Source organism: Ascaphus truei, chromosome 4 (assembly GCF_040206685.1).
Source record: "Ascaphus truei isolate aAscTru1 chromosome 4, aAscTru1.hap1, whole genome shotgun sequence".
Classification (NCBI taxonomy): Eukaryota; Metazoa; Chordata; class Amphibia; order Anura; family Ascaphidae; genus Ascaphus; species Ascaphus truei.
In genome coordinates, this window is record NC_134486.1 from 1,512,469 (window position 1) to 1,656,647 (window position 144,179).

General features: G+C 48.4%; 2 protein-coding genes and 1 long non-coding RNA gene across 13 annotated transcripts in view; 1 reads left to right on the forward strand and 2 right to left on the reverse strand.

Moving 5' to 3' along the window:
• Window positions 1-5,624: 5,624 nt before the first annotated feature.
• Window positions 5,625-8,988, reverse strand: LOC142492518 (uncharacterized). Its single transcript, XR_012800834.1, has 3 exons — window positions 8,599-8,988; window positions 8,384-8,426; window positions 5,625-6,111 (listed from the first exon to the last, which is right to left on the reverse strand). It is a non-coding gene; the product is annotated as an uncharacterized LOC142492518 (long non-coding RNA).
• Window positions 8,989-12,974: 3,986 nt separating this feature from the next.
• Window positions 12,975-93,303, forward strand: LOC142492506 (uncharacterized). The gene is made up of 2 exons (XM_075595193.1): window positions 12,975-13,048; window positions 91,540-93,303. Exons 1-2 carry the CDS (start codon window positions 13,009-13,011, stop codon window positions 93,297-93,299), a joined length of 1,800 nt encoding a protein of 599 aa, XP_075451308.1. The 5' UTR covers window positions 12,975-13,008; the 3' UTR covers window positions 93,300-93,303.
• Window positions 93,304-133,487: 40,184 nt separating this feature from the next.
• LOC142492497 (uncharacterized) overlaps window positions 133,488-144,179 on the reverse strand; it is a 229,331-nt gene continuing 218,639 nt past the window's right edge. For 8 of the 11 annotated variants that reach the window (XM_075595166.1, XM_075595162.1, XM_075595167.1 and 5 more), the window contains one exon: window positions 137,687-139,611. In XM_075595166.1, coding sequence (XP_075451281.1) covers window positions 137,774-139,611 — 1,838 coding nt within the window. In that variant the 3' untranslated portion in view covers window positions 137,687-137,773. Of the gene's footprint in view, window positions 134,274-137,686; window positions 139,612-142,206; window positions 142,301-144,179 lie in introns of those variants that run through there. The other 3 variants (XM_075595169.1, XM_075595164.1, XM_075595175.1) reach the window with 3 other exon arrangements.

The following is a 144,179-nucleotide window of genomic DNA, read 5'->3' on the forward strand; positions in this document are numbered from 1 at the left end:
GTCATTTTGCCTCTTTTAGAAATTTCCTCAAGATCTCTGCGGTCTTTTGTGTGTGGCTGACCTTATCTCCGCCGTAGAGCGTAGCGTAGTATTGTTTAAACACTTCTACGATTTGTCTAGGGTTGGAGGTAAGTTCTCCCCCCCCCCCCCTGGGCTCTAATTGCTGCTATACTAAAATTTGGAAGCTTGTTTCGGAGCTTATTGGCAAGAAGGGTATCTGGCTTGTTGGCTTTTTCGTAAAATTTGCGCTTGGACCAGGTCAGCTCCTTCTCGGCCTGGGAGGACAGCATGAAGTTCAGTTTAATTTTGGTGTCCGATAACTCCTTCCAAATGTCTCCCCTTTTGGTTTCTTTATGCTGAACAGTGAGGTGTGCTAACTTCTCCTGCAGCTCTAAGATCGTTTTCTCTTTCTCTCTTTTCCTCCTAGCGGCCAAATTCATTAAGATCCCTCTAAGGGTTGCCTTATGGGCTTCCCAAAGCGTGGATTGCGAAGTAACGCTCCCTTCGTTTTCCTTAAAATATTCCTTAATCTTTGCTCTAATCTCCTCGACAGTTACTGGGGATTTGAACAGGAGCTTGTTCAGTTTCCAATTGGCTCCGGGTCTGTCTACAGCGCCTAGTGTGCACCGCAGCTCTATCGGTGCGTGGTCTGACCATGAGATACAGTGAATCTCTGTATGGCCGACCACGGAGACCACTCTATTCGACACTAGGAAGTAATCTATCCTGCTGTATCTGTTGTGGGGATGGGAAAAGAACGTATAGCTGTTCTCTCCACACATCTACCAGTTGGCAGTCTTGGAGGCCCTGTTGTAGTGTTAGTACGTCTTGTCTGTGGGCCGTATTAGTCCCTGTACATCTGTCTAAGTCTGGGTCTAGTGCGCGATTAAGGTCTCCCGCTAGGATAATAGTGCCTTTCGCCACCTTATGCAGTTTATTGAAGAAGTTCGTAAAGAATGGTTGATTTTGTTCACAGGGGGCATATATGGAAGCTAAAGTTAGGCTTTGACCTTGTAGCGTGCAAATCAATATAATAAATCTGCCTTCTCTATCAATGTGTGTCTTGCTGACTTCCAGCGCTAGTCGGTTATGCACCACTATGGCCACTCCCCTTTGCTTTACCGAGGCCGAGGCCAGGTGAACTGTTCGGTAATTTTTATTTAGATACTTTGGGTAATTCGTCTTTGAAAAGTGTGTTTCTTGCAGGAAGATCAGGTCGGCTTTTCTGCGATTATATTCCCTAAAAGCTATTCGACGTTTACCCGGGCTATTGAAACCTTTAATGTTGTGAGATATCATTATCAGTTCTTTACTCATCTGGGCTATCCGGAGATGCTGCTTCGGTATCCGGTGTGGGCGCTGCCCACCTGTAGTCCCTTGGACTGGCTGCTGCTTCAGCGGATTTGCTTGCCTTTCTCTGCCACTCCCAGGGGATAGGGATGCTGAAGGGGGGTCAGGAAAACACAAAGGGGGGGGGTGTGTGAAACAACTAGACAACCATACGTGTAACAAATAAACTTTGTCCCCAGAACCCCGGCGCACGCACCTCGGTCCTGAGTTCATCGCCCTTTGGTTTGTGAACAGGGGTGCGGAGCTCTCCTCCCCTTCCTGCTCTCTTCCCCTCCTGCTCCTCTCTTTCACCCAAGGGACTTTGCCGGTGCCCTGGGACGAACCTGCCCCAACACCGGGCAGTAGGCCCATGCGAGTTCCGGAACCGGCATACCTCGCTCCCTCCCTGGTCTCGCTCCTCAGTGTCTTCTGAACTAATAACTTTCTTAATTAACCGTGTTCCAACTTTGATGCCATAGGGGGAAAACTAGAGGGATCCCATGTTATAATAGACCCTGTTCGCTGGCTTGTAAACCTGAGTTAAACCTCCCGGTCTGCTGTCCTGTTTTATTGCGCTTTGTTTCCCAGCGTGCCTTTCTTACCTAGTTGTATGCTCTGTTATCTATTAGTTTAACCCTTCGCTGACGTCTCTTCTCTCTCTTTACTCCGACTGCTCACCCGTCTCCTGCTTTCTCTGCTACTTGCCTTCTCCCTTTCTCTCACTTCCCCCCTTCTTTCTAAACCACTTGCTTTTTTCTCTCTGATTCTAACCTACTTCCCTGTTCCCTCTCTTCATTCTTGGCTAACTTCCCTCATACTTTTTCCGTCCTCTATTCCCCCCTTTTATTCCGCTTTCCGTTCTTACCTACAGTCTACCCATCTCCTCATGCCTCGTCTGCCTTTCTTACTTCTTGCTCCTTCCGATCCTGTCTTCCTAGTCACTTCCCCCTGCCTTCCTATCCTACTTACGTTAGTGTACCTTCATCAATCTTCTACCTTAACTGTTCTCTATCTTCCTCTTCCCCTGTCTGGGTCTTACTGCTACCCTGTGCCTCCATTGTCGGGCTTGCTGCCCGTCGCTCGACTGAGTGCCCGCTTGTTTTAAATTGTCCCCCGCTGTCTCTCCACTTCCTGCCTTTGCCGGTTCTCTGGAGTGCGCTCGACTTCCGGTGCTTGTTGATGACGTTTGCGCTGGTATCTCCGGTATCTGCTGGCACCTCCAAGATGGCCGCCTCCCTTCCGGGTCCTGTTAGTGACGTATGTCCGGCCACCGCCATTTTGGATTTGTCTGCTCACCTCGGCGGTCGCATCTTCCTGGGGTCCTCCCACTCGTGTAGTTCTTCCCGCCAAGCTTCGCTTCCTGGTCCTGCGAGTCACTCTGGAGCGGTTGGCTCCTCCATCTTACCCTGGACTCCATTCTTCGTCCACGAGGTGAGTGGGATAGTGTTTTTTTTCCCCGTAGGAAGCTCCGGTTCGGCCTGTTTTGCCAGCGGGTCTGCTCGTCACGGCTCGGGTCTGCGGGGGCTATTGTCAGTTTGTGGGTCCTCAACCCCCGCTGGCATCTGTTACTGCTATAACTATGGCTCCTTTTAATAATGGAGCTAATGTCTTTGGTGGAACTTTTTAACTTTATCACGATTCCGCAAAACATAACTGCCTGCATGACGGTCGATTTTGCTTTAGCCTTGAACAGCCCCTGCGTTTGCCGAGCTCCCCACCGCGGTCCACGAGGGTCCTGGTGTGGCCTCCTCCACCTCCTGGCCCTGGGGGCCTCCACCTATCCCCAGTTTCTTCAGAAACGTGACAACTTCCTCTGGTTCCCTCATAGCGATGGGCCTCCCGTTTCGGACCACCAGCAGCCCGAACGGGAAGGTCCACCGATACTGGATGGCCTTGTCCCGCAGCACCTTAGTGATGGGCCAGAGGTTCTGCCTTCTGGCTAGTGTGGAAGGGGAAAGGTCCTGGAAGACCAACAGTTTGGCGCCCTCGAACTCCGCAGCGGCCGCGTTCCTAGCTTTTTGCAGCACCATTTCACGTGTGCTATAGTAATGCAGCCTGACAATAATATCTCTTGGCTGTTGGCTGTTCATTTTGTAATGGCCTTGATCTTAGTGCTCTATGGCACCTATCCATTAGCAGCCTGTCTTTGGGGCACTCCGGGCAGAGATGTTCCAACCACCGTGCCACATAGTCCTCACAGTCCCCCACTGATCCTGGGACCCCCCGGAATCGGATATTGTTCCTCCGGTCGCGGTTCTCCGCGTCTTCCTGCCTCTCCCGGAGCTCATTAATCTGCTGTTGGAGGTCCGTAGTTTTTTTTCGTATTTTTCTGCGCTGCTTTGGTGTTGGCGTCCACGTGTCCCTCCAGGTCATTTGTCCGTGCTCCCAGGCTCCCGACCTCCTTACGGAGTTCTCTGATCTCCGCTTGTAGGAGATTCATCAGGTCCAGATAGTGGCGCTCGATGTCGCAGCGCCTGACCGGTAGTAGCCCCTCCACCTCCCGCGCCTCTCCCTCTGCCTCTGACTCGGAGCCCGTTCGGGAAGCCGGCGCCATTACTGTGGCCACCCTGCAGCTTCTCCCTCCTCCAAAGTATTCGGATAGGCCCTTCTTCCTGGCTGTTTTGGGCACTTTTTTCGACATCCTTGTCTTTTCGGCCTTAGTGTGTGATATTTTGGTGTAGGAAAATATTGAGTTGAAAGTTATTTATTTAATTAGTTTTGGAGCGGGTCTCGGAGCTATGGAGTTAAGCGGCCATGCTCCTTGACATCGCGCATGCGCCTCGAGGAGCTCTGTTTTAGCCATGTTGAGTTTAAGGCGGCGGAGGGCCATCCAGGATGATATAGTAGAGAGACATTCAGTTTGTGTAAGGTGGGGTGTTGAAAAGTATATTTGTGTGTCGTCAGCATAGAGGTGATATTTAAACCCAAAATATGTTATTAGGTTACCTAGAGAGGGTGTGTACAGAGAAAAGAGAAGAGGTCCCAGGACAGAGCCCTGGGGTACCCCCACAGAGAGATCAATAGAGGAGGAGGAGGTGTTAGCAGAAGAGACACTAAAAGTACAATGGGAGAGGTAGGATGAGATCCAGGATAGAGCTTTGTTACGAATACCTAGAGTATGGAGAATATGAAGGAGAAGAGGGTGGTCCACAGTGTCAAACGCTGCAGAGAGGTCGAGTAATATGAGCAGAGTGTAATGACCTCTGTCTTTGGCAGCATGGAGGTCGTCAGTTATTTTAGTGAGGGCTGTTTCAGTGGAGTGAGCAGTGCGGAAGCCAGATTGTAGAGGGTCTAGGAGAGAATAGGTGTTGAGAAAATGGAGCAAGCGAGAAAATACAAGACGTTCAGGGAGTTTAGAGGCAAAAGGCAGGAGGGAGACAGGTCGATAGTTAGAAAGACAGGTAGGGTCAAGCTTGCTGTTTTTGATTAATGGTATGACTGTTGCATGTTCAAAGGAAGAGGGAAAGGTTCCAGAGCAGAGGGAGGAGTTAAAAATGTGTATAATTTTTTTTTTATGGGTTCCGGTTTTTTATTTTCAAAATCTGGTCACCCTACCTCAGCACCCAGAGGAGTACAGACATGTACATGCAGGAGCATGAAAAAAGTGTTTAATTACACATCAGGGTAAAAGAGTCTGGTGGATCCTCTGATGCGTTTCAGCCCAGGGGCCTTTGTCAAAGAGTGATCCGCCAGTGCACACGCAGCCCTGATATGAGATGTCAGCATTCAAAACACCTGTGACCGGTGGATAATCCACAGGTGATACATGTACAAATCATTCAGGTAATACGAATTACATGGGTTAAAAAACAGATTGCAGCTATCTCAGGTGGGTGCAATAAGAGATATGTCGGCCGTACCATTAGACCACTCAAAGTGCGTATCTCTGAACATGCAAGGTTGATTCGGAAAAAAGATGTCACACACCCAGTGCCTAGGCACTTTTCTGAGTGCCCACATGGCGGCATATCTAATTTCAAATTTATTGGCATAGAACATGTCCCTATGAGTGTCAGAGGTGGAGATAGAATTCAACTTCTCAATAGGAGAGAAATGTACTGGATCTTTTCTCTCAACACATTGTATCCACATGGTTTAAATGTCGATTGGGAATTGCAACATTTTCTTTAGAGTTATGTAATGTATTATTGTATTTTTTATGTTTTATTTTGCCATTTTTGTTTTACATGTCTTATGCTCCTCACTAGAAGAAGGAACAAAGGGCACAACGGATTTTGCAAATTCAAACTCATTTATTGAGCCAGCACAACGTTTCGACCGTGAAGGTCTTTCTCAAGTGACAATGGCATAAGCAAAATCTATTCTAACATCATATAAATAGTGCCCCAAATCCCCACAATTCAACCTGTTCAATCAGTGTAGATGAAGTCCATGTGCTTAATCAGCCCCTTGAGTCAATGTCCAGTGTAGAATAGGTGATCCCCTGCAGCTGTAAGTCCTCCTGTGGATATCGTGATGTTCATGTCCTCCCACTTCCTGGTTATTTGGTATCCATCTTTGTGACGTCATCATTCCGGATCCTCAATGGCTGGAACGCAACGTCCTCATGCGTTTCAAGCGCGCACATGCGCAGTAGATATCCGCTCGATCTCCTTCAAATTGAGATGGCTAAAATGCAGACTGTATATCAGTCATTGCACTAACGTTAATCCGTCAAACTGTAGTCCTGCAAGTGTAGGATGGATTGGCTGACCGGCGTTTCTTTTCTATAGAGGTCCTTTCAGACGTCTTCTTCTGTTGTTAATCATTGGGGGGAGTTATCTTCAATTTTAGAAATCCACGAGATTATAAAAAAAGAGGAAAAAATGGGGTGATAAATTAGCACAACACTATATGAACAAGCTGCTAATACATCATTATACTATGAAAAGTGATTAATAATAAAAGTTAAAAAAGGGTTTGTCAATTCTTTAAACTACATAGCCCCAGTGGCATACTGACCTGACAGTTCTAATATTTATACAATGCAGCAGGCAGTGGCAGCAGCCTATGGAAAAAATGACGTTACCTTTCCTCAATGAAACATCCTAATGACAAAAAGTCATTTAGTCCATTAGGGAATACCGTATCTAATGTGTGGATCCAATGTGATTCACGCTGTAATAATAAAACATCCTTTTCCAATCCTGCCCTAGCTTTTTTTATATGTTCAATACCCATTAGTTTTAGTGATGAAATGGGATGACAGAATTCAGAGCATTGTCTAATGTCTAATAAGGGCGGTGTCTTCCGCACGATTATTTATTTTACTCTTATGCTCAATAAATCTAGTTTTGAGCATCCGATTGCTCTTACCAATATAACATAGTCCACAAGGACATTTGATCATGTAGACTATGTTCGTGGTGGTGCAGGTAATACGTTCCTTGATAGTGAACAACCTGCCACTTCTAGGATGGTAAAACTTATCTCCAGTATTTAAACTGTTACAAATGCTACATCCATAACATTTATAACAGCCCACCTTGGGTGAACTCAGGAAATGTGGAGTAATATAATGTTTCTCATTGTCAGCCTTAATAAGAATGTCCTTAAGATTTTCTCCACGTTTATAAGCAAAACGTGGGAAATCCCTACAGACATCTTTCAGTGTATCGTCAGTCTGTAGTACTTTCCAGTGCCTTTTAAGTGTTTGTTTAATAAAACCACTGGCTGTTGTAAATTTACTTACAAATGTAAGACGATCACTTTTAGGATTTATTTGTGGGATTTTATTAAAAGCTGTAACAACTTCTGACCTGTTGTGTCCCCTCTCAACAAATCTCTCCTCAATCTCCTTTAGAGTATCCTCCAAATTAGTGGGCCTGTCTATTATGCTTGTAGCTCTAATCTTTTGAGAGAATGGTAACATTTGTTTCAGCCGTTCTGGATGGAAACTGGAAGCATGTAAAGTGCTGTTTTTATCTGTAGGCTTCCTATAAAGGTCGCTATGTAGTATGCCATTCTCATATGTTAGAAGCACATCCAGATATGAAATCTGTTTAGTGCTCCAGTTTTTTGTGAATCTTACTGTAGTATTCAGCCCATCCAGATAATCAAAGAAATTGATAAGTTCCTCCTCTGTACCTTCCCAAAGAAATAGCAAATCGTCGATATATCTACAATAGAATAACATCTTATTATAATGCTCAGTGGGATAAATGTATTTCTCCTCAAAGTCTGTCATGTACAAATTAGCATAGGAAGGGGCTACATTGCTGCCCATGGCCGTCCCTGCTGTTTGTAAATAAAAGGTTTGCTCGAACTTAAAATAATTTTTGTATAGGATGAAATGCAGGAGGAGCATAATATAATCCACAGGTGGATTTGTTTTGTGGGAATTCGTAAGGTTTTGTCTAATGACATCTAAACCATTATCATGCGGGATTATGGTGTACAAGTTGGTTACATCCATAGTTACCATGGTGATGGTTTTACCATTCAGGGGCACTGAACGTATTTTTTTAAGAAAATCAAAAGTGTCCTTTATGTATGACTTGCTTTTAATGACCAAAGGTTGGAGAAAAGTATCAATAAAAACTGCTAAAGGTTGATTGATTGAACATGTAGCCGATATTATGGGCCTGCCTGGGGGATTCTGCAAACTTTTATGGATCTTTGGCAATAAATAAAGGACTGGACGCCTTGGATTTTTCATAGTTAAAAAATTAACTATCTCCTGATTGATCCATAAATTGTTAAGTCCCAATTGCAATATGCCCTTAATTTCAGTTTGATACCTTCTAGTCGGATCCATGTCCAATTTGATATAACATTCTTGATTCTCCAGCTGCCTCATGACTTCTACTCTGTGCACATTATAATCCTGCACTACAAGCGCTCCTCCCTTATCCGCTCTTTTAAAAATAATGTCATTATTCTCTCTGAGTTTTTTAAGAGCCTCCTTTTGTGCAATTGTTAGATTGTAGTTGGTGTAGTGGTGCCTTTTAAAGTATTGTTGAACATCATGTTTTATAAGGCGCATAAGCACGTTCACACCTGTGTTTTTGAAGGGTGCAATAAACCTTGATTTCAGTTTACACTTTGGGTTTACCTGCTCTTGCTGCTGCCACTGCTGATCCTGCTGATCTGTGGGTCTAGAAAAGAAAGATTTTAAATTTAAATTCCTTTCAAATTTGAATAGTTCAACCTCTAATTCAAAGGGGTCTGGTCTTGTAGTAGGGACAAATGAGGGACCTTTGGATAAAACACAGATATCCATTTCTGATAGTTCATGAGAAGACAAATTGATAATTAAATTATGCTTACTCATATTGGACGTGGGCGAAGGACTGGAGGTGTTCTTTGCACTTCTGTGGCCCCTCCTTGTCTTACGTCTTTGGCCCTTGATGTCTGTCCTCTTCCCTTGTCTAAAAAAGACCTCCCTGGGGTTTGGGTTGCTGCACTTTCCGCTGATGAAGTGGTGTCAGAGTCACTTGTAAAGCCAGTTGTTTTTTTAGCCGTTTTTTTTATTTAGTTAAGTTTTTTGAACGCCTATCAGCCTTTCGCCAAAAATAGACATTATTGTCTTTGTAATCTATCACTACTTTCTTAAACTTTTGTTTTTTAAAATGAATTAAATCATCTTTAAATTTTTGCAGCTTGGTTTTAAGCTCATCCAATGATTGGACAGTAGTATCGTGTGTCTGTTCAATAACTCGTGTGCTCCTCACTCCCTTTTCCTCCCTCCCCCCTCACCTCCCCCCCACCACCCCTCCCTCACCCCCCCCCCACCACCCCTCCCTCACCCAGCCCCCCCCTCTCCTTCTTCCTCATTCATCTATTATATATGTTTTTTTGTAATAGCTTTATTGTGATTTTTTTGTAATAGCTTTATTGTGATTTTTTTCAACAGCTGCAATTCTTACATATGGTCCTGTGCAGTCACATTAGATATCATGTTATATATATAGTATATCTTATTTATTCAGGTTTACTACTCTTTGTCCATCAGTTGTATCATTATGCCTAACATACTTTGATGCAGTGTGTCTATGTTTCTATTTATGTTGATACTTAGTGAGTCTGGTTGCCATTGTTTTTAATTTCTTCATCAGTTGCAGAGTTTAGGAGTGTTTTGTATGTATACTTCCATTAGTACACATTTAGTTATGGTATACATCTGCAATCTGTTTTTGAACCCATGTAATTCGTATTCCCTGAATGATTTGTACATTTATCACCTGTGGATTATCCACCGGTCACAGGTGTTTTGAATGCGGACATCTCATATCAGGGCTGCGTGTGCACTGGCGGATCACTCTTTGACAAAGGCCCCTGGGCTGAAACGCGTCAGAGGATCCACCAGACTCTTTTACCCTGATGTGTAATTAAACGTTTTTTTCATACCACCGCGGCCTGCTGCGCTTTTCATTTGGCTGCGCGCCGTTCCTGCCTCCCACGGGGGAGTGTCTTTTTGCTGCACGCCGGACAGCTGCTTTACCTGCGGTTCCTTGAGTACGGGGGGATTCACCCGACACAAGCTGAGAGAAGCCGGCGGATCTGCGGATCTGCGGATCGCTGGTTACTGTTATCTTCACTGCTGGCTTGTCATCACTCCTACAACCGTGAGTCTACTGTTGCAATTTATTGGTGCTCTGAGGAGAGCTATTTGCTTATTTTAAAAGACTGTGATCCAACGGTTTGTGCTTAGAGAAAAGCCATTCTCAGGATGCAGCTGTCTTTTTGGCTCTAGGAAGCGCCTGACTAGTTAACCCTTCGGTTACCTGGTATTCATGTACATGCAGGAGCAGCAGCACCCAGAGGAGCACAGACATGTACGTGCAGGAGCGGCAGCACCCAGAGGAGCACAGACATGTACATGCAGGAGCAGCACCCAGAGGAGCGCAGACATGTACATGCAGGAGCAGCAGCACCCAGAGGAGCGCAGACATGTACATGCAGGAGCAGCAGCACCCAGAGGAGCACAGACATGTACATGCAGGAGGAGCAGCACCCAGAGGAGCACAGACATGTACATGCAGGAGCAGCAGCACCCAGAGGAGCACAGACATGTACATGCAGGAGCAGCAGCACCCAGAGGAGCACAGACATGTACATGCAGGAGCAGCAGCACCCAGAGGAGCACAGACATGTACATGCAGGAGCAGCACCCAGAGGAGCACAGACATGTACATGCAGGAGCGGCAGCACCCAGAGGAGCACAGACATGTACATGCAGGAGCAGCAGCACCCAGAGGAGCACAGACATGTACATGCAGGAGCAGCACCCAGAGGAGCACAGACATGTACATGCAGGAGCGGCAGCACCCAGAGGAGCACAGACATGTACATGCAGGAGCAGCAGCACCCAGAGGAGCACAGACGTGTACATGCAGAAGCAGCAGCACCCAGAGGAGTACAGACATGTACATGCAGGAGCGGCAGCACCCAGAGGAGTACAGACATGTACATGCAGGAGCGGCAGCACCCAGAGGAGCACAGACATGTACATGCAGGAGCAGCAGCACCCAGAGGAGCACAGACGTGTACATGCAGGAGCAGCAGCACCCAGAGGAGCACAGACGTGTACATGCAGGAGCAGCAGCACCCAGAGGAGCACAGACATGTACATGCAGGAGCAGCAGCACCCAGAGGAGCACAGACATGTACATGCAGGAGCAGCACCCAGAGGAGCACAGACATGTACATGCAGGAGCAGCAGCACCCAGAGGAGCACAGACATGTACATGCAGGAGCAGCACCCAGAGGAGCACAGACATGTACATGCAGAAGCAGCAGCACCCAGAGGAGCACAGACATGTACATGCAGGAGCAGCAGCACCCGGAGGAGCACAGACATGTACATGCAGGAGCAGCAGCACCCAGAGGAGCACAGACATGTACATGCAGGAGCAGCAGCACCCAGAGGAGCACAGACGTGTACATGCAGGAGCAGCAGCACCCAGAGGAGCACAGACGTGTACATGCAGGAGCAGCAGCACCCAGAGGAGCACAGACGTGTACATGCAGGAGCGGCAGCACCCAGAGGAGTACAGACATGTACATGCAGGAGCAGCAGCACCCAGAGGAGCACAGACATGTACATGCAGGAGCAGCAGCACCCAGAGGAGCATAGAGGTGTACATGCAGGAGCAGCAGCACCCAGAGGAGCACAGACGTGTACATGCAGGAGCAGCAGCACCCAGAGGAGCAGACATGTACATGCAGGAGCAGCAGCACCCAGAGGAGCACAGACATGTACATGCAGGAGCAGCAGCACCCAGAGGAGCAGACATGTACATGCAGGAGCAGCAGCACCCAGAGGAGCACAGACATGTACATGCAGGAGCAGCAGCACCCAGAGGAGCAGACATGTACATGCAGGAGCAGCAGCACCCAGAGGAGCACAGACGTGTACATGCAGGAGCAGCAGCACCCAGAGGAGCACAGACGTGTACATGCAGGAGCAGCAGCACCCAGAGGAGCACAGACTTGTACATGCAGGAGCAGCAGCACCCAGAGGAGCACAGACGTGTACATGCAGGAGCAGCAGCACCCAGAGGAGCACAGACATGTACATGCAGGAGCAGCAGCACCCAGAGGAGCACAGACATGTACATGCAGGAGCAGCAGCACCCAGAGGAGCACAGACGTGTACATGCAGCAGCACCCAGAGGAGCACAGACATGTACATGCAGCAGCACCCAGAGGAGCGCAGACATGTACATGCAGGAGCAGCAGCACCCAGAGGAGCACAGACATGTACATGCAGGAGCAGCACCCAGAGGAGCACAGACATGTACATGCAGGAGCAGCAGCACCCAGAGGAGCACAGACATGTACATGCAGGAGCAGCAGCACCCAGAGGAGCACAGACATGTACGTGCAGGAGCAGCAGCACCCAGAGGAGCACAGACATGCAGGAGCAGCAGCACCCAGAGGAGCACAGACATGTACATGCAGGAGCAGCAGCTCTCCCAGCACCCAGAGGAGCACAGACATGTACATGCAGGAGCAGCAGCACCCAGAGGAGCACAGACATGTACATGCAGGAGCAGCAGCACCCAGAGGAGCACAGACGTGTACATGCAGGAGCAGCAGCACCCAGAGGAGCACAGACATGTACATGCAGGAGCAGCAGCACCCAGAGGAGCACAGACGTGTACATGCAGGAGCAGCAGCACCCAGAGGAGCACAGACTTGTACATGCAGGAGCAGCAGCACCCAGAGGAGCACAGACGTGTACATGCAGGAGCAGCAGCACCCAGAGGAGCACAGACATGTACATGCAGGAGCAGCAGCACCCAGAGGAGCACAGACATGTACATGCAGGAGCAGCAGCACCCAGAGGAGCACAGACGTGTACATGCAGCAGCACCCAGAGGAGCACAGACGTGTACATGCAGCAGCACCCAGAGGAGCACAGACATGTACATGCAGGAGCAGCAGCACCCAGAGGAGCACAGACATGTACATGCAGGAGCAGCACCCAGAGGAGCACAGACATGTACATGCAGGAGCAGCAGCACCCAGAGGAGTACAGACATGTACATGCAGGAGCAGCAGCTCTCCCAGCACAGTGCCTGGGGAATGTTACTGTGCTGCTGCTGCTGCTGTGTGTCACTGCCTCTGTATCCTGTGTATAAAACTACAACTCCCAGCATGCCTCAGTGTGAGCATGCGCAGCAGCACACAGGGCTGTGACCCGGAAGTAGCAGCCAGTGATACAGGGAGGATATGGATACAGGAAGTAATCACAGGGAGCAGCAAGGAGCAGGTAACCCTGCAATATACTCACATATCAGCTGTACCCCTCTATATGTGTCTCTTACATACATGTGTATGGGAGCTGCAGCCTGGCACAGACACTAATGTGCTGGGGGGGGATACAGGGGGTAATCACAGGGAGCAGCAAGGAGCAGGTAATCCTGCAATATACTCACATATCAGCTGTACCCCTCTATATGTGTCTCTTACATACATGTGTATGGGAGCTGCAGCCTGGCACAGACACTAATGTGCTGGGGGGGATACAGGGGTAATCACAGGCAGCAGCAAGGAGCAGGTAATCCTGCAATATACTCACATATCAGCTGTACCCCTCTATATGTGTCTCTTACATACATGTGTATGGGAGCTGCAGCCTGGCACAGACACTAATGTGCTGGGGGGGATACAGGGGGTAATCACAGGGAGCAGCAAGGAGCAGGTAACCCTGCAATATACTCACATATCAGCTGTACCCCTCTATATGTGTCTCTTACATACATGTGTATGGGAGCTGCAGCCGGGCACAGACACTAATGTGCTGGGGGGGGTACAGGGGGTAATCACAGGCAGCAGCAAGGAGCAGGTAATCCTGCAATATACTCACATATCAGCTGTACCCCTCTATATGTGTCTCTTACATACATGTGTATGGGAGCTGCAGCCTGGCACAGACACTAATGTGCTGGGGGGGATACAGGGGGTAATCACAGGGAGCAGCAAGGAGCAGGTAACCCTGCAATATACTCACATATCAGCTGTACCCCTCTATATGTGTCTCTTACATACATGTGTATGGGAGCTGCAGCCTGGCACAGACACTAATGTGCTGGGGGGGATACAGGGGGTAATCACAGGGAGCAGCAAGGAGCAGGTAACCCTGCAATATACTCACATATCAGCTGTACCCCTCTATATGTGTCTCTTACATACATGTGTGTGGGAGCTGCAGCCTGGCACAGACACTAATGTGCTGGGGGGGATACAGGGGGTAATCACAGGGAGCAGCAAGGAGCAGGTAACCCTGCAATATACTCACATATCAGCTGTACCCCTCTATATGTGTCTCTTACATACATGTGTATGGGAGCTGCAGCCTGGCACAGACACTAATGTGCTGGGGGGGATACAGGGGGTAATCACAGGGAGCAGCAAGGAGCAGGTAACCCTGCAATATACTCACATATCAGCTGTACCCCTCTATATGTGTCTCTTACATACATGTGTATGGGAGCTGCAGCCTGGCACAGACACTAATGTGCTGGGGGGGATACAGGGGGTAATCACAGGGAGCAGCAAGGAGCAGGTAATCCTGCAATATACTCACATATCAGCTGTACCCCTCTATATGTGTCTCTTACATACATGTGTATGGGAGCTGCAGCCTGGCACAGACACTAATGTGCTGGGGGGGATACAGGGGGTAATCACAGGGAGCAGCAAGGAGCAGGTAACCCTGCAATATACTCACATATCAGCTGTACCCCTCTATATGTGTCTCTTACATACATGTGTATGGGAGCTGCAGCCTGGCACAGACACTAATGTGCTGGGGGGATACAGGGGGTAATCACAGGGAGCAGCAAGGAGCAGGTAACCCTGCAATATACTCACATATCAGCTGTACCCCTCTATATGTGTCTCTTACATACATGTGTATGGGAGCTGCAGCCTGGCACAGACACTAATGTGCTGGGGGGATACAGGGGGTAATCACAGGGAGCAGCAAGGAGCAGGTAATCCTGCAATATACTCACATATCAGCTGTACCCCTCTATATGTGTCTCGTACATACATGTGTATGGGAGCTGCAGCCTGGCACAGACACTAATGTGCTGGGGGGGATACAGGGGGTAATCACAGGCAGCAGCAAGGAGCAGGTAACCCTGCAATATACTCACATATCAGCTGTACCCCCTCTATATGTGTCTCTTACATACATGTGTATGGGAGCTGCAGTCTGGCACACACACTAATGTGCTGGGGGGGATACAGGGGGTAATCACAGGCAGCAGCAAGGAGCAGGTAACCCTGCAATATACTCACATATCAGCTGTACCCCTCTATATGTGTCTCGTACATACATGTGTATGGGAGCTGCAGCCTGGCACAGACACTAATGTGCTGGGGGGGATACAGGGGGTAATCACAGGCAGCAGCAAGGAGCAGGTAACCCTGCAATATACTCACATATCAGCTGTACCCCTCTATATGTGTCTCTTACATACATGTGTATGGGAGCTGCAGCCTGGCACAGACACTAATGTGCTGGGGGGGATACAGGGGGTAATCACAGGGAGCAGCAAGGAGCAGGTAACCCTGCAATATACTCACATATCAGCTGTACCCCTCTATATGTGTCTCTTACATACATGTGTATGGGAGCTGCAGCCTGGCACAGACACTAATGTGCTGGGGGGATACAGGGGGTAATCACAGGGAGCAGCAAGGAGCAGGTAACCCTGCAATATACTCACATATCAGCTGTACCCCTCTATATGTGTCTCTTACATACATGTGTATGGGAGCTGCAGCCTGGCACAGACACTAATGTGCTGGGGGGGATACAGGGGGTAATCACAGGGAGCAGCAAGGAGCAGGTAATCCTGTAATATACTCACATATCAGCTGTACCCCTCTATATGTGTCTCTTACATACATGTGTATGGGAGCTGCAGCCTGGCACAGACACTAATGTGCTGGGGGGGATACAGGGGGTAATCACAGGGAGCAGCAAGGAGCAGGTAATCCTGCAATATACTCACATATCAGCTGTACCCCTCTATATGTGTCTCTTACATACATGTGTATGGGAGCTGCAGCCTGGCACAGACACTAATGTGCTGGGGGGATAAAGGGGGTAATCACAGGGAGCAGCAAGGAGCAGGTAACCCTGCAATATACTCACACATCAGCTGTACCCCTCTATATGTGTCTCTTACATACATGTGTATGGGAGCTGCAGCCTGGCACAGACACTAATGTGCTGGGGGGATACAGGGGGTAATCACAGGGAGCAGCAAGGAGCAGTTAACCCTGCAATATACTCACATATCAGCTGTACCTCTCTATATGTGTCTCTTACATACATGTGTATGGGTGCTGCAGCCTGGCACAGACACTAATGTGCTGGGGGGGATACAGGGGGTAATCACAGGGAGCAGCAAGGAGCAGTTAACCCTGCAATATACTCACATATCAGCTGTACCTCTCTATATGTGTCTCTTACATACATGTGTATGGGAGCTGCAGCCTGGCACAGACACTAATGTGCTGGGGGGATACAGGGGGTAATCACAGGGAGCAGCAAGGAGCAGGTAACCCTGCAATATACTCACATATCAGCTGTACCCCTCTATATGTGTCTCTTACATACATGTGTATGGGAGCTGCAGCCTGGCACAGACACTAATGTGCTGGGGGGATACAGGGGTAATCACAGGGAGCAGCAAGGAGCAGGTAATCCTGCAATATACTCACATATCAGCTGTACCCCTCTATATGTGTCTCTTACATACATGTGTATGGGAGCTGCAGCCTGGCACAGACACTAATGTGCTGGGGGGATACAGGGGGTAATCACAGGCAGCAGCAAGGAGCAGGTAATCCTGCAATATACTCACATATCAGCTGTACCCCTCTATATGTGTCTCTTACATACATGTGTATGGGAGCTGCAGCCTGGCACAGACACTAATGTGCTGGGGGGGATACAGGGGGTAATCACAGGGAGCAGCAAGGAGCAGGTAACCCTGCAATATACTCACATATCAGCTGTACCCCTCTATATGTGTCTCTTACATACATGTGTATGGGAGCTGCAGCCTGGCACAGACACTAATGTGCTGGGGGGGATACAGGGGGTAATCACAGGGAGCAGCAAGGAGCAGGTAACCCTGCAATATACTCACATATCAGCTGTACCCCTCTATATGTGTCTCTTACATACATGTGTATGGGAGCTGCAGCCTGGCACAGACACTAATGTGCTGGGGGGGGGATACAGGGGGTAATCACAGGGAGCAGCAAGGAGCAGGTAACCCTGCAATATACTCACATATCAGCTGTACACCTCTATATGTGTCTCTTACATACATGTGTATGGGAGCTGCAGCCTGGCACAGACACTAATGTGCTGGGGGGATACAGGGGGTAATCACAGGGAGCAGCAAGGAGCAGGTAACCCTGCAATATACTCACATATCAGCTGTACCCCTCTATATGTGTCTCTTACATACATGTGTATGGGAGCTGCAGCCTGGCACAGGCACTAATGTGCTGGGGGGGATACAGGGGGTAATCACAGTGAGCAGCAAGGAGCAGGTAACCCTGCAATATACTCACATAGCTGTACCCCCCTATATGTGTCTCTTACATACATGTGTATGGGAGCTGCAGCCTGGCACAGACACTAATGTGCTGGGGGGATACAGGGGGTAATCACAGGGAGCAGCAAGGAGCAGGTAATCCTGCAATATACTCACATATCAGCTGTACCCCTCTATATGTGTCTCTTACATACATGTGTATGGGAGCTGCAGCCTGGCACAGACACTAATGTGCTGGGGGGGATACAGGGGGTAATCACAGGGAGCAGCAAGGAGCAGGTAACCCTGCAATATACTCACATATCAGCTGTACCCCTCTATATGTGTCTCTTACATACATGTGTATGGGAGCTGCAGCCTGGCACAGACACTAATGTGCTGGGGGGGGATACAGGGAGTAATCACAGGGAGCAGCAAGGAGCAGGTAACCCTGCAATATACTCACATATCAGCTGTACCCCTCTATATGTGTCTCTTACATACATGTGTATGGGTGCTGCAGCCTGGCACAGACACTAATGTGCTGGGGGGGATACAGGGGGTAATCACAGGGAGCAGCAAGGAGCAGGTAATCCTGCAATATACTCACATATCAGCTGTACCCCTCTATATGTGTCTCTTACATACTTGTGTATGGGAGCTGCAGCCTGGCACAGACACTAATGTGCTGGGGGGGATACAGGGGGTAATCACAGGGAGCAGCAAGGAGCAGGTAATCCTGCAATATACTCACATATCAGCTGTACCCCTCTATATGTGTCTCTTACATACTTGTGTATGGGAGCTGCAGCCTGGCACAGACACTAATGTGCTGGGGGGATACAGGGGGTAATCACAGGGAGCAGCAAGGAGCAGGTAACCCTGCAATATACTCACATATCAGCTGTACCCCTCTATATGTGTCTCTTACATACATGTGTATGGGAGCTGCAGCCTGGCACAGACACTAATGTGCTGGTGGGGATACAGGGGGTAATCACAGGGAGCAGCAAGGAGCAGGTAATCCTGCAATATACTCACATATCAGCTGTACCCCTCTATATGTGTCTCTTACATACATGTGTATGGGAGCTGCAGCCTGGCACAGACACTAATGTGCTGGGGGGATACAGGGGGTAATCACAGGGAGCAGCAAGGAGCAGGTAACCCTGCAATATACTCACATATCAGCTGTACCCCTCTATATGTGTCTCTTACATACATGTGTATGGGAGCTGCAGCCTGGCACAGACACTAATGTGCTGGGGGGATACAGGGGGTAATCACAGGCAGCAGCAAGGAGCAGGTAACCCTGCAATATACTCACATATCAGCTGTACCCCTCTATATGTGTCTCTTACATACTTGTGTATGGGAGCTGCAGCCTGGCACAGACACTAATGTGCTGGGGGGGATACAGGGGGTAATCACAGGGAGCAGCAAGGAGCAGGTAATCCTGCAATATACTCACATATCAGCTGTACACCTCTATATGTGTCTCTTACATACATGTGTATGGGAGCTGCAGCCTGGCACAGACACTAATGTGCTGGGGGGATACAGGGGGTAATCACAGGCAGCAGCAAGGAGCAGGTAACCCTGAAATATACTCACATATCAGCTGTACCCCTCTATATGTGTCTCTTACATACATGTGTATGGGAGCTGCAGCCTGGCACAGACACTAATGTGCTGGGGGGGATACAGGGGGTAATCACAGGGAGCAGCAAGGAGCAGGTAATCCTGCAATATACTCACATATCAGCTGTACCCCTCTATATGTGTCTCTTACATACATGTGTATGGGAGCTGCAGCCTGGCACAGACACTAATGTGCTGGGGGGGATACAGGGGGTAATCACAGGCAGCAGCAAGGAGCAGGTAATCCTGCAATATACTCACATATCAGCTGTACCCCTCTATATGTGTCTCTTACATACATGTGTATGGGAGCTGCAGCCTGGCACAGACACTAATGTGCTGGGGGGGATACAGGGGGTAATCACAGGCAGCAGCAAGGAGCAGGTAATCCTGCAATATACTCACATATCAGCTGTACCCCTCTATATGTGTCTCTTACATACATGTGTATGGGAGCTGCAGCCTGGCACAGACACTAATGTGCTGGGGGGATACAGGGGGTAATCACAGGGAGCAGCAAGGAGCAGGTAACCCTGCAATATACTCACATATCAGCTGTACCCCTCTATATGTGTCTCTTACATACATGTGTATGGGAGCTGCAGCCTGGCACAGACACTAATGTGCTGGGGGGATACAGGGGGTAATCACAGGGAGCAGCAAGGAGCAGGTAATCCTGCAATATACTCACATATCAGCTGTACCCCTCTATATGTGTCTCTTACATACATGTGTATGGGGGCTGCAGCCTGGCACAGACACTAATGTGCTGGGGAGATACAGGGGGTAATCACAGGGAGCAGCAAGGAGCAGGTAATCCTGCAATATACTCACATATCAGCTGTACCCCTCTATATGTGTTTCTTACATACATGTGTATGGGAGCTGCAGCCTGGCACAGACACTAATGTGCTGGGGGGATACAGGGGGTAATCACAGGGAGCAGCAAGGAGCAGGTAACCCTGCTATATACTCACATATCAGCTGTACCCCTCTATATGTGTCTCTTACATACATGTGTATGGGAGCTGCAGCCTGGCACAGACACTAATGTGCTGGGGGGGATACAGGGGGTAATCACAGGGAGCAGCAAGGAGCAGGTAATCCTGCAATATACTCACATATCAGCTGTACCCCTCTATATGTGTCTCTTACATACTTGTGTATGGGAGCTGCAGCCTGGCACATACACTAATGTGCTGGGGGGATACAGGGGGTAATCACAGGGAGCAGCAAGGAGCAGGTAACCCTGCAATATATTCACATATCAGCTGTACCCCTCTATATGTGTCTCTTACATACATGTGTATGGGAGCTGCAGCCTGGCACAGACTCTAATGTGCTGGGGGGGATACAGGGGGTAATCACGGAGCAGCAAGGAGCAGGTAATCCTGCAATATACTCACATATCAGCTGTACCCCTCTATATGTGTCTCTTACATACATGTGTATGGGAGCTGCAGCCTGGCACAGACACTAATGTGCTGGGGGGGATACAGGGGGTAATCACAGGGAGCAGCAAGGAGCAGGTAACCCTGCAATATACTCGCATATCAGCTGTACCCCTCTATATGTGTCTCTTACATACATGTGTATGGGAGCTGCAGCCTGGCACAGACACTAATGTGCTGGGGGGGATACAGGGGGTAATCACAGGCAGCAGCAAGGAGCAGGTAATCCTGCAATATACTCGCATATCAGCTGTACCCCTCTATATGTGTCTCTTACATACATGTGTATGGGAGCTGCAGCCTGGCACAGACACTAATGTGGTGGGGGGATACAGGGGGTAATCACAGGGAGCAGCAAGGAGCAGGTAACCCTGCAATATACTCACATATCAGCTGTACCCCTCTATATGTGTCTCTTACATACATGTGTATGGGAGCTGCAGCCTGGCACAGACACTAATGTGCTGGGGGGATACAGGGGGTAATCACAGGCAGCAGCAAGGAGCAGGTAACCCTGCAATATACTCACATATCAGCTGTACCCCTCTATATGTGTCTCTTACATACATGTGTATGGGAGCTGCAGCCTGGCACAGACACTAATGTGCTGGGGGGATACAGGGGGTAATCACAGGCAGCAGCAAGGAGCAGGTAATCCTGCAATATACTCACATATCAGCTGTACCCCTCTATATGTGTCTCTTACATACATGTGTATGGGGGCTGCAGCCTGGCACAGACACTAATGTGCTGGGGGGGATACAGGGGGTAATCACAGGGAGCAGCAAGGAGCAGGTAATCCTGCAATATACTCACATATCAGCTGTACCCCTCTATATGTGTCTCTTACATACATGTGTATGGGGGCTGCAGCCTGGCACAGACACTAATGTGCTGGGGAGATACAGGGGGTAATCACAGGGAGCAGCAAGGAGCAGGTAATCCTGCAATATACTCACATATCAGCTGTACCCCTCTATATGTGTTTCTTACATACATGTGTATGGGAGCTGCAGCCTGGCACAGACACTAATGTGCTGGGGGGATACAGGGGGTAATCACAGGGAGCAGCAAGGAGCAGGTAACCCTGCTATATACTCACATATCAGCTGTACCCCTCTATATGTGTCTCTTACATACATGTGTATGGGGGCTGCAGCCTGGCACAGACACTAATGTGCTGGGGGGATACAGGGGGTAATCACAGGGAGCAGCAAGGAGCAGGTAATCCTGCAATATACTCACATATCAGCTGTACCCCTCTATATGTGTCTCTTACATACTTGTGTATGGGAGCTGCAGCCTGGCACAGACACTAATGTGCTGGGGGGATACAGGGGGTAATCACAGGGAGCAGCAAGGAGCAGTTAACCCTGCAATATACTCACATATCAGCTGTACCTCTCTATATGTGTCTCTTACATACATGTGTATGGGTGCTGCAGCCTGGCACAGACACTAATGTGCTGGGGGGGATACAGGGGGTAATCACAGGGAGCAGCAAGGAGCAGTTAACCCTGCAATATACTCACATATCAGCTGTACCCATATGTGTCTCTTACATACATGTGTATGGGAGCTGCAGCCTGGCACAGACACTAATGTGCTGGGGGGATACAGGGGGTAATCACAGGGAGCAGCAAGGAGCAGGTAACCCTGCAATATATTCACATATCAGCTGTACCCCTCTATATGTGTCTCTTACATACATGTGTATGGGAGCTGCAGCCTGGCACAGACTCTAATGTGCTGGGGGGGATACAGGGGGTAATCACAGGGAGCAGCAAGGAGCAGGTAACCCTGCAATATACTCACATATCAGCTGTACCCCTCTATATGTGTCTCTTACATACATGTGTATGGGCGCTGCAGCCTGGCACAGACACTAATGTGCTGGGGGGATACAGGGGGTAATCACAGGGAGCAGCAAGGAGCAGGTAACCCTGCAATATACTCACACATCAGCTGTACCCCTCTATATGTGTCTCTTACATACATGTGTATGGGAGCTGCAGCCTGGCACAGACACTAATGTGCTGGGGGGATACAGGGGGTAATCACAGGGAGCAGCAAGGAGCAGTTAACCCTGCAATATACTCACATATCAGCTGTACCTCTCTATATGTGTCTCTTACATACATGTGTATGGGTGCTGCAGCCTGGCACAGACACTAATGTGCTGGGGGGGATACAGGGGGTAATCACAGGGAGCAGCAAGGAGCAGTTAACCCTGCAATATACTCACATATCAGCTGTACCTCTCTATATGTGTCTCTTACATACATGTGTATGGGAGCTGCAGCCTGGCACAGACACTAATGTGCTGGGGGGATACAGGGGGTAATCACAGGGAGCAGCAAGGAGCAGGTAACCCTGCAATATACTCACATATCAGCTGTACCCCTCTATATGTGTCTCTTACATACATGTGTATGGGAGCTGCAGCCTGGCACAGACACTAATGTGCTGGGGGGATACAGGGGGTAATCACAGGCAGCAGCAAGGAGCAGGTAATCCTGCAATATACTCACATATCAGCTGTACCCCTCTATATGTGTCTCTTACATACATGTGTATGGGAGCTGCAGCCTGGCACAGACACTAATGTGCTGGGGGGGATACAGGGGGTAATCACAGGGAGCAGCAAGGAGCAGGTAACCCTGCAATATACTCATATATCAGCTGTACCCCTCTATATGTGTCTCTTACATACATGTGTATGGGAGCTGCAGCCTGGCACAGACACTAATGTGCTGGGGGGGGATACAGGGAGTAATCACAGGGAGCAGCAAGGAGCAGGTAACCCTGCAATATACTCACATATCAGCTGTACCCCTCTATATGTGTCTCTTACATACATGTGTATGGGTGCTGCAGCCTGGCACAGACACTAATGTGCTGGGGGGATACAGGGGGTAATCACAGGGAGCAGCAAGGAGCAGGTAACCCTGCAATATACTCACATATCAGCTGTACCCCTCTATATGTGTCTCTTACATACATGTGTATGGGAGCTGCAGCCTGGCACAGACACTAATGTGCTGGGGGGGATACAGGGGGTAATCACAGGGAGCAGCAAGGAGCAGGTAATCCTGCAATATACTCACATATCAGCTGTACCCCTCTATATGTGTCTCTTACATACTTGTGTATGGGAGCTGCAGCCTGGCACAGACACTAATGTGCTGGGGGGATACAGGGGGTAATCACAGGGAGCAGCAAGGAGCAGGTAACCCTGCAATATACTCACATATCAGCTGTACCCCTCTATATGTGTCTCTTACATACATGTGTATGGGAGCTGCAGCCTGGCACAGACACTAATGTGCTGGTGGGGATACAGGGGGTAATCACAGGGAGCAGCAAGGAGCAGGTAATCCTGCAATATACTCACATATCAGCTGTACCCCCCTATATGTGTCTCTTACATACATGTGTATGGGAGCTGCAGCCTGGCACAGACACTAATGTGCTGGGGGGGATACAGGGGGTAATCACAGGGAGCAGCAAGGAGCAGGTAACCCTGCAATATACTCACATATCAGCTGTACCCCTCTATATGTGTCTCTTACATACATGTGTATGGGAGCTGCAGCCTGGCACAGACACTAATGTGCTGGGGGGATACAGGGGGTAATCACAGGCAGCAGCAAGGAGCAGGTAACCCTGCAATATACTCACATATCAGCTGTACCCCTCTATATGTGTCTCTTACATACTTGTGTATGGGAGCTGCAGCCTGGCACAGACACTAATGTGCTGGGGGGGATACAGGGGGTAATCACAGGGAGCAGCAAGGAGCAGGTAATCCTGCAATATACTCACATATCAGCTGTACACCTCTATATGTGTCTCTTACATACATGTGTATGGGAGCTGCAGCCTGGCACAGACACTAATGTGCTGGGGGGGATACAGGGGGTAATCACAGGGAGCAGCAAGGAGCAGGTAATCCTGCAATATACTCACATATCAGCTGTACCCCTCTATATGTGTCTCTTACATACATGTGTATGGGAGCTGCAGCCTGGCACAGACACTAATGTGCTGGGGGGGATACAGGGGGTAATCACAGGGAGCAGCAAGGAGCAGGTAACCCTGCAATATACTCACATATCAGCTGTACCCCTCTATATGTGTCTCTTACATACATGTGTATGGGAGCTGCAGCCTGGCACAGACACTAATGTGCTGGGGGGGATACAGGGGGTAATCACAGGGAGCAGCAAGGAGCAGGTAACCCTGCAATATACTCACATATCAGCTGTACCCCTCTATATGTGTCTCTTACATACATGTGTATGGGAGCTGCAGCCTGGCACAGACACTAATGTGCTGGGGGGATACAGGGGGTAATCACAGGGAGCAGCAAGGAGCAGGTAATCCTGCAATATACTCACATATCAGCTGTACCCCTCTATATGTGTCTCTTACATACATGTGTATGGGGGCTGCAGCCTGGCACAGACACTAATGTGCTGGGGAGATACAGGGGGTAATCACAGGGAGCAGCAAGGAGCAGGTAATCCTGCAATATACTCACATATCAGCTGTACCCCTCTATATGTGTTTCTTACATACATGTGTATGGGAGCTGCAGCCTGGCACAGACACTAATGTGCTGGGGGGATACAGGGGGTAATCACAGGGAGCAGCAAGGAGCAGGTAACCCTGCTATATACTCACATATCAGCTGTACCCCTCTATATGTGTCTCTTACATACATGTGTATGGGAGCTGCAGCCTGGCACAGACACTAATGTGCTGGGGGGGATACAGGGGGTAATCACAGGGAGCAGCAAGGAGCAGGTAACCATGCAATATACTCACATATCAGCTGTACCCCTCTATATGTGTCTCTTACATACATGTGTATGGGAGCTGCAGCCTGGCACAGACTCTAATGTGCTGGGGGGGATACAGGGGGTAATCACGGAGCAGCAAGGAGCAGGTAATCCTGCAATATACTCACATATCAGCTGTACCCCTCTATATGTGTCTCTTACATACATGTGTATGGGAGCTGCAGCCTGGCACAGACACTAATGTGCTGGGGGGGATACAGGGGGTAATCACAGGGAGCAGCAAGGAGCAGGTAACCCTGCAATATACTCACATATCAGCTGTACCCCTCTATATGTGTCTCTTACATACATGTGTATGGGGGCTGCAGCCTGGCACAGACACTAATGTGCTGGGGGGGATACAGGGGGTAATCACAGGCAGCAGCAAGGAGCAGGTAACCCTGCAATATACTCACATATCAGCTGTACCCCTCTATATGTGTCTCTTACATACATGTGTATGGGAGCTGCAGCCTGGCACAGACACTAATGTGGTGGGGGGATACAGGGGGTAATCACAGGCAGCAGCAAGGAGCAGGTAATCCTGCAATATACTCACATATCAGCTGTACCCCTCTATATGTGTCTCTTACATGTGTATGGGGGCTGCAGCCTGGCACAGACACTAATGTGCTGGGGGGGATACAGGGGGTAATCACAGGGAGCAGCAAGGAGCAGGTAATCCTGCAATATACTCACATATCAGCTGTACCCCTCTATATGTGTCTCTTACATACATGTGTATGGGGGCTGCAGCCTGGCACAGACACTAATGTGCTGGGGAGATACAGGGGGTAATCACGGAGCAGCAAGGAGCAGGTAATCCTGCAATATACTCACATATCAGCTGTACCCCTCTATATGTGTCTCTTACATACATGTGTATGGGAGCTGCAGCCTGGCACAGACACTAATGTGCTGGGGGGGATACAGGGGGTAATCACAGGCAGCAGCAAGGAGCAGGTAACCCTGCAATATACTCACATATCAGCTGTACCCCTCTATATGTGTCTCTTACATACATGTGTATGGGCGCTGCAGCCTGGCACAGACACTAATGTGCTGGGGGGATACAGGGGGTAATCACAGGGAGCAGCAAGGAGCAGGTAACCCTGCAATATACTCACATATCAGCTGCACCCCTCTATATGTGTCTCTTACATACATGTGTATGGGAGCTGCAGCCTGGCACAGACACTAATGTGCTGGGGGGGATACAGGGGGTACTCACAGGGAGCAGCAAGGAGCAGGTAACCCTGCAATATACTCACATATCAGCTGTACCTCTCTATATGTGTCTCTTACATACATGTGTATGGGAGCTGCAGCCTGGCACAGACACTAATGTGCTGGGGGGGATACAGGGGGTAATCACAGGGAGCAGCAAGGAGCAGGTAATCCTGCAATATACTCACATATCAGCTGTACCCCTCTATATGTGTCTCTTACATACATGTGTATGGGAGCTGCAGCCTGGCACAGACACTAATGTGCTGGGGGGGATACAGGGGGTAATCACAGGCAGCAGCAAGGAGCAGGTAATCCTGCAATATACTCACATATCAGCTGTACCCCTCTATATGTGTCTCTTACATACATGTGTATGGGAGCTGCAGCCTGGCACAGACACTAATGTGCTGGGGGGATACAGGGGGTAATCACAGGGAGCAGCAAGGAGCAGTTAACCCTGCAATATACTCACATATCAGCTGTACCTCTCTATATGTGTCTCTTACATACATGTGTATGGGTGCTGCAGCCTGGCACAGACACTAATGTGCTGGGGGGGATACAGGGGGTAATCACAGGGAGCAGCAAGGAGCAGTTAACCCTGCAATATACTCACATATCAGCTGTACCTCTCTATATGTGTCTCTTACATACATGTGTATGGGAGCTGCAGCCTGGCACAGACACTAATGTGCTGGGGGGATACAGGGGGTAATCACAGGGAGCAGCAAGGAGCAGGTAACCCTGCAATATACTCACATATCAGCTGTACCCCTCTATATGTGTCTCTTACATACATGTGTATGGGAGCTGCAGCCTGGCACAGACACTAATGTGCTGGGGGGATACAGGGGGTAATCACAGGCAGCAGCAAGGAGCAGGTAATCCTGCAATATACTCACATATCAGCTGTACCCCTCTATATGTGTCTCTTACATACATGTGTATGGGAGCTGCAGCCTGGCACAGACACTAATGTGCTGGGGGGATACAGGGGGTAATCACAGGGAGCAGCAAGGAGCAGGTAACCCTGCAATATACTCACATATCAGCTGTACCCCTCTATATGTGTTTCTTACATACATGTGTATGGGAGCTGCAGCCTGGCACAGACACTAATGTGCTGGGGGGGATACAGGGGGTAATCACAGGCAGCAGCAAGGAGCAGGTAACCCTGCAATATACTCACATATCAGCTGTACCCCTCTATATGTGTCTCTTACATACATGTGTATGGGAGCTGCAGCCTGGCACAGAGACTAATGTGCTGGGGGGATACAGGGGGTAATCACAGGCAGCAGCAAGGAGCAGGTAACCCTGCAATATACTCACATATCAGCTGTACCCCTCTATATGTGTCTCTTACATACATGTGTATGGGAGCTGCAGCCTGGCACAGACACTAATGTGCTGGGGGGATACAGGGGGTAATCACAGGGAGCAGCAAGGAGCAGGTAACCCTGCAATATACTCACATATCAGCTGTACCCCTCTATATGTGTCTCTTACATACATGTGTATGGGAGCTGCAGCCTGGCACAGACACTAATGTGCTGGGGGGGGATACAGGGAGTAATCACAGGGAGCAGCAAGGAGCAGGTAACCCTGCAATATACTCACATATCAGCTGTACCCCTCTATATGTGTCTCTTACATACATGTGTATGGGTGCTGCAGCCTGGCACAGACACTAATGTGCTGGGGGGGATACAGGGGGTAATCACAGGCAGCAGCAAGGAGCAGGTAACCCTGCAATATACTCACATATCAGCTGTACCCCTCTATATGTGTCTCTTACATACTTGTGTATGGGAGCTGCAGCCTGGCACAGACACTAATGTGCTGGGGGGATACAGGGGGTAATCACAGGGAGCAGCAAGGAGCAGGTAACCCTGCAATATACTCACATATCAGCTGTACCCCTCTATATGTGTCTCTTACATACATGTGTATGGGAGCTGCAGCCTGGCACAGACACTAATGTGCTGGTGGGGATACAGGGGGTAATCACAGGGAGCAGCAAGGAGCAGGTAATCCTGCAATATACTCACATATCAGCTGTACCCCTCTATATGTGTCTCTTACATACATGTGTATGGGAGCTGCAGCCTGGCACAGACACTAATGTGCTGGGGGGATACAGGGGGTAATCACAGGGAGCAGCAAGGAGCAGGTAACCCTGCAATATACTCACATATCAGCTGTACCCCTCTATATGTGTCTCTTACATACATGTGTATGGGAGCTGCAGCCTGGCACAGACACTAATGTGCTGGGGGGGATACAGGGGGTAATCACAGGGAGCAGCAAGGAGCAGGTAACCCTGCAATATACTCACATATCAGCTGTACCCCTCTATATGTGTCTCTTACATACATGTGTATGGGAGCTGCAGCCTGGCACAGACACTAATGTGCTGGGGGGATACAGGGGGTAATCACAGGGAGCAGCAAGGAGCAGGTAACCCTGCAATATACTCACATATCAGCTGTACCCCTCTATATGTGTCTCTTACATACATGTGTATGGGAGCTGCAGCCTGGCACAGACACTAATGTGCTGGGGGGATACAGGGGGTAATCACAGGCAGCAGCAAGGAGCAGGTAACCCTGCAATATACTCACATATCAGCTGTACCCCTCTATATGTGTCTCTTACATACTTGTGTATGGGAGCTGCAGCCTGGCACAGACACTAATGTGCTGGGGGGATACAGGGGGTAATCACAGGGAGCAGCAAGGAGCAGGTAATCCTGCAATATACTCACATATCAGCTGTACCCCTCTATATGTGTCTCTTACATACATGTGTATGGGAGCTGCGGCCTGGCACAGACACTAATGTGCTGGGGGGGATACAGGGGGTAATCACAGGGAGCAGCAAGGAGCAGGTAATCCTGCAATATACTCACATATCAGCTGTACACCTCTATATGTGTCTCTTACATACATGTGTATGGGAGCTGCAGCCTGGCACAGACACTAAAGTGCTGGGGGGATACAGGGGGTAATCACAGGGAGCAGCAAGGAGCAGGTAATCCTGCAATATACTCACATATCAGCTGTACCCCTCTATATGTGTCTCTTACATACATGTGCATGGGAGCTGCAGCCTTGCACAGACACTAATGTGCTGGGGGGGATACAGGGGGTAATCACAGGCAGCAGCAAGGAGCAGGTAACCCTGCAATATACTCACATATCAGCTGTACCCCTCTATATGTGTCTCTTACATACATGTGTATGGGAGCTGCAGCCTGGCACAGACACTAATGTGCTGGGGGGATACAGGGGATAATCACAGGGAGCAGCAAGGAGCAGGTAATCCTGCAATATACTCACATATCAGCTGTACCCCTCTATATGTGTCTCTTACATACATGTGTATGGGAGCTGCAGCCTGGCACAGACACTAATGTGCTGGGGGGGATACAGGGGGTAATCACAGGGAGCAGCAAGGAGCAGGTAACCCTGCAATATACTCACATATCAGCTGTACCCCTCTATATGTGTCTCTTACATACATGTGTATGGGAGCTGCAGCCTGGCACAGACACTAATGTGCTGGGGGGATACAGGGGGTAATCACAGGGAGCAGCAAGGAGCAGGTAATCCTGCAATATACTCACATATCAGCTGTACCCCTCTATATGTGTCTCTTACATACATGTGTATGGGGGCTGCAGCCTGGCACAGACACTAATGTGCTGGGGAGATACAGGGGGTAATCACAGGGAGCAGCAAGGAGCAGGTAATCCTGCAATATACTCACATATCAGCTGTACCCCTCTATATGTGTTTCTTACATACATGTGTATGGGAGCTGCAGCCTGGCACAGACACTAATGTGCTGGGGGGATACAGGGGGTAATCACAGGGAGCAGCAAGGAGCAGGTAACCCTGCTATATACTCACATATCAGCTGTACCCCTCTATATGTGTCTCTTACATACATGTGTATGGGAGCTGCAGCCTGGCACAGACACTAATGTGCTGGGGGGGATACAGGGGGTAATCACAGGGAGCAGCAAGGAGCAGGTAATCCTGCAATATACTCACATATCAGCTGTACCCCTCTATATGTGTCTCTTACATACTTGTGTATGGGAGCTGCAGCCTGGCACAGACACTAATGTGCTGGGGGGATACAGGGGGTAATCACAGGGAGCAGCAAGGAGCAGGTAACCCTGCAATATATTCACATATCAGCTGTACCCCTCTATATGTGTCTCTTACATACATGTGTATGGGAGCTGCAGCCTGGCACAGACTCTAATGTGCTGGGGGGGATACAGGGGGTAATCACGGAGCAGCAAGGAGCAGGTAATCCTGCAATATACTCACATATCAGCTGTACCCCTCTATATGTGTCTCTTACATACATGTGTATGGGAGCTGCAGCCTGGCACAGACACTAATGTGCTGGGGGGGATACAGGGGGTAATCACAGGGAGCAGCAAGGAGCAGGTAACCCTGCAATATACTCACATATCAGCTGTACCCCTCTATATGTGTCTCTTACATACATGTGTATGGGGGCTGCAGCCTGGCACAGACACTAATGTGCTGGGGGGGATACAGGGGGTAATCACAGGCAGCAGCAAGGAGCAGGTAACCCTGCAATATACTCACATATCAGCTGTACCCCTCTATATGTGTCTCTTACATACATGTGTATGGGAGCTGCAGCCTGGCACAGACACTAATGTGGTGGGGGGATACAGGGGGTAATCACAGGCAGCAGCAAGGAGCAGGTAATCCTGCAATATACTCACATATCAGCTGTACCCCTCTATATGTGTCTCTTACATACATGTGTATGGGGGCTGCAGCCTGGCACAGACACTAATGTGCTGGGGGGGATACAGGGGGTAATCACAGGGAGCAGCAAGGAGCAGGTAATCCTGCAATATACTCACATATCAGCTGTACCCCTCTATATGTGTCTCTTACATACATGTGTATGGGAGCTGCAGCCTGGCACAGACACTAATGTGCAGGGGGGATACAGGGGGTAATCACAGGGAGCAGCAAGGAGCAGGTAACCCTGCAATATACTCACATATCAGCTGTACCCCTCTATATGTGTCTCTTACATACATGTGTATGGGGGCTGCAGCCTGGCACAGACACTAATGTGCTGGGGGGGATACAGGGGGTAATCACAGGGAGCAGCAAGGAGCAGGTAATCCTGCAATATACTCACATATCAGCTGTACCCCTCTATATGTGTCTCTTACATACATGTGTATGGGGGCTGCAGCCTGGCACAGACACTAATGTGCTGGGGAGATACAGGGGGTAATCACAGGGAGCAGCAAGGAGCAGGTAATCCTGCAATATACTCACATATCAGCTGTACCCCTCTATATGTGTCTCTTACATACTTGTGTATGGGAGCTGCAGCCTGGCACAGACACTAATGTGCTGGGGGGATACAGGGGGTAATCACAGGGAGCAGCAAGGAGCAGGTAACCCTGCAATATATTCACATATCAGCTGTACCCCTCTATATGTGTCTCTTACATACATGTGTATGGGAGCTGCAGCCTGGCACAGACTCTAATGTGCTGGGGGGGATACAGGGGGTAATCACGGAGCAGCAAGGAGCAGGTAATCCTGCAATATACTCACATATCAGCTGTACCCCTCTATATGTGTCTCTTACATACATGTGTATGGGAGCTGCAGCCTGGCACAGACACTAATGTGCTGGGGGGATACAGGGGGTAATCACAGGCAGCAGCAAGGAGCAGGTAACCCTGCAATATACTCACATATCAGCTGCACCCCTCTATATGTGTCTCTTACATACATGTGTATGGGAGCTGCAGCCTGGCACAGACACTAATGTGCTGGGGGGATACAGGGGGTAATCACAGGGAGCAGCAAGGAGCAGGTAACCCTGCAATATACTCACATGTCAGCTGTACCCCTCTATATGTGTCTCTTACATACATGTGTATGGGGGCTGCAGCCTGGCACAGACACTAATGTGCTGGGGGGATAAAGGGGGTAATCACAGGGAGCAGCAAGGAGCAGGTAACCCTGCAATATACTCACACATCAGCTGTACCCCTCTATATGTGTCTCTTACATACATGTGTATGGGAGCTGCAGCCTGGCACAGACACTAATGTGCTGGGGGGATACAGGGGGTAATCACAGGGAGCAGCAAGGAGCAGTTAACCCTGCAATATACTCACATATCAGCTGTACCTCTCTATATGTGTCTCTTACATACATGTGTATGGGAGCTGCAGCCTGGCACAGACACTAATGTGCTGGGGGGATACAGGGGGTAATCACAGGGAGCAGCAAGGAGCAGGTAACCCTGCAATATACTCACATATCAGCTGTACCCCTCTATATGTGTCTCTTACATACATGTGTATGGGAGCTGCAGCCTGGCACAGACACTAATGTGCTGGGGGGGATACAGGGGGTAATCACAGGGAGCAGCAAGGAGCAGTTAACCCTGCAATATACTCACATATCAGCTGTACCTCTCTATATGTGTCTCTTACATACATGTGTATGGGAGCTGCAGCCTGGCACAGACACTAATGTGCTGGGGGGATACAGGGGGTAATCACAGGGAGCAGCAAGGAGCAGGTAACCCTGCAATATACTCACATATCAGCTGTACCCCTCTATATGTGTCTCTTACATACATGTGTATGGGTGCTGCAGCCTGGCACAGACACTAATGTGCTGGGGGGGATACAGGGGGTAATCACAGGGAGCAGCAAGGAGCAGTTAACCCTGCAATATACTCACATATCAGCTGTACCTCTCTATATGTGTCTCTTACATACATGTGTATGGGAGCTGCAGCCTGGCACAGACACTAATGTGCTGGGGGGATACAGGGGGTAATCACAGGGAGCAGCAAGGAGCAGGTAACCCTGCAATATACTCACATATCAGCTGTACCCCTCTATATGTGTCTCTTACATACATGTGTATGGGAGCTGCAGCCTGGCACAGACACTAATGTGCTGGGGGGGATACAGGGGGTAATCACAGGGAGCAGCAAGGAGCAGTTAACCCTGCAATATACTCACATATCAGCTGTACCTCTCTATATGTGTCTCTTACATACATGTGTATGGGAGCTGCAGCCTGGCACAGACACTAATGTGCTGGGGGGATACAGGGGGTAATCACAGGGAGCAGCAAGGAGCAGGTAACCCTGCAATATACTCACATATCAGCTGTACCCCTCTATATGTGTCTCTTACATACATGTGTATGGGAGCTGCAGCCTGGCACAGACACTAATGTGCTGGGGGGATACAGGGGGTAATCACAGGCAGCAGCAAGGAGCAGGTAATCCTGCAATATACTCACATATCAGCTGTACCCCTCTATATGTGTCTCTTACATACATGTGTATGGGAGCTGCAGCCTGGCACAGACACTAATGTGCTGGGGGGGGATACAGGGGGTAATCACAGGGAGCAGCAAGGAGCAGGTAATCCTGCAATATACTCACATATCAGCTGTACCCCTCTATATGTGTCTCTTACATACATGTGTATGGGAGCTGCAGCCTGGCACAGACACTAATGTGCTGGGGGGATACAGGGGGTAATCACAGGGAGCAGCAAGGAGCAGGTAACCCTGCAATATACTCACATATCAGCTGTACCCCTCTATATGTGTCTCTTACATACATGTGTATGGGAGCTGCAGCCTGGCACAGACACTAATGTGCTGGGGGGGGATACAGGGAGTAATCACAGGGAGCAGCAAGGAGCAGGTAACCCTGCAATATACTCACATATCAGCTGTACCCCTCTATATGTGTCTCTTACATACATGTGTATGGGTGCTGCAGCCTGGCACAGACACTAATGTGCTGGGGGGGATACAGGGGGTAATCACAGGGAGCAGCAAGGAGCAGGTAATCCTGCAATATACTCACATATCAGCTGTACCCCTCTATATGTGTCTCTTACATACTTGTGTATGGGAGCTGCAGCCTGGCACAGACACTAATGTGCTGGGGGGATACAGGGGGTAATCACAGGGAGCAGCAAGGAGCAGGTAACCCTGCAATATACTCACATATCAGCTGTACCCCTCTATATGTGTCTCTTACATACATGTGTATGGGAGCTGCAGCCTGGCACAGACACTAATGTGCTGGGGGGATACAGGGGGTAATCACAGGGAGCAGCAAGGAGCAGGTAACCCTGCAATATACTCACATATCAGCTGTACCCCTCTATATGTGTCTCTTACATACATGTGTATGGGAGCTGCAGCCTGGCACAGACACTAATGTGCTGGGGGGATACAGGGGGTAATCACAGGCAGCAGCAAGGAGCAGGTAACCCTGCAATATACTCACATATCAGCTGTACCCCTCTATATGTGTCTCTTACATACTTGTGTATGGGAGCTGCAGCCTGGCACAGACACTAATGTGCTGGGGGGGATACAGGGGGTAATCACAGGGAGCAGCAAGGAGCAGGTAACCCTGCAATATACTCACATATCAGCTGTACCCCTCTATATGTGTCTCTTACATACATGTGTATGGGAGCTGCAGCCTGGCACAGACACTAATGTGCTGGGGGGGGATACAGGGAGTAATCACAGGGAGCAGCAAGGAGCAGGTAACCCTGCAATATACTCACATATCAGCGGTACCCCTCTATATGTGTCTCTTACATACATGTGTATGGGAGCTGCAGCCTGGCACAGACACTAATGTGCTGGGGGGGATACAGGGGGTAATCACAGGGAGCAGCAAGGAGCAGGTAATCCTGCAATATACTCACATATCAGCTGTACCTCTCTATATGTGTCTCTTACATACATGTGTATGGGGGCTGCAGCCTGGCACAGACACTAATGTGCTGGGGGGGATACAGGGGATAATCACAGGGAGCAGCAAGGAGCAGGTAACCCTGCAATATACTCACATATCAGCTGTACCCCTCTATATGTGTCTCTTACATACATGTGTATGGGAGCTGCAGCCTGGCACAGACACTAATGTGCTGGGGGGATACAGGGGGTAATCACAGGGAGCAGCAAGGAGCAGGTAATCCTGCAATATACTCACATATCAGCTGTACCCCTCTATATGTGTCTCTTACATACATGTGTATGGGGGCTGCAGCCTGGCACAGACACTAATGTGCTGGGGAGATACAGGGGGTAATCACAGGGAGCAGCAAGGAGCAGGTAATCCTGCAATATACTCACATATCAGCTGTACCCCTCTATATGTGTCTCTTACATACATGTGTATGGGTGCTGCAGCCTGGCACAGACACTAATGTGCTGGGGGGATACAGGGGGTAATCACAGGGAGCAGCAAGGAGCAGGTAACCCTGCTATATACTCACATATCAGCTGTACCCCTCTATATGTGTCTCTTACATACATGTGTATGGGAGCTGCAGCCTGGCACAGACACTAATGTGCTGGGGGGGATACAGGGGGTAATCACAGGGAGCAGCAAGGAGCAGGTAATCCTGCAATATACTCACATATCAGCTGTACCCCTCTATATGTGTCTCTTACATACTTGTGTATGGGAGCTGCAGCCTGGCACAGACACTAATGTGCTGGGGGGATACAGGGGGTAATCACAGGGAGCAGCAAGGAGCAGGTAACCCTGCAATATATTCACATATCAGCTGTACCCCTCTATATGTGTCTCTTACATACATGTGTATGGGAGCTGCAGCCTGGCACAGACTCTAATGTGCTGGGGGGGATACAGGGGGTAATCACGGAGCAGCAAGGAGCAGGTAATCCTGCAATATACTCACATATCAGCTGTACCCCTCTATATGTGTCTCTTACATACATGTGTATGGGAGCTGCAGCCTGGCACAGACACTAATGTGCTGGGGGGGATACAGGGGGTAATCACAGGGAGCAGCAAGGAGCAGGTAACCCTGCAATATACTCACATATCAGCTGTACCCCTCTATATGTGTCTCTTACATACATGTGTATGGGGGCTGCAGCCTGGCACAGACACTAATGTGCTGGGGGGGATACAGGGGGTAATCACAGGCAGCAGCAAGGAGCAGGTAACCCTGCAATATACTCACATATCAGCTGTACCCCTCTATATGTGTCTCTTACATACATGTGTATGGGAGCTGCAGCCTGGCACAGACACTAATGTGGTGGGGGGATACAGGGGGTAATCACAGGCAGCAGCAAGGAGCAGGTAATCCTGCAATATACTCACATATCAGCTGTACCCCTCTATATGTGTTTCTTACATACATGTGTATGGGAGCTGCAGCCTGGCACAGACACTAATGTGCTGGGGGGATACAGGGGGTAATCACAGGGAGCAGCAAGGAGCAGGTAACCCTGCTATATACTCACATATCAGCTGTACCCCTCTATATGTGTCTCTTACATACATGTGTATGGGAGCTGCAGCCTGGCACAGACACTAATGTGCTGGGGGGGATACAGGGGGTAATCACAGGGAGCAGCAAGGAGCAGGTAATCCTGCAATATACTCACATATCAGCTGTACCCCTCTATATGTGTCTCTTACATACATGTGTATGGGAGCTGCAGCCTGGCACAGACTCTAATGTGCTGGGGGGGATACAGGGGGTAATCACAGGGAGCAGCAAGGAGCAGGTAACCCTGCAATATACTCACATATCAGCTGTACCCCTCTATATGTGTCTCTTACATACATGTGTATGGGCGCTGCAGCCTGGCACAGACACTAATGTGCTGGGGGGATACAGGGGGTAATCACAGGGAGCAGCAAGGAGCAGGTAACCCTGCAATATACTCACATGTCAGCTGTACCCCTCTATATGTGTCTCTTACATACATGTGTATGGGGGCTGCAGCCTGGCACAGACACTAATGTGCTGGGGGGATAAAGGGGGTAATCACAGGGAGCAGCAAGGAGCAGGTAACCCTGCAATATACTCACACATCAGCTGTACCCCTCTATATGTGTCTCTTACATACATGTGTATGGGAGCTGCAGCCTGGCACAGACACTAATGTGCTGGGGGGATACAGGGGGTAATCACAGGGAGCAGCAAGGAGCAGTTAACCCTGCAATATACTCACATATCAGCTGTACCTCTCTATATGTGTCTCTTACATACATGTGTATGGGTGCTGCAGCCTGGCACAGACACTAATGTGCTGGGGGGGATACAGGGGGTAATCACAGGGAGCAGCAAGGAGCAGTTAACCCTGCAATATACTCACATATCAGCTGTACCTCTCTATATGTGTCTCTTACATACATGTGTATGGGAGCTGCAGCCTGGCACAGACACTAATGTGCTGGGGAGATACAGGGGGTAATCACAGGGAGCAGCAAGGAGCAGGTAACCCTGCAATATACTCACATATCAGCTGTACCCCTCTATATGTGTCTCTTACATACATGTGTATGGGAGCTGCAGCCTGGCACAGACACTAATGTGCTGGGGGGATACAGGGGGTAATCACAGGGAGCAGCAAGGAGCAGGTAATCCTGCAATATACTCACATATCAGCTGTACCCCTCTATATGTGTCTCTTACATACATGTGTATGGGAGCTGCAGCCTGGCACAGACACTAATGTGCTGGGGGGGATACAGGGGGTAATCACAGGGAGCAGCAAGGAGCAGGTAATCCTGCAATATACTCACATATCAGCTGTACCCCTCTATATGTGTCTCTTACATACATGTGTATGGGAGCTGCAGCCTGGCACAGACACTAATGTGCTGGGGAGGGATACAGGGGGTAATCACAGGGAGCAGCAAGGAGCAGGTAACCCTGCAATATACTCACATATCAGCTGTACCCCTCTATATGTGTCTCTTACATACATGTGTATGGGAGCTGCAGCCTGGCACAGATACTAATGTGCTGGGGGGATACAGGGGGTAATCACAGGGAGCAGCAAGGAGCAGGTAACCCTGCAATATACTCACATATCAGCTGTACCCCTCTATATGTGTCTCTTACATACATGTGTATGGGGGCTGCAGCCTGGCACAGACACTAATGTGCTGGGGGGGGATACAGGGAGTAATCACAGGGAGCAGTAAGTGGCAGGTAATCCTGCAATATACTCACATATCAGCTGTACCCCTCTATATGTGTCTCTTACATACATGTGTATGGGGGCTGCAGCCTGGCACAGACACTAATGTGCTGGGGGGGGATACAGGGAGTAATCACAGGGAGCAGCAAGGAGCAGGTAACCCTGCAATATACTCACATATCAGCTGTACCCCTCTATATGTGTCTCTTACATACATGTGTATGGGTGCTGCAGCCTGGCACAGACACTAATGTGCTGGGGGGGATACAGGGGGTAATCACAGGGAGCAGCAAGGAGCAGGTAATCCTGCAATATACTCACATATCAGCTGTACCCCTCTATATGTGTCTCTTACATACTTGTGTATGGGAGCTGCAGCCTGGCACAGACACTAATGTGCTGGGGGGATACAGGGGGTAATCACAGGGAGCAGCAAGGAGCAGGTAACCCTGCAATATACTCACATATCAGCTGTACCCCTCTATATGTGTCTCTTACATACATGTGTATGGGAGCTGCAGCCTGGCACAGACACTAATGTGCTGGTGGGGATACAGGGGGTAATCACAGGGAGCAGCAAGGAGCAGGTAATCCTGCAATATACTCACATATCAGCTGTACCCCTCTATATGTGTCTCTTACATACATGTGTATGGGAGCTGCAGCCTGGCACAGACACTAATGTGCTGGGGGGATACAGGGGGTAATCACAGGGAGCAGCAAGGAGCAGGTAACCCTGCAATATACTCACATATCAGCTGTACCCCTCTATATGTGTCTCTTACATACATGTGTATGGGAGCTGCAGCCTGGCACAGACACTAATGTGCTGGGGGGATACAGGGGGTAATCACAGGCAGCAGCAAGGAGCAGGTAACCCTGCAATATACTCACATATCAGCTGTACCCCTCTATATGTGTCTCTTACATACATGTGTATGGGAGCTGCAGCCTGGCACAGACACTAATGTGCTGGGGGGATACAGGGGGTAATCACAGGGAGCAGCAAGGAGCAGGTAACCCTGCAATATACTCACATATCAGCTGTACCCCTCTATATGTGTCTCTTACATACATGTGTATGGGAGCTGCAGCCTGGCACTGACACTAATGTGCTGGGGGGGATACAGGGGGTAATCACAGGGAGCAGCAAGGAGCAGGTAATCCTGCAATATACTCACATATCAGCTGTACCCCTCTATATGTGTCTCTTACATACATGTGTATGGGAGCTGCAGCCTGGCACAGACACTAATGTGCTGGGGGGGATACAGGGGGTAATCACAGGGAGCAGCAAGGAGCAGGTAATCCTGCAATATACTCACATATCAGCTGTACACCTCTATATGTGTCTCTTACATACATGTGTATGGGAGCTGCAGCCTGGCACAGACACTAATGTGCTGGGGGGGATACAGGGAGTAATCACAGGGAGCAGCAAGGAGCAGGTAACCCTGCAATATACTCACATATCAGCTGTACCCCTCTATATGTGTCTCTTACATACATGTGTATGGGAGCTGCAGCCTGGCACAGACACTAATGTGCTGGGGGGGATACAGGGGGTAATCACAGGCAGCAGCAAGGAGCAGGTAATCCTGCAATATACTCACATATCAGCTGTACCCCTCTATATGTGTCTCTTACATACATGTGTATGGGAGCTGCAGCCTGGCACAGACACTAATGTGCTGGGGGGGATACAGGGGGTAATCACAGGGAGCAGCAAGGAGCAGGTAACCCTGCAATATACTCACATATCAGCTGTACCCCTCTATATGTGTCTCTTACATACATGTGTATGGGAGCTGCAGCCTGGCACAGACACTAATGTGCTGGGGGGATACAGGGGGTAATCACAGGGAGCAGCAAGGAGCAGGTAATCCTGCAATATACTCACATATCAGCTGTACCCCTCTATATGTGTCTCTTACATACATGTGTATGGGGGCTGCAGCCTGGCACAGACACTAATGTGCTGGGGAGATACAGGGGGTAATCACAGGGAGCAGCAAGGAGCAGGTAATCCTGCAATATACTCACATATCAGCTGTACCCCTCTATATGTGTTTCTTACATACATGTGTATGGGAGCTGCAGCCTGGCACAGACACTAATGTGCTGGGGGGATACAGGGGGTAATCACAGGGAGCAGCAAGGAGCAGGTAACCCTGCTATATACTCACATATCAGCTGTACCCCTCTATATGTGTCTCTTACATACATGTGTATGGGAGCTGCAGCCTGGCACAGACACTAATGTGCTGGGGGGGATACAGGGGGTAATCACAGGGAGCAGCAAGGAGCAGGTAATCCTGCAATATACTCACATAACAGCTGTACCCCTCTATATGTGTCTCTTACATACATGTGTATGGGAGCTGCAGCCTGGCACAGACACTAATGTGCTGGGGGGATACAGGGGGTAATCACAGGGAGCAGCAAGGAGCAGGTAACCCTGCAATATATTCACATATCAGCTGTACCCCTCTATATGTGTCTCTTACATACATGTGTATGGGAGCTGCAGCCTGGCACAGACTCTAATGTGCTGGGGGGGATACAGGGGGTAATCACGGAGCAGCAAGGAGCAGGTAATCCTGCAATATACTCACATATCAGCTGTACCCCTCTATATGTGTCTCTTACATACATGTGTATGGGAGCTGCAGCCTGGCACAGACACTAATGTGCTGGGGGGATACAGGGGGTAATCACAGGCAGCAGCAAGGAGCAGGTAACCCTGCAATATACTCACATATCAGCTGTACCCCTCTATATGTGTCTCTTACATACATGTGTATGGGGCTGCAGCCTGGCACAGACACTAATGTGATGGGGGGATACAGGGGGTAATCACAGGCAGCAGCAAGGAGCAGGTAACCCTGCAATATACTCACATATCAGCTGTACCCCTCTATATGTGTCTCTTACATACATGTGTATGGGAGCTGCAGCCTGGCACAGACACTAATGTGGTGGGGGGATACAGGGGGTAATCACAGGCAGCAGCAAGGAGCAGGTAATCCTGCAATATACTCACATATCAGCTGTACCCCTCTATATGTGTCTCTTACATACATGTGTATGGGGGCTGCAGCCTGGCACAGACACTAATGTGCTGGGGGGGATACAGGGGGTAATCACAGGGAGCAGCAAGGAGCAGGTAATCCTGCAATATACTCACATATCAGCTGTACCCCTCTATATGTGTCTCTTACATACATGTGTATGGGGGCTGCAGCCTGGCACAGACACTAATGTGCTGGGGAGATACAGGGGGTAATCACAGGGAGCAGCAAGGAGCAGGTAATCCTGCAATATACTCACATATCAGCTGTACCCCTCTATATGTGTTTCTTACATACATGTGTATGGGAGCTGCAGCCTGGCACAGACACTAATGTGCTGGGGGGATACAGGGGGTAATCACAGGGAGCAGCAAGGAGCAGGTAACCCTGCTATATACTCACATATCAGCTGTACCCCTCTATATGTGTCTCTTACATACATGTGTATGGGAGCTGCAGCCTGGCACAGACACTAATGTGCTGGGGGGGATACAGGGGGTAATCACAGGGAGCAGCAAGGAGCAGGTAATCCTGCAATATACTCACATATCAGCTGTACCCCTCTATATGTGTCTCTTACATACATGTGTATGGGAGCTGCAGCCTGGCACAGACACTAATGTGCTGGGGGGGATACAGGGGGTACTCACAGGGAGCAGCAAGGAGCAGGTAACCCTGCAATATACTCACATATCAGCTGTACCTCTCTATATGTGTCTCTTACATACATGTGTATGGGAGCTGCAGCCTGGCACAGACACTAATGTGCTGGGGGGATACAGGGGGTAATCACAGGGAGCAGCAAGGAGCAGGTAACCCTGCAATATACTCACATGTCAGCTGTACCCCTCTATATGTGTCTCTTACATACATGTGTATGGGGGCTGCAGCCTGGCACAGACACTAATGTGCTGGGGGGATAAAGGGGGTAATCACAGGGAGCAGCAAGGAGCAGGTAACCCTGCAATATACTCACACATCAGCTGTACCCCTCTATATGTGTCTCTTACATACATGTGTATGGGAGCTGCAGCCTGGCACAGACACTAATGTGCTGGGGGGATACAGGGGGTAATCACAGGGAGCAGCAAGGAGCAGTTAACCCTGCAATATACTCACATATCAGCTGTACCTCTCTATATGTGTCTCTTACATACATGTGTATGGGTGCTGCAGCCTGGCACAGACACTAATGTGCTGGGGGGGATACAGGGGGTAATCACAGGGAGCAGCAAGGAGCAGTTAACCCTGCAATATACTCACATATCAGCTGTACCTCTCTATATGTGTCTCTTACATACATGTGTATGGGAGCTGCAGCCTGGCACAGACACTAATGTGCTGGGGGGATACAGGGGGTAATCACAGGGAGCAGCAAGGAGCAGGTAACCCTGCAATATACTCACATATCAGCTGTACCCCTCTATATGTGTCTCTTACATACATGTGTATGGGAGCTGCAGCCTGGCACAGACACTAATGTGCTGGGGGGATACAGGGGGTAATCACAGGCAGCAGCAAGGAGCAGGTAACCCTGCAATATACTCACATATCAGCTGTACCCCTCTATATGTGTCTCTTACATACATGTGTATGGGAGCTGCAGCCTGGCACAGACACTAATGTGCTGGGGGGGATACAGGGGGTAATCACAGGGAGCAGCAAGGAGCAGGTAATCCTGCAATATACTCACATATCAGCTGTACCCCTCTATATGTGTCTCTTACATACATGTGTATGGGAGCTGCAGCCTGGCACAGACACTAATGTGCTGGGGGGATACAGGGGGTAATCACAGGGAGCAGCAAGGAGCAGGTAACCCTGCAATATACTCACATATCAGCTGTACCCCTCTATATGTGTCTCTTACATACATGTGTATGGGAGCTGCAGCCTGGCACAGACACTAATGTGCTGGGGGGGGATACAGGGAGTAATCACAGGGAGCAGCAAGGAGCAGGTAACCCTGCAATATACTCACATATCAGCTGTACCCCTCTATATGTGTCTCTTACATACATGTGTATGGGTGCTGCAGCCTGGCACAGACACTAATGTGCTGGGGGGGATACAGGGGGTAATCACAGGGAGCAGCAAGGAGCAGGTAATCCTGCAATATACTCACATATCAGCTGTACCCCTCTATATGTGTCTCTTACATACTTGTGTATGGGAGCTGCAGCCTGGCACAGACACTAATGTGCTGGGGGGATACAGGGGGTAATCACAGGGAGCAGCAAGGAGCAGGTAACCCTGCAATATACTCACATATCAGCTGTACCCCTCTATATGTGTCTCTTACATACATGTGTATGGGAGCTGCAGCCTGGCACAGACACTAATGTGCTGGTGGGGATACAGGGGGTAATCACAGGGAGCAGCAAGGAGCAGGTAATCCTGCAATATACTCACATATCAGCTGTACCCCTCTATATGTGTCTCTTACATACATGTGTATGGGAGCTGCAGCCTGGCACAGACACTAATGTGCTGGGGGGATACAGGGGGTAATCACAGGCAGCAGCAAGGAGCAGGTAACCCTGCAATATACTCACATATCAGCTGTACCCCTCTATATGTGTCTCTTACATACTTGTGTATGGGAGCTGCAGCCTGGCACAGACACTAATGTGCTGGGGGGGATACAGGGGGTAATCACAGGGAGCAGCAAGGAGCAGGTAACCCTGCAATATACTCACATATCAGCTGTACCTCTCTATATGTGTCTCTTACATACATGTGTATGGGTGCTGCAGCCTGGCACAGACACTAATGTGCTGGGGGGGATACAGGGGGTAATCACAGGGAGCAGCAAGGAGCAGGTAACCCTGCAATATACTCACATATCAGCTGTACCCCTCTATATGTGTCTCTTACATACATGTGTATGGGAGCTGCAGCCTGGCACAGACACTAATGTGCTGGGGGGATACAGGGGGTAATCACATGGAGCAGCAAGGAGCAGGTAATCCTGCAATATACTCACATATCAGCTGTACCTCTCTATATGTGTCTCTTACATACATGTGTATGGGAGCTGCAGCCTGGCACAGACACTAATGTGCTGGGGGGATACAGGGGGTAATCACAGGGAGCAGCAAGGAGCAGGTAACCCTGCAATATACTCACATATCAGCTGTACCCCTCTATATGTGTCTCTTACATACATGTGTATGGGAGCTGCAGCCTGGCACAGACACTAATGTGCTGGGGGGATACAGGGGGTAATCACAGGCAGCAGCAAGGAGCAGGTAACCCTGCAATATACTCACATATCAGCTGTACCCCTCTATATGTGTCTCTTACATACATGTGTATGGGAGCTGCAGCCTGGCACAGACACTAATGTGCTGGGGGGGATACAGGGGGTAATCACAGGGAGCAGCAAGGAGCAGGTAATCCTGCAATATACTCACATATCAGCTGTACCCCTCTATATGTGTCTCTTACATACATGTGTATGGGAGCTGCAGCCTGGCACAGACACTAATGTGCTGGGGGGATACAGGGGGTAATCACAGGGAGCAGCAAGGAGCAGGTAACCCTGCAATATACTCACATATCAGCTGTACCCCTCTATATGTGTCTCTTACATACATGTGTATGGGAGCTGCAGCCTGGCACAGACACTAATGTGCTGGGGGGGGATACAGGGAGTAATCACAGGGAGCAGCAAGGAGCAGGTAACCCTGCAATATACTCACATATCAGCTGTACCCCTCTATATGTGTCTCTTACATACATGTGTATGGGTGCTGCAGCCTGGCACAGACACTAATGTGCTGGGGGGGATACAGGGGGTAATCACAGGGAGCAGCAAGGAGCAGGTAATCCTGCAATATACTCACATATCAGCTGTACCCCTCTATATGTGTCTCTTACATACTTGTGTATGGGAGCTGCAGCCTGGCACAGACACTAATGTGCTGGGGGGATACAGGGGGTAATCACAGGGAGCAGCAAGGAGCAGGTAACCCTGCAATATACTCACATATCAGCTGTACCCCTCTATATGTGTCTCTTACATACATGTGTATGGGAGCTGCAGCCTGGCACAGACACTAATGTGCTGGTGGGGATACAGGGGGTAATCACAGGGAGCAGCAAGGAGCAGGTAATCCTGCAATATACTCACATATCAGCAGTACCCCTCTATATGTGTCTCTTACATACATGTGTATGGGAGCTGCAGCCTGGCACAGACACTAATGTGCTGGGGGGATACAGGGGGTAATCACAGGCAGCAGCAAGGAGCAGGTAACCCTGCAATATACTCACATATCAGCTGTACCCCTCTATATGTGTCTCTTACATACTTGTGTATGGGAGCTGCAGCCTGGCACAGACACTAATGTGCTGGGGGGGATACAGGGGGTAATCACAGGGAGCAGCAAGGAGCAGGTAACCCTGCAATATACTCACATATCAGCTGTACACCTCTATATGTGTCTCTTACATACATGTGTATGGGAGCTGCAGCCTGGCACAGACAGTAATGTGCTGGGGGGATACAGGGGGTAATCACAGGCAGCAGCAAGGAGCAGGTAACCCTGCAATATACTCACATATCAGCAGTACCCCTCTATATGTGTCTCTTACATACATGTGTATGGGAGCTGCAGCCTGGCACAGACACTAATGTGCTGGGGGGGATACAGGGGGTAATCACAGGCAGCAGCAAGGAGCAGGTAATCCTGCAATATACTCACATATCAGCTGTACCCCTCTATATGTGTCTCTTACATACATGTGTATGGGAGCTGCAGCCTGGCACAGACACTAATGTGCTGGGGGGGATACAGGGGGTAATCACAGGGAGCAGCAAGGAGCAGGTAACCCTGCAATATACTCACATATCAGCTGTACCCCTCTATATGTGTCTCTTACATACATGTGTATGGGAGCTGCAGCCTGGCACAGACACTAATGTGCTGGGGGGATACAGGGGGTAATCACAGGGAGCAGCAAGGAGCAGGTAATCCTGCAATATACTCACATATCAGCTGTACCCCTCTATATGTGTCTCTTACATACATGTGTATGGGGGCTGCAGCCTGGCACAGACACTAATGTGCTGGGGAGATACAGGGGGTAATCACAGGGAGCAGCAAGGAGCAGGTAATCCTGCAATATACTCACATATCAGCTGTACCCCTCTATATGTGTTTCTTACATACATGTGTATGGGAGCTGCAGCCTGGCACAGACACTAATGTGCTGGGGGGATACAGGGGGTAATCACAGGGAGCAGCAAGGAGCAGGTAACCCTGCTATATACTCACATATCAGCTGTACCCCTCTATATGTGTCTCTTACATACATGTGTATGGGAGCTGCAGCCTGGCACAGACACTAATGTGCTGGGGGGGATACAGGGGGTAATCACAGGGAGCAGCAAGGAGCAGGTAATCCTGCAATATACTCACATATCAGCTGTACCCCTCTATATGTGTCTCTTACATACTTGTGTATGGGAGCTGCAGCCTGGCACAGACACTAATGTGCTGGGGGGATACAGGGGGTAATCACAGGGAGCAGCAAGGAGCAGGTAACCCTGCAATATATTCACATATCAGCTGTACCCCTCTATATGTGTCTCTTACATACATGTGTATGGGAGCTGCAGCCTGGCACAGACTCTAATGTGCTGGGGGGGATACAGGGGGTAATCACGGAGCAGCAAGGAGCAGGTAATCCTGCAATATACTCACATATCAGCTGTACCCCTCTATATGTGTCTCTTACATACATGTGTATGGGAGCTGCAGCCTGGCACAGATACTAATGTGCTGGGGGGATACAGGGGGTAATCACAGGGAGCAGCAAGGAGCAGGTAACCCTGCAATATACTCACATATCAGCTGTACCCCTCTATATGTGTCTCTTACATACATGTGTATGGGAGCTGCAGCCTGGCACAGACACTAATGTGCTGGGGGAGATACAGGGGGTAATCACAGGGAGCAGCAAGGAGCAGGTAATCCTGCAATATACTCACATATCAGCTGTACCCCTCTATATGTGTCTCTTACATACATGTGTATGGGAGCTGCAGCCTGGCACAGACACTAATGTGCTGGGGGGGATACAGGGGGTAATCACGGAGCAGCAAGGAGCAGGTAACCCTGCAATATACTCACATATCAGCTGTACCCCTCTATATGTGTCTCTTACATACATGTGTATGGGAGCTGCAGCCTGGCACAGACACTAATGTGCTGGGGGGGATACAGGGGGTAATCACAGGGAGCAGCAAGGAGCAGGTAACCCTGCAATATACTCACATATCAGCTGTACCCCTCTATATGTGTCTCTTACATACATGTGTATGGGGGCTGCAGCCTGGCACAGACACTAATGTGCTGGGGGGGATACAGGGGGTAATCACAGGCAGCAGCAAGGAGCAGGTAATCCTGCAATATACTCACATATCAGCTGTACCCCTCTATATGTGTCTCTTACATACATGTGTATGGGGGCTGCAGCCTGGCACAGACACTAATGTGCTGGGGGGGATACAGGGGGTAATCACAGGGAGCAGCAAGGAGCAGGTAATCCTGCAATATACTCACATATCAGCTGTACCCCTCTATATGTGTCTCTTACATACATGTGTATGGGGGCTGCAGCCTGGCACAGACACTAATGTGCTGGGGAGATACAGGGGGTAATCACAGGGAGCAGCAAGGAGCAGGTAATCCTGCAATATACTCACATATCAGCTGTACCCCTCTATATGTGTTTCTTACATACATGTGTATGGGAGCTGCAGCCTGGCACAGACACTAATGTGCTGGGGGGATACAGGGGGTAATCACAGGGAGCAGCAAGGAGCAGGTAACCCTGCTATATACTCACATATCAGCTGTACCCCTCTATATGTGTCTCTTACATACATGTGTATGGGAGCTGCAGCCTGGCACAGACACTAATGTGCTGGGGGGGATACAGGGGGTAATCACAGGGAGCAGCAAGGAGCAGGTAATCCTGCAATATACTCACATATCAGCTGTACCCCTCTATATGTGTCTCTTACATACTTGTGTATGGGAGCTGCAGCCTGGCACAGACACTAATGTGCTGGGGGGATACAGGGGGTAATCACAGGGAGCAGCAAGGAGCAGGTAACCCTGCAATATATTCACATATCAGCTGTACCCCTCTATATGTGTCTCTTACATACATGTGTATGGGAGCTGCAGCCTGGCACAGACTCTAATGTGCTGGGGGGGATACAGGGGGTAATCACGGAGCAGCAAGGAGCAGGTAATCCTGCAATATTCTCACATATCAGCTGTACCCCTCTATATGTGTCTCTTACATACATGTGTATGGGAGCTGCAGCCTGGCACAGACACTAATGTGCTGGGGGGGATACAGGGGGTAATCACAGGGAGCAGCAAGGAGCAGGTAATCCTGCAATATACTCACATATCAGCTGTACCCCTCTATATGTGTCTCTTACATACATGTGTATGGGAGCTGCAGCCTGGCACAGACACTAATGTGCTGGGGGGGATACAGGGGGTAATCACAGGGAGCAGCAAGGAGCAGGTAACCCTGCAATATACTCACATATCAGCTGTACCCCTCTATATGTGTCTCTTACATACATGTGTATGGGCGCTGCAGCCTGGCACAGACACTAATGTGCTGGGGGGATACAGGGGGTAATCACAGGGAGCAGCAAGGAGCAGGTAATCCTGCAATATACTCACATATCAGCTGCACCCCTCTATATGTGTCTCTTACATACATGTGTATGGGAGCTGCAGCCTGGCACAGACACTAATGTGCTGGGGGGGATACAGGGGGTACTCACAGGGAGCAGCAAGGAGCAGGTAACCCTGCAATATACTCACATATCAGCTGTACCTCTCTATATGTGTCTCTTACATACATGTGTATGGGAGCTGCAGCCTGGCACAGACACTAATGTGCTGGGGGGATACAGGGGGTAATCACAGGGAGCAGCAAGGAGCAGGTAACCCTGCAATATACTCACATGTCAGCTGTACCCCTCTATATGTGTCTCTTACATACATGTGTATGGGGGCTGCAGCCTGGCACAGACACTAATGTGCTGGGGGGATAAAGGGGGTAATCACAGGGAGCAGCAAGGAGCAGGTAACCCTGCAATATACTCACACATCAGCTGTACCCCTCTATATGTGTCTCTTACATACATGTGTATGGGAGCTGCAGCCTGGCACAGACACTAATGTGCTGGGGGGATACAGGGGGTAATCACAGGGAGCAGCAAGGAGCAGTTAACCCTGCAATATACTCACATATCAGCTGTACCTCTCTATATGTGTCTCTTACATACATGTGTATGGGTGCTGCAGCCTGGCACAGACACTAATGTGCTGGGGGGGATACAGGGGGTAATCACAGGGAGCAGCAAGGAGCAGTTAACCCTGCAATATACTCACATATCAGCTGTACCTCTCTATATGTGTCTCTTACATACATGTGTATGGGAGCTGCAGCCTGGCACAGACACTAATGTGCTGGGGGGATACAGGGGGTAATCACAGGGAGCAGCAAGGAGCAGGTAACCCTGCAATATACTCACATATCAGCTGTACCCCTCTATATGTGTCTCTTACATACATGTGTATGGGAGCTGCAGCCTGGCACAGACACTAATGTGCTGGGGGGATACAGGGGGTAATCACAGGCAGCAGCAAGGAGCAGGTAATCCTGCAATATACTCACATATCAGCTGTACCCCTCTATATGTGTCTCTTACATACATGTGTATGGGAGCTGCAGCCTGGCACAGACACTAATGTGCTGGGGGGGATACAGGGGGTAATCACAGGGAGCAGCAAGGAGCAGGTAACCCTGCAATATACTCACATATCAGCTGTACCCCTCTATATGTGTCTCTTACATACATGTGTATGGGAGCTGCAGCCTGGCACAGACACTAATGTGCTGGGGGGGGATACAGGGAGTAATCACAGGGAGCAGCAAGGAGCAGGTAACCCTGCAATATACTCACATATCAGCTGTACCCCTCTATATGTGTCTCTTACATACATGTGTATGGGAGCTGCAGCCTGGCACAGACACTAATGTGCTGGTGGGGATACAGGGGGTAATCACAGGGAGCAGCAAGGAGCAGGTAATCCTGCAATATACTCACATATCAGCTGTACCCCTCTATATGTGTCTCTTACATACATGTGTATGGGAGCTGCAGCCTGGCACAGACACTAATGTGCTGGGGGGATACAGGGGGTAATCACAGGGAGCAGCAAGGAGCAGGTAACCCTGCAATATACTCACATATCAGCTGTACCCCTCTATATGTGTCTCTTACATACATGTGTATGGGAGCTGCAGCCTGGCACAGACACTAATGTGCTGGGGGGATACAGGGGGTAATCACAGGCAGCAGCAAGGAGCAGGTAACCCTGCAATATACTCACATATCAGCTGTACCCCTCTATATGTGTCTCTTACATACTTGTGTATGGGAGCTGCAGCCTGGCACAGACACTAATGTGCTGGGGGGGATACAGGGGGTAATCACAGGGAGCAGCAAGGAGCAGGTAATCCTGCAATATACTCACATATCAGCTGTACACCTCTATATGTGTCTCTTACATACATGTGTATGGGAGCTGCAGCCTGGCACAGACACTAATGTGCTGGGGGGGATACAGGGGGTAATCACAGGGAGCAGCAAGGAGCAGGTAACCCTGCAATATACTCACATATCAGCTGTACCCCTCTATATGTGTCTCTTACATACATGTGTATGGGAGCTGCAGCCTGGCACAGACACTAATGTGCTGGGGGGATACAGGGGGTAATCACAGGGAGCAGCAAGGAGCAGGTAATCCTGCAATATACTCACATATCAGCTGTACCCCTCTATATGTGTCTCTTACATACATGTGTATGGGGGCTGCAGCCTGGCACAGACACTAATGTGCTGGGGAGATACAGGGGGTAATCACAGGGAGCAGCAAGGAGCAGGTAATCCTGCAATATACTCACATATCAGCTGTACCCCTCTATATGTGTTTCTTACATACATGTGTATGGGAGCTGCAGCCTGGCACAGACACTAATGTGCTGGGGGGATACAGGGGGTAATCACAGGGAGCAGCAAGGAGCAGGTAACCCTGCTATATACTCACATATCAGCTGTACCCCTCTATATGTGTCTCTTACATACATGTGTATGGGAGCTGCAGCCTGGCACAGACACTAATGTGCTGGGGGGGATACAGGGGGTAATCACAGGGAGCAGCAAGGAGCAGGTAATCCTGCAATATACTCACATATCAGCTGTACCCCTCTATATGTGTCTCTTACATACTTGTGTATGGGAGCTGCAGCCTGGCACAGACACTAATGTGCTGGGGGGGATACAGGGGGTAATCACAGGGAGCAGCAAGGAGCAGGTAATCCTGCAATATACTCACATATCAGCTGTACCCCTCTATATGTGTCTCTTACATACTTGTGTATGGGAGCTGCAGCCTGGCACAGACACTAATGTGCTGGGGGGATACAGGGGGTAATCACAGGGAGCAGCAAGGAGCAGGTAACCCTGCAATATATTCACATATCAGCTGTACCCCTCTATATGTGTCTCTTACATACATGTGTATGGGAGCTGCAGCCTGGCACAGACTCTAATGTGCTGGGGGGGATACAGGGGGTAATCACGGAGCAGCAAGGAGCAGGTAATCCTGCAATATACTCACATATCAGCTGTACCCCTCTATATGTGTCTCTTACATACATGTGTATGGGAGCTGCAGCCTGGCACAGACACTAATGTGCTGGGGGGGATACAGGGGGTAATCACAGGGAGCAGCAAGGAGCAGGTAACCCTGCAATATACTCACATATCAGCTGTACCCCTCTATATGTGTCTCTTACATACATGTGTATGGGGGCTGCAGCCTGGCACAGACACTAATGTGCTGGGGGGGATACAGGGGGTAATCACAGGCAGCAGCAAGGAGCAGGTAACCCTGCAATATACTCACATATCAGCTGTACCCCTCTATATGTGTCTCTTACATACATGTGTATGGGAGCTGCAGCCTGGCACAGACACTAATGTGGTGGGGGGATACAGGGGGTAATCACAGGCAGCAGCAAGGAGCAGGTAATCCTGCAATATACTCACATATCAGCTGTACCCCTCTATATGTGTCTCTTACATACATGTGTATGGGGGCTGCAGCCTGGCACAGACACTAATGTGCTGGGGGGGATACAGGGGGTAATCACAGGGAGCAGCAAGGAGCAGGTAATCCTGCAATATACTCACATATCAGCTGTACCCCTCTATATGTGTCTCTTACATACATGTGTATGGGGGCTGCAGCCTGGCACAGACACGAATGTGCTGGGGAGATACAGGGGGTAATCACAGGGAGCAGCAAGGAGCAGGTAATCCTGCAATATACTCACATATCAGCTGTACCCCTCTATATGTGTTTCTTACATACATGTGTATGGGAGCTGCAGCCTGGCACAGACACTAATGTGCTGGGAGGATACAGGGGGTAATCACAGGGAGCAGCAAGGAGCAGGTAACCCTGCAATATACTCACATATCAGCTGTACCCCTCTATATGTGTCTCTTACATACATGTGTATGGGAGCTGCAGCCTGGCACAGACACTAATGTGCTGGGGGGATACAGGGGGTAATCACAGGGAGCAGCAAGGAGCAGGTAACCCTGCTATATACTCACATATCAGCTGTACCCCTCTATATGTGTCTCTTACATACATGTGTATGGGAGCTGCAGCCTGGCACAGACACTAATGTGCTGGGGGGGATACAGGGGGTAATCACAGGGAGCAGCAAGGAGCAGGTAATCCTGCAATATACTCACATATCAGCTGTACCCCTCTATATGTGTCTCTTACATACATGTGTATGGGAGCTGCAGCCTGGCACAGACACTAATGTGCTGGGGGGGATACAGGGGGTAATCACAGGGAGCAGCAAGGAGCAGGTAATCCTGCAATATACTCACATATCAGCTGTACCCCTCTATATGTGTCTCTTACATACATGTGTATGGGAGCTGCAGCCTGGCACAGACACTAATGTGCTGGGGGGATACAGGGGGTAATCACAGGGAGCAGCAAGGAGCAGGTAATCCTGCAATATACTCACATATCAGCTGTACCCCTCTATATGTGTCTCTTACATACATGTGTATGGGAGCTGCAGCCTGGCACAGACACTAATGTGCTGGGGGGATACAGGGGGTAATCACAGGGAGCAGCAAGGAGCAGGTAATCCTGCAATATACTCACATATCAGCTGTACCCCTCTATATGTGTCTCTTACATACATGTGTATGGGAGCTGCGGCCTGGCACAGGCACTAATGTGCTGGGGGGGGTACAGGGGGTAATCACAGGGAGCAGCAAGGAGCAGGTAACCCTGCAATATATTCACATATCAGCTGTACCCCTCTATATGTGTCTCTTACATACATGTGTATGGGAGCTGCGGCCTGGCACAGGCACTAATGTGCTGGGGGGGGTACAGGGGGTAATCACAGGGAGCAGCAAGGAGCAGGTAACCCTGCAATATATTCACATATCAGCTGTACCCCTCTATATGTGTCTCTTACATACATGTGTATGGGAGCTGCAGCCTGGCACAGACTCTAATGTGCTGGGGGGGATACAGGGGGTAATCACGGAGCAGCAAGGAGCAGGTAATCCTGCAATATACTCACATATCAGCTGTACCCCTCTATATGTGTCTCTTACATACATGTGTATGGGAGCTGCAGCCTGGCACAGACACTAATGTGCTGGGGGGATACAGGGGGTAATCACAGGGAGCAGCAAGGAGCAGGTAACCCTGCAATATACTCACATATCAGCTGTACCCCTCTATATGTGTCTCTTACATACATGTGTATGGGCGCTGCAGCCTGGCACAGACACTAATGTGCTGGGGGGATACAGGGGGTAATCACAGGCAGCAGCAAGGAGCAGGTAACCCTGCAATATACTCACATATCAGCTGCACCCCTCTATATGTGTCTCTTACATACATGTGTATGGGAGCTGCAGCCTGGCACAGACACTAATGTGCTGGGGGGGATACAGGGGGTACTCACAGGGAGCAGCAAGGAGCAGGTAACCCTGCAATATACTCACATATCAGCTGTACCTCTCTATATGTGTCTCTTACATACATGTGTATGGGAGCTGCAGCCTGGCACAGACACTAATGTGCTGGGGGGATACAGGGGGTAATCACAGGGAGCAGCAAGGAGCAGGTAACCCTGCAATATACTCACATGTCAGCTGTACCCCTCTATATGTGTCTCTTACATACATGTGTATGGGGGCTGCAGCCTGGCACAGACACTAATGTGCTGGGGGGATAAAGGGGGTAATCACAGGGAGCAGCAAGGAGCAGGTAACCCTGCAATATACTCACACATCAGCTGTACCCCTCTATATGTGTCTCTTACATACATGTGTATGGGAGCTGCAGCCTGGCACAGACACTAATGTGCTGGGGGGATACAGGGGGTAATCACAGGGAGCAGCAAGGAGCAGTTAACCCTGCAATATACTCACATATCAGCTGTACCTCTCTATATGTGTCTCTTACATACATGTGTATGGGTGCTGCAGCCTGGCACAGACACTAATGTGCTGGGGGGGATACAGGGGGTAATCACAGGGAGCAGCAAGGAGCAGTTAACCCTGCAATATACTCACATATCAGCTGTACCTCTCTATATGTGTCTCTTACATACATGTGTATGGGAGCTGCAGCCTGGCACAGACACTAATGTGCTGGGGGGATACAGGGGGTAATCACAGGGAGCAGCAAGGAGCAGGTAACCCTGCAATATACTCACATATCAGCTGTACCCCTCTATATGTGTCTCTTACATACATGTGTATGGGAGCTGCAGCCTGGCACAGACACTAATGTGCTGGGGGGGATACAGGGGGTAATCACAGGGAGCAGCAAGGAGCAGGTAACCCTGCAATATACTCACATATCAGCTGTACCCCTCTATATGTGTCTCTTACATACATGTGTATGGGAGCTGCAGCCTGGCACAGACACTAATGTGCTGGGGGGATACAGGGGGTAATCACAGGCAGCAGCAAGGAGCAGGTAATCCTGCAATATACTCACATATCAGCTGTACCCCTCTATATGTGTCTCTTACATACATGTGTATGGGAGCTGCAGCCTGGCACAGACACTAATGTGCTGGGGGGGATACAGGGGGTAATCACAGGGAGCAGCAAGGAGCAGGTAACCCTGCAATATACTCACATATCAGCTGTACCCCTCTATATGTGTCTCTTACATACATGTGTATGGGAGCTGCAGCCTGGCACAGACACTAATGTGCTGGGGGGGGATACAGGGAGTAATCACAGGGAGCAGCAAGGAGCAGGTAACCCTGCAATATACTCACATATCAGCTGTACCCCTCTATATGTGTCTCTTACATACATGTGTATGGGTGCTGCAGCCTGGCACAGACACTAATGTGCTGGGGGGGATACAGGGGGTAATCACAGGGAGCAGCAAGGAGCAGGTAATCCTGCAATATACTCACATATCAGCTGTACCCCTCTATATGTGTCTCTTACATACTTGTGTATGGGAGCTGCAGCCTGGCACAGACACTAATGTGCTGGGGGGGATACAGGGGGTAATCACAGGGAGCAGCAAGGAGCAGGTAACCCTGCAATATACTCACATATCAGCTGTACCCCTCTATATGTGTCTCTTACATACATGTGTATGGGAGCTGCAGCCTGGCACAGACACTAATGTGCTGGTGGGGATACAGGGGGTAATCACAGGGAGCAGCAAGGAGCAGGTAATCCTGCAATATACTCACATATCAGCTGTACCCCTCTATATGTGTCTCTTACATACATGTGTATGGGAGCTGCAGCCTGGCACAGACACTAATGTGCTGGGGGGATACAGGGGGTAATCACAGGGAGCAGCAAGGAGCAGGTAACCCTGCAATATACTCACATATCAGCTGTACCCCTCTATATGTGTCTCTTACATACATGTGTATGGGAGCTGCAGCCTGGCACAGACACTAATGTGCTGGGGGGATACAGGGGGTAATCACAGGCAGCAGCAAGGAGCAGGTAATCCTGCAATATACTCACATATCAGCTGTACCCCTCTATATGTGTCTCTTACATACATGTGTATGGGAGCTGCAGCCTGGCACAGACACTAATGTGCTGGGGGGGATACAGGGGGTAATCACAGGCAGCAGCAAGGAGCAGGTAACCCTGCAATATACTCACATATCAGCTGTACCCCTCTATATGTGTCTCTTACATACTTGTGTATGGGAGCTGCAGCCTGGCACAGACACTAATGTGCTGGGGGGGATACAGGGGGTAATCACAGGGAGCAGCAAGGAGCAGGTAATCCTGCAATATACTCACATATCAGCTGTACACCTCTATATGTGTCTCTTACATACATGTGTATGGGAGCTGCAGCCTGGCACAGACACTAATGTGCTGGGGGGGATACAGGGGGTAATCACAGGCAGCAGCAAGGAGCAGGTAATCCTGCAATATACTCACATATCAGCTGTACCCCTCTATATGTGTCTCTTACATACATGTGTATGGGAGCTGCAGCCTGGCACAGACACTAATGTGCTGGGGGGGATACAGGGGGTAATCACAGGGAGCAGCAAGGAGCAGGTAACCCTGCAATATACTCACATATCAGCTGTACCCCTCTATATGTGTCTCTTACATACATGTGTATGGGAGCTGCAGCCTGGCACAGACACTAATGTGCTGGGGGAATACAGGGGGTAATCACAGGGAGCAGCAAGGAGCAGGTAATCCTGCAATATACTCACATATCAGCTGTACCCCTCTATATGTGTCTCTTACATACATGTGTATGGGGGCTGCAGCCTGGCACAGACACTAATGTGCTGGGGAGATACAGGGGGTAATCACAGGGAGCAGCAAGGAGCAGGTAATCCTGCAATATACTCACATATCAGCTGTACCCCTCTATATGTGTTTCTTACATACATGTGTATGGGAGCTGCAGCCTGGCACAGACACTAATGTGCTGGGGGGATACAGGGGGTAATCACAGGGAGCAGCAAGGAGCAGGTAACCCTGCTATATACTCACATATCAGCTGTACCCCTCTATATGTGTCTCTTACATACATGTGTATGGGAGCTGCAGCCTGGCACAGACACTAATGTGCTGGGGGGGATACAGGGGGTAATCACAGGGAGCAGCAAGGAGCAGGTAATCCTGCAATATACTCACATATCAGCTGTACCCCTCTATATGTGTCTCTTACATACTTGTGTATGGGAGCTGCAGCCTGGCACAGACACTAATGTGCTGGGGGGATACAGGGGGTAATCACAGGGAGCAGCAAGGAGCAGGTAACCCTGCAATATATTCACATATCAGCTGTACCCCTCTATATGTGTCTCTTACATACATGTGTATGGGAGCTGCAGCCTGGCACAGACTCTAATGTGCTGGGGGGGATACAGGGGGTAATCACGGAGCAGCAAGGAGCAGGTAATCCTGCAATATACTCACATATCAGCTGTACCCCTCTATATGTGTCTCTTACATACATGTGTATGGGAGCTGCAGCCTGGCACAGACACTAATGTGCTGGGGGGGATACAGGGGGTAATCACAGGGAGCAGCAAGGAGCAGGTAACCCTGCAATATACTCACATATCAGCTGTACCCCTCTATATGTGTCTCTTACATACATGTGTATGGGGGCTGCAGCCTGGCACAGACACTAATGTGCTGGGGGGGATACAGGGGGTAATCACAGGCAGCAGCAAGGAGCAGGTAACCCTGCAATATACTCACATATCAGCTGTACCCCTCTATATGTGTCTCTTACATACATGTGTATGGGAGCTGCAGCCTGGCACAGACACTAATGTGGTGGGGGGATACAGGGGGTAATCACAGGCAGCAGCAAGGAGCAGGTAATCCTGCAATATACTCACATATCAGCTGTACCCCTCTATATGTGTCTCTTACATACATGTGTATGGGGGCTGCAGCCTGGCACAGACACTAATGTGCTGGGGGGGATACAGGGGGTAATCACAGGGAGCAGCAAGGAGCAGGTAATCCTGCAATATACTCACATATCAGCTGTACCCCTCTATATGTGTCTCTTACATACATGTGTATGGGGGCTGCAGCCTGGCACAGACACTAATGTGCTGGGGAGATACAGGGGGTAATCACAGGGAGCAGCAAGGAGCAGGTAATCCTGCAATATACTCACATATCAGCTGTACCCCTCTATATGTGTTTCTTACATACATGTGTATGGGAGCTGCAGCCTGGCACAGACACTAATGTGCTGGGGGGATACAGGGGGTAATCACAGGGAGCAGCAAGGAGCAGGTAATCCTGCAATATACTCACATATCAGCTGTACCCCTCTATATGTGTCTCTTACATACATGTGTATGGGCGCTGCAGCCTGGCACAGACACTAATGTGCTGGGGGGATACAGGGGGTAATCACAGGCAGCAGCAAGGAGCAGGTAACCCTGCAATATACTCACATATCAGCTGCACCCCTCTATATGTGTCTCTTACATACATGTGTATGGGAGCTGCAGCCTGGCACAGACACTAATGTGCTGGGGGGGATACAGGGGGTACTCACAGGGAGCAGCAAGGAGCAGGTAACCCTGCAATATACTCACATATCAGCTGTACCTCTCTATATGTGTCTCTTACATACATGTGTATGGGAGCTGCAGCCTGGCACAGACACTAATGTGCTGGGGGGATACAGGGGGTAATCACAGGGAGCAGCAAGGAGCAGGTAACCCTGCAATATACTCACATGTCAGCTGTACCCCTCTATATGTGTCTCTTACATACATGTGTATGGGGGCTGCAGCCTGGCACAGACACTAATGTGCTGGGGGGATAAAGGGGGTAATCACAGGGAGCAGCAAGGAGCAGGTAACCCTGCAATATACTCACACATCAGCTGTACCCCTCTATATGTGTCTCTTACATACATGTGTATGGGAGCTGCAGCCTGGCACAGACACTAATGTGCTGGGGGGATACAGGGGGTAATCACAGGGAGCAGCAAGGAGCAGTTAACCCTGCAATATACTCACATATCAGCTGTACCTCTCTATATGTGTCTCTTACATACATGTGTATGGGTGCTGCAGCCTGGCACAGACACTAATGTGCTGGGGGGGATACAGGGGGTAATCACAGGGAGCAGCAAGGAGCAGTTAACCCTGCAATATACTCACATATCAGCTGTACCTCTCTATATGTGTCTCTTACATACATGTGTATGGGAGCTGCAGCCTGGCACAGACACTAATGTGCTGGGGGGATACAGGGGGTAATCACAGGGAGCAGCAAGGAGCAGGTAACCCTGCAATATACTCACATATCAGCTGTACCCCTCTATATGTGTCTCTTACATACATGTGTATGGGAGCTGCAGCCTGGCACAGACACTAATGTGCTGGGGGGATACAGGGGGTAATCACAGGCAGCAGCAAGGAGCAGGTAATCCTGCAATATACTCACATATCAGCTGTACCCCTCTATATGTGTCTCTTACATACATGTGTATGGGAGCTGCAGCCTGGCACAGACACTAATGTGCTGGGGGGGATACAGGGGGTAATCACAGGCAGCAGCAAGGAGCAGGTAACCCTGCAATATACTCACATATCAGCTGTACCCCTCTATATGTGTCTCTTACATACATGTGTATGGGAGCTGCAGCCTGGCACAGACACTAATGTGCTGGGGGGGATACAGGGGGTAATCACAGCGAGCAGCAAGGAGCAGGTAACCCTGCAATATACTCACATATCAGCTGTACCCCTCTATATGTGTCTCTTACATACATGTGTATGGGAGCTGCAGCCTGGCACAGACACTAATGTGCTGGGGGGGGATACAGGGAGTAATCACAGGGAGCAGCAAGGAGCAGGTAACCCTGCAATATACTCACATATCAGCTGTACCCCTCTATATGTGTCTCTTACATACATGTGTATGGGTGCTGCAGCCTGGCACAGACACTAATGTGCTGGGGGGGATACAGGGGGTAATCACAGGGAGCAGCAAGGAGCAGGTAATCCTGCAATATACTCACATATCAGCTGTACCCCTCTATATGTGTCTCTTACATACTTGTGTATGGGAGCTGCAGCCTGGCACAGACACTAATGTGCTGGGGGGATACAGGGGGTAATCACAGGGAGCAGCAAGGAGCAGGTAACCCTGCAATATACTCACATATCAGCTGTACCCCTCTATATGTGTCTCTTACATACATGTGTATGGGAGCTGCAGCCTGGCACAGACACTAATGTGCTGGTGGGGATACAGGGGGTAATCACAGGGAGCAGCAAGGAGCAGGTAATCCTGCAATATACTCACATATCAGCTGTACCCCTCTATATGTGTCTCTTACATACATGTGTATGGGAGCTGCAGCCTGGCACAGACACTAATGTGCTGGGGGGATACAGGGGGTAATCACAGGGAGCAGCAAGGAGCAGGTAACCCTGCAATATACTCACATATCAGCTGTACCCCTCTATATGTGTCTCTTACATACATGTGTATGGGAGCTGCAGCCTGGCACAGACACTAATGTGCTGGGGGGATACAGGGGGTAATCACAGGGAGCAGCAAGGAGCAGGTAACCCTGCAATATACTCACATATCAGCTGTACCCCTCTATATGTGTTTCTTACATACATGTGTATGGGAGCTGCAGCCTGGCACAGACACTAATGTGCTGGGGGGGATACAGGGGGTAATCACAGGGAGCAGCAAGGAGCAGGTAATCCTGCAATATACTCACATATCAGCTGTACACCTCTATATGTGTCTCTTACATACATGTGTATGGGAGCTGCAGCCTGGCACAGACACTAATGTGCTGGGGGGGATACAGGGGGTAATCACAGGCAGCAGCAAGGAGCAGGTAACCCTGCAATATACTCACATATCAGCTGTACCCCTCTATATGTGTCTCTTACATACTTGTGTATGGGAGCTGCAGCCTGGCACAGACACTAATGTGCTGGGGGGATACAGGGGGTAATCACAGGGAGCAGCAAGGAGCAGGTAACCCTGCAATATACTCACATATCAGCTGTACCCCTCTATATGTGTTTCTTACATACATGTGTATGGGAGCTGCAGCCTGGCACAGACACTAATGTGCTGGGGGGGATACAGGGGGTAATCACAGGGAGCAGCAAGGAGCAGGTAATCCTGCAATATACTCACATATCAGCTGTACACCTCTATATGTGTCTCTTACATACATGTGTATGGGAGCTGCAGCCTGGCACAGACACTAATGTGCTGGGGGGGATACAGGGGGTAATCACAGGGAGCAGCAAGGAGCAGGTAACCCTGCAATATACTCACATATCAGCTGTACCCCTCTATATGTGTCTCTTACATACATGTGTATGGGAGCTGCAGCCTGGCACAGACACTAATGTGCTGGGGGGATACAGGGGGTAATCACAGGCAGCAGCAAGGAGCAGGTAACCCTGCAATATACTCACATATCAGCTGTACCCCTCTATATGTGTCTCTTACATACATATGTATGGGAGCTGCAGCCTGGCACAGACACTAATGTGCTGGGGGGGATACAGGGGGTAATCACAGGGAGCAGCAAGGAGCAGGTAATCCTGCAATATACTCACATATCAGCTGTACCCCTCTATATGTGTCTCTTACATACATGTGTATGGGGGCTGCAGCCTGGCACAGACACTAATGTGCTGGGGAGATACAGGGGGTAATCACAGGGAGCAGCAAGGAGCAGGTAATCCTGCAATATACTCACATATCAGCTGTACCCCTCTATATGTGTTTCTTACATACATGTGTATGGGAGCTGCAGCCTGGCACAGACACTAATGTGCTGGGGGGATACAGGGGGTAATCACAGGGAGCAGCAAGGAGCAGGTAACCCTGCTATATACTCACATATCAGCTGTACCCCTCTATATGTGTCTCTTACATACATGTGTATGGGAGCTGCAGCCTGGCACAGACACTAATGTGCTGGGGGGGATACAGGGGGTAATCACAGGGAGCAGCAAGGAGCAGGTAATCCTGCAATATACTCACATATCAGCTGTACCCCTCTATATGTGTCTCTTACATACTTGTGTATGGGAGCTGCAGCCTGGCACAGACACTAATGTGCTGGGGGGGATACAGGGGGTAATCACAGGGAGCAGCAAGGAGCAGGTAATCCTGCAATATACTCACATATCAGCTGTACCCCTCTATATGTGTCTCTTACATACTTGTGTATGGGAGCTGCAGCCTGGCACAGACACTAATGTGCTGGGGGGATACAGGGGGTAATCACAGGGAGCAGCAAGGAGCAGGTAACCCTGCAATATATTCACATATCAGCTGTACCCCTCTATATGTGTCTCTTACATACATGTGTATGGGAGCTGCAGCCTGGCACAGACTCTAATGTGCTGGGGGGGATACAGGGGGTAATCACGGAGCAGCAAGGAGCAGGTAATCCTGCAATATACTCACATATCAGCTGTACCCCTCTATATGTGTCTCTTACATACATGTGTATGGGAGCTGCAGCCTGGCACAGACACTAATGTGCTGGGGGGGATACAGGGGGTAATCACAGGGAGCAGCAAGGAGCAGGTAACCCTGCAATATACTCACATATCAGCTGTACCCCTCTATATGTGTCTCTTACATACATGTGTATGGGGGCTGCAGCCTGGCACAGACACTAATGTGCTGGGTGGGATACAGGGGGTAATCACAGGCAGCAGCAAGGAGCAGGTAACCCTGCAATATACTCACATATCAGCTGTACCCCTCTATATGTGTCTCTTACATACATGTGTATGGGGGCTGCAGCCTGGCACAGACACTAATGTGGTGGGGGGATACAGGGGGTAATCACAGGCAGCAGCAAGGAGCAGGTAATCCTGCAATATACTCACATATCAGCTGTACCCCTCTATATGTGTCTCTTACATACATGTGTATGGGGGCTGCAGCCTGGCACAGACACTAATGTGCTGGGGGGGATACAGGGGGTAATCACAGGGAGCAGCAAGGAGCAGGTAATCCTGCAATATACTCACATATCAGCTGTACCCCTCTATATGTGTCTCTTACATACATGTGTATGGGGGCTGCAGCCTGGCACAGACACTAATGTGCTGGGGAGATACAGGGGGTAATCACAGGGAGCAGCAAGGAGCAGGTAATCCTGCAATATACTCACATATCAGCTGTACCCCTCTATATGTGTTTCTTACATACATGTGTATGGGAGCTGCAGCCTGGCACAGACACTAATGTGCTGGGGGGATACAGGGGGTAATCACAGGGAGCAGCAAGGAGCAGGTAACCCTGCTATATACTCACATATCAGCTGTACCCCTCTATATGTGTCTCTTACATACATGTGTATGGGAGCTGCAGCCTGGCACAGACACTAATGTGCTGGGGGGGATACAGGGGGTAATCACAGGGAGCAGCAAGGAGCAGGTAATCCTGCAATATACTCACATATCAGCTGTACCCCTCTATATGTGTCTCTTACATACTTGTGTATGGGAGCTGCAGCCTGGCACAGACACTAATGTGCTGGGGGGATACAGGGGGTAATCACAGGGAGCAGCAAGGAGCAGGTAACCCTGCAATATATTCACATATCAGCTGTACCCCTCTATATGTGTCTCTTACATACATGTGTATGGGAGCTGCAGCCTGGCACAGACTCTAATGTGCTGGGGGGGATACAGGGGGTAATCACGGAGCAGCAAGGAGCAGGTAATCCTGCAATATACTCACATATCAGCTGTACCCCTCTATATGTGTCTCTTACATACATGTGTATGGGAGCTGCAGCCTGGCACAGACACTAATGTGCTGGGGGGATACAGGGGGTAATCACAGGGAGCAGCAAGGAGCAGGTAACCCTGCAATATACTCACATATCAGCTGTACCCCTCTATATGTGTCTCTTACATACATGTGTATGGGCGCTGCAGCCTGGCACAGACACTAATGTGCTGGGGGGATACAGGGGGTAATCACAGGCAGCAGCAAGGAGCAGGTAACCCTGCAATATACTCACATATCAGCTGCACCCCTCTATATGTGTCTCTTACATACATGTGTATGGGAGCTGCAGCCTGGCACAGACACTAATGTGCTGGGGGGGATACAGGGGGTACTCACAGGGAGCAGCAAGGAGCAGGTAACCCTGCAATATACTCACATATCAGCTGTACCCCTCTATATGTGTCTCTTACATACATGTGTATGGGAGCTGCAGCCTGGCACAGACACTAATGTGCTGGGGGGATACAGGGGGTAATCACAGGGAGCAGCAAGGAGCAGGTAACCCTGCAATATACTCACATGTCAGCTGTACCCCTCTATATGTGTCTCTTACATACATGTGTATGGGGGCTGCAGCCTGGCACAGACACTAATGTGCTGGGGGGATAAAGGGGGTAATCACAGGGAGCAGCAAGGAGCAGGTAACCCTGCAATATACTCACACATCAGCTGTACCCCTCTATATGTGTCTCTTACATACATGTGTATGGGAGCTGCAGCCTGGCACAGACACTAATGTGCTGGGGGGATACAGGGGGTAATCACAGGGAGCAGCAAGGAGCAGTTAACCCTGCAATATACTCACATATCAGCTGTACCTCTCTATATGTGTCTCTTACATACATGTGTATGGGTGCTGCAGCCTGGCACAGACACTAATGTGCTGGGGGGGATACAGGGGGTAATCACAGGGAGCAGCAAGGAGCAGTTAACCCTGCAATATACTCACATATCAGCTGTACCTCTCTATATGTGTCTCTTACATACATGTGTATGGGAGCTGCAGCCTGGCACAGACACTAATGTGCTGGGGGGATACAGGGGGTAATCACAGGGAGCAGCAAGGAGCAGGTAACCCTGCAATATACTCACATATCAGCTGTACCCCTCTATATGTGTCTCTTACATACATGTGTATGGGAGCTGCAGCCTGGCACAGACACTAATGTGCTGGGGGGGATACAGGGGGTAATCACAGGGAGCAGCAAGGAGCAGGTAACCCTGCAATATACTCACATATCAGCTGTACCCCTCTATATGTGTCTCTTACATACATGTGTATGGGAGCTGCAGCCTGGCACAGACACTAATGTGCTGGGGGGATACAGGGGGTAATCACAGGCAGCAGCAAGGAGCAGGTAATCCTGCAATATACTCACATATCAGCTGTACCCCTCTATATGTGTCTCTTACATACATGTGTATGGGAGCTGCAGCCTGGCACAGACACTAATGTGCTGGGGGGGATACAGGGGGTAATCACAGGGAGCAGCAAGGAGCAGGTAACCCTGCAATATACTCACATATCAGCTGTACCCCTCTATATGTGTCTCTTACATACATGTGTATGGGAGCTGCAGCCTGGCACAGACACTAATGTGCTGGGGGGGGATACAGGGAGTAATCACAGGGAGCAGCAAGGAGCAGGTAACCCTGCAATATACTCACATATCAGCTGTACCCCTCTATATGTGTCTCTTACATACATGTGTATGGGTGCTGCAGCCTGGCACAGACACTAATGTGCTGGGGGGGATACAGGGGGTAATCACAGGGAGCAGCAAGGAGCAGGTAATCCTGCAATATACTCACATATCAGCTGTACCCCTCTATATGTGTCTCTTACATACTTGTGTATGGGAGCTGCAGCCTGGCACAGACACTAATGTGCTGGGGGGGATACAGGGGGTAATCACAGGGAGCAGCAAGGAGCAGGTAACCCTGCAATATACTCACATATCAGCTGTACCCCTCTATATGTGTCTCTTACATACATGTGTATGGGAGCTGCAGCCTGGCACAGACACTAATGTGCTGGGGGGGATACAGGGGGTAATCACAGGGAGCAGCAAGGAGCAGGTAATCCTGCAATATACTCACATATCAGCTGTACCCCTCTATATGTGTCTCTTACATACATGTGTATGGGAGCTGCAGCCTGGCACAGACACTAATGTGCTGGGGGGGATACAGGGGGTAATCACAGGCAGCAGCAAGGAGCAGGTAACCCTGCAATATACTCACATATCAGCTGTACCCCTCTATATGTGTCTCTTACATACTTGTGTATGGGAGCTGCAGCCTGGCACAGACACTAATGTGCTGGGGGGGATACAGGGGGTAATCACAGGGAGCAGCAAGGAGCAGGTAATCCTGCAATATACTCACATATCAGCTGTACACCTCTATATGTGTCTCTTACATACATGTGTATGGGAGCTGCAGCCTGGCACAGACACTAATGTGCTGGGGGGGATACAGGGGGTAATCACAGGCAGCAGCAAGGAGCAGGTAATCCTGCAATATACTCACATATCAGCTGTACCCCTCTATATGTGTCTCTTACATACATGTGTATGGGAGCTGCAGCCTGGCACAGACACTAATGTGCTGGGGGGGATACAGGGGGTAATCACAGGGAGCAGCAAGGAGCAGGTAACCCTGCAATATACTCACATATCAGCTGTACCCCTCTATATGTGTCTCTTACATACATGTGTATGGGAGCTGCAGCCTGGCACAGACACTAATGTGCTGGGGGAATACAGGGGGTAATCACAGGGAGCAGCAAGGAGCAGGTAATCCTGCAATATACTCACATATCAGCTGTACCCCTCTATATGTGTCTCTTACATACATGTGTATGGGGGCTGCAGCCTGGCACAGACACTAATGTGCTGGGGAGATACAGGGGGTAATCACAGGGAGCAGCAAGGAGCAGGTAATCCTGCAATATACTCACATATCAGCTGTACCCCTCTATATGTGTTTCTTACATACATGTGTATGGGAGCTGCAGCCTGGCACAGACACTAATGTGCTGGGGGGATACAGGGGGTAATCACAGGGAGCAGCAAGGAGCAGGTAACCCTGCTATATACTCACATATCAGCTGTACCCCTCTATATGTGTCTCTTACATACATGTGTATGGGAGCTGCAGCCTGGCACAGACACTAATGTGCTGGGGGGGATACAGGGGGTAATCACAGGGAGCAGCAAGGAGCAGGTAATCCTGCAATATACTCACATATCAGCTGTACCCCTCTATATGTGTCTCTTACATACTTGTGTATGGGAGCTGCAGCCTGGCACAGACACTAATGTGCTGGGGGGATACAGGGGGTAATCACAGGGAGCAGCAAGGAGCAGGTAACCCTGCAATATATTCACATATCAGCTGTACCCCTCTATATGTGTCTCTTACATACATGTGTATGGGAGCTGCAGCCTGGCACAGACTCTAATGTGCTGGGGGGGATACAGGGGGTAATCACGGAGCAGCAAGGAGCAGGTAATCCTGCAATATACTCACATATCAGCTGTACCCCTCTATATGTGTCTCTTACATACATGTGTATGGGAGCTGCAGCCTGGCACAGACACTAATGTGCTGGGGGGGATACAGGGGGTAATCACAGGGAGCAGCAAGGAGCAGGTAACCCTGCAATATACTCACATATCAGCTGTACCCCTCTATATGTGTCTCTTACATACATGTGTATGGGGGCTGCAGCCTGGCACAGACACTAATGTGCTGGGGGGGATACAGGGGGTAATCACAGGCAGCAGCAAGGAGCAGGTAACCCTGCAATATACTCACATATCAGCTGTACCCCTCTATATGTGTCTCTTACATACATGTGTATGGGAGCTGCAGCCTGGCACAGACACTAATGTGGTGGGGGGATACAGGGGGTAATCACAGGCAGCAGCAAGGAGCAGGTAATCCTGCAATATACTCACATATCAGCTGTACCCCTCTATATGTGTCTCTTACATACATGTGTATGGGGGCTGCAGCCTGGCACAGACACTAATGTGCTGGGGGGGATACAGGGGGTAATCACAGGGAGCAGCAAGGAGCAGGTAATCCTGCAATATACTCACATATCAGCTGTACCCCTCTATATGTGTCTCTTACATACATGTGTATGGGGGCTGCAGCCTGGCACAGACACTAATGTGCTGGGGAGATACAGGGGGTAATCACAGGGAGCAGCAAGGAGCAGGTAATCCTGCAATATACTCACATATCAGCTGTACCCCTCTATATGTGTTTCTTACATACATGTGTATGGGAGCTGCAGCCTGGCACAGACACTAATGTGCTGGGGGGATACAGGGGGTAATCACAGGGAGCAGCAAGGAGCAGGTAATCCTGCAATATACTCACATATCAGCTGTACCCCTCTATATGTGTCTCTTACATACTTGTGTATGGGAGCTGCAGCCTGGCACAGACTCTAATGTGCTGGGGGGATACAGGGGGTAATCACAGGGAGCAGCAAGGAGCAGGTAACCCTGCAATATATTCACATATCAGCTGTACCCCTCTATATGTGTCTCTTACATACATGTGTATGGGAGCTGCAGCCTGGCACAGACTCTAATGTGCTGGGGGGGATACAGGGGGTAATCACGGAGCAGCAAGGAGCAGGTAACCCTGCAATATACTCACATATCAGCTGTACCCCTCTATATGTGTCTCTTACATACATGTGTATGGGCGCTGCAGCCTGGCACAGACACTAATGTGCTGGGGGGATACAGGGGGTAATCACAGGCAGCAGCAAGGAGCAGGTAACCCTGCAATATACTCACATATCAGCTGCACCCCTCTATATGTGTCTCTTACATACATGTGTATGGGAGCTGCAGCCTGGCACAGACACTAATGTGCTGGGGGGGATACAGGGGGTACTCACAGGGAGCAGCAAGGAGCAGGTAACCCTGCAATATACTCACATATCAGCTGTACCTCTCTATATGTGTCTCTTACATACATGTGTATGGGAGCTGCAGCCTGGCACAGACACTAATGTGCTGGGGGGATACAGGGGGTAATCACAGGGAGCAGCAAGGAGCAGGTAACCCTGCAATATACTCACATGTCAGCTGTACCCCTCTATATGTGTCTCTTACATACATGTGTATGGGGGCTGCAGCCTGGCACAGACACTAATGTGCTGGGGGGATAAAGGGGGTAATCACAGGGAGCAGCAAGGAGCAGGTAACCCTGCAATATACTCACACATCAGCTGTACCCCTCTATATGTGTCTCTTACATACATGTGTATGGGAGCTGCAGCCTGGCACAGACACTAATGTGCTGGGGGGATACAGGGGGTAATCACAGGGAGCAGCAAGGAGCAGTTAACCCTGCAATATACTCACATATCAGCTGTACCTCTCTATATGTGTCTCTTACATACATGTGTATGGGTGCTGCAGCCTGGCACAGACACTAATGTGCTGGGGGGGATACAGGGGGTAATCACAGGGAGCAGCAAGGAGCAGTTAACCCTGCAATATACTCACATATCAGCTGTACCTCTCTATATGTGTCTCTTACATACATGTGTATGGGAGCTGCAGCCTGGCACAGACACTAATGTGCTGGGGGGATACAGGGGGTAATCACAGGGAGCAGCAAGGAGCAGGTAACCCTGCAATATACTCACATATCAGCTGTACCCCTCTATATGTGTCTCTTACATACATGTGTATGGGAGCTGCAGCCTGGCACAGACACTAATGTGCTGGGGGGATACAGGGGGTAATCACAGGCAGCAGCAAGGAGCAGGTAATCCTGCAATATACTCACATATCAGCTGTACCCCTCTATATGTGTCTCTTACATACATGTGTATGGGAGCTGCAGCCTGGCACAGACACTAATGTGCTGGGGGGGATACAGGGGGTAATCACAGGGAGCAGCAAGGAGCAGGTAACCCTGCAATATACTCACATATCAGCTGTACCCCTCTATATGTGTCTCTTACATACATGTGTATGGGAGCTGCAGCCTGGCACAGACACTAATGTGCTGGGGGGGGATACAGGGAGTAATCACAGGGAGCAGCAAGGAGCAGGTAACCCTGCAATATACTCACATATCAGCTGTACCCCTCTATATGTGTCTCTTACATACATGTGTATGGGTGCTGCAGCCTGGCACAGACACTAATGTGCTGGGGGGGATACAGGGGGTAATCACAGGGAGCAGCAAGGAGCAGGTAATCCTGCAATATACTCACATATCAGCTGTACCCCTCTATATGTGTCTCTTACATACATGTGTATGGGAGCTGCAGCCTGGCACAGACACTAATGTGCTGGGGGGATACAGGGGGTAATCACAGGGAGCAGCAAGGAGCAGGTAATCCTGCAATATACTCACATATCAGCTGTACCCCTCTATATGTGTCTCTTACATACATGTGTATGGGAGCTGCAGCCTGGCACAGACACTAATGTGCTGGTGGGGATACAGGGGGTAATCACAGGGAGCAGCAAGGAGCAGGTAATCCTGCAATATACTCACATATCAGCTGTACCCCTCTATATGTGTCTCTTACATACATGTGTATGGGAGCTGCAGCCTGGCACAGACACTAATGTGCTGGGGGGATACAGGGGGTAATCACAGGGAGCAGCAAGGAGCAGGTAATCCTGCAATATACTCACATATCAGCTGTATCCCTCTATATGTGTCTCTTACATACATGTGTATGGGAGCTGCAGCCTGGCACAGACACTAATGTGCTGGGGGGATACAGGGGGTAATCACAGGGAGCAGCAAGGAGCAGGTAACCCTGCAATATACTCACATATCAGCTGCACCCCTCTATATGTGTCTCTTACATACATGTGTATGGGAGCTGCAGCCTGGCACAGACACTAATGTGCTGGGGGGGATACAGGGGGTAATCACAGGGAGCAGCAAGGAGCAGGTAATCCTGCAATATACTCACATATCAGCTGTACCCCTCTATATGTGTCTCTTACATACATGTGTATGGGAGCTGCAGCCTGGCACAGACACTAATGTGCTGGGGGGATACAGGGGGTAATCACAGGGAGCAGCAAGGAGCAGGTAACCCTGCAATATACTCACATATCAGCTGTACCCCTCTATATGTGTCTCTTACATACATGTGTATGGGAGCTGCAGCCTGGCACAGACACTAATGTGCTGGGGGGATACAGGGGGTAATCACAGGCAGCAGCAAGGAGCAGGTAATCCTGCAATATACTCACATATCAGCTGTACCCCTCTATATGTGTCTCTTACATACTTGTGTATGGGAGCTGCAGCCTGGCACAGACACTAATGTGCTGGGGGGGATACAGGGGGTAATCACAGGGAGCAGCAAGGAGCAGGTAATCCTGCAATATACTCACATATCAGCTGTACACCTCTATATGTGTCTCTTACATACATGTGTATGGGAGCTGCAGCCTGGCACAGACACTAATGTGCTGGGGGGGATACAGGGTGTAATCACAGGGAGCAGCAAGGAGCAGGTAACCCTGCAATATACTCACATATCAGCTGTACCCCTCTATATGTGTCTCTTACATACATGTGTATGGGAGCTGCAGCCTGGCACAGACACTAATGTGCTGGGGGGATACAGGGGGTAATCACAGGGAGCAGCAAGGAGCAGGTAATCCTGCAATATACTCACATATCAGCTGTACCCCTCTATATGTGTCTCTTACATACATGTGTATGGGGGCTGCAGCCTGGCACAGACACTAATGTGCTGGGGAGATACAGGGGGTAATCACAGGGAGCAGCAAGGAGCAGGTAATCCTGCAATATACTCACATATCAGCTGTACCCCTCTATATGTGTTTCTTACATACATGTGTATGGGAGCTGCAGCCTGGCACAGACACTAATGTGCTGGGGGGGATACAGGGGGTAATCACAGGGAGCAGCAAGGAGCAGGTAACCCTGCAATATACTCACATATCAGCTGTACCCCTCTATATGTGTCTCTTACATACATGTGTATGGGAGCTGCAGCCTGGCACAGACACTAATGTGCTGGGGGGATACAGGGGGTAATCACAGGGAGCAGCAAGGAGCAGGTAATCCTGCAATATACTCACATATCAGCTGTACCCCTCTATATGTGTCTCTTACATACATGTGTATGGGGGCTGCAGCCTGGCACAGACACTAATGTGCTGGGGAGATACAGGGGGTAATCACAGGGAGCAGCAAGGAGCAGGTAATCCTGCAATATACTCACATATCAGCTGTACCCCTCTATATGTGTTTCTTACATACATGTGTATGGGAGCTGCAGCCTGGCACAGACACTAATGTGCTGGGGGGGATACAGGGGGTAATCACAGGGAGCAGCAAGGAGCAGGTAATCCTGCAATATACTCACATATCAGCTGTACCCCTCTATATGTGTCTCTTACATACTTGTGTATGGGAGCTGCAGCCTGGCACAGACACTAATGTGCTGGGGGGGATACAGGGAGTAATCACAGGGAGCAGCAAGGAGCAGGTAATCCTGCAATATACTCACATATCAGCTGTACCCCTCTATATGTGTCTCTTACATACATGTGTATGGGAGCTGCAGCCTGGCACAGACACTAATGTGCTGGGGGGATACAGGGGGTAATCACAGGGAGCAGCAAGGAGCAGGTAATCCTGCAATATACTCACATATCAGCTGTACCCCTCTATATGTGTTTCTTACATACATGTGTATGGGAGCTGCAGCCTGGCACAGACACTAATGTGCTGGGGGGATACAGGGGGTAATCACAGGGAGCAGCAAGGAGCAGGTAACCCTGCAATATATTCACATATCAGCTGTACCCCTCTATATGTGTCTCTTACATACATGTGTATGGGAGCTGCAGCCTGGCACAGACTCTAATGTGCTGGGGGGGATACAGGGGGTAATCACGGAGCAGCAAGGAGCAGGTAATCCTGCAATATACTCACATATCAGCTGTACCCCTCTATATGTGTCTCTTACATACATGTGTATGGGAGCTGCAGCCTGGCACAGACACTAATGTGCTGGGGGGGATACAGGGGGTAATCACAGGGAGCAGCAAGGAGCAGGTAACCCTGCAATATACTCACATATCAGCTGTACCCCTCTATATGTGTCTCTTACATACATGTGTATGGGGGCTGCAGCCTGGCACAGACACTAATGTGCTGGGGGGATACAGGGGGTAATCACAGGGAGCAGCAAGGAGCAGGTAACCCTGCAATATACTCACATGTCAGCTGTACCCCTCTATATGTGTCTCTTACATACATGTGTATGGGAGCTGCAGCCTGGCACAGACACTAATGTGCTGGGGGGGATACAGGGGGTAATCACAGGGAGCAGCAAGGAGCAGGTAATCCTGCAATATACTCACATATCAGCTGTACCCCTCTATATGTGTCTCTTACATACTTGTGTATGGGAGCTGCAGCCTGGCACAGACACTAATGTGCTGGGGGGATACAGGGGGTAATCACAGGGAGCAGCAAGGAGCAGGTAATCCTGCAATATACTCACATATCAGCTGTACCCCTCTATATGTGTCTCTTACATACATGTGTATGGGAGCTGCAGCCTGGCACAGACACTAATGTGCTGGGGGGATACAGGGGGTAATCACAGGGAGCAGCAAGGAGCAGGTAATCCTGCAATATACTCACATATCAGCTGTACCCCTCTATATGTGTCTCTTACATACATGTGTATGGGAGCTGCAGCCTGGCACAGACACTAATGTGCTGGTGGGGATACAGGGGGTAATCACAGGGAGCAGCAAGGAGCAGGTAACCCTGCAATATACTCACATATCAGCTGTACCCCTCTATATGTGTCTCTTACATACATGTGTATGAGAGCTGCAGCCTGGCACAGACACTAATGTGCTGGGGGGATACAGGGGGTAATCACAGGGAGCAGCAAGGAGCAGGTAATCCTGCAATATACTCACATATCAGCTGTACCCCTCTATATGTGTCTCTTACATACATGTGTATGGGAGCTGCAGCCTGGCACAGACACTAATGTGCTGGGGGGGATACAGGGGGTAATCACAGGCAGCAGCAAGGAGCAGGTAACCCTGCAATATACTCACACATCAGCTGTACCCCTCTATATGTGTCTCTTACATACATGTGTATGGGAGCTGCAGCCTGGCACAGACACTAATGTGCTGGGGGGGATACAGGGGGTAATCACAGGGAGCAGCAAGAAGCAGGTAACCCTGCAATATACTCACATATCAGCTGTACCCCTCTATATGTGTCTCTTACTTACATGTGTATGGGCGCTGCAGCCTGGCACAGACACTAATGTGCTGGGGGGGATACAGGGGGTAATCACAGGCAGCAGCAAGGGGCAGGTAACCCTGCAATATACTCACATATCAGCTGTACCCCTCTATATGTGTCTCTTACATACATGTGTAAGGGAGCTGCAGCCTGACACAGAAACTAATGTGCTGGGGGGATACAGGGGGTAATCACAGGCAGCAGGGAGCAGGTAACCCTGCAATATACTCACATATCAGCTGTACCCCTCTATATGTGTCTCTTACATACATGTGTATGGGAGCTGCAGCCTGGCACAGACACTAATGTGCTGGGGGGGATACAGGGGGTAATCACAGGGAGCAGCAAGGAGCAGGTAACCCTGCAATATACTCACATATCAGCTGTACCCCTCTATATGTGTCTCTTACATACATGTGTATGGGAGCTGCAGCCTGGCACAGACACTAATGTGCTGGGGGGGATACAGGGGGTAATCACAGGGAGCAGCAAGGAGCAGGTAATCCTGCAATATTCTCACATATCAGCTGTACCCCTCTATATGTGTCTCTTACATACATGTGTATGGGAGCTGCAGCCTGGCACAGACACTAATGTGCTGGGGGGGATACAGGGGGTAATCACAGGGAGCAGCAAGGAGCAGGTAATCCTGCAATATACTCACATATCAGCTGTACCCCTCTATACGCCCCTTTCATACGCCCATAATATATATTTTCTTTAACTGTGCACGCAATGTCTTGTATATAATGTATACCCTGTTCATTTATGTAACTGTATCTGTAACCATGTATTATTTGTCTTAACTCTGTGCCCAGGACATGCGTGAGAACGAGAGGTAACTCTCACTGTATTACTGCCTGTAACACATGTTATAACTCTGTGCCCAGGACATGCGTGAGAACGAGAGGTAACTCTCACTGTATTACTGCCTGTAACACATGTTATAACTCTGTGCCCAGGACACGCGTGAGAACGAGCGGTAACTCTCACTGTATTACTGCCTGTAACACATGTTATAACTCTGTGCCCAGGACATGCGTGAGAACGAGAGGTAACTCTCACTGTATTACTTCCTGTAACACACGTTATAACTCTGTGCCCAGGACATGCGTGAGAACGAGAGGTAACTCTCACTGTATTACTTCCTGTAACACACGTTATAACTCTGTGCCCAGGACATGCGTGAGAACGAGAGGTAACTCTCACTGTATTACTTCCTGGTAAAATATTTTATAAATAAATATGTGTCTCTTACATACATGTGTATGGAGCTGTGAGCACTGAGGTGTCAGGACTCACACCTTTCTTCTCTCTACCCCCTTTGTATCTAAAGCCCTCTCCCGCCTTAAACCTTTTTCACTGACTGCCCCACACCTCTGGAATGCCCTTCCCCTCAGTACCCGACTAGCACCCTCTCTATCCACCTTTAAGACCCACCTTAAGACACACTTGCTTAAAGAAGCATATGAATAGCACTGTGGATATTCTAAACACATGATACATAAAGCTTGGCCCCCTGCAGACGCACTTACCAGGACTCCCTCCTACTGTCTCTGTACGTTCTCCCCACCTACCAATTAGACTGTAAGCTCCTCGGGGCAGGGACTCCTCTTCCTTAATGTCTAAAGCACTTATTCCCATGATCTGTTATTTATATTATCTGTTATTTATTTGATTACCACGTGTATTACTGCTGTGAAGCGCTATGTACATTAATGGCGCTGTAGGAGGACGTGCAGAGGTACATAATGGAGACTGCTTTAAGGTGAAATTAAAACAAGGCTTTATTGTGCCTGTCGCTTCAAACACAGCAAAAAAATCAACATCAGAGAAATAGTGAGCCAAACAAAACCTGCTCCACTTTGGCACATATGTATCCTTATTTTCCAGCCCCTTTTAACTTGGTGGCTACCCAAGCTATTCATCAGCCCAAGTCATATAGTCATTGGAAAATAAAGTCTTATCTGTTTGCTGGGTTGCTGCCTTTTCTCCGGATAATCAGCATCCAGGTTTAGAAGTCTTGTTTGTCAGCCCCACCCCCCCTGCAGCCACATGCCTCACCAATCATCCCCAAGGGTGTGTGTGTGTGTGCAGTGTGTGTGCAGTGTGTGTGCAGTGTGTGTGCAGTGTGTGTGCAGTGTGTGTGCAGTGTGTGAGCAGTGTGTGTGCAGTGTGTGAGCAGTGTGTGTGCAGTGTGCAGTGTGTGCAGTGTGAGCAATGAGCAGTGTGTGTGCAGTGTGTCAGTTTGAGTGCAGTGTGCAGTGTGTCAGTGTGAGCAATGTGCAGTGTGCAGTGTGTGTCAGTGTGAGCAGTGTGTGTGCAGTGTGCAGTGTGTGTAGTGTGAGCAATGAGCAGTGTGTCAGTGTGTGCAGTGTGAGCAATGAGCAGTGTGTGTGCAGTGTGTCAGTGTGAGTGCAGTGTGCAGTGTGTGTCAGTGTGAGCAGTGTGCAGTGTGAGCAATGAGCAGTGTGTGCAGTGTGAGCAATGAGCAGTGTGTGTCAGTGTGAGCAGTGTGTGCAGTGTGAGCAATGAGCAGTGTGTGTGCAGTGAGCAGAGTGTGTGCAGTGTGCAAAAAATAAATAAAACGGGAGCCACGGGAAAACCGCGTTATAACCGAATCGCGGTATAACGAGGTGCGTTATAACGGGGTTTACCTGTGTATGTATATATATATATATATATATATATATATATATATATATATATATATATATATATATACACACACACACACACAACACAATTTGGTATTGTAAATTTGGTAGGGACATCAGTGGGTTGGACAGGGTTAGGATAATGTCGTCGGCAAACAGCGATATTTTGTAATTTGTCTCTCCAATATTGATACCTTTGATATTCTTTTCATCCCTAATTGTCGCTGCCAGGGGTTCTATGGAGAGGGCGAATAGAAGCGGAGATAAAGGGCATCCTTGTCGGGTACCATTAGTAATTTTTATGGGTCTTGAGTCTCCTCCTGTGAGTTTCACGACTGCTGTGGGAGTTTTGTATAGGGCTCTGATCCCCTCTAAGTAATGGCCCCTAAATCCGAATTTAATCAAAGTTTGATCCAAGAAATCCCACCGTATCCTGTCAAATGCTTTTTCTGCATCTAGACTCAACAGGATAGCCTTCGTATTTGAGAGGTGCACATGGTCAATAAGGTTGATAATTTTTCTGGTATTATCAGAGGCCTGTCTCCCCGAGACAAACCCGACTTGATCTATATGAATTAGGCTGGGCAATATTGGGGTGAGTCGGTTTGCCAAGATTTTGCTAAAGAGTTTTAGATCCGAATTAAGGAGGGCTATGGGGCGATAGTTACCGCATTGTAATGGGTCTCTCCCTTCCTTATGTATGATTGCTAGATTTGCTTTGGACATTGTTGTCGGAATATCTGCTCCCCCTAGGAACGAATTAAACATATCCAGCATATATGGGGCTAGTACCTTCTTAAATTTTTTGTAGTACTGGTTTGAAAAGCCATCTGGGCCCGGCGTTTTACTAGCTTTTAATTGAGCTATGGCTTCTAGAAGTTCTTCCTGTGTTATGTCCCTATTTAGTTCTAAATGATTTTCTTCTGTAAGTCCTGGAAGTTTACATTTCACCCAGGTATTCAGAGATAGCCTCCGATCCCGATAGTCTATTCTTGGGGAAGTCCAAATTGTATAATTTAAGGTAGAATTCTGAGAATTCTTTTGCTATTTGCGTCTAGTTGTATGTTTTTGTTCCTAACCTAGTTTGAATAGCTGAGATTTGCGTTTTGGTTCTCAGTCCTCTAAGTTTGGACGCCAATAGTCGATCGGCTTTATTACCTTTATCATAATATTTTTGCTTGGTCCACCTTAACGCCCTCTCCACGTCATCTAGTTGTGTCTGCTTCAATTCAGATCTAGTTTTATCAAGTACTTTGAATAATTTTTTTGAGGGATTGCTTTTGTGTTTCTGTTCCAAAAGCTGCACTTTTTCCGTTAATTCATTATATCATTTTTGCTTAGCTTTTTTCTTATACGATGCTATGGCAATAATAGTCCCTCTTGTTGTAGCCTTATGAGCTTCCCATAGCATTGCTGGTGACTCTACGGAGCCCTTATTCAGCGTAAAGTATTCTGAGTTTTTGTTTCATGTCTATTTCTACATCTATTTGGTTCAGCAGAGAATCGTTTAATTTCCAATTATATTGAGTGCTTTTACTGAAGGGGAGAGAAAGTACTAGTGAGACTGGAGCGTGATCCGACCATGATATTGACCCTATGTCTGACTGGGAGGATGCCTGGAGAACATCTTTGGTTCCCAGAAAATAATCAATCCTTGAATAGGTCTGGTGCGGGGGTGAGTAGAACGTGTAGTCCCTCTGGCCCTGGTGCTGCGCTCTCCAAATATCTATAAGCAAGTATTCTTTTAAGATGTTTCTAAAGTCTTTCGCATTTTTTTCAGTGGAGCGTGGGTGAGACGTTCCTTGTGCACTTGATCTGTCTAGTTCTGGGGTGGGTATCATATTCATATCTCCTCCTATCAATAGTGTGGTTCTTGGCTGGGGAGATATATTATCACATAAGTCCCTTAAGAATTTTGCTTGCCCATCATTTGGGGAGTACAGTATACGTTCACTAAGACTATTTCTACCCCCGTGAGCGAGCCATATAGAATTTAGTATCTGCCTTCTGGGTCTGATACCGCTTTTCTTAAAGTGAATGGTGCATTGTGTTTGAATAATATAGCTACCCCTCTTTTTTTTGTTGTGCAAGATGCTTAATATGCTTGGGAGTAGTCTTTTTTGAAGGTGTTTGGGGGAGATGTGGTGTTAAAGTGGGTTTCCTGAAGGAATAATATATCTCCTTTTGTTTTTTTGAGTTCCTGCAGGGCAAGCCTTCTCTTTATTACGGAGTTTAGCCCCTTTACGTTAAGGGACACTATCTTTTAGGGGTGTTTTACTAGCCATTTTTCCTTTTTTAATTGGATAGGGCCTTGCAATCCCTCCACTGTCCCAGGGTGGTGGGGCGACCTACCTGCTTCCTTTGCGTGTATGCGTAGGTGAAGTCCATGTGTCTTTTTGGCGTCAGTCGTTTTGAGTCTTCTGAACTCTGTGTGTTCTGCCCTGGGGAGGGTTGGCGTGGAGGGGGGTTGATTGGGTACCTGGGGAGGGGTAGAAGAGAGGAAAAAGAAAAGAGAAAGTGGGCGATAACAACGCCCTAACATAGTAACCCCCACCACGCTAAGGGTGTGGGAGGCGGGCATATTGCCCTCTGGAGACTTTTCGATGAGTCGGGGTCCGGAATCCACCAAGGAGGTCCCGGAGCCGCTCCGGAGTATTCAGGAATCAATCAAAACCTTGCATGGCACTGTAATTCAACATTTTAACTCTTTATATAACCACTATTCCTCCCATACGAACATTTCTAGATATCACCACAAGGTGGTGCCAGAGGATTAATTCTAGACATCTATACCTGAATTTTACCATTTACATTGTTTACAGCAGGCCTGCACAACCCGCGGCCCGCGGGCCGCATGCACTCACTGTGCGGCCCGCGGTGGCTTTCTGCTCTCCCCCTCCCTCCCGTGGCCACTCTCCTGCGCCCCCCCCACGAGCTCGCTGTCGCCATCCCCCGCGAGCCTGCTGTCACCCTCGCAGGGTAGCAGCACGCTCTAGCATTGAGGCACTTCCTGCCTGCTGCTTGCTAGAGCGTGCGTGCACTCCTGCTTGGACGGCAGAGGTATTTACTGGTTAATGTGAGGTGCTGGGGGGGTTAATGTGAGGTGCTGGGGGGGTTAATGTGAGGTGCTGGGGGGGTTAATGTGAGGTGCTGGGGGGTTAATGTGAGGTGCTGGGGGGTTAATGTGAGGTGCTGGGGGGTTAATGTGAGGTGCTGGGGGGGTTGATGTGAGGTGCTGGGGGGGTTGATGTGAGGTGCTGGGGGGGTTGATGTGAGGTGCTGGGGGCTTGATGTGAGGTGCTGAGGGCTTGATGTGATGTGCTGGGGGCTTGATGTGAGGTGCGGGGGGTTAATGTGAGGTGCGGGGGGTTAATGTGAGGTGCAGGGGGAGTTGATGTGAGGTGCAGGGGGAGAGTGATGGGAGGTGCAGGGGGGGGGGGTTAATGTGAGGTGCAGGGGGGGTTAATGTGAGGTGCAGGGGGGGTTAATGTGAGGTGCAGGGGGGGTTAATGTGAGGTGCTGGGGGGGTTAATGTGAGGTGCTGGGGGGGTTAATGTGAGGTGCTGGGGGGGTTAATGTGAGGTGCTGGGGGCTTGATGTGAGGTGCTGAGGGCTTGATGTGATGTGCTGGGGGCTTGATGTGAGGAGCGGGGGGTTAATGTGAGGTGCGGGGGGTTAATGTGAGGTGCAGGGGGAGTTGATGTGAGGTGCAGGGGGAGAGTGATGGGAGGTGCGGGGGGGGGGTTAATGTGAGGTGCAGGGGGGGTTAATGTGAGGTGCAGGGGGGGTTAATGTGAGGTGCAGGGGGGGTTAATGTGAGGTGCTGGGGGGTTAATGTGAGGTGCTGGGGGGGTTAATGTGAGGTGCTGGGGGGGTTAATGTGAGGTGCTGGGGGGTTAATGTGAGATGCAGGGGGGTTAATGTGAGGTGCAGGGGGGTTGATGTGAGGTGCTGGGGGGCTTGATGTGTGGTGCTGGGGGGGTTGATGTGAGGTGCTGGGGGGGTTGATGTGAGGTGCTGGGAGCTTGATGTGTGGTGCTGGGGAGCTTGATGTGAGGTGCTGGGGGGGTTGATGTGAGGTGCAGGGGGAGTTGATGTGAGGTGCTGGGGGGTTAATGTGAGGTGCTGGGGGCTTGATGTGAGGTGCTGGGGGCTTGATGTGAGGTGCTGGGGGGGTTGATGTGTGGTGCTGGGGGGGTTGATGTGAGGTGCTGGGGGCTTGATGTGAGGTGCTGGGGGCTTGATGTGAGGTGCTGGGGGCTTGATGTGAGGTGCTGGGGACTTGATGTGAGGTGCTGGGGGCTTGATGTGAGGTGCTGGGGGGTTGTTGTGATGTGCTGGGGGGTTAATGTGAGGTGTGGGGGGGGTTAATGTGAGGTGCTGGGGGGCTTGATGTGAGGTGCAGGGGGGGTTGATGTGAGGTGCAGGGGGGGTTGATGTGAGGTGCAGGGGGGGTTGATGTGAGGTGCAGGGGGGGTTGATGTGAGGTGCAGGGGGGGGTTGATGTGAGGTGCAGGGGGGGTTGATGTGAGGTGCAGGGGGGGTTGATGTGAGGTGCTGGGGGCTTGATGTGAGGTGCTGGGGGCTTGATGTGAGGTGCAGGGGGGTTAATGTGAGGTGCTGGGGGGGTTAATGTGAGGTGCTGGGGGGCTTGATGTGAGGTGCAGGGGGGTTAATGTGAGGTGCAGGGGAGTTGATGTGAGGTGCAGGGGGAGAGTGATGGGAGGTGCTGGGGGGGTTAATGTGAGGTGCTGGGGGGTTAATGTGAGGTGCTGGGGGGGTTGATGTGAGGTGCTGGGGGCTTGATGTGAGGTGCTGGGGGCTTGATGTGTGGTGCAGGGGGGCTTGATGTGTGGTGCAGGGGGGGTTAATGTGAGGTGCAGGGGGAGTTGATGTGAGGTGCAGGGGGAGAGTGATGGGAGGTGCAGGGGGAGTTGATGTGAGGTGCAGGGGGAGAGTGATGTGAGGTGCAGGGGGGTGAATGATGTGAGGTGCAGGAGGGGTGGGATATGTGTGGTGTGCAGGGGGGTATTGTGTGTTTGATGTGGAGGGGGAGTACTATGTGTGTGGGTGAGGGGGAGAGATGGGGGTACGAGAGATAGATAGGGAGTATCGCAAAGGTTGATAGTGAGGGGTTCTGGGGGAGATATGAGGATGATGATGAAGGGTGCTGGGGGAGATATATGAGGATGATGATGAGGGGTGCTGGGGGAGATATATGAGTATGATGATGATGAGGTTCTGGAGGAGAGCTGATGATGATGATGATGATTTTACCCGTGCGGCCCATGCTGGGGGGTTAATGTGAGGTGCTGGGGGGGTTGATGTGTGGTGCTGGGGGGGTTGATGTGTGGTGCTGGGGGGGTTGATGTGTGGTGCTGGGGGGGTTGATGTGTGGTGCTGGGGGGGTTGATGTGTGGTGCTGGGGGGGTTGATGTGTGGTGCTGGGGGGGTTGATGTGTGGTGCTGGGGGGGTTGATGTGTGGTGCTGGGGGGGTTGATGTGTGGTGCTGGGGGGGTTGATGTGTGGTGCTGGGGGGGTTGATGTGTGGTGCTGGGGGGGGTTGATGTGTGGTGCTGGGGGGGTTGATGTGTGGTGCTGGGGGGGTTGATGTGTGGTGCTGGGGGGGTTGATGTGTGGTGCTGGGGGGGTTGATGTGTGGTGCTGGGGGGGTTGATGTGTGGTGCTGGGGGGGTTGATGTGTGGTGCTGGGGGGGTTGATGTGTGGTGCTGGGGGGGTTGATGTGTGGTGCTGGGGGGGTTGATGTGTGGTGCTGGGGGGGTTGATGTGTGGTGCTGGGGGGGTTGATGTGTGGTGCTGGGGGGGTTGATGTGAGGTGCTGGGGGGGTTGATGTGAGGTGCTGGGGGGGTTGATGTGTGGTGCTGGGGGGGTTGATGTGTGGTGCTGGGGGGGTTGATGTGTGGTGCTGGGGGGGTTGATGTGTGGTGCTGGGGGGGTTGATGTGTGGTGCTGGGGGGTTTGATGTGAGGTGCTGGGGGCTTGATGTGTGGTGCAGGGGGGCTTGATGTGTGGTGCAGGGGGGCTTGATGTGTGGTGCAGGGGGGCTTGACGTGTGGTGCTGAGGGCTTGATGTGAGGTGCAGGGGGGTTAATGTGAGGTGCGGGGGGAGAGTGATGTGAGGTGCAGGGGGGTGAATGATGTGAGGTGCAGGAGGGGTGGGATATGTGTGGTGTGCAGGGGGGTATTGTGTGTTTGATGTGGAGGGGGAGTACTATGTGTGTGGGTGAGGGGGAGAGATGGGGGTACGAGAGATAGATAGGGAGTATCGCAAAGGTTGATAGTGAGGGGTTCTGGGGGAGATATGAGGATGATGATGAAGGGTGCTGGGGGAGATATATGAGGATGATGATGAGGGGTGCTGGGGGAGATATATGAGTATGATGATGATGAGGTTCTGGAGGAGAGCTGATGATGATGATGATGATTTTACCCGTGCGGCCCAATTTTTTTTTTCCTTGGACCAGTTCGGCCCTTCTCACATTACGAGTTGTGCAGGCCTGGTTTACAGCTTGAAAACAGTATAACAGAACATCTTATAGAGGAGTTGTCCCATTTACCACACTCCAGGGATGGTATTGGTCACATTTTCAGTTTAAGTCCGGTCTTGTTCAGGAAAAAACCTCTGCGAGCCCCCCCCACCCCACCCCCACAAGACACGCCTGAGACTGAGGCCCATTCTTCAAGTTACTCGCGGGTATTCTGCCCGCCCCTTGGCTCTGCAACAGGACCGTAGATTATACCTGGGGGGGGGGGAAGGGGACGGCGGGAGGGAGGGGGGGGTAAAGGGGGAGGGGGGCAGAAAAAAAAACGGGAGGGGGAAAAGGAGGGAAGGGGGGGCGACAACGACCGTCACTCTGCTGTTTCTCTTTGCATTACACCTCCTGCGTCAGCTGTTCTTCTTTACTCATCCCGCGTCAGGTTCTTTTGCGACGCCAGGCGTTGGGATGTCCTTGGTGTCTTTGCCGTTCCTTGTCTGGGCAGCTCTTCCTCTGCTTTCCCTGACACCGCATCTTCCTCTGTATGTTAGATACCCAGGGCCCTTAAGAATCTGGGGGCATCTTCCATGTAAGACACCGTGTGCATCTTCCCTCCAACCTGCGCCATCAACTTAAAGGGGAATCCCCATCTGTATCTCACTTTGTGATCTCTTAATTTTTGTGTAAGGGGCCGCATTTCTCTTCTCCTGTCCACCGTTTCTTTAGATAGGTCGCTGTATACTTCCAGGCGGGTATTACGGAATTGGACCTCACCTTTCTCCCTGCTGGCTGTGAGCACCTTTTCCTTAGTTGTGTAGGAATGGAAGCGTATGATGACGTCTCTGGCTCTCTTAGGGTCCTGTGACTTCGGGCCCAATGTCCTATGTGCTCTATCCAGCTCTATTTGTTCCTGCTGCAGCTCAGGGACCAGGAATGTAAACAGGTCTTTCAGATATGGCTGTAAGTGGGTGGCCTCTATCTCCTCCGGGATGTATCTCACGCTGAGGTTCTGGCGTCTGTCTCTGTTTTCCTGTCCCTCTGCTTTCTCTTTTAGGGAGCGGATTTCGTAATTTAACCTGTTTATTTCGTCCTCTGCTTGGGAATAGGAATGTTCTGTATCCTCCACTTTTTTTTGTATAGAGTCAGTTCTTTCTGACAGGGCATTCATGTCAGTTCTGAGCGAGTTGACGGCTTTATTAAGATCCTCCTGGAATCCCTGTCTCATTCTCAGGAATAAAGCCTCTAGGTAGTCCCTGGTCACCTCTGGCTGTTCTCCCCTGCTCCCCTGCTCAGGCACGTTGTCGGGCATTTCCATAGAGGGGGTCCGCCCGCCCTCTTGGGCCGAGCTGTCTCTAGCTGGGGCTTTGTGCGACGGAATAAAGAAGCTTTTTAAACTTGTTTGCGCGGTCCCTTCAACCTTCCACTCATCCCCTGGGAGTTGTGCCCGCCCCGGTTAGTTTTTATTGATTTTCCGCCCACTTGGCACTATTTTTAGGCCGCTAGTTATTTATTTAGTTAAGTCCAGACTGCTGGGGAAGTGTAGGGATATGTGACTAAGATGCTCTGTCAGTAGGACCAGGATCCCCAACAGGCAGGGCGTCCGCTCTCAGATCACTTTTGTGTGCCAGTGTCTCTGTTATTCCCCTCACGATGGCCGCCTCCTCACCTCCAGCCACGCAGCCAGGGTCTATGCCTCCCTTAATTAGGGGGTGCCTTCCTGGCTTTCTCCCCTCTCAACAGGTCCCCTGGTCAGGGTTATTACTTTTTTCCCCCTTTATTTATGCAGGGGGAGAGCGGCTCTCACTGCAGAGCGGCGCCACCAGCGTCTTTCTTCCCGGCCGGGAGGCTGCAGCATGCGCTTCTCTAACACCACGGGGGGGGGGGGGGGGGCGCGGCGCTGTTCGCCGATGTCTCCCCGTCTGTTTATGCACTACGGGGGACCCGGGACTTCGCCGCCTCTCTCCTCCGGTCCCGCAGCCGGGATCGGGTCACGCGGGCGGAAGAGAGGGAAGATATGCAGCAGGGGCCGCGGCTCACAAGAGGCCCCCCCAACCGCCAACACCCGCTCAGCGATACTGCAGACAGGCACGTCGGAGCTCCGTCGGTCGCCTCGTTCCGTTCGTTATACTTTATTTATGTAGCAGTTTTTTGTTTTTTTCTGTTTGTTCCGTTTTCTATACGTTTTTGGGCTATTCTGCTGGAGGGGCTCGGCAGCTCGTTCTTCAAGCTTCCATTCCCCCTCGACATCACCGGAAGTCTTTATGCAGCTTTTCTAGTTGTTCCAGTTTGTTAGTTAGGGTATCAATTTGATTTTTTCCCTGTTTTCTTTGCCAGAAGTACAAGGCTATTTATTTCCCTCTGATTACAGCTTTATGGGCTTCCCATACAGTGGACTGGGGGACGTCTGCAGTGGAGTTAATGTTGAAATATCGCATCAACTCCTCTGAGACATAAGCTACTGTATCGTCATTTAATAATAAATATTCGTGTAACCTCCATTGCTGAATTTTTTCCCCTTATTAAAATGCTCCAATGAGGAAATGATTGTGGAGTGATCAGACCATGCCGAGGGCACAATATCTGCTTTAGTGATATTTCCACATAAATAGTAATCTATGACAATGTAATCGCTTCTAGAGTAGCTGTCGTGGGGATGGGAATAGGAGAACTCTTTTGTTAGTGGATTGAGCAGTCTCTAGGAGTCAACCAGGCCTAGACACCTGGCCAGTTCCTTCACACTCTTAGATGCAGTGCCCCAGAAAACTGCAGGAGATTTGCGTGACGTTTTGTCCATGGATGGATCAAACACAGCGTTAAAGTCGCCTCCAAGGATTAGTATGCCCTGTTGGACAGCCTCAATTTTTTAAAATTAGATTTTGAAAAAAATGCGGTTGACCCTCGTTACGGGCATAAACATTAACTATTGTGATTTGGGAGGAGTTTACCGTGCCCACTACTATCAGGTATCTACACACGCTATCTTTTTTAATAGATTGTAACGTAAAGTTCAGATCTTTATGGATCAAAAGCGCGACTCCATTCTTTTTATTGCTTGATGACGCCTGTTAGATTTGGGGTATAATTTACTAAAAAGAAGGTGTTGGTCCCTCTGTCTCAAGTAGGCCTCCTGGAGAAGAACCATATCTCCTTTCACTCGTTTAATCTCCTGGATAGCCACTTTTCTTTTTTGCGGGGAGTTCAACCCTTTTGCATTCTGGGAGATTATATTGAATGCCATTTATATTAGTATGGTAGTGCTTTGTATAAATAGGTGAAGCATAGACAACATTATTGATGGGAGAAAACCCGCTGAGTGGGAGGGGTGGAATGGGATGACATGAGGGGAGTAGGGGGAGGGGAAACCTAACTGGGGTAACCTTGAGGCCACATGTCCCAACCTGTGGGCGGCCTGTACTTTAAAGACTCTGAAGCGGACAACTTTTCCAGCAACAGAGCCCGTGTGGGTGGGGGGCGGAGGGGGTAGACCCGGGCCCATGAAAGGCCACAGCATAGCAATTCTACATTCAAATGCAAAAACACGGTACTGTAAATAACAGTAGCAATTTCAACGTAACAGTTGTAGCAGTAGGGGACGCAACTGGAGAAGGGGACAATTCGAACTGGGAGGCCCAACCCTCCAACTCTCCCACATAAATATAAGAGACTCCTTGGGACCAAACCTTGATGATTCGACATCTTGGTGGTGTAAGACTAGAATGTAACCAAACTACGAGGTCAGTTCGGGTGAGCCTCTTCAGGTCTGTGGACCACCAACATCCTGTTCAGATTCTAGAGGTGTCTTTTGTACCTAAAGGAAGTCTCTGATGTAGGAGGAAAACTATTAGTAAGGCAGACAAGAGGAAAATATAACAGATAAGTACATCTAACCCTAACTGAAGTAATGTTCCTTCAGATTTGGCTGGTCAGAAGACTCTTAACTGGGAGTCTCCAAGGTCTCCACCACCAGTGTGGAGGCTAGTCTGATCAGGAGAGTGGAAGAGAAGTTAGGTCGACAATGTGTGATGAAAACAGTCCAAATATTATTAAGCTGGCTTTAGGCTTTGATGTTTGGACCCGGTGACTTTTCACCATGCCGATCTTTGAGGTTTCGGTGCAGCTCCTCCGGTGTCCTGGGGTGCCGCCCCCAAAGTGGACGATTTTAGGCCCAGTGTTTCCAGGGTTGATCTACCCGCTTCAGGTGAAGCCAGGACATGGAATGTATTTTTATAAGAGAATAATAGCTTGCAGGAAAACCCCACCTATATTTCAGTCGTTTTTCATGCAGGATGAGTGTGATCGGGCGGAATTCTCGATGTGTGGCTTGAGCCAGGTCTGGGAATAGTTGTAGTGTAGATCCTTCAAAAAAATTTTGGCTTTGAGCTCTGGATGCTCTCAGAATTTTTTCCTTTGTTCAGAAGTAGTGAAGTCGGACAATAATGTCCTGTGATTTGTCCGCTGCCAGGTTTTTGGACTTTGACGCCCTATGAGCTCTGTCAGTTTGAAGCTGTTCTTCCATCAGGGCCGGGACAAGGGATGTAATGAGTCTTGACAAATAAGCATCCAGTATGTCGCTAGTTATTTCCTCAGTCCGCCTGGATCTGTTTTCGGAGTCTTCCAATTTTTCTAGTATTGAGTGCACCTGCGTTTGTAGTTCAGCTATGTCCTTGGAGTGTTGAGCCTGTGTTTGGGTTGTGGCTTCAATTTGTTCGTCCATTTCAACTATACGTTCTGTAATGGAATAAATTTCTTCCTTAATATTATGTGTAAGTGTTGGGGTTCAGCACGCATTGCTGCTTTGAGTTCTTTAATGAAGTCCTCCATGTCCTTTTTAGAGACAGTTTGCGATTCACTCTCTGGTGATGATTCGTTACCTGAGCTCCTCCCTTTTGACGCGGAGTCGCCATCTTCCCTAGGCCTCGTGGATTTGTGCTGGAAGAATTTTGAAGCTTCCTGAGAGAGGGTTTAGTGGTCAGGATATATCGCTATTGTTTAAAGTCAGATTCAGAAAGTTTCAGTTCGTCTGGACTGTTTTCATTTTATTTTCTTGAATGTCCCCTTTCTACATGAAGTCGCGTCACAACGCGGTCATTTCTTGAATCATGCGCATGTGCATATATTTGATGGGATTTCTGATTTTAATAATCTGTATGTTTTAATAGATAACAGACTATTACAGGTGCTTCAGTGCTGTGTGATTTCAGAGCCCCTCTGTAACCAGCACACCACTTTGCCAAGGTTATGTTAGATCTATTGACTTTGGCAGCCCTGGCCCCTCACAGCCCCCTTCTCTACAGCCACGAGCGCTTTAGTGTGCGTCCCCAGATGTAGAGGTTTTCCTCCCCCTGGCTGGATTATTTGGGACCTCTGAGTCCTCCCTAGGGTTCTGTGTGCACCAGTATATTGTGTCTGTTTGTATTTTATTCTGCCTTAGGGAGCAGCCTCCTTTTATTCAGGGGACCCCGTTTCAGATTTATATATGACTTCAGGGAACTCTATTTAACCTCCTCTCCTTCAGCCTTACAAAGGACAGACATGCCGGTGTATACGCCGATGCCCCGGCTGACTGTATAGAGTCTTATAACATGTATAAAACGTAACATACACTTTAATAAGGTATACACTTTGGGGAACAATATACTTTTAAAGGAAATGGATTTGGGATATTTGGGCTCGAAATCGAGGAGTGTGGGGGACACTGGGTTGCCACAGTGTAATTCACCCGCGTACCGGAAAATCATGCCTGCTCGCTGGGGAGAATTTAAGGACTACCGGTAACTTCGGCCCCCGAACACCTGCTAACAAAATAATATGCATTGCTACCCAAATATCCCACCTAAAATTGATATACGCGAAATCTGACAGTTCTAGGGCCAAGAGAACATGAATACAGGGGTCACTGTTTTCCACATGTATTATCCCTGGTTCCTGGCTTATGGAGGTACCAGGGACCCCATGGTTTCAGGGGTAACCAGAGGGCTTAACCTTTATTGTATAGCCTGGTTACCCTATTTTTCGTCACAGTACCTCCCCAGGTATGACATTCCAACTACCGGTTTAGGCAACATAGTACCCATACAGGCTGCAACTGCACGCAAAGCCCTGCGCAGGAGATTAACCCCAACACTGCCTGTTCCTATCAGGACTTTGTGTTGTGGCCAGTAGAAGGCTATAGCCAGGGGCACTTGGCTACATTTGGAAACAGCCTGAATGTGTGAGAAGGAAAGGGAGGAGTCAAATTTTGACCAAGGCAGCATGCTTGGGAAATTGGATGAATAGTAGTTTTATTGACTGGGCATGAGTAGGCAGTGTATTGGTGCATCACCATGAGTAGCTCATTAGTCATCAATTGATTCCATTTTCAATAATATATCCAGACCCCAGGACATAGAGTATATAAGCATAACATCCCAGGGTGAGAAACTGGAGGCCTGGTGGTCCCCACGCAGGTACCCCAAAATAGGTCTCCTAATATCAGTATACTCATCCCCGAGGAATAACTCAAGTAAATCCAGCAATGGATGGTAAAAATAAGATGGGCTATGGCCCTTTACCTTCCTTTATGGTGTCCTTGGTTGGTGGATCAGTTCCAGCGTGCCGTCCTCTGAAGGCAAATACAAGCAGCAAAGGATGAAGAGGAGCACAGCAGCGTTTCCCAGCAGCTTCCAGCTAGTCTATCGCTAAAAAATGAGGGTAACTCCAGACAGGGATAGGTTATAAATATAGTAATTTAATGGTCAGTTAAAAAGAAAAAACAATGGTAGGAACACACCTATGCGTTTTGTCCGTAAAGCACCTTGAGAAAGTCCTTTACGGACGAAACGCGTAGGTGTGTTCCTACCATTGTTTTTTCTTTTTAACTGACCATTAAATTACTATATTTATAACCTATCCCTGTCTGGAGTTACCCTAATTTTTTAGCGATAGACTAGCTGGAAGCTGCTGGGAAACGCTGCTGTGCTCCTCTTCATCCTTTGCTGCTTGTTATTGACTGGGCAAAAAGGTTAAAAAAAAATGGAGTAATTGGGCCTGGTTTAGATGCCCATGTAGTCTTCTCCCACCTGTCTTTACACTGTAGATGTCTGTGTGGTTGGGTTGATATGATTAACGCACTAGCCTGTTAGATCACCATTCCTTAACTTTACTTCTCATGGACAATGTCAATGTTAATAAGGGTTTGGACTATGTATATGTACACTTAGATAATCAATACAGTAATAAATACATATATAATTTGTATCAAAATGAATTAATTGTGTGAGCTGCCATCACTTGATATATAGGGGGCACAATTTTAATGCCATTGGTATAGAGTAGAGAGAACATTTTGTTAAGTATGGATAAAGTAAATTCTGCAGGGTGTTTTTTATTTCTTATTTGCTTTATTTGATTTACAGATTGAAAACATTTGAGTTCTGTCTTTTTGTTTATTTTTATTAGATAACTGCCTGAATGAGGAGCAGATCTGGAGCTCTACCATGTCCAGAAGCTGGCTGACTCCTTGCAGCCCAGAAGTGCCAAAAACCAATGATTCCTGCCACACGTTGGACACGTGCAAGGAACCAGTGCCACATGATGGTGAATTTAAAGGCCTTGTACCGCACACAGCACAGACTGACTGGTCAAGCAAAAGATATGAGAGAAATTCAAGAAGCCGTGGTGCTCAGCTTTTTGTCTGTTGTGAGTGTGGTAAAAGCTTCTCACGGAATAGTGTCAACACTAGCGAACAACACTTTACCTGTACAGACTGTGGGAAAAGGTTTTCACTGAAGGGGAAAGTCCATCCAAACCAGAAGAATCACAAAGCGGAGAAACGTTTTAATTGTACAGAGTGTGGGAAAAGCTTTTTACGGAAGAGCCAGCTCCTCAGGCACCACAAGATTCACACAAGTGTGAAACCATTCACATGTACAGAGTGTGAGAAAAGCTTTTCATGGAAGAGCCAGCTTCTCAGTCACCAGAAGGTTCACACAGACGAGAAACCATTCACATGTACAGAGTGTGGGAAACACTTTTCATGGAACAGTAGCCTCCTCTTCCACCGCAAGATTCACATAGGCAAGAAACCTTTCACATGTACAGAGTGTGGGAAAAGCTTTATATCTAAAAGCCAGCTCCTCATCCACCACAGGATTCACACAGGCGAGAAACCTTTCACATGTACAGAGTGTGGGAAAAGCTTTTCACAGAAGAGTAGTCTCCACATCCACCACAAGATTCACACAGATGAGAAACCTTTCACATCTGCAGAGTGTGGGAAACAATTCATTAAAAAGGACCACCTCCTCCAACATGAGAGGATTCACACAAGGGAGAAACCTTTCACATGTACAGAATGTGGGGAAAGCTTTTTATTTAAGTATATCCTTCTCGGCCACTACAAGAATCACACAGGCAAGAAACCTTTCACTTGTACAGAGTGTGGGAATAGCTTTGCACGGAAGACTAGTCTCCACAGCCACCACAAGATTCACACAGGTGAGAAACCTTTCACATGTACAGAGTGCGGGAAAAGCTTTTCATGCAAGAAAAGTCTCCACATTCACCACAGGATTCACACAGGTGAGAAACCTTTCACATGTTCAGAGTGTGGGAAACAATTCATTACAAAGTCCCACCTCCTCAGCCACGAGACGATTCACACAGATGAGAAAACTTTCACATGTACAGAGTGTGGGAAAAGCTTTTCATGCAAGAGAAGTCTCCACATTCACCACAAGATTCACACAGGTGAGAAACCCTTCACATGTTCAGAGTGTGGGAAACAATTCACTAAAAGTGACCACCTCCTCAGACACGAGAGGATTCACACAGGTGAGAAACCTTTCACATGTACAGAGTGTGGAAAAAGCTTTGCACGGAAGACTGGTCTCCTCAAGCACAACAAGATTCACACAGGTGAGAAACCTTACACATGTACAGAGTGTGGGAAACAATTCATTACAAAGTCCCACCTCCTCAAACACGAGAGGATTCACACAGGTGAGAAACCTTTCACATGTACAGAGTGTGGAAAACAATTCATGACAAAGTCCCACCTCTTCAGACACGAGAGGATTCACACAGGTGAGAAACCTTTCACATGTACAGAGTGTGGGAAAAGCTTTGCCCGAATGACTGGTCTCCTCAACCACAACAAGATTCGCACAGGCGAGAAACCTTTCACATGTCCATCCCCACTAATGCTCCTACCTCAATAGACTTTTCACAATCATCGACAGAGCCTTAGAGACGAGGGAAATGGAAATGGACCAGGCTTACAGGGCATTGCATCATACTACTAAGGACAGACTTATCAACCGCTGCAGAGAAAAAGGGGACATCTTTGAGAACAACATTGCACATTTTCAATGATCAATAATGGAAAAGAGATTGTCTTACAGTATCCGGAAGAAAGTGAAAAGTTCCTGTATGCCCTTGAGATCTCATCTTCGGAAGGCTCAAGCCCAATGCCGAAATCGCAGAGTCCCGGACAACTTGGACCCCTTACATGCACATCGGAGAGATTGGCCTCTCAAAACCAGAATCGCCAGCGACCTATAACTAAGGATTAAAATGGATGTGAGCTATCTTCTTGTCGGCGACTGGAGCCACAATATGTAGTCTTCAACGCAGTTTGAATGTTTCAGACAGGGCTCTTGAGCCTTCATCTACAAATTTTCCTGCCAACTCTTATGTAATTTTTTGAGGGCCCTGAGGCCGAGATGGTCTTGTCTCCCCCAATCCCTACCCATCCGTTCCTGTACCCTTACCTCCCCCTTGTCTCTGCCTTTGTGGAACCGGCTTATTAGCTCTGTTCTCAGGATCTCGGCTTAGGACACCGGGCGTTGAGCGGGTTAGTGCAGGGGCCGACATGGGCTGTTGATTTTGGACACCTCTAACTTGGCCATAGACTCAGCGGATCAGCCGAGAGCACACACAATTAGGTTTGAATTGCCGAGCAGTTTCTGATAAGGGATTCTAGAGGGAAGTTAAGTTACTCTGCTTCTCTGATGTACAGTCCCTACCCGCGGCCTGAACCGCATTGCCCGGATTGACATATTACTTCTGGTAGCTCTTGGCTGACCAGATTTGCAGATAGCTCCTGCTTTATATTGGGTCATTTGTTTGGAGTTGCTGGGCAGGGTTCAGACCTTAAAGATTGCTCACCATTAAGATAACCTACTCTGATGGTCAAGGTCTGACTCTAAGGTTCACAAAATACGTTCCAACTGAAAGGATGACTTTACGAGGACATAGAGGTGTTATGGAGTGAATAAATGACCATTATAACAGTTTGAAAAATTAATTCATTTATCTATTTAAAGTGTTTAAAAGTTTGTAATATAAAAGCAAGGATGTAGTTTAGTATGTTTAGGTTGGTTGTATATTTGGACATTTAATGAAGTGGGATTATCACACCAAAATATTCCGGCTCATATGATGGTTGAAAGCCACTGCCCGCAGGGTGTGATATCAGTTAAACAGTTAAGAAAAGTTAGAATCTGTATGAAGATAAGCTATGGCGGAGTCCCTGGGGGTCTCCTGGGTTAGAGGGATACATCCCTGACCCCTCTAGACACTCTGCTACTAAGATCCCCCACCCGGTTGGGGGATGAGGGCCCTCTCTGAATTATTTAGAAGTAATGGGGGTATATATTCACGCACACGTACGTGCAGGACATTGCAATACAGTGAAACGCTAATCTAAGCTAAACTAAACTAATTCCAATCAAGTTACAAGTCACCAGTTAAAATGTTATTAGAGTTCAGATAAGGCTGAATCGGGAATATCCTATCGGTCTGGGAAGCACAGCCTGGGTCTCACTGATTGCCACCCGGCTCGAGGGAAGGAATCCTCCAGTGTATTTAGAATATGCGGAGGTATTTGTGCCGTTCAGCTGTGCACAAATATAGGCTGAAATTGCAAAGTTGTGTTGAAGCATTCTGGGTGGATTTGTTATAAACTGTTGATGATAATGTTATAACTTGGCAGCCCCCCTGGATATCTTTCCCCACTTGACCCCCGCTCCCCCTTTCATTCAGAGGACATAACAATAACAAGGTTTAACTACATTGCAGAACATTACCAGCCAAAATATATACAGTATGTAAAGGCAAGATAAGGCAGAGGCCTAGAGTGACCATTTGGGCCTGGGGAACATGTCCCTGATCTCGCTGGATACTAAGCTGTTACAGCCTCCGACCCAGCTGGGGGGAGAGGATCCTCGTCTACAATATTTAGACGATGTTGATGTAACAGTGAAGCATTGTTGTGCACGGAGATTTACTGACAATACAGTGCTATGTTAAAGTATCTCAGATGGGCTTGCTTCCAACTGTTCTAATTTTATTCTCCTTGTTGCCCTCCATTACTTAACCTCCCCCACCCCCTCACCCCCACCACCTCCCTCTGATACTTTCTTTTGTTAGTTGTGTTCAGGCGAAGTCATTATTAAAGTTAGTCTTAAAAAATAAACCCATCTTATTTAAAATAGATATGTGGATCAAGCCGGACCATGATTTTTCTCACAGCAGGATGAGGACTAAATGTCTTAACCTTGGACTCGTGGTACTCTCTAGCAAGCAAATAGCAGAAAACAATAGGCTAACAAACACTAGGTTCGTTGTTATACAACAAAGGAAACAAATTGACGAATAAAAAATTCGATTCAACGTGTGAACTCCAGGAAGTGAGGGTCTCTTACCTCACGTTCTCTCATGGATTCTGTCTCCCCCGGGACAGGGGAAGTCTCCCATGGGCTGGAAGCCCACTATGCAAGGGTGTCTAGTACACCTGTCCCTTTTGTCTCCCCATTTTACATTCTCCAGCTCAAGTCTACAGGCTTCTGCTACCCCACCCCCACCCTTCCCAAGGTACCAACGCTATCTAAAGTCAAGACTGTCTCTTCCCACCCCTCCACATGCTTGCTCCAGTTCAGTGTCCCAACTCAAAATTTGCTCTAGAGGTGAGGATAAGTCAAAGCAAACCCCTAACTATTTAACTAAAGGCTAACTCATCTATAATTAAGGTCGTCTCACTTAATGTGAAAGGCTTGCAATGCAATAGAAAGTGAAGACTTGCCCTTCAGGAATTCAAAAGAGCAAAGGGGGATATATTATTCCTTCAAGAGACTCATTTCAATGTGCAAGAACCGCCCAACACATATAGAAATAGCTTCCCGACAGCATGCTATTCTTCCTTTAGCAGCAAAAAAGGGGAGTAGCTATCTTTATAAAACAGGGTGTCCCAGTTATGGCAGAGAAGGTGATTTTGGATCTGGGGGCAGGTTCTTGGTAGTCCACGGGACTCTAGCGGGGTCAGCACAAACGTTAATATCTATGCACCAAACGATAACCAGGTAGAGTTCCTGAGAGAAGTTCCGGAGGCAACTGACCCCCAGTTCTTGGCCAAACTTTTTTCTAGGTGGAGATTGTAACATGGTTTTTCACCAGATCTGGATAGATCCACCACGACAGGCCAAGCGCACTCAACATTAATTCACAAAACATTTAAAAAGTTCATGGACCTTTTGAGAGAGTTTGCTCTGATAGATGGCTGGAGGGCAAAATACCAGGGTCAAAGAGACTATACTTTTTCAAACCCTCATCAAACATATTCTAGATTGGATTATCTCTTGGTTACCAAAAATTTCCTCAAGGCAATTTGTCGGTCCAATATCCGACCAATTACAAGGTCGAACCATGCCTAAATCGGACGCCCTAAACATAAATCTCCCCAAACACCTGGAGAAACTGATTGCCATAAACTTTAACTTCAAATGGCAACAGCACCAAATTAAATACTTGGGCATCAACGTCACCAAGACATATAGCACACTATACCAAGCAAACTATCCCAGCCTGATGCGAATCCTGAGCGGGGACATTAAGAGATGGGCCACCCATAAAATTTCGTGGATTGGTAAAATCCACTGTGTTAAAATGAACCTTCTGCCGCGCCTTCTATATCTCTACCAAACCCTTCCGGTGCCATTAGGATTGAAGGATACCCTCTCGCTTCAATCCGAGATAGATACATTTATCTGGGAAGGGAAGAAGGCGAGGGTGGGCAAACAAATCATGCGCAAACAAACCGGGGCAGGAGGGCTCGCGGTACCTTGTTTGTTGTCTTATATGGCGGCGCAATTATGCCAAATTGTGCAATGGCATTCTAACCTAGACTCAAAAAGATGGGTCGCTCTAGAAAAAGAGCTCTGCTCCCCCGTGGAGCTGGAACACTTGATTTGGTATTCCAAAAAGGTGCGATTAGGTGCCAAACTGCCGCTATCCTCAATGACCAACTCGCTTTCTTTTTGGGAGGCCACCAGGCTCAAATGTGCACTGACCCACAAGTCATCGGGCATGACCCCACTATGGGACAATCCACTATTTGCTCCGGGCCAGTCCAGTGCAGAATTCACTATCTGGAAACAAAAAAACATCAATAGATTGGTAGACCTGGAAGGTAGACAAGGCATACAAACGTTTGATCTACTTAAATCTAGCAAAAATATCCCCAATGCCGAGTTCTTCAGATACCTCCAGATCAGAGCATTCTATCAGACTACCCAGCCGCATACCCCAATGACGAATTTCGAAAAGCTCTGTCGATCAGGGACATCCACAACGGGACTCACATCGCAGATGTACAAAGAAGTAACCGGGTCTAGCACGACAGTGACGAACAAAACGGGATACATGACTAGATGGGAAAAAGACTTAGGAGAGGTACTGGAGCTAGAGGAGTAGACTATGATTGTGACGGCGACATCTAAAAGCTCCGTGTGCACGACCTTAAGGGAGAACACATATAAGGTTATGATGCGATGGTACCATACCCCACAAAACTAGCTACATTTCTGCCCAGTTACTCCCCATTGTGTCCTAGACAATGTGGACAGCAGGCAGACCTGTTACACATGCTGTGGTCTTGCCCCAAGATCGTCCCAGTCTGGGATTCAATTAAAGACTGGCTGAACATGATTCAGGCAAACCCATACCAATGGAACCATGGCTGTTCCTCCTGAACAGGCCAGATAAAGGGTTTACCAAAGGTGAGAATAAATTAATAGCTCACTTTGCTATGGCGGTTCGAGGGGAGATCGCAGCACGCTGGAAACAAAATGAGAATTCGGAATCGAATTTGGTCAGTCTGCCAGATGGAGAAGTTGACAAGTTTGCTTTATGACACTGGTACAAATTTTCTAAAAGTCTGGCTACCATGGTTAGCCCAGACAGACATACCGAGGGTAGAAAGGGCCACAATCTGGCATTAATAAAGGTAAGTGCGTTCTCCCTTGAAAGATGGCCAAAGGGAGCATAACGGTTCAAACAGTATCCCCTTGAACATCTAGATAGCGGCAGACAGGGAACGGAATGTAGATCAGGGCTTAAATAAGGGGAGCACCCTGCCTCCTCAGAAGCAGAGAGCCAGCTGGAGCATAAAAGAGGCGGAGCCACAGTAGGAGAAACCCCCACCCCCCACAACAACCCCAACCCCCACCCCCTCCCCTCTTCTGGGGACTGTGTATGTCTGTCTGTTTGCCCGGTTTGTCTGTAACTGTAGGTTCCTGCACACAAATGAGTTACATATTTTGCATGATGATCCTGTATTACAAAAGTATACTATGTATGTAAACTGTACGTGACTAATAAAATTTAAGTTGAAAAAAACAAAGGGAAACAGAAAGAGAGGAGGGGGAGGGGAGAGGGTAGCACCACTATTAACAATTGGTTCCAAAAATACAACATTACATAACAGCAACTGCGCCATACATCTTAGCTCCACAAATTACACAGCAACACCAGCAGTCAGAGAGAAAATATAATCACCATTCCGCAGAGGGTCACAGATTCACCGACTCCCCGCAGTGTACCAGGGCTCCCAGACTTTATGGAGTTTTCTTGAATTATGTCTAACCGATGCTGTAAGTCTTTCCATATATTGGACCTCATTCACTCTCGAAATAATCTCTTTCCTGGAGGGTGGCTGAAGCGTTTTCCAGGCCCCTGCGATTGCGCGTCTTGCCACGGTCATAATATGCACCAATAATCACCTTTATTGTACAATCAATTTTATTTTTATTAACACAATTATTTTTTATTTGATTCACATTATTACTTACAGACACGTGGAACAGCAATGGGCACATCGTTTGCACCTTCCTACGCAAATGTATTTAGGGGTGAATGGGAGTTTAAACATATTTTTAGTCACACTAACCCTTATCGTAAAAATATAATTTTTATCGGAGATTTATTGACGATTTGATTTTGATTTGGGACGGTGACACGGGGTCACTGAAGGAGTTTGTGGACCATTTAAGCAAGAATCATTGTAATTTGCTTTTTACGTTTTCATATCACCCCCAAAAAATTGATTATCTTGATTTACAATTATACATTGACGTGAATTGTCAAATTCAGTCAGACATATTTAGGAAATCTAACTCTAGCAATGCCTTTTTAAAAGCAGATAGTGGACATCCTAAGTCCCTGATTAGAGGCAATCCTAAGGGACAATTCTTGAGGCTGAAACGGATATGTTCCAATACAGAGAACTTTTTACATCAATCAAAGGAACTAGCCTCAAGATTTTGTCAAAGGGGGTACAGAGAGAAGGACATACAGAGGGCTTTCGAAAGTGCATATTATACCTCACGCACTGATCTTTTGAAAAAGAAAAATAGAAGTGGAGGTAATAATCAAAATGCAACTCTTTGCTTTATTACACACATTACAAAGATCTCAGGCTCCCAGTCGCAAGACATTTTGCTGAATGCCCAATGGGCAAATAAAATGTACTCGCGTTCAGTGGAGTTGAACATATTCCACCTTTAGTTGGACGTGGGGATCATCAGAACATTTTAAATCAAAAAGAAATGTTCTGGATCGTCACGATGGACTCTTTAATGCCTAATGGCATAAATGTGGGCTGGGAGATAAAACATTTCCTCTAATATAGTTTCCTTTCAAATAGTTTCTTTAAAATATGTTTTCTAAATGCCTTTTATATACATGTTCTCCAAATATTGTCTTTGAACATTTTCTGTAAATATGTTGTATTAAGCGTTGATGTGACACATTGTCTGCGGAGGTTATTGTGGGAGTTTTTGCTACATTCATTGCAGCACATTCCTTTGCATACTTTGTTTATCATTTTGTAATATGTTTATAATCTTTAAACATGATATGTTCACCTTGTAGGGTTGCTGTTGTATCCTCTCTCCATCTTGTATCTTCTGAACAAATCCTTTATAGTCAATATATGAACAGTTGATTACACAATGTAAACAATAATAGACAGCACTCTAAACCTGAAAATATGATGAAAAATGTTGAGGTGCACGAAGCGTAGTGGGCCCAAACAACCCCACCCAAAATCATATAAATCCCAAAGTAGGCTCCAGCACACTATAATAGATAGAAACACGTAGATAGTTTCAGAATAAGCCACAAATTTAATAGCGTAAATATAAATGTACAAAATTGGAACTGCTCACTGACTCATTTAGCAAAGTATACAGCTCTAATTATCACACTAGGGTGGGGGGGGGGAAGATACAAAGGGAAGGGAAGTGTGGGGTACAAATGAGGGTATGGGGAACAGAAAAACATATAAAGACGGGTAGGGTAAGAGGGGCAACGTTTCAGGGTAGGAACCCTTTCTTCTGGCCCGTTCCCTTGGGTCCACAGGAACCTCAAGGTACTTCCCTTGACCCTTATCCCCCCTCTCTAAGACACAAGAATGAAAGCTTAAGCAAAAAATGCTTTTTTTCTGTTTCAAGTGGGAGGCGAAATAATATTTCCTTATATCAGGGACCACCAGACCCCCTCTTTCCCTGGGTGCGAGCATAACTGATCTCTGTACTCTTGGTCGTTTGTTATCCCATATAAACTGCATGATCTTATTCTGCAGATCCCCCAAGTATTTTATCGGAATGGCAGCCGGTAATGTCTGAAACCCGTAGAGCAGCTTCGGGAGGATATTCTTCTTATGGATATAATACGGCCTATCCATGAAACGTGGCGACCGTTCCAGAGTCAAAGGTCCCGTTTTAATCTAGTAAAAACTTCTGGGAAGTTGTGTTTATAGATAGAATAATAGCTCTTTGTAAGAAAAATCCCTAGGTATTTCAATGTTACATTGTTCCAGTGATAGTTGAAATTTAATTTGATTATTATTAACTTCAGTATCCGTTAGATTTAGAGCCTCGGACTTGGCCGAATTCATTTTATAGCCTCAGCACATACCAAACCTAGAGAGCTCGTCTTGTAGATTGGGAAGAGACGTCAGAGGATTGGAGATTGTCAAAATTATATCATCGGCAAATAAAGATTAGACGGACATTGAACTGATCCTTTATTTAATTTGAAATAATCTACCAGAATATTCCCTATCTGATCTTCAATCCCTGTCTGATTCAAAAGCAACTCATTTAGACGCCGGTCTGATAGAAAGAGGTTTCAGGACCATCTCAACTGGAGCATGATTAGACCGATTATGCAAGATATTAGCGCCAGTAGGGATGGAGCTCAACCTCTAAGCGCCCATACACCTCGCCATTGCGGGTGCGTCTCCTGGACGATTATTTCAACCTCTACAGAGGCTCTGTGGAGACACCCTTGATGCTATGGGAAGCCCATAAGGCTAGGATTAGGACGTTCTTTATTTCTGTGGCTTCCCACAGAAAAACGTTAAACAGAGGGTTTGATATGTATAGGAATCGATAATCCCAAAGGTAGTTGGCGCAGGGGGGACAGGCTTAACACGGTTTCTAAACGGGAGAGTTATTGGATTTATGTGCTTAAAACACTGTCCCCCCTAAGCCTTATTATCGATTTCGACCTAGCGGCCTTTTTGAAAGATTCTTGATATTCTCATTGCTTACGTTCCAATGGTCAGCTATGGTCCTAAAGAGTATATGATTGATCCATTTTTTATTGTGCGGCTATATATAATTTTTCATTGTGCGACTACTTTTTAATTAAGCTACTTTTTATTGTTATTGTATAAACCTATATATGTACTCATTTAATTTATTTTTATGCAATTTAAGTTATCTAGGTTGATTGTGTTTGCTATATCTATACATTGACCCCGTCCGCCTTTTAAAAATAAATTGTTGACTTATACATGATATTAGCCCCAATCTCTAGCTCCTCCCCTTGTAGGAAGGCCCTTCCACTCGGGTTTTGCATATAAACACCCCAGCAACTAAGCTCCGATAACCCCTGAGGAAGTGACCACGAGTCACGAAACACGTAGGGAGGAGGAGCTTAGTTTTTTGATCCGATCCGGCATCCGTAGTTCCTGACGCATGAAGGGTTTCCTGTATTGCTGACGTCACCCGAATTTCCGGTAGCGAGTGTAGCGTGCAGTGATCCTCTCCATCGCAGATTAAGGAGCTTTCAGGTTGCGGACTCCATCCGTGAGTGGTACATTTCACCCCCTTACCATGTGAGTGCCGGCTTTTTATTTTTTAATATTGTCATTAAAGTTTGTTACATACTACACTAGTATCGTCTCATTCCCTTTTCCCTCACCCGTGGGAGCACTGTATTGGTGTACATCTACCAACGCCACCGCTGACTGAGGGGAACTCCGCAGGCCAGGCCACGTGGGGTCCGTAGGATGCCCTGAGGAGACGGGAAGTGTGTACAGATTCTCTCCCCTGAATGTGCAAGCTTTCATCCTGTGAGTAGGATTCTTTGGTTTTAGATAGGGACTGGTTGGTGGAATTTACTACGCAATTGGTGTGCCTTGTTGTTATCTGTTATTTCAGAAGCAGTGGAAAATCACATTAAGGACACCCTCCCATCTGGAACCCAACAAACAAGTCCATCCATCCGCCCTAAGGGAGCCCTATTTCAGAGACTGCCTTGCTGGATTATGGTATCTTGGACTTTTAGTTAGCGCCGGGGACATTTTACTTTGTATGCTTATTTGTTTTATCAGATTTGGAATAATCTATCGTTTGTTGTTCCCCTAGGCTGCTTTATTCACTTTATATTAGCACTTATTGTTTATCACTATATCTTTTGATATTAATATTTGCACCACCTTTTTTGTGTACGTCAGCGCTTATTAGAGGGTTTATATTTGTTTGTTTGCCAGAAATTATACAATGAATTGTCGAACAATATTCTGGAACTAGAACAAAAACACATATCTAACCCATCTAAAACTATATATAAATCTCTTACAGAAACCAGATTGGAGTTAAAGATTCAATTAGAGGATGTAGAACTTCCATTAAAATGGACCAACCAACTATACTATGATAAGGGGAATAAAGCGGATTGAATCCTAGCTAATGAGCTCAGAGGGTTGAAAGCCAAACGCAAATCCCCGCTATCAGATGTAAAGATGGGACGACTACTTTTGACGATCTGGAAATTGCCCGCGAGTTTATATGATTTAAACTCAGAAGGGCTCCCCTGCCTCCCAAACTCCGAACAGGAGTCTAAAGACTAGATTTATTGAGCATAAAAGCAGGATCAACAATAAATCAGAAAACACTATTTTTATTAACCACTGTGTAGACCACAAACATCCAGTCTCATCCCTTCGTTTAATGGGCATTGAGCATGTAAAAAGAAAAGCAACAGGCTCTCATATTAATACACTTTTATTACAACGAGAGACATACTGGACATACACTTTAGATACAGTTCACCCTAAAGGGTTAAACGATTACATATCATTTAACTGTTTTCTTAATAGGAGATAAAGGTGTTTTCAGGTTGCATGGCTGCTGTTGGTGTTATTGCCTTATATGTGAATAAGTATCAGAACAGAATGACAAGCATTCTAAAGTTTTTAATATATGTTTTTTGCACTTACTACTTTTTTCACTGGTTCACATTATTGAATATGTCACCCCTGATCACACATGAAATTTTTTTCCATGCATATTAAGGACTTCTATCCCACATTAAGAGACATGGAAGAATATCCCACATTTACAGGAGGAGAGCTGAAGGAAAGGATGACGTCACAGTAACCATGACGACGGAGGACGCAGGAGGACAACCTAAGCCACGACGCAGAGAGGAGGGAAGGCCTACGAACTCACAAGATGTGTGAGCAGCCCCCAAAGTATCGTGGGAATAGGAGGACCAATCCTGACGTGATGGCTGACGTCAGACCTGACCGGCATACAGAAGAAGATGGCGCTCGAACGCAAGCACTGACGGCGCATCCGCAGAAGAGAAGGAGTCCTATCAGGATTGAGGAAGGCGTCACTGAAATGCAACACCGGAAGGAGGCTCTGACGAACTGTTGTGGCACAGCATTATGACTGGACTGATCAGGGGAGACGGATTGGGGACGGCTGGGGTGATTTTTTATTTGTTTTCACCTGTTGTTTTGTCTTTGAGGAGATATATACTGGGTTTATCCTCAGTTGGTGTATGCCTAGTCACTTGAGAAAGACCTATTGGTCGAAACGTTGTGTGGCACAATAAATTTATTTAGAAAACCGTGGAGCGCTGGATCCTTCTTTCCTGAGTACACTTTGGAATTTATCTGGCAGGTACTTCCTTGAACCAGCAGCACCGGTAAACTGTATACTTTATTTATTTTGTGGAGTGCAGCCTAACCCCCATTTAAATTCCCAAACTCCGAAGCCATATCGAAATATCTAGACTCCTGTAATCTACCGCAATTAACCAAAACTGAAAAGACTCATTTGAACGGCAAGGTTAGTTAATGTGATCAAGGCCCTTCAATCAAGAAAATCTCCAGGCCTTGATGGCCTATCAAATATATAATATAAAAAAAATTCTCCCCAACCTCTCACCAACTCTCCTGGAGATGTTTAACTCCTTTATAGAAGGTAAAAAGATCCCAGCAAACTTGACCACCGCTAATCTAATTCATAACACAGGTCGTGATCCTCTCCATTGTGGCAGCTACTGCACCGACACACTTTATTCGAGCAAATACCCGGTATGTACCTGGCAGATACCTGGAATGCGCCGCTCCTCACCTCTGACAAGCCCCGTTGCATTTGCCTTCCCAGCCTGGGTTCATGCCTGGCTGATGGGCGGCTGATTTGTTAAATGATAATGATTAGGATTTAATAGGCTGCAATGCTTCGCGTGTCTACCAGATGGCATAAATTCCTGAATTGTAATGCAGTATATATATATATACTGTGCAGTATTGCAGCCAGCTTGAATAAAATGCTTCAATCCCTGCCTGGAAAATAACTCAATGCACTCGGGCAGAAAACAGTCACAAACCTCAATACACCCGGGTATACCCGAATTCGTGGGACTAGCCGAGCTCGAATAAAGTGTGTCGCCAGTGTATAGACCCATTTCTTTATTAAACTCGGACATCAAAATGTATAGCAAGATCCTAGCCAATAGGTTAACCCAATTCTACCAAGGCTAATCAAAAAGATCAGGTTGGTGTTGTCGCCGGCAGACTGGCCTCAGATAATACAAGAAAAATAATCGACATCATAGAACATGTACACTTCACCAAGACAACAACTCTTCTATTAAGACTAGATGCGGAGAAGGCCTTTGGCAGAATCAATTAGGTTTTCTTAGACAAAACTATGCAGCCTTTTGGCTTCTCGGGTTCCTTTCTGCAAGGAGTCAGTGCCCTCTATCACTCTCCTAGGGCCTTGGTAAAACTTCCAGGCAACAATCTAGAAGCCATAAATAATAAGAATGGTACGAGACAGGGTTGTCCTTTGTCTCCTCTCTTTGCTCTCTCTATTGAGCCTTTAGCTTCAACGATCAGATCGCATCCAGATATTCAGGGCATAGACATAGGCGATAAAATTTATAAGATCTCGCATTTTGCTGATGTCATTCTAACATTGGCCAACCCTCTAATTTCTTTGCCGAATTTGCTACAGTCCTAGTTTGGAGGGCTGTCTGCATACAAAATATGGATAACTCGGAGGCCCTGAACCGGTCCCTCCCGAATTCTGAACTTCAACTTCTACAACAAAAATTTACATTTAGATGGCGATCTACTCATCTTAAATATTTAGGCGCCAACATCTCTAGAAATTTCAAATCTCTATCAAAGTAATTATCCTTCATATTCGACAAAATTAAAAAGGACTTGCTGAGCAAACATCTGATATCATTGTTTAGGAGAATGATGTCAATAAAAATGAACATCCGTCCCACACGGTTATATTATTTCCAGACCCTTTCAATTCATATCAAAAAGAGGAACTAAGAGCCTTTCAGAACCGGATTTTTCAATTTATCTGGCAAGGAAAAAGACCCAAAATAGCCAGGTTCGTCTTACAGGTCGAGAGTTGGACTGGGTGTCCCGGATATACTTTGATACTGCTATGCGGTCCAACTACGCCAGGTAGCTGTCTGGAATGCAGACACAACTGAGTTTTGCTGGGTGGCCATCAAATCAAATTATTAATGGCACTGCCCGCTGCCATTGTCACTGTGGACAACCGAGAAAAAGGTGAAATAAGAACTTGAAGCAGCTCTGCTACCAAATGAATGCACAAGCCACACTATAATTTGTTAAATACGAAGTGGTGCTCCCTAGGAGTACAATAGTTGTACATGCAAAGACAAAGGGGTGAAAATCCCCATAGACAGGATGAGCAGAAAGTTCATTACGGGTCTCTCAGGGTAGGTACAAAATATATCAAATGTACAATTGATGGAATGAACTAACAAGACAGACTAGAATGAAAAACACTAAAAAAAACATATAAGTGAATCGTCCCCCAATTGTCAGTCACTACAGTACTATAAATAAAATACTGAAAAACACCCTACATAGAATAATACTAATAGAGTGTATAGTGAAAAAAACTAACACCTCATCTGATATTAGAAGAACGGAATAGCTCACAGAACATCCATATAGTACTGGACGGGTGAATGAATGACCCCTTCTAATGAGAATAGGATATTTGCACAACCAGCTGGTAAAGAATGAATGGTGTAATTAAACCTCAGTGTGTGGCATACAGTGGAATACAATACCTACTACTACGTCAGCTGCTAATGCATTGAAGTAAAACCTGGTGGAACACGGTGCCAATGATTGCTGAGAGATGTATAGCAGCACACATACCCAGCTCAATAACGTGCTTGCAATTGATATTCTTAATACAATATCCAGCACTGAAACACACTATATCAATATGTAGCAAAAAGCAGAACTCAAGAGCGCTATGTGGATAGGAGTAGGATTAGAGCCAATGTAGTAACTGTTAGTTTCCCTTAATGATACTGTGTCTCGTTATATTGTATCATATAAACAAGCACCCAAACTGCAGAGCAGCTTCACAGGGTTGTATATTGATAGATCATAGCTTTACTAGCATTTAAGTAATCCAAATAAAGTTGTCCACAAGCACTATAAGGTCCGTTTTGTGCCAGCAGTATTTACTCTATAAGTCCTGCACATGGTTTGCATCTTACGTGGACCCGTGAGTAACACAAGTAAGCAGGGCCGCCAACAGCGGGGGGCAGAGGGTACTGGCATCCGGGCCCCCTGTGCGGCCGTGCCCCTCGATAAATCCCGTCGCCCGGTCACCACGGGGTGACAGAATTTAGCGCGCACGCGATGCGCCAGACAGTGCGCACTTCTCCGCAATAGAAAAAATACCTCCCCCCTCTCCTGATTGGCTGGCGCGTGTTGGCACGCTGCCAGGATTGTTTATTTTGGCCCGTAGCAATCTCTATCCGAGCTTGCAAAGCGAGGCCCACCTCTTCCTGCATGGAGCAAGTCAGGTGAGTACTGCTACATGCCTCTCTTGCTTCCCCCTTGCCCACCTGCTCTGATTTCCTCTCCCCTGCTCCAATTCCCCCCCTGCTCCAGTCCCCCCCATTCCGATTCCCCCCCCCGTTCCGATTCCCCCCGTTCCGATTTCCACCCCTGGCTCCGATTCACCCCCCTGCTCCGATTCACCCCCACCTGCTCCGATTCACCCCCCCGTCCCGATTTCCACCCATTCCAATTCACCCCCACACCCCGTTCCGATTTCCCCCGTGTGTATGTGAGTGTGTGTCTGAATGTATGTGTTTGTGTGTCTGTTTCTGAGCCTGAATGTGTGTGTTTGTGTGTGGGAGAGAGGGAGTGTCTGAGAGGGAGTGTCTGAGAGAGGGAGTGTCTGAGAGAGGGAGTGTCTGAGAGAGGGAGTGTCTGAGAGAGGGAGTGTCTGAGAGAGGGAGTGTCTGAGAGAGGGAGTGTCTAAGAGAGGGAGTGTCTGGGAGAGTCGGAGGGAGAGTCAGGGAGAGGGAGAGTCAGGAAGAGTCAGGGAGAGGGAGAGTCAGGAAGAGTCGGAGAGGGAGAGTCAGGGAGAGGGAGAGTCAGAGAGAGGGAGAGTCAGGAAGAGGGAGAGTCAGGGAGAGGGAGAGTCAGGGAGAGGGAGAGTCAGGGAGAGTCAGGGAGAGGGAGAGTCAGGGAGAGGGAGAGTCAGGGAGAGGGAGAGTCAGGGAGAGGGAGAGTCAGGGAGAGGGAGAGTCAGGGAGAGGGAGAGTCAGGGAGAGGGAGATTCAGGGAGAGCGAGAGTCAGGGAGAGCGAGAGTCAGGGAGAGGGAGAGTCAGGGAGAGGGAGAGTCAGGGAGAGGGAGAGAGAGGGAGAGTCAGGGAGAGGGAGAGTCAGGGAGAGGGAGAGTCAGGGAGAGGGAGAGGGAGAATCAGGGAGAGGTAGAGGGAGAGTAAGGGAGAGGGAGAGTCAGGGAGAGGGAGAGTCAGGGAGAGGGAGAGTCAGGGAGAGGGAGAGTCAGGGAGAGGGAGAGTCAGGGAGAGGGAGAGTCAAGGAGAGGTAGAGGGAGAGTCAGGGAGAGGGAAAGTCAGGGAGAAGGAGAGCGAGAGTCGGAGAGAGGGAAAGTCAGGGAGAGGGAGAGAGAGAGGGAGAGTGAAAGTCAGGGAGAAGGAGAGGGAGAGTCAGGAGAGCGAGAGTCAGGGAGAGCGAGAGTCAGGGAGAGCGAGAGTCAGGGAGAGCGAGAGTCAGGGAGAGCGAGAGTCAGGGAGAGGGAGAGTCAGGGAGAGGGAGAGTCAGGGAGAGGGAGAGTCAGGGAGAGGGAGAGTCAGGGAGAGGGAGAGTCAGGGAGAGGGAGAGTCAGGGAGAGGGAGAGTCAGGGAGAGGGAGAGTCAGGGAGAGGGAGAGTCAGGGAGAGGTAGAGGGAGAGTCAGGGAGAGGGAGAGTCAGGGAGAGGGAGAGTCAGGGAGAGGGAGAGTCAGGGAGAGGGAGAGTCAGGGAGAGGGAGAGTCAGGGAGAGGGAGAGTCAAGGAGAGGTAGAGGGAGAGTCAGGGAGAGGGAAAGTCAGGGAGAAGGAGAGTCGGAGAGAGGGAGAGTCAAGGAGAGGTAGAGGGAGAGTCAGGGAGAGGGAAAGTCAGGGAGAAGGAGAGTCGGAGAGAGGGAAAGTCAGGGAGAGGGAGAGAGAGAGGGAGAGTGAAAGTCAGGGAGAAGGAGAGGGAGAGTCAGGGAGAGGGAGAGTCAGGGAGAGGGAGAGTCAGGGAGAGGGAGAGTCAGGGAGAGCGAGAGTCAGGGAGAGCGAGAGTCAGGGAGAGCGAGAGTCAGGGAGAGCGAGAGTCAGGGAGAGCGAGAGTCAGGGAGAGCGAGAGTCAGGGAGAGGGAGAGAGAGAGTCGGAGAGGGAGAGAGAGTCAGGGAGAGGGAGAGTCAGGGAGAGGGAGAGTCAAGGAGAGGGAGAGTCAGGGAGAGGGAGAGTCAGGGAGAGGGAGAGTCAGGGAGAGGGAGAGTCAGGGAGAGGGAGAGTCAGGGAGAGGGAGAGTCAGGGAGAGCGAGAGTCAGGGAGAGCGAGAGTCAGGGAGAGCGAGAGTCAGGGAGAGCGAGAGTCAGGGAGAGGGAGAGTCAGGGAGAGGGAGAGTCGGAGAGAGAGGGAGAGTCAGGGAGAGGGAGAGTCAGGGAGAGGGAGAGTCAGGGAGAGGGAGAGTCAGGCAGAGGGAGAGTCAGGGAGAGGGATAGTCAGAGAGAGGGAGAGTCAGGGAGAGGGAGAGTCAGAGAGAGGGAGAGTCAGGGAGAGGGCGAGAGAGGGAGAGCGAAAGTCAGGGAGAAGGAGAGCGAGAGTTGGAGAGGGAGAGAGTCAGGAGAGCGAGAGTCAGGGAGAGTCAAGGAGAGGGAGAGTCAAGGAGAGTGTCAGGGAGAGGGAGAGTCAGGGAGAGGGAGAGTCAGGGAGAGGGAGAGTCAGGGAGAGGGAGAGTCAGGGAGAGGGAGAGTCAGGGAGAGGGAGAGTCAGGGAGAGGGAGAGTCAGGGAGAGGGAGAGGGAGAGTCAGGGAGAGGGAGAGTCAGAGAGAGGGAAAGTCAGGGAGAGGGATAGAGAGGGAGAGCGAAAGTCAGGGAGAAGGAGAGCGAGAGTCAGGGAGAGCGAGAGTCAGGGAGAGCGAGAGTCAGGGAGAGCGAGAGTCAGGGAGAGCGAGAGTCAGGGAGAGCGAGAGTCAGGGAGAGGGAGAGGGAGAGTCAGGGAGAGGGAGAGACAGACTAGAATGAAAAAAATAACACCGAAATAACCTACAGTATACGGCTTTCTTCCAGATCTGACTCACAAGCTTCACACGGGAGACATTGGAATCCCCCCTAACCCAGAAGACAGGAAGGGAACACCCCAGTCCCATACTGAATCCCCCCCAGGTCTTTTGTATTGTATGTCTTTATTTATATAGCGCCATTAATGTACATAGCGCTTCACAGCAGTAATACACGTGGTAATCAAATAAATAACAGATAATATAAATAACAGATCATGGGAATAAGTCTTCAGACATAAAAGTAACATTAAGGAAGAGGAGACCCTGCCCCGAGGAGCTTACAATCTAATTATTAATTGTCACATAGGATGTAGCATTGGGTATCTTTGTCTTTTGTTGAAAAGCTTAAAATAAACAGATTGCATAGTAATGGTTTTTATTAACAATAAAAAAAGTAAAGTAAAAGTTGTGCGCTAAAAAAAATAATTCCGCGGTAGGTGCGCTATGGGGGGGGGGGGCTGCTCCTTTCATTTGTCCTGGGCCCCATAATTTCTGTTGGCAGCCCTGCAGGTAAGTCCCTGCAGTTTCCACAGACAGAGCAAAGAGCTGCTGCTAACTGGTCAATCAGGCTGGGTCCTCCCGCTCTCCGTGATGTCCAGCAGACGGAAGCGATTCCTGAGACTTCCATGGTTCACCGGATAGACGGCATAAAGCAGCATCAGAGAAACAGCTCCAGCAGGTAACTGCCAGCCGCACAGCCGATCACACAGCTGACCGTATGAGACGGGGGACGATCAGAAGGAACACCTAACGCGGCGTTTTGCCAAACTGGCTTCGTCGGGGGGGGCCTATATGTACTCCATTAATTGGCTTTAAACCCTGAACGTGTGACGTCAATCCAATCCGAGTGGGGAAGGCAGACGTGAAAGATATTAGAATACATATTTAACAATGGTAAACCTCCATTTAGATATATTTTAGAGAACATTTTACTTGAACAAAGTGTGTAGAGAATAAACTAATATTAAACTGTCAATACAAGTTTTATATAACTAAAGAAAAACTCAGATCCTCATTTAACCCCTTAGGTGCAACACTATCTAAATAAGAAATACATCTGCCATCGTGGCGTAATAACTCCGCTTCTAGATTTCCTGCTCTGTTATCCAAGGAAACTCCTTTCTATCCCCCTGTAACGATTAAAATTCTCCCAGCAGGGTCATTTTTAATCTTGTCTACTTTAAAGTTTAGATTTTGATGGAAAAGTGTAGCCACCCCATTCTTTTTTATTAATATAATTTCCCAAAACACCAAGGGCCCCGTAAGAGACGAATAGCCCTTTCAGAGGCTAAAAGACTAGCAGGAGATATCATTCTGTTACAAGAAACGCATCGGAAAAAGGAGGATCAATCACTGCTCTACAGTAGCGACTACCCTCTAATCTATCACTCATCATCCCATACAAAAAAAATGGGGTGGCTACACTTTTCCACAAAAATCTAAACTTCAAAGTAGACAAGATTAAAAGTGATCTACCCATCTAACAATAGCTAACATATATGCCCCTAACGAAAATCAAGAATCCTTTTTCCGGGAGCTCACAAATTTAATAAACTCTGTCCAGAAAGGTTTTCTAATTCTCGCAGGAGATTTAAACGCAATCATGGACCCAAATTTAGATACATTTCCCAGACTTCCATCACCACAAAAGATAGTCCCCTCCACTCGTGGTCTTGTATCCATGACCAGGGATCTGATGGTAGTAGACTCCTGGAGATTAATGAACAATAAGCAAAAAGATTTTTCCTTCTTCTCTCATCCCCATAACAGTTACTCATGTATAGACTATATTTTAATTGACCAACAAATTAGCGATAACATTTCCTCAGCAATAATTGCCCCCTCTGCCTGGTCAGACCACTCTACAATTATAACTAAATGGGTGGCCTCACAACCAAAAACAAAACAAGGTTGTGGTCGTTAAATGAATCATTATTGTCGAACCCACAAAATCTCCAACAATTGGAAGAGGAACTGGTCCAATATTTTGATATAAATAACACCCCGGACGTTTCCCCTTTAACCCTTTGGGAGGCTCATAAGTCAGTGATTAGAGGTAAGCTGATTGCTCTGGCGGCCATCGGTGGAAGATAAGGTGAGGGGAATCGTCTCGAGGGAAATTAAGGCCGGGTTCAAGGGTCGACCGTCGATCCCTTCTAGTCCGATGGGTACTCTCTTCCTAATGAGTGGAATATTATTAAGCTTCGTGAATTCCTGATCCACAAAGTTCCCACCTGCTCTGGAATCAACAAAGGCGGCCGCAGAGAAGCGAAATGACGGGCCCGAAAGCATGACCGGAATGAAAAGCTTCTTGGGGAGCTTGTCACTGGAAAGGGGGCAAGGAGAAATAGCACCCAGGGAGAGCCCCTTCATACTCACTGGGTGGAGTCGTTTCCCGGATGCAGAGGACAATTCTGAATCAGGTGTTCATGTGATCTGCAATAGAAGCACAACCCACGGTCCCTTTGGAGTTGTTGTATAGGTGGGCGGGTCTGTTGAGTCCCCAGTTGCATGGGCTCCGGAGGTTCCAGGGCTGGGAACCGGGACGACTGAGATCTTGGAACCGGAAAAAAACTAGGAAAGGGGGTGACCAAAGGCACAAAACGAGGACGTTGGCGTTCGGAGCATCGTTCCTGGAGGCGCTGATCCATCCGAATAGCCTGAGCAATCAATTCCTCCAACGCTCCTGGCCTGGGATGAGCGGCGAGTTCGTCCTTTACTGTATCCGATAACCCCTGCCAGAAGACGGCGATGAGTGGCTCCTGGTTCCAACGGGTCTCAGCTGCTGGGGTCCGGAATTCCAGAGCATATCTGGCCACGGAACGGTGCCCCTGTGACAAAAGAAGAAGGGAAGAAGAGGCCGTATCCTGCGTGCGGGAGTGTCAAACACCTTCTGAAACTCCTGACGAAAGAGAGCATAGTCTTGGGTTATCTCTGACCGTAATTCCCAAATCAGAGAAGCCCACGCCAGGGCGCCACCAGTCAAGAGGGAGTACACATACGCCACTTTCTTACGTCCCGTGGTGAACTGAAGAGGCACCATCTCGAATTGGACCTCGCACTGGTTTAGGAATCCGCGGCAGGCCTGCGGATCGCCAGCGTAGGGTTTAGGTGCGGGTATCTTGGTCTCGGGTGTGGCTGCGCCAAGAGATCCGGGCTGAGATGGGGAGAAAACGTCAGGTGGTGCACCCTGGAGAGAAAGGTTGGTTAGCCGTTGAGCTAGGTCAGAGATCTGGGTGGACATGGTTTGGTTCTGTACCACCAGGGCCGAGAGAATTTGGTCTAAGGTACTGTAGGTTCATCAGTCTCGATCTGGTCTGCGTTGGTTGGGCTCTGCATAAAGTCATGGTAGTGCTGCCCGCAGACCAGACCCGTCCCAAGACTGAGGTGGAAAGTATAATACCATGCACCCGCAGCAAAGGGGCGTGTCGAGAGTGTGGTAATAGTTGCCAGGCCAGGAGTCTTTAGTAGGGGAACCAAAGGTACTTGCCGTGTCCGGAGGTAGAAGAATCGTGTTGATTGCTGTAGCCGGGCGTCGAGGGTGCGTAGAGGAGCGAGCCGAGATCAAAGGGCGGAGAGAGACTGCGTCGTGAGGAGTAAGCCGGGGTCCAGAGCCAGAGGAAGAGTAGAAAGCCAAGCCGGGTCAAACCTGAAGAATACGAAGAACAAGAGCACACACGAATACTAGCCCAACTAGCAGAAGCTATGCAGAGCAATGGTTCCCAGGGAGGACAGGGGTAATATATGTGGAGGGACCAATCAGGGAAGGAGGCAGTGCGGGGGGGTGCCGTGGAGCGCCTTGTGACTGGTGCAGGCTGTGATCCTTGCCTGTGATCAGCTGTGGAGTGTGAGAGCAGGAGCGGGGCTGCAGCTGTACACGGGGGGCATGGCTAGAAGGCCGGAGGAGTGAATAAATTACTGCCGGAGGCGTGCGCTCTGTAAGAACCTCCTGCGCGCGCCCCGACAAGATGGCGGACGCAAGAACCGGCGTCGGGCGAGATCGCCGAGTCCCACACCGAGGACACGTCAGTGGGGAGCGAGGGGCGGCAGCAACGACCTCTGAGGCAGGTAAGGAGGTGTTGTGTGAGCCCTGCTTCCTGACAGATGGCCACTACCTAGATCTGGTTTTCTCTAAAAACTTTTCTCTCTCTGATTTCTCAATTTCCCCTTTTCCTCTCTCTGACCATCACCTCATCTCTTTTTCTCTCTCTCACTTCTCCCCTTCTCCACCTCCATCTACCCCACGGTTCTGCAGAGACCTGCGCTCTATTAACCTACCAGCTTTTGATTCCACATTACGCTGCTCCCTCTCCTCTCTCAACTCTGCTCCAGACCCTGAAAACCTGGTCAGGAACTACAACTCTGCCCTATCCTCCTCTCTAGATCTACATGCCCCGCTTCGTCTTGTATTCTCTCGCTTGCTCCACTATCTCAACACCTATTCTCCCCTAGACGCTCTACAATCTGGCTTCCGCACTGCTCACTCCACTGAAACAGCCCTCACTAAAATAACTAATGACCTCCATGATGCCAAAGCCAAATGTCATTACACTCTGCTCATAATACTAGACCCCTCTGCAGCATTTGATACTGTGGACCATCCTCTTCTCCTTCACATTCTCCATACTCTTGGCATTTGTAACAAAGCTCTGTCCTGGATCTCCTCTTACCTCTCCCATCATACTTTCAGTGTCTCTTTTGCTAACACCTCCTCCTCCTCTATTGATCTCTCTGTGGGGGTACCCCCAGGGCACTGTCCTGGGACCCCTTCCCTTTTCTCTTTACACACTTTCTCTAGTTGACCTAATCACATCTCTTGGGTTCAAATATCACCTCTATGCTGATGACACACATTTACCTTTCAACCCCTGACTTTACACATGCTATACAGACTAAAGTTTCTGAATGCCTCTCTCGTGTGTAACAGACGTGCTTGCCACAAACCGGGGCTGGCTGAGGTGGGGATGTAAATTCACCGATCTTAGGCCACGAAGCCGAGTCCGGAGTGCGGATTTCGTGGTCAGACGTAGCTGGGTCAGGGTTGGAGAAGCCAGGGTAATCGATGTCCAGGCTGGAGTTCGGCAACAGGGAGTCAGGTACACAACGCTTCAGCATAGCAACTGCATTGCGGGAATGGCCTCTGCGCGAGGAGCGGGAGCGGCCCATAATGAAGGCCGCTGCAAGGGAGGAATGCAGACCGGCCAAGGAACACCAAAGATTAGCGCTTCGGATACAGCGCTTCAGCACAGGAACCAGGATACAGAGCTCTGCCAGGAGGGAATGCAGCAGGTCTCTGGAACCAGGACATAGAAAAACAACCGTATACAAGCTCCAAGAGTTATGGTTAATACTGATTGAAAAAAAGCAATAATGAGTATTACATTTTCATTCAAAGGAGTTAACAACGGAACATGCGGGTTAAAGGGCTAACAGTCAATGTAGAATGATGGGGGCAGCGAGGAGGGCTTAACACAATGGGGACAATACACTGGCGACACACTTTATTCGAGCTCGGCTAGTCCCACGAATTCGGGTATACCCGGGTGTATTGAGGTTTGTGACTGTTTTCTGCCCGAGTGCATTGAGGTATTTTCCATGCAGGGATTGAAGCATTTTATTCCCGCTGGCTGCAATACTGCACAGTATATATATATATACTGCATTACAATTCATGAATTTATGCCATCTGGTAGACACGCGAAGCATTGCAGCCTATTAAATCCTAATCATTATCATTTAACAGATCAGCCGCCCGTCAGCCAGGCATGAACCCAGGCTGGGAAGGCAAACACAACGGGGCTTGTCAGAGGTGAGGAGCGGCGCATTCCAGGTATCTGCCAGGTACATACTGGGTATTTGCTCGAATAAAGTGTGTCGGTGCAGTACATGTGTGATGGTAACTCACTCAGTCTCCCTAGCCCCGGCTGTGCCCGGTGTGGAGTACGCTCTACTCACGATAAGACCACCGCCTAGCTCCCCTTTTCTTCTTTCCAGTTGCAGCCCTGACGCTGCCAGAAGCGTCTCCCTTGGACATCCGGTGGTGAACGCTGATCCTCTCACGTGACAACAGGAAAGGGTAAGGATCGATTGTCCATCCGCTCCGTGAAAAAAATGGTAGCAACTCACCAGCAAAGGGGTTAAAAACGACTTTATTATACTACATAAAAAACAAACAGTACAGAGTACTCTCCCACGCGTTTCACGCCCACTATGGCACTTTCTCAAGGAGTAGCGAGATGGGGGAATTCCTGGGTATTTATCACACTCCCCGTCATACAAGACAGCTGTTTTAAATAATTAATTAATCTTGTCTTGCAGGAAGAACAGAAAAGAAAAACAAAGAAGAAAAAGAAAACTGTCCTGCAGAAGACAAAAACAACAGGAAAAACTTAACTCTAAATAGAAAAATGAAATAAATAAAAAAATAAAGAAATTGTATGCTTAACAATAATTTGTGTCCAATATATAACAAAGAATGGCAGTTTGAATGAATAACAAGAACTCACCCAATAAAAGCTAATCAGATGTTACAAAAAACAAAGTATGCATATTAGTGGCACGTTAGTATTTATTTGATGTGTTATACTTTTTTTTTTTTTTCAACTTTGTTTTTATTAGTTTTTAGTGCATACAGCCAATAGGTTACAATATATTGAAATATATTCCAGGTATACACTTAACTTACAAGGACAAACTACAAATGACGGACGCACATTGGGGAGACCCACAGGACAAGACATTGACAGACCAACAACAATTAAGGAGAGAGAGATAGGGGGGGGAGAAGGAGGGGGGGGTAGGGAAGGGGGGGAGAGGCGTAGACGAGTCTCAAACCACTTGTTGATCCTGACCACCTCGCAGAGAACCCTGAGCCGAATCCACTTCCGCTTTTCGACTTCGTTCAAGTTGGGATATTACTACAACCCTGGGGGAGCCCTGCCGTCCGATCGTCCCGTACAGCTCCCCGCCCATCATCCAAGGAGAACCCACCTACATCTATCAAAGCCATATTGTGGCATCATTCATCCCCTGTATATCGGTCTGAGCCAACCACAATGACCAGACTTTTTCGAATTTATCGGCCGAATCGTTAACTAAACTCGTCAACTTCTCCATTCGGCAAATGAACCAAATTCTGTTCCTGATTTTGTCTATAGAAGGAATCGCATTCTGATTCCACAATGCTGCGGTCTCACACCTCATAGCGGTAGCAAAGTGTGCTATCAGCTTGTTACCCGACCTTGATACCTCATTCGTAGGTTTACCTAATAAAAATAGCCACGGGTCCAGCTGGATTTTGAGCCCTAAAAAGATCCTCTGCAGCCAATCTCGGATCTGGGTCCAGATCGGCACTATTTTCGGGCAAGACCACAGCATGTGAACCAGGTCCCCACGTTCCCCGCACTGCCTAGGGCAGAGCGGGGAAGAGCCCCGATTGAATTTAGCTAATCTGACTGGGGTGAGATACCAACGTAATAATACCTTATATGAGTTCTCCTTCAATGTTGTGCAGATGGAGCTAGAGGCCGCGGCTTTAAACACCGCTGCCCAGTCCTCGTCCTCTAGTTGACCCTGGAGATCCTCTTCCCATTGAGCCATGAAACGGGGTTTGAATGTCCTGTCTGTGTCAGTATTTACCACCTCTCTGTATAAGGCAGAGATCAGTCCCCGCGTGCCTGTCCCGCGCACACAGAGCTTCTCAAAATTCGTCAGCGGTGGTCTCACCGGGTGTGCGTTATAATATGCCCTGACCTGGAGGTATTTCATAAAATCAGTGTTAGGAATGTCTGTTTCCGACTGTAATAATTCGAAGGATTTGATCTTTCCTTTATCCTCCAGGTCCTTCAAACGTCTAATCCCCAATTTATGCCAGAGCGGGAAACTCTTATCTGTCAGCCCAGGAGCAAAATCAGGGTTACCATATAAAGGTGCCATCAGAGTGTGTTTGGAGGTTAATGAGCTGTTATCTTTGGAAGCCTCCCAGACCGAGAGTGAGTTAAGTACAGAGGTCAGTGGAATGAGAACATCCCTCACCCGTTTCCTCGGGTACCAGATCAGGTCCATGAGCTCCAGCGGGGCGCACACCTCCCTCTCCAGCGCCACCCACCGCCTGAGCCCAGGATCTCCGTGCCACTGCGTAATTTGGCACAATTGTGCCGCTTTGTAGTAGGATATAACGCTTGGAACCGCTAGGCCACCAGCTTCCTTGGCTTTCTGCATCGTTTTTACTTTAATCCGTGGTTTTCTACCATTCCAAATAAATTGAGATATTGATTTTTGAAGCCCTGTAATGTCTGCTCTTACCACGGGAATCGGGAGAGTTTGAAACAGATATAGAATCCGGGGAAGGACGTTCATCTTGACGCTATAGATCCTCCCTAACCAGGAAATACCATGTGCCTTCCAATCCTGTAGCTCTTTTTTGAGAGTCCTCAGCAGTTTGGGATAGTTAGCCGAATATAAGGAGCTTATCTGTTTTGTGATCTGCACTCCTAGGTATTTCATGGAGGAAGGACGCCATCTAAACCCAAAATTGAGTTCTATCAGCTTCTCCATCTCTCTTGGCATGTTGAGGCTTAAGGCCTCTGATTTGGATTGATTTATTTTAAAGCCTGAGATCTGGGCAAACCGCTCTAGAAGCTCGAACAGATTGGGTAGCGAGACGAGCGGCTTAGTAAGGGTTAGAATGATGTCATCTGCGTACAAAGCCACCTTGTGCTCCTGGGAGTGGATTTGCACCCCAGAGATATCAGCGTTGTTCCGAATTTGTGCTGCGAGCGGTTCGATGCATAAGGCGAATAACAGGGGCGAAAGCGGACAACCCTGCCTCGTGCCGCTTTTAATTGGGAAAAGATCTGAAGGGTATCCTTGGTGGACCACCCTAGCTGTTGGTGCCATATATAATGCCTTGACTGCCTGTTGGAATATACCCCCAAACCCAAATGCTCCAAGCGTGGACTCCAGATATGGCCAATCAATCCTGTCGAAGGCCTTTTCCGCATCTAGGCTTAGGGCTATACTTCGGATCTCCTTGGCTCCTATAAAGTCTATTATATCAACAATCCTTCTAGTGTTGTCGGCCGCTTGTCTATTTCTAATGAAGCCAACTTGATCCGGGTGGATAAGCCTCGGCAGGATTATATTTAATCTATTGGCCAGTAGTTTAGAATAGATTTTAACATCTGTATTAATTAATGATATTGGCCGGTAACTTTGGCAACTAGTGGGATCTTTATCCTCTTTATGAATTACTGAAATTGACGCCTGGAGCATCTGCCCCGGAAAGGGCTCTCCTGCTAGTACTCCATTGAATAACTGGAGCATGTGAGGAGCCAGAACTCCAATAAATTTTTTATAATACAGATTGGAGAACCCATCCGGGCCCGGGGCTTTTGACGCTTTTAGGTTTTTTACTACCGCCTCCAATTCCTCCCTCGTAAAGTCGCTTTGTAGTGCCTCTCGCTCCAATCTGGTCAATTGTGGCAAGGCCGCGTCTGCCAGGAATTTCTGTAGATTACTACTTGTCCTAGCATTGTGGACCACCTTCTCCCCATTGTATAGCTGTGCGTAAAATTTCGCGAACTCCCCTACTATAACTTTAGGGTTTGAGGAATAATGGCCCCCTATTGTTTTGATAGACTGAATATTAAAATTTGGTTTCCGGTTACGGAGTCTGGTAGCCAGCATAGTGTCCGGTTTATTAGATTTCTCATAAAACTTCCTCTGAGTCCAACTCATGTCTTTCTCGGCCCTGGAGGTAAGGAGGAGGTTCCGTTCAATCCTAACATCCTTCAACGCCTTAAGGGTATCCTCTCTACCTGTCCGGTTATGTAGTGTAGAGAGCTCATGTAACCTTTTGTATAGATGAGTTAATTTGGCTTCCTTTTTCTTTTTCCTATTTGCAGCTATACTGATTAAAACCCCACGAATCGTGGCTTTATGAGCCTCCCATAACATAGATTGGGAATCCACACTGCCACTATTTATCCTAAAGTAGTCTGATATCTCGGTTTTGACTTTTTTTTGTATTTCCGGAATTTTAATTATCGATTCGTTTAGCTTCCAGTTTGCTCCCGGCCTGACAAATCCAATTTGAGTGCATCTTAGCTCTATCGATGCATGGTCCGACCATGTAATATCATGTATGTTTGTGTCGGAGATTTGTGGGACCATTCTGCCCGATACAAAGAAGTGGTCAATCCTACTGTAACTGTCATGGGGATGGGAATAAAAGGAGTACTGTAGCTGCGTTCACCTTGGTGCTGCTCTCTCCAAATATCCACTAGGCCAGTTTGTCTTAGTCCCCTCAGCAGTGCGGCGTTACCTACTCTCCTTATAGATTGTTGGGATGTCGTGCGATCGACCTTAGGGTTTAGTACCGTGTTAAAGTCCCCACCCAGTACTATATGTCCCTCGGCCCACTGTTGCAGCTTTTGAAAGAAAGCGTTAAAGAAATCCATTTGTCCTTCACTAGGCGCATATATACATGCCAACGTAATTCTGGTCTGCTTGAGGAGCCCGATCAGCACGATGTACCTTCCCGTGGGGTCCCTTTTGATCTTTTCGACCTGGAATGGGGTGTTATTATGTATTAATATAGCTACCCCTCTCTTTTTTTCCTCCCCGGATGCTAGAAAAAACTGACGGAAGTGTGAGTCTATAAATTTTGGGCTGTGTCGTGAACTGAAGTGTGTTTCCTGGAGAAAGACCACCTCAGCCCCTCTCCTCTTGAACTCCGCGAAGGCTTGTGAGCCGTAGTGCTGGCACCTTCCAAACGGGTTCAGTCTAACGCCTGTTGGGGCTGGGGTGAGGGAGGGAAAAAACATGAGGGAAAAAAACACATATACATCACATATATAAACAACAAGAACCGTATTGGTCCTGATAGACTTCGGGTTCAATGCCCGGCTGAGATCTTTTCTTCCTGGAGCTCTCTCCCCCTTGGTCCACCTCCATGGCTCTTGGAACCAGCCACGGACAGCCGGGTCTTTGCCAGGAAGATGGGTCTTACCCCACCTCCTGGAGTTGATGCACATACCTGCAGGCAGAGTGGTGGTTACTCCCCCCCCCCCCCTCACCGGCAGTTATGCGAAGCTAAAACCTAACCTCTGAACTCTGAACTACTTAAGAATTTGGCCAATTTTTTAAAACCTGGTATAGACCATAACTAACCTTCCTACTCTTCGCTATCTCCCACTACATTCTCTATACTAATTCCCTAAACTGTAAACTAATTTTACCCTTCATTTATGTCCCTCCTCTGTTTCTGCTATCCCTATCCGCAGACTCCTGTGTCCTGCTGGCTCCTTCACTCACTTCTCTACAGGGGGTAATGTTTTTCTGGCCGCATGTTAGTGCTGGGAATTATTCATTTTTATTAGACCCTGTGCCCCTTGACGTCCCTCTTAGGCTCAGTGCTGTAGGTGTCTTCCTTACTCTTTCTTACCTCCCGCCTCTCTTCCACCCTCCCCCCCCTCCCCCTACCTCCCTCACGGGACACCCCTATCTGCCCGGGAGACATCTGCTTTCTTGCCCTCAACCAGCGCCCATGTCCCCTTTGTTCTTCTTGTGTCAGAGCTTCTCCCCGGCGGCGGATCTCGCGCGCCTCCGCCGGGGAGCCCCGCAGCATATCCGGGTCGTCGCCGCACTCATGACGTCACCGCGACTTCATCCTGGTGCTCCGTAGGCGTCCCTTCCAACGCTCTCGCGAGATCCGGCACCTCGACGTCACCGAGCTGGGCGGGCCATTCTCATTCGTAGGCGGGCCGCCGAGGAGAGAGGGCTGGTCCAGGGGCAGCTCCCTGGGCGGGTCTCGTCGCTGGAGCATTCCTTCCCGCCAAGAACTGCGCCGCCATGGAAGTCTTCGCGCTTCTTCCCCACCTTCCCGCCCAGATCAGTAAGAAAACGCCATCTTGGCTCATCAAGAGCTGTGTTAGCATTATGAGGTTAACGGCCGCCATTTGAGGCCTTCTGGCTTTGATCCCCCTCACCGGCAGTGGTTTTCAATGGGGTGACATTTTAGCAGTTTTGAAGGGTATTAACTGTCTTGAAAAACGCAACGAGCGTAACGAAACTGTACTGTCTTTATTCCCTCCCTTGTTTTAGGGGCTTTTTCCGCTCCCATCTTTTTTGTTTAGTCTTCTTTCCTTCGGGGGAGAGGAACCCTGTCGTCCTGGTGGGGAGTCCGCATTGGGTCCTTGTTGTGCCCTCTCTGGGGTGTTAACCGTATTTCCCTGCACCCCAAGCCTTTTCAGGAAGGCTGCCCCCTCCGAAGGATGTTTGAGAACATGGGGGCTTCCATTTTTCGTGGCCACCAGGGCAAAGGGGAAAGCCCAACGATATCTTATCTCACTGTCTCTGAGTGCCCGTGTAACATGGGCTACAGCTCTTCGCCGAGCCAGTGTGAGGGGAGACAGGTCCTGAAATACCGTGAGGGTGACCCCCTCAAAGGTGATATGGGGGGTGGCCCGGGCTATCCTTCCCACCTCCTCCTTTACAGAGTAGTGGAGACGGAGGATCACGTCCCTAGGGGGATTTGAGGCCAGTGGCTTAGAACGCAGGGCTCTATGGCACCTATCCATCCTAAAGTCAGATTCTGGCTTATCCGGCAGGATGGAGGCCATCCAGCGTGTCAGCAGCGCCTCCGGGTCCAAGATCTCCTCCGGGATCCCCCTGACTCTCAAATTGTTCCTCCTATCTCTGTTTTCTCCGTCTTCCTGGCGGGCCTCCAAATCCAGCACCCTCTGTTCTAGGGCCTGTACACGAGTGTTTGTTTCCTGTTGTGTATTTGAGCTAGCTTCCATGCGCTCCTCCAAGTCATTAGTTCTGGTCCCCAATCTGCATTATGTCATGCCGGAGCCCTTCCACCTCCCCCCTGAAAAAGGATTTCAGATCCACCAGGAGCCGAGAGATTTCCTTTTTAATAATTTTAGATTGCTCTGCCGCTGCTCTTGATCCCTCAGCATCTTGGGCTGAATCGGAGTCAGACACCACTGACAGCTCCGCGGCCCCTGCCTTGCTTTGTAGTAGGCACTGACATCCGACTTGCTTTGAAGTAGGCCCTGACATCCGACTTGCGTCGGGATTTCTGCCTCGTTGCCGCCATCAGGGTCTAGGGCTGATTTGCCGGACCGGGGTGTGTTTGTGCTCACGTACTGCCCGTTTGCTTTATTCAGAAGTCGGTTTTAGTCTCGTTTACTAGCTTTATTTTGCCGGCGATTGGTGGAGCTGAGTGACTAAGCGTCCATCACCAGCCAGCCGCGCATGCGCATCCGATATGTTATACTTTGTTTTTTGTCCCATCTCATTAGCTTTTATTGGGTGAGTTCTTGTTATTCATTCAAACTGCCATTCTTTTTCATATATTAGGGTTAGGGTTAGGGTTAGGGTTAGGGTCAGGCCAGAATCTACACTTGTGTTAAGCATCCATTTTGTCTGATCATAACTAGTTAAGATTCTGTAGTCAGCCTTTTACTGAAATATAACTCATAAGGCACTCAGTTTCTGCCAAATTACATTTCCTTTCTTCCTGCTCAGGATATTGCTAAGATACTTTTTGTATTGTCAGTCTCCTGCTCTTTTAGTCAGAATATAATAGACTGATTCTCAGAGAGGGAAAATAGTATAATTTAGTTGCTAAAGATTCAAGGTCTCTTTTGATAACAGACAATGAATAAGCTATGTATTCAGACATTGCTTGTATTGGGAGAGACACGTCCCAAAATCATGCCACTAATATGTCCTGCCCCTAAATCACGCCTCTAATCAAAGCTACGCCCAAGACACACCCAGGTTACGCCTATGTTACGCCTATGTTACGCCTCTAACCAATATCTTCTTTTTCTGGTATAAAAGTCATTACCCTATGAGTAATAAATTGAGACAAAGGATTTGAAACCTGGCGTGCGTTATGTTTCATTTCTTTCATATTCCCAGGCCTGTAAGTTCAACAAAGATCAAAGATAACAAGTTGCAGGGCGTTATTAAGCATCCTGGGAAGTCTGCTGCAAACGGTGCAGATGTGTATCCAGTCACAAGGCCTTCAGCTTTCTTGGCAGAGGAAAGGTTCCTCTCAGTTCTGAAGCCTAGGCGAGGAATAACGGTTTTCGTTCAGTTTTGGTGTCAGTTGGGGATTCACAGAGGCGGCAAGTGAGTATATGTGATTTTTACATTGTCTCATCCCCCCTCTGGGAATTTAAAAGACCTAAATTGTGACTGAAGATTGGGTTAGAGGCCCTTTAACAAAATTTTTGGTTAGAGTCCAGTAAATTTTGTGCACGATTGAACTGTTATCTCTGATCTAGTTGAACGACCATTGTATATTGTGTAAGTATAAATATTCTAAGATTAATTTTATGCAATTATTTGTCATAATTAAGCAGTTTTTCTATAAGCTGCTAATGGTTTATGCTGGTCTCAGAAATCAATCAGGAAGAATAGCTCAGAATAATGGTGTCTGTTATAATTGTGGTGGTTTTGGTCATTGGCAGAGAGTGTGCCACTATCAGTCAGAAGCAGGGAAGTGCTGCTTTGCCCGTGGGGGCTCAGAGTGCAAGTCTTAATAAAAAATAAAAAAAACACCGCTACCTTATGTAAAAGAGTTTGTTTGTAACCCTGATGAATTTTTTCCTGAATGATTTCTTGTGTGAAAGATACTGTGGGTCATGCTGATTATCAAATGTGTATCGGTCGCCATCCATGCATTTGCAGATAATTACAAAAAATATGAATATTAGTTGCTCATGATGAAATCTAAATTTTAAAAAGGTGTACACCGAATATAGGAGAGAAATACCTCACAACAAAAAGGGAGTATATTCAGCTCTGTCCCTGGTTATAAAGAGAAAATTGATAATTGCGCCAACCGTAATACAGTATGGTTCAAGACTTCAGTTCTTCACAAAGTGTAATCCTGCTGCCAGAGTTTCTTGGAGGTGATTCACCAACCTCTATGTAATGTCAGAAAAAAGGGGGGGGGTGGGAGATCCTCCGGCGCGTCGTTCCACTTGTGATTCCGTGACACATGAAATGTAAAAAATAGAGGGGGACCACAATGAGGGATGATTCAATACATAATAGTACCTTGTGGATTTAAAAAGGGAACACACTTACATTAAGCAAACAGATCTTCAACTTCAGATGGTGGGGGGGGGGGGGGGAGGGGGACCCCTTGATGGTTCCTCAAATAGGGAAGAGAAGGGAAATATAGTGTAACACTGTTTATTAAACAACAAATAAAATAGAGATTAAAAACTCACAAGCGACCAATAATTATTGGCATAGAGAGGAGATGTCTCCAGACTCCACAGAGCGTCCTTCCAAAGCAATTTGTGGTCTCTTGTGGCTTCCCTTCCAGCTGGTGAGATGATATGCCAGGATACAATTAACAGCAGGGAGGATCTCCAGGAACTCGTGCACGAACCGGATCTCCTTCCGTTTGTCTTTCTCCCTGCACACTCCTTACACAGCTCCCTCCTTTCGCGCATGCGCATGCGCTCCGGACGAAATGCTGGCCAAGCTGGAATAGTCCTGTTTGAAAAGTCAGTCCTGGTAGTAGAATGATTCATCAACAGTGTGAGGTAGATTTTCCTCTAGGCGTATTCCCTTGTGTTGTCTGCAATAACAGATGAAGAAAACACACCATTGCGCAGTATACAGACTCAATTGCCCCAACCTGAAGAGGAAAATCCCTACTTACAGGATATTTTCTTGTTCATTCGGGGGAGAGAATCTGTTCTTTAGCTCTCTTCCTCCACCTTGATCTCCACGGGCCCCTCGTGGTTCCTAAGGTGGCTCTCTTCAACTCGGTCTGCGTCGTCCCAGTAGCAGCATACACCGCAACAACCGTGGTTGGAGAAAATTGAAAGACAGCCTAGTGTACTCCGCAAATTTTATTTAACAATGTTAAAAAGCAGCGATGTTACACTCACATTTTGCGAGGGCAAACATGCCGCTCAAGAATGCCGTCCGCAGCCTGTGTCCACTCGATGGTGTGTTGTTCACGACGTCGCGCGCCAACCGATGACGTCAGCGGCGCAGCGCCCGAAGTAAAATTTGCGGAGTACACTAGGCTGTCTTTCAATTTTCTCCAACCACGGTTGTTGCGGTGTATGCTGCTACTGGGACGACGCAGACCGAGTTGAAGAGAGCCACCTTAGGAACCACGAGGGGCCCGTGGAGATCAAGGTGGAGGAAGAGAGCTAAAGAACAGATTCTCTCCCCCGAATGAACAAGAAAATATCCTGTAAGTAGGGATTTTCCTCTTCAGGTTGGGGCAATTGAGTCTGTATACTGCGCAATGGTGTGTTTTCTTCATCTGTTATTGCAGACAACACAAGGGAATACGCCTAGAGGAAAATCTACCTCACACTGTTGATGAATCATTCTACTACCAGGACTGACTTTTCAAACAGGAATGTCTTTCGATATGGTACTGTAATTATCATCACCACACTTTGCGCCGGGGACATTTTTTGTATTTGTATGTGTATGGTATTGGATTTGAACAATCCATTGTTTATTGCCCCCTTGGCTGCATATGTAATCACATTGTAATCACACAATTGTTGTTATCACACCAATTAGTCTATCACTTGGATCAAGCGCTGGAATAGAGTTTTTTTAGTTAGTTTTGTATTCAAGCTGGAATAGTACTTTCTCTCCTCTGTACGGTGGCCTGTGATGCCCAAAAAACCGTCAGACGCGTTTCGCATTAGCTTCCTCAGTATCATATGTGTATAGGTCGCCATCCAAGCATTTGCAGATAATTACAAAATATATGAATATTAGTTGCTCATGATGAAATCTAAATTTTAAAAATATGTACACCGAATATAGGAGAGAAATACCTCACAACAAAAAGGGAGTATATTCAGCTCTGTCCCTGGTTATAGCTTGAAAGGTTTATTCGTCCTGGCCAGGCGGATACTTTTTAAACCGGACACATTTATTTTCGTTTGCGGTATTTCTATCTTAACGAAAGGAGGGGCACAGCCTCTCCCTTACAGTTTAAAGAATGCGAAGTATTCACATTAAAATTAACTAGCTCTGTGCTTAAGCAGTTTATTTATGAGAACAAGGTAATGTAGAACTGTTTTCTTATCTGTGAAGCTGGCTGTGTATGAGAGACGTTTTTGTGTTGTGTGTCCTGTATTGTGTGTAACCAGTAAGATAACACATTTCAATTTTATTTCTACAGGATTAAGATATGTTTGGGAATGTTTTTGTTTAAAAATGCTGGTAAAAGCTCCCAAACACTGTTTGAATTAATATATTGTATTATATATGTATATAACGCCATTAATGTGCATAGCGCTTCAAAAAGGAAGGGTGTCCATGGTGGCAAATGCTGCAGAGAGGTTGAGTAATATGAGCAAAGTGTAATGATATCTGTCTTTAGCAGCATGGAGGTCATCAGTTATTTTAGTAAGAATTGTCTCCGTTAAATAAGCAGTGTAGAAGCCATACAAGACAGGTAGGGTCAAGCTTGCTGTTTTTTGAGTCATGGTATAACTGTTGCATGTTTGAAGAGATTTTGTTTAGTTTAAGGGAGGGCAGAGTTGAAACGGGATAGCATAAAATTGTGTTGATGGAAGTTTGCAGGAATATGAGATTTCTTTCAGAAGGCATTCAGGGGAATGAGTGCTCTTGTTGGCATAGATTTGGTGTTTACAAGTAATTTTAAATATTCCCGTTATTTAATTTTTGAAAGGCCATACAAAATGCAGTTAATATGAATTAGACAGCGAAACCCGTTATCTGCTATCCGTACTTTGAGGTTTCTGGTGAAAGGCCTGGAACAACTGGCTGTTTGCCCAGAAAGAAAAAAAAAAGCACTTTGAAAATTATTATTTTTTTATTCAGAGTGTCTTTAAAAGTTAATGCTGGCCATGTGCTCAGCACTTTGCAAAGAGTTCAAAATTATTTGTCTATTTTAAAAGGAAATCTTTTGTTCAGGATTTCAGGATTTTTCTTATATTTACAGGTTCCCTATTGTTAATGCCACAGTTGTTAAAAGACCTACTGCAGGTTTTTTTTTTAACACAAGCAATAAATATTTTTATAGTCGCTACACATACAAATCTATTTACCAGTTTAATTTTGCTATATATCAAGCAACCTGTTTTCATAACTATTTTTGAAACAATGTTAACTCCAAGGGCACTTGCAGTAATAAAGGTTGCTGCCATACTAACAGGGCTGACAGGCCCCTGGTTAAAAAAAAATACCTTTGCAGATGTCACAGCAAAGCAGGTAACAAGCTGTCCCTTATATCATATCTGCCAAATTTATAATTTTGTAACCATTTATTAGTTTTTGGGTATGTCCTGGACATAGAGTTAAAGGACAGGGGATATATAATTGCAAGTGCAGTTGCATAAGTGAACAGGGTATACATTATATACAGGGCATTTCACATTTTTTTTTAGCAGAATAGTTACAGTGGAGTGTTTGAGGTGAAAGCCAGGAGTGACTGTGGGTGTGGGACAATAGCCATGAGTGCAGGCTGTTGGGATGCTTCATTTGTAGTTTGAGACAGTGTTTTTGTCCCTATTTTTGAAGATTGGGACAACTCTGGCAGTTTTCCAGGTCTTAGGGATATGGCCTGCAGACAGGATAGAGTTGATTATGGAAGCAATTGGTTTGGCACAGACTGAGGTACCAAGTTTTAGGAACTTGGATTGTAGCAAAGTCAAGTCCACATTGGTTGCTTAGTTTAAAATTTGAGGAGCATTAATAGGGGATATCTCTGTTTATATGCGGATGCTAATAATAGTAGTAACCATATTAATACAAGAATTTATTTCTAGGTATAAATTCTCTCCCTATGAGACACTTATGGGATGAGTTATGACCATAAGTAGTTCAAAGTAACGAATTAAGGACCATGTTATTGGTAATAAAACAATTAATAAGTATTGCATGAAACTAATATATATTTTTGAGTCTTTCTAGGCACAGGTTAAAGCTGAAAGTGCACCTACGCGAGACGGGTTAATGGTCAAGCATTTTCTACGCAAGCACGCTCTTCATCCCAGATGAAAAGGCCATTTAAATACTACTCATCACCAGCATTGCAGTAAAAAATTCTTATCATCATGGATACACATCACGCACGTCAAAATAGTGCCAGCCTAGGCACAACCAGCTAATAAAGACAAAGACATAGCGCCTGCAAATTAGTGTTTTGATGGACACAATACTCTCTGACCACTAATCATCAAGGGAGAAAGGTCATAAGCAAAAAAGTCCAGGCCTCAACACACGAACTTTGAACTTTTTCTTTTTACAGGTTTTTATTATTTTTTTATTATTTTTCAGTTACAATGTATGCTCCATTATGTTTGTATAAGATATTCATGGACTGACGGAAGGTGGAAAAAAAGCACAGGATCAGTATTCTGGGAAGATAAGGACATGGGAGGGACTAACTTTCCCAATGTGGGAGACTTCAACGTAGCCCCTCAATATGTCAGAGACTGGTTGTTTAATATCTCAATATATTCAAATAATAGTCTACAGTTGGCTATGATACACCCCATCTCCTTGGCATATATACCTCACGTCCCTTTGATGACTTTGCCTGACAACATAATAAAAACAAAATCTTATACAGTGACTCTCTCAGGGCTTGGAAAATGCTCAGGAAAAGATTAAAAATACATCCTAATCTCTCGCTGCTGGTATACATAGAGAAAAAGAACCCACTGAAAGCACTCAATATCCCTAACTTTATCAACCCGGAGTATCTTATATACTCATCAGTAGGGTTTATATATATGTGTGTCGATTGATGTATTTTAACACCCATTATTTTAATCAGTATAGCATTAAAGATTATTTTTAATATACTAATCATTGCACTATTAGGGGATATTGAGTGCTTTCAGTGGGTTCTTTCTCTCTATGTATACCTACTACGCTACCCATTAGCACCTTATCCCACACACACTTACTTTATTCAGCTGTAGCGGGGTACTTCACTAACGGTTTAATAATCTCTCGCTGTGCCTACCCTTCAGAGGGAATCCTGATTTCCCGGCCGGAGACATGCATGACGCCTATAAAACTTGGGAGAAGGCTGGTCTGTACGTCCAATTTAATTGATAAACACAATCTGTGTATTCCTACTTTTGTTGCTATTAGGGAGACATTTTCATTGTCGAATAAACATTTTTTTTCATGTTCTTGCCATGTACAGTAGGCACTATATCTCACATGTCTTATCTCTGGCTCCCGATCTCTTCCAAGAACCTAACGTAGAGAAGATATTAGGTGACTCGGTGAAAAGTGGATTTCCCACTGCTTTAGTTACCGACATGCTTAAACAGGAAAGAGGAAAAAAAAACATCTTGCAAGTTTTGATAAATAGCCGGAGCAAAGATATTGTCGATTGCGAGGGTAAGTTTAAAGGTTACAACAGTTTCAAGACGTGCCCTCTCTCAATAGATCTTAGAGAACTGCAGCTCAAGTTTTTGCACAGAGCATATGTCCCCCCCCAACGATCTATAGTAAGTCCAGTTCAGATTTAAATGCCAGTTGTCCTAAATGTAAACTCCCAAGGCGGATCTCGTTCACGGCATGCGGCATTGCAGGAAGAGAAAGATTTTTTGGGTGTAAAGTAGTGGGGTACATTAATAGACTCTTAGACGTGTTCCTGTCTTCTAATCATGCTCCAATTCTATTTGGAGATTGGAACTTGAAAACCCTTTATTTGGAATCATGTCTTCTGAAAGGACGGGCGCCTCTCTGGATAAGGATATCAGGAGCAGTACATTTCTAAAGAAATGGAAACGGTTTACTTTGAACACAGAAAGGAGTTAACGGAAGCCGGACGAGACATGAGTGGTAGAGAATACCAGTCTTTGTATTTGCCCCTCTCTATATTATGTTATGTGCAATTTCTACTTTTTGCTCTCATCTAAGTGGCTCTAACATGTCAATGCTACCCTAACCCGTGTAAGGTGTGATCATATAGAACTAGTTTGCTTAGTTACAGTAGTTTTAGCTTCTTTGTTTTTCTATTTATCTGTTAAGTTCCTCTCTAAGGACACATTCTGTTACACACAGAAAACAGTGCATGCATAGGATAAAACAAGAGAATCCGTTTAAAACGCATACGAGGATAAGACTCTCAGATATACAGTAGAAGGCTTAGATATATGATATATTGAAAGGTGAATCTGCTATCATGCTGTATTGTGTCATTATGCTTGTATGTCATTCCGTGTAATGTATCTCATGCAAAACATGTATGTATGAAATGAAAAAAAACAAAAGAAAGCATTAGCAAGACAAAGAAATATAGAAAATAAAAGTATTGGAAACCAAAACAAAAATTAAATTATGATGAGTCGCCTCAGGCTTGCAGGTGGTATCTTTGTGCCTCCTCACTGGCATCTTCATTTACCCCGCAGTTGTGGCTCCACACGTGGTGGTGATGTTCCCTCATCTGGTGGATTGGATGGGCCACTGCACTGAACGACAGGTGGCGTTGCCGTGATGGTGGGAGGGCTAATCACAAGAGATAGCTGATTTGTTTGCAGAAATCCGAATCCGCCACGGATTGGCCAGTTCCTTTCAGCCTCGGATTGGCCAGTTCCTTTCAGCCTCGGATTGGCCAGTTCCTTTCAGCCTCGGATTGGCCAGTTCCTTTCAGCCTCGGATTGGCCAGCTCCTTTCAGCTTTGGATTGGCCAGTTCCTTTCAGCCGCGGATTGGCCAGTTCCTTTCAGCCTCGGATTGGCCAGTTCCTTTCAGCTTCGGATTGGCCAGTTCCTTTCAGCTTCGGATTGGCCAGCTCCTTTCAGCTTCGGATTGGCCAGTTCCTTTCAGCCTCGGATTGGCCGGTTCCTTTCAGCTTCGGATTGGCCGGCTCCTTTCAGCTTCGGATTGGCCGGTTCCTTTCAGCTTCGGATTGGCCAGTTCCTTTCAGCCTCGGATTGGCCAGTTCCTTTCAGCTTCGGATTGGCCAGTTCCTTTCAGCTTCGGATTGGCCAGTTCCTTTCAGCCTCGGATTGGCCAGTTCCTTTCAGCCGCGGATTGGCCAGTTCCTTTCAGCCTCGGATTGGCCAGTTCCTTTCAGCCTCGGATTGGCCAGTTCCTTTCAGCTTCGGATTGGCCAGTTCCTTTCAGCCTCGGATTGGCCGGTTCCTTTCAGCTTCGGATTGGCCGGCTCCTTTCAGCTTCGGATTGGCCGGTTCCTTTCAGCTTCGGATTGGCCAGTTCCTTTCAGCCTCGGATTGGCCAGTTCCTTTCAGCTTCGGATTGGCCAGTTCCTTTCAGTTTCGGATTGGCCAGTTCCTTTCAGTTTCGGATTGGCCAGCTCCTTTCAGCTTCGGATTGGCCAGTTCCTTTCAGCTTCGGATTGGCCAGTTCCTTTCAGTTTCGGATTGGCCAGTTCCTTTCAGCTTCGGATTGGCCAGCTCCTTTCAGCTTCGGATTGGCCAGTTCCTTTCAGCTTCGGATTGGCCAGTTCCTTTCAGCTTCGGATTGGCCAGCTCCTTTCAGCCTCGGATTGGCCGGTTCCTTTCAGCCTCGGATTGGCCGGCTCCTTTCAGCCGCGGATTGGCCAGCTCCTTTCAGCCTCGGATTGGCCAGTTCCTTTCAGCCTCGGATTGGCCAGCTCCTTTCAGCTTCGGATTGGCCAGTTCCTTTCAGCCTCGGATTGGCCAGTTCCTTTCAGCTTCGGATTGGCCAGTTCCTTTCAGCCTCGGATTGGCCAGTTCCTTTCAGCCTCGGATTGGCCAGTTCCTTTCAGCTTCGGATTGGCCAGTTCCTTTCAGCCTCGGATTGGCCAGTTCCTTTCAGCCTCGGATTGGCCAGTTCCTTTCAGCCTCGGATTGGCCAGTTCCTTTCAGCCTCGGATTGGCCAGTTCCTTTCAGCCTCGGATTGGCCAGTTCCTTTCAGCCTCGGATTGGCCAGTTCCTTTCAGCCTCAGATTGGCCAGTTCCTTTCAGCCGCGGATTGGCCAGCTCCTTTCAGCTTCGGATTGGCCAGTTCCTTTCAGCCTCGGATTGGCCAGCTCCTTTCAGCTTCGGATTGGCTAGTTCCTTTCAGCTTCGGATTGGCCAGTTCCTTTCAGCTTCGGATTGGCCAGTTCCTTTCAGCTTCGGATTGGCCAGTTCCTTTCAGCTTCGGATTGGCTAGTTCCTTTCAGCTTCGGATTGGCCAGTTCCTTTCAGCCTCGGATTGGCCAGCTCCTTTCAGCTTCGGATTGGCCGGTTCCTTTCAGCTTCGGATTGGCCAGTTCCTTTCAGCCTCGGATTGGCCAGTTCCTTTCAGCTTCGGATTGGCCAGTTCCTTTCAGCTTCGGATTGGCTAGTTCCTTTCAGCTTCGGATTGGCCAGTTCCTTTCAGCTTCGGATTGGCCAGCTCCTTTCAGCTTCGGATTGGCCGGTTCCTTTCAGCTTCGGATTGGCCAGTTCCTTTCAGCCTCGGATTGGCCAGTTCCTTTCAGCTTCGGATTGGCCAGTTCCTTTCAGCTTCGGATTGGCCAGTTCCTTTCAGCTTCGGATTGGCCAGCTCCTTTCAGCCTCGGATTGGCCAGTTCCTTTCAGCCGCGGATTGGCCAGTTCCTTTCAGCCTCGGATTGGCCAGTTCCTTTCAGCCGCGGATTGGCCAGTTCCTTTCAGCTTCGGATTGGCCAGTTCCTTTCAGCCTCGGATTGGCCAGCTCCTTGAATCAGCCTAAAAAAAGGCAGATTTGTTTCATTATTTCCTATCACGGCAAATCAGTCCGACGGATTCGGAATATGAATCTACAAATGGAATCCAGATACGCAAACGGGATTATAATGGGAGTATATAAATAGCGGTATAGGTATTGTTACAAACTATAGCAACAGAGTAAGAGAAAAACAGCGCACTGCCAGGGAGTCAGGTGGTGAACACAATTGATATAGAGCAGAACAATATACGTATTTAGTAATTCTGCTGGAATGTTTTTATGTGTTTGTATTTGTATTATTATGTACTGCTCTGGATACTTCTCCTGTCGTTTATAGATTTGTTGTTTTGACAGGGGATTGGTATAATATGTATTGTATTACTTGTATGTGTGGAGTTTGGGGCAGCAGAGGTTAGTCCCCAGTGGTGACGTCACCCTGTGTTTACATATGCATCGGATGTTGGACTGTTTTCCTTTACAGTCGCTGGGCATGGTTATTCACAGGGGGGCAATGGCAGATACTCTAGTGTTGTCCCTGAGGTGCCCTGGGCCAATTGCGGAGGGACTGAGGAGTCAGTGTGTGGCATCCTTAAGCCGGTGTGTTAATTGGCTGAGGTGCGGCGCACGGGCCAATCAGCCGTCTGGAGGCGTGTCCTGGGGGGCGGGGACTCACAGCGCTCTGTCAGGCCACTGGTGAGACGTGGATCTAATACAGCTCTCTGGAGGGTGTGCGCTGGCGGAGAGGGGAGCGTTTCCACTCGTCGGCACAGGGACTGACTTAGTGGCGCCTCGTATGACGTCATGCGCATGCACAATAGAGGGGTGTGTCAATTATCTGTGATTGTTTAGGGCTGTGAGAGGTGTATATAAGTGAGCTAGGTTGCCCCAGGCTCAATACTCCTTGATAAAGGACCTAACCATCCGAAACGCGTAGGAGGACTCTGTTCCCCTCCTGGGGTGATGTTTTTACTGGCTTTTTGCTGAATAAATAGGATTTTACTTTTTACCACCTGACTCCCTGGCAGTGCGCTGTTTTTCTCTTACTCTGTTGCTCTGGATTTCTACCTCAACGGCTGGCACGCCACCGTGGGCTACCAGAGACTGCAGGAGTGGGTAAGATTATCTATATTATTCATTATGACCGACTATGGAGGAATACCTTTACCTTGATCATCCCTATGAGGCTTCTGTGGGGTGACTTACGTATTATTATGCTCTCTCCATTCCTGATCTTGGTGCTTATTGGTGACTCACAGGTCATTTGGAATTATGCCCACTCCGTCATAGTTTATTTGGAGTCCTTTAAGATGTATTGAGTGACAAGTTCCCCAGCAGTTAGAGCACCCATCTCCCCTATACCCATACATTGTTACAAACTATGTCTGGATAATGAAAAATCACCCATTATGAACCTAGCTTTGCTAGTTTTGCTATGATATCATTCTGCTCCCTTGTAGCCATTCATTCAAGCTCCCCCATTTTATCTGTCAGACTTCTTACATTCGCGAGCATGCACTTCAGTTTATTTCAAGCCTGTGCTAATCTTATAGTATAGTATCCTGCCTTTCTACTCCAACGGAATATAGTCTTTAGCAGTTTACTAGTACTGTCTGCATTTAACATGGGTGTTTCCCTGTTTGCCAATCTCCCACTTCCCACCACTCCAACCCCATGACCCATCGCTATTTCCTCATTCCTATTTAATCTGTCTAGTTTGTTACCTCTTGTTTGTCCCTCCCCCCTCTTTCCTAGTTTAAAATCTCCTCAAACCTTAATAACACCCGCCCCCCCCTAACACAGAAGATCTATTTTTGTTGAGGTACACTCCATCCATTCTATAAAGATACCATTTCAGAGAAGGACTCAGGGGGCTTTAAAAACCCAAACCACACCACTTTCTACGCCATGCACTAGCCTCCCTAAGCTCCAACTGCCTCCCTTGGGTAGCACATGGCACTGGTAGTATTTCAGAAATAGTACAGCAGATATTAAAAAGAATATTCATTAGCCTAGATGCCTTATTCTGGGTAAAATGCCATATAGTCCATCAGAGGTAGGTGCTTCTTCCCAACTCTCAAGGTATGAAGGATAGTGCCCTGCAGTGGCTTAGAAGAGCGCACAGATGCCTATGATGTTGAAGATTATTTTATTTAAACAGTTAAAAAAAAAACGAGAAAAATTCCCACTCACGTTTGTAAGGCTAGGTCCCCACTGCTTGCTGCCTGCTGCAGCGCCCGCCAGGGACAAGAACCGCCCCGTAATGGGGCTGGGATGGCTAACTACCTTGCCCGCCGCGTTGTGCGAACAGATTTCCCTGAAGACAGGAAATCTGTGTTCACAACTCATGACAGAGTGCTGGCCACGCCCCCGGTGGTACAGCCAATGACATCGTGGCCGCGCCCCCCGTCATACCCCTGCAGCTCACCGCAGACCAGGGATCGCGGCTGCACGTGTCGCCAGCCTGGCAGGCGTGCATGCAGCGCCAACGCTGGGGCCTCAGCCTACGTGCTGTCATCCAGCACATAGACTCAGCGTTTACATCACAATTGGATATGTGCTGGATGACAGCACTTACGAATGTGAGTGGGAATATTCCCCGTTTTTATTTGTAACTGTTTAAATAAAATAATCTGCACCATTATAGGTCTTCTAACCCACTGCAGTACTCGGTTCATGCGGTCATGACAACAAATTACCCTCTCTACTCCTAATAATGGAGTCCCATACCACCACAATCTTTCTTGATCTCAGAGTATCCCGTATCCCCTCTGTCCTGGAAGCACTATTCCCCTGGCCGCTAAAGTAACCAGTCTCCCCCAGCCTCCTTTCCTGCCCTCCATTATCTTCACTCAATCTGGCAAATCTAGTGAAATTGGTCAATTTAGAAATGACCTGCCTCTTCCCCCTGCATCCCCTTTTAACGGTAACCGAGCTACCTACCTCTTCCTTGTCCTCACTCACAACAGGAAGATTATCGCTGGAATCTGCAGCATGTGAATGACATGGAACTTCAAGACCCGCCCCCACTCCTGTCTCTGCCAGACCCGCCCCCGTTCCTCTCTGCCAGACCCACCCCGTTCCTCTCTGTCAGACCCGCCCCCGTTCCTCTCTGCCAGACCCGCCCCCGTTCCTCTCTGCCAGACCCGCCCCCGTTCCTCTCTGCCAGACCCGCCCCCGTTCCTCTCTGCCAGACCCGCCCCCGTTCCTCTCTGCCAGACCCGCCCCCGTTCCTCTCTGCCAGACCCGCCCCCGTTCCTCTCTGCCAGACCCGCCCCCGTTCCTCTCTGCCAGACCCGCCCCCATTCCTCTCTGCCAGACCCGTCCCCATTCCTCTCTGCCAGACCTGTCCCCATTCCTCTATCCCACATACCACCCCCATTCTTCTCTGCCAGACCTACGCCCACTCAGCTCTCTGCCGCCGAAGATAGGAATAAACGGTAAAAAAATATTTATTAAGTATCAAGTTACCGGACATTTTTATTATCATGCTACCGGTGTATATTGCCCAACCCTACTCTGATCAAGCAAAAGGCTTCTCACCCGTATGGATCCTGTGGTGGCTGAGGAGCTGGCTCTTCCGTGAAAAGCTTTTCCCACACTCTGTACATGTGAAAGGTTTCTCGCCTGTGTGATTCTTGTAGTGCCATAGGAGGTTGCTCTTCCGTGAAGAGCTTTTCCCACACTCTGTACATGTGAAAAGTTTCTCGCCTGTGTGATTTTTGTGGTGGCTGAGGAGGTTGCTCTTCCGAGAAAAGCTTTTCCCACACACTGTACATGGGAAAGGTTTCTCCCCTGTGTGAATCCTTTCATGTTCAAAGAGTCTGCTTTTTTCACTAAATTGTTTCCCACACTCTGCACACATGAAAGGTTTCTCACCTGTGTGTATCTTGTGGTGACTGACAAGGTTGCTTTTCCGTGAAAAGCTTTTCCCACACACTGCACATGGGAAAGGTTTCTCGCCTGTGTGATTGTTGTGGTGGCTGAGGAGCTGGCTCTTACGTGAAAAGCTTTTCCCACACACTACACATGGGAAAGGTTTATCTCCTGTGTGATTCTTGTAGTGTCTGAGGAGGCAGCTCTTTTGAATGAATTGTTTCCCACACTCTGTACATGTGAAAGGTTTCTCGCCTGTGTGATTCTTGTAGTGCCAGAGAAGATTGCTCTTCCGTGAAAAGCTTTTCCCACACTCTGTACATGTGAAAGGTTTCTCCCCTGTGTGATTCTTGTGGTGGCTGACGAGGTTGCTCTTCCGTGAAAAGCTTTTCCCACACACTGTACACGTGAAAGGTTTCACACCTGTGTGATCCTTGTGGTGGCTGAGAAGCTGGCTTTTCCATGAAAAGCTTTTCCCACAATCTGTACACGTGAAAGGTTTCTCCCCAGTGTGATTCTTGTGGTGGGTGAGGAGGTTCTCCTTACGTGAAAAGCTTTTCCCACACACTGTACACGTGAAAGGTTTCTCGCCTGTGTGAATCTTGTGGTGGCTGAGGAGCTGGCTCTTCCATGAAAAGCTTTTCCCACACTCTGTACATGGGAAAGGTTTCTCGCCTGTGTGATTTTTGTGGTGGCTGAGGAGCTGGCTCTTCCGTGAAAAGCTTTTCCCACACTCTGTACATGTGAAAGGTTTCTCGCCTGTGTGATTCTTGTAGTGCCACAGGAGGTTGCTCTTTCGTGAAAAGCTTTTCCCACACTCTGTGCATGTGAAGGGTTTCTCGCCTGTGTGATTCTTGTGGTGGCTGAGGAGGTTGCTCTTCCGCGAAAAGCTTTTTCCACACTCTGTACATGTGAAAGGTTTCTCGCCTGTGTGATTCTTGTAGTGCCACAGGAGGTTGCTCTTTCGTGAAAAGCTTTTTCCACACTCTACACATGTGAAAGGTTTCTCCCCTGTATTAATATTTTGGTGGGTGAGGAGGCTGCCCTTAGTACTTAACTGTTTCCCACACAGTGTACAATTAAAAGGTTTCTCAGCTGTGTGAAGCCCTTGGTGTGAAAGGAGTTTCCCCTTCAGTGAAAAACTTTCCCCAAAGTCTGTACAGGTAAAGTGTTGTTCGCTAGTGTGGACACAAAGGTTTGTGAGCAGGTTCCTATTCAGTGAGAAGTTTTTACCACACTCACAATGGACAAAAAGCTGAGCATCACAGCTTCTTCTTGAATCTCTCTCATAACTTTTGCTTGACGAGTCAGTCTGTGCTGTGTGCTGGACAAGGCCTTTAAATTCACAATCACGTGGCACTGGTTCCTTGCATGTGTCCAAAGTGTGGCAGGTATCATTGGTTTTTGGCCCTTTTGGGCTGCAAGGAGTTAACGAGCTTGTGGACATGGCAGAGGTCCAGATCTGCTCCTCATTCAGGCAGTTCTCTAACAGAAGAAAACAAAAAAGACAGAACTCAAATGTTTTCAATCTATAAATTATTGAAAGCGAATTACTAATAAACAAAATACTCTGCAGAATCTACTTTATCCTTCCTAATTAACAAAATGTTCTCTTTACCCTATACACAGGGCCTTATAATGCGGCCCGTGGGAATCACGTGCTCCCCAATTACCTAAACTGTATCTCTGGCAGCTCAAACTGTTAATTCATTTTGATACATATATAATTTGTATTTATTACTGTATTAATTAGGAAAGTATACATATACTGTACGTCCGACAAACAATAATTAACATTTTCCATGAAAAGTAAAATAAAGTTAAGGAACGTCTGGTTCATCATACTAGTGAGGTAATGATATCAACCCAACCAGACAGAAATCTACAGTGTAAAGATATTTTGTCCCAGTCAATAAAACTACTATTCATCCAATTTCCCAAGCACGCTGCCTTGGTGAAAAATAGACTCCTCCCTTTCCTCTGACATTCATTCTTCTATTCCCTCGTACATCTCAGCTCTAATCTCCTGCTATAACCCTTCTAGCTGTGCTGAACACCGTCTCCTCTCTGCTCCATTTGTCTCTACTGTACTCTCACATATAAGACCTGCCCCCCTTGCTGTGTAACTCCCTCTACCCTCAGTGTTCACCAACCTACATCTCCACCCATCTTCATGGTTCACTTCTGATGCACTTTATTGCTCCCTCAAAATGTTTTATATTGTATTGTATGTCTTTATATATCGCCATTAATGTACATAGCGCTTCACAGTAGTAATACATGTGGTAATCAAATAAATAACAGATCATATAAATAACAGATCATGGGAATAAGTGCTTCAGAAATAAAAGTAACATTAAGGAAGAGGAGTCCCTGCCCCGAGGAGCTTACAGTCTAATTGGTAGGTAGGGAGAACGTACAGAGACAGTAGGAGGGAGTTCTGGTAAGTGCATCTGCAGGGGACCAAGCTATATGTGCCATGTGTTCAGAATATCCACAGTGCTATTCATATGCTTCTTTAAGCAAGTGTGTCTTAAGGTGGGTCTTAAAGGTGGATAGAGAGGGTGCTAGTCGGGTACTGAGGGGAAGGGCATTCCAGAGGTGTGGGGCAGTCAGTGAGAAAGGTTTAAGGCGGGAGAGGGATTTAGAAACAAAGGGGGTATAAAGAAGACATCAGTGAGAAGAACGCAAGAGTCTGGATGGTGCATAACGAGAAATTAGGGCTGAGATGTAAGGAGGGGCAGAAGAGTGTAAAGCTTTAAAAGTGTGGAGAAGAGCAGGTTGGAGAGCATGGATGCATAATCTTGTAGCTCTGTGCCCCTCTCCAACATAAATAAGCAAAAAAACCAATAACCGAACCAAATCGGACAGAAAATACCCCAAACGCTGCACGTTAACCCCAGGATGTCCAAAAAATCGGCAAAGACTCCTGGAAAGAGGGGTTTGCCGGAGTATTTTGGCGAGGGAAGATCCCGCAGGGCGGCCTCAGCAATGGCCCCCGCATCCAGAACAGGCTCCGAATCGGAGGGTGAGGGAAACCCGGGTGACCAGGGGCTTTTGCCGGTCAGACGATGCGACATTGAGAGGCTCTACCAGGACTTAAAGGACGTACTACAAGCGGAGATACGAGCCTTGGCCAAAGAAGTGGGGGGCCTGGGGACCCGGATGCATGAACTAGAAGTGAGGGTCGACACGAACTCCAAAGCGATCCAAAAAGGCACTAAAATAACGGCAGATCTACAGACCCAGATCAATGAACTACGCGACCGGCAAGAAGACGCGGAAAACAGGGATCGCCGCAACAACGTGCGCCTTCGCGGGATCCCTGAAGACATAGTGGATTGTGAGGAGTTCGTGGGGCGGTGGATGGAGCATATCTGACCAGAGTCCCCAAAGGACAAGCTATTGATGGACCGATGTCACCGGGCACTGTGCTCTAGGCCCCAGCCCAATGAACTCCCCAATGAACTCCCCAGGGACATTATAGTGCGTTTACACCACTACCGCACTCGGGAAGAGATCCTGCAGAAATCAAGAAATACTCCCTTCATGGAGTTTGAAGGAGCCAAGATCGCGGTGTATCAAGATCTTTCACCCACCACGCTGGCTCGCCGGAGGGACCTGTGGCCCATCACCAGGGTACTGAGGGAGAAAGTGGTCCGATACCGGTGGACGTTCCTCTTCGGCCTCGTGGTGATCCGAAATGGCCGTCCTATACACCTGAAAGCTGCAGAGGAAGGGAACAAATTCCTTCAGAAGCTTGGGCTAGGGGCAGCTCCCAGCACTACAACTGAGGAGCCTGAAGCTCCGGCAATGGGACCATCGTGGAACACGGTAGGAAGCCCATCCAGAGGAGGGACCACCTGAGGTGGAGACTACTAACCCTACCTTGTTAAATAAAAACCCCTAAGTTGCAAAGTTTAAAGTTTTTTGGAGCTGCATCAGCTCCGGCGAATACGCCGATGAACTTTGTATGCCCGTGCCCCCCACGCCCGAGGACCTATAGAGGACAGTCACCTGCAAAAAGCAATGCTGCAACGTGCCCCGAAGGGAAAAAGAACAATAACAGTTCCCGCTCACCTCGTGGTCCCGTCATGGCGGCCGGAGTAGCGATAGAGGGCCTCCCAGCTTGGAACGCAGGACGCGGAAGATGGGATGGCGGGAACACCTCACCAAGCGGGAAAACAGCTCAGGCAGGAGGAGCGGCTTCGGCTGCGTCTTCCTCGAGGGTCCTCCTAATCCAAAATGGCGGAGGAGGAAAGACGTCACCGGAAGGAGCGAACCCAGAGGCGGCCATCTTGGGAAGGGCGGAAATGAGAGGAACGACCATGGACACAGCGCACGGAAGTCGACGCGGTTCCAGAGGCGACAGCCGAGCGGTGACAGAGACCAGCAGCGCACGGCGGTGGCAGCGGTCCAGAGAAAGGAGCGCGGACGCGGAGAGGCGGCCCGACCATAGCTCAGCGAGATGGGAGAGAGATCGGCACAGCGGCAGATGGACGGCGGAGGGAGGAGGAACAGTTGGACGAAGCGCTGGCCCCCATAGTCAGTTAGAGAGGGGAGAAAGCGGGACGGGAGTAAGCGGACGGAGAGCAGATAGTTTAGCTAGATGTTAGCGGAAGTGAAAGGATAGGTGCAGGAGCAGGTAGAAGTACTGAGATGGTAGGGGGATGTGACTGTAAGCGAAGGGAAAGGATAAGGGAAGTGAGTGCACGTGAAAAGAAAAGCTGGGGGATGTGTACACAGAGAGGAAGGAGAAGCAGAGGAGGGAGGCATTGCAGGGGGAGCAAAGGGTACGAGGAAGTAGTCAGGAAGGTAAAGCAAGTTAAGATAAGAAGGGTATGGGAGAAAGTACGGTGACAAGGCAAGTAGAAGGATGAAGTAAGTTAAAGAAGGGGAAGAGGTGAAGGGGAGAGATGGGAGGAGCCCAGTAGCGGCGGAAAGCAAATGTAGACAGGGAAACGAATAAGGAAGAAGGGAGGAGGGGGGTAGGTAGGGAAAAGTAGTGAGTTTAAGAAGCCCGACGGTAGACAAGCAGGGTATAAAAGGTGGGCAGTGGCGCAGCGCAAGCTTGATTAGGAAGGCCACGAAAGAAGGAGAAGGTTGAGCCAATGGAAGCTGAGGTAGCTGGGCGGTGGCAAGAGGTCCCCACAGATCTAAGGAGGAGAGGGGAGAGACATGCAGGGGGCAGCGCACGAGACTGGGGGCGGGGTGCAGCTTGGGGTTAAAGTTGAAGTTATTCGTTTATCTGTGGATGTTAGCCAGACGGAGAGGGGCAGCGGGGTGTGGACCTGCCCTGATCTTCGCATGTGCTCCAAGTCGGGACTAGCCTGGGTGAGGCTAGTGGTCACCGACAAAGTCCCTGGGAGGGTCGGGTGGCAAGGGAGGGGGAGGGACGCCAAGAGGGAGTGCGGAAGAGCTCCCCCGCCGATTACCCAGGGGCTAGGATCACAGGACCGCGGTACTGGTACCAAAGTCATGTGACCAATGTTCTGATATCTGTCTTGTTGTTTGTCTCTATGTTCCCCTCCCCACCCCCCTTTTGTGTCAGCCCCCCTTTGCTTTCAGCCCCAGATACAGATCCTTCGAACCTGGAGGGAGAGAGGCGTGAGACTGGCCGGTGACAGAGCCAGCAGGAGAAAGGATCCCAACTCGGACAACAGCCGTTAAACAGAGTATCCACGACATACCGCCCAGATGAGTAATGATATTATAATGATTTCACATAATGTGAAGGGGTTCAACAGCCCCACAAAACGGAGAATTGCTTTTAGAGAATATAACCGACGGAAGGCCGACATTATTTTCCTACAGGAAACTCATTTTTCCCGCTTAAACCACCCAAAATTCCTAGACAAAAGTTACAGAACATATTATCTAGCATCCGCAGATGTCAAAAAACGGGGTGTGGCAATAATCACACATAACAGGCTTGCCCTGACCATAGACAAACAACACTCTGATCTACAAGGTAGATTCCTAATCTTGACGGGCACAATACAAGGCCAACAAGTAACATTAGCGTCCGTGTACGCCCCTTGTGAGCAAAACCC

What these genes read in the sequence shown, in the direction of transcription:
- LOC142492506 (XM_075595193.1), top strand. Translation starts at nt 13,009, where the DNA reads ATGGATACAGGAAGTAATCACAGGGAGCAGCAAGGAGCAG. An exon ending in CAGGGAGCAGCAAGGAGCAG is followed by an intron (nt 13,049 to 91,539) that starts GTAACCCTGCAA and finishes TATTTTTATTAG; the next exon opens with ATAACTGCCTGAATGAGGAG.